Source organism: Natrix helvetica (genome assembly GCF_964273705.1).
Source record: "Natrix helvetica genome assembly, chromosome: Z".
NCBI classification, from domain to species: domain Eukaryota; kingdom Metazoa; phylum Chordata; class Lepidosauria; order Squamata; family Natricidae; genus Natrix; species Natrix helvetica.
In genome coordinates, this window is record NC_138554.1 from 8,536,585 (window position 1) to 8,680,763 (window position 144,179).

General features: G+C 43.7%; 8 protein-coding genes across 8 annotated transcripts; 6 read left to right on the top strand and 2 right to left on the bottom strand.

The window, feature by feature from the left end:
• Positions 1–7,420: 7,420 nt before the first annotated feature.
• Positions 7,421–8,380, bottom strand: LOC309401258 (olfactory receptor 10G7-like; the record flags this gene model as incomplete). The annotated part of the gene is made up of 1 exon (XM_081970321.1): positions 7,421–8,380. The coding sequence occupies one exon, from the start codon at positions 8,378–8,380 to the stop codon at positions 7,421–7,423; it is 960 nt and encodes a 319-aa protein (XP_081826447.1).
• A 6,210-nt stretch (positions 8,381–14,590) lies between these two features.
• Positions 14,591–15,526, bottom strand: LOC309381715 (olfactory receptor 10G6-like; the record flags this gene model as incomplete). Its single annotated transcript, XM_081933000.1, has 1 exon — positions 14,591–15,526. The coding sequence occupies one exon, from the start codon at positions 15,524–15,526 to the stop codon at positions 14,591–14,593; it is 936 nt and encodes a 311-aa protein (XP_081789126.1).
• An 8,320-nt stretch (positions 15,527–23,846) lies between these two features.
• On the top strand, positions 23,847–24,773 carry LOC309381716 (olfactory receptor 10G6-like; the record flags this gene model as incomplete). The annotated part of the gene is made up of 1 exon (XM_081933001.1): positions 23,847–24,773. One exon carries the CDS (start codon positions 23,847–23,849, stop codon positions 24,771–24,773), a length of 927 nt encoding a protein of 308 aa, XP_081789127.1.
• Positions 24,774–33,149: 8,376 nt separating this feature from the next.
• On the top strand, positions 33,150–56,809 carry LOC309401259 (uncharacterized protein; the record flags this gene model as incomplete). Its single annotated transcript, XM_081970322.1, has 3 exons — positions 33,150–34,072; positions 45,509–46,007; positions 55,871–56,809. 3 exons carry the CDS (start codon positions 33,150–33,152, stop codon positions 56,807–56,809), a joined length of 2,361 nt encoding a protein of 786 aa, XP_081826448.1.
• A 6,270-nt stretch (positions 56,810–63,079) lies between these two features.
• LOC309401260 (olfactory receptor 10G6-like) lies at positions 63,080–63,907 on the top strand (the record flags this gene model as incomplete). The annotated part of the gene is made up of 1 exon (XM_081970323.1): positions 63,080–63,907. One exon carries the CDS (start codon positions 63,080–63,082, stop codon positions 63,905–63,907), a length of 828 nt encoding a protein of 275 aa, XP_081826449.1.
• A 23,970-nt stretch (positions 63,908–87,877) lies between these two features.
• On the top strand, positions 87,878–88,798 carry LOC309401261 (olfactory receptor 10G6-like; the record flags this gene model as incomplete). Its single annotated transcript, XM_081970324.1, has 1 exon — positions 87,878–88,798. One exon carries the CDS (start codon positions 87,878–87,880, stop codon positions 88,796–88,798), a length of 921 nt encoding a protein of 306 aa, XP_081826450.1.
• A 21,089-nt stretch (positions 88,799–109,887) lies between these two features.
• LOC309401262 (olfactory receptor 10G6-like) lies at positions 109,888–110,814 on the top strand (the record flags this gene model as incomplete). The annotated part of the gene is made up of 1 exon (XM_081970325.1): positions 109,888–110,814. The coding sequence occupies one exon, from the start codon at positions 109,888–109,890 to the stop codon at positions 110,812–110,814; it is 927 nt and encodes a 308-aa protein (XP_081826451.1).
• A 12,066-nt stretch (positions 110,815–122,880) lies between these two features.
• Positions 122,881–123,807, top strand: LOC309401263 (olfactory receptor 10G6-like; the record flags this gene model as incomplete). Its single annotated transcript, XM_081970326.1, has 1 exon — positions 122,881–123,807. One exon carries the CDS (start codon positions 122,881–122,883, stop codon positions 123,805–123,807), a length of 927 nt encoding a protein of 308 aa, XP_081826452.1.
• Positions 123,808–144,179: the final 20,372 nt, after the last annotated feature.

A 144,179-nucleotide genomic window follows, 5' to 3' on the forward strand; every position in this document is an offset into this window, starting at 1 on the left:
TCCTGGCTGATCTACCACAAGGTACTCTCCATGGGCTGCTCTTGAAGACCATTGAAAAGTTAGGGACTTCATGCAGGATCCCCTACACCAAGAATGTCAAACTCAAGGCCCAGGGGCTGGATGTGGCCCACGGGGTACTTAGACCTGGCCCATGGGCCACCCTGGAAACAGCAAAGGACCAGCCCATGGTGCCTCCACCTCTGCAGCCCTCCCGAGCTCCATTTTCACTGGCAGAGGGTTGCAGGAGGCCATCACAGCCAAAAACGGAGCTTGCAAGAGCCACAAGTGGCATTCCCAAGCTCCGTTTTCCCTCGCAGAGGATTGCAGGAGGCTGTCCCAGCCGAAAACTGAGTTCGGGGGTCCGTTTTGACTTGTAGAGTGCTCGGGCCACCACGGGCGCCCCAACATCATGAGTGATGTTGGTCACGCACACACTTTGCCCCCCACAAGGTCAAACCCAACCCTGATGCAGCCCTCAATGAAATGAATCTGACACTCCTGCCCTACACCACCTCTGACTGACGATCATCCAGCTTCAAAATGGAAGCAAAACTTGTCATTTCAAGGCGGCAGGGGAGATCATACATTCCTCCAGTGAGGATGTTTCAGTAGACCTGGAGCAGTGATGGCTAACCTTTTTGCCATCACGTGCCAAAAGCGGGGAAAGCATGGGGGTATTGTGCACACGCCAGTGATGGGCTCCGGATCCCAGTGCAACTGGTATGGTGCAATGAGGCCCAGCGTCCACCACATAAACGGTGCAGCACCCGTGCACATGCATGCAGCACATGCATGCATCCTTACTTCCTGTGATACTCTGCGACACCTCTGGGATGCTCCAGCTGCTCGGCGGAGCATTGCGTAGGCGCCATAATGTGTGGAAGTGCCGAAGAGCTTGAATACAGGTAAGGAGGGTGGGCGGGTGGCTGGGCCCTCTGAAGCACCGTACCAGAATGGTACCTGGTGCTCCCAGCAGGTACGGTACACCGTACCGGGGCATACCACCTGCAACGCACCACTGACCCCCCCCCTACACATGCATGCATGACCTCCTCGCCCTCCACCCACTTTTGGCATGTGATGGCACGGTGGACCTGTTTTTGCCCTTCCCAGTATAGTGTTTGAGCGGCACATTTTCATGCCTGAGCACCTGAACTTTTTTCACAGATGTCACCTAAGACAACAACTAAACTCAGTATTATTTGAAACTCAGTTTATTCAAGGTACCCACTTAATTAAAAGTGTTATATAATATCAGTATCACTTAACAACGCTCCTGCTTATCAACCAAAATGTTGGCTCAGAAACTCTGGCATTGAAGTGTGCAAGTCTTAAAGCTGTCAAGTTACAAGACCCTTGCACCCCTAACCCTTTAGGGAAAAAACCCCAGGGGTCTTCAAACCTGACAGCTTTAAGACTTGTGGACTTCAACTCCCAGAATTCCTCCTCCAGTCATGTTGCGGTGACATAATCTGCGTGGATCTGCTCCATCTTTGTTTTTTTTCACTGGGGGCAGGGCTGCCACTGAAGGTGCTGATGAGCCCCCGCCACCACCAGAATAACTGCCGCCTCCTCCTCCTCCCCCTCCAACAGCACCACCACATTTGCTGCCCAGCGCTGCGTCTGAGATGAAGCTGCCAAAGCTCCTGCTGGCACCCCTGCCCGTGGGAACGGAGCCTCCCCCTCTGCTCAGAGTACCTGAGCTGGGCCCTGCGTTACCCCTGCTGCCGCCTCCTCCTCCGCTGTGCTTTTGAGAAGCCATGTGGTGTTTTTTTTCCTGCTCCCGCCCCCTCCTCCGCCTTCCTACTGGCTCCTGCGGTCTCATGGCTCCTCAAAAGCATGACGGAGGAGGAGGGGGCAGGGCTAACGCAAGGCCCAGCTTAGGTGCTCTGAGCGGAGGGGGAGGCACTGCTGCCACGGGGGGGGATGCCGGCGGGAGCTTTGGCGGCTTTACCTCAGCCGCAGTGCCGGGCAGCAAATGTGGTGGTGCTGTTGAAGGAGGTGGCAGAAGCAGTTATTCTAGTGGCGGCAGGGGCTTTGGAGGTGCACTTCAGCTGCAGCGCCAGGCGCAAGCAGCTAGGACTGGCTGCCCACAAAGGACCTCCCCTGGCTTGCTTTGCTGAACACGGGGCAACTGACCATAGTTTGAACGGGCGTGGCTGGCGCAAACTACCGTCAGTCACCTCACAATCATCAAAACAAGTCCGGGGAGGTCCTTTGCGGGTGGCCAGTTCTAGCCGCCTGCAAAGGACCTCCCCAGCTTCCGGAGCCTGTGACAGTAGAAATCACTGCGCGGCAGTTGCAAACTGCTGTGCGGTGTTTTCTTGCCACGTGCGTGGCCGCGCAGCCATGCACCTTAGAGGGAACATTGGCTAAGACAATGAGCTTGTCAATCAAAAAGGTCGGCAGTTCGGCAGTTTGAATCCCTTGCACCGCATAACAGAGTGATCTCCCATTACTTTTCCAGCTTCTGCCAACCTAGCAGTTCGAAAGCATGTAAAAATGCAAGTAGAAAAATAGGGACCATCTTTGGTGGGAAGGTAACAGCATTTCATGCGCCTTCGGCATTTAGTCACACCAGCCACATGACCACGGAAACGTCTTCGGAAACCAGTGGCTCTTCGGCTTTGAAACGGAGATGAGCACCGCCCCCTAGAGTCAGGAATAACTAGCACATATGTGAAAGGGGAACCTTAACCTTTTTATATATTAGCATTAGTATGAGGTTAAGAATAGATGAAATAATAAATATGGCTGTAAGTTGTAATTGTTATTGTATTGTATAAAATATTTGCACAAAATATATGTACCCCGACGACACACTGTTTAATGGAAGGTGGTGTTTGAATTAATTATTTTTTAAAAAAATCCACTCTCAACCATGGATGATCACAAGTGACTTCAAACCAGGGGTGTTGTTGTAAAGTTAAATCCAAATGAGATGTTTAAGTAAGGAAGGATGTAAATTGAACCAATCGATCAATCACTCCAGAACGCTCACAGTTAAGGTGCCAAGAGGATGGCTATTACATTTCTGCTTGTCAATATCCAAAAGCATTAAAGTTAATGCAAGCATTCTACTTCGCTTTTGATTCCCCAGTTGCTTCAGCAACCTACTACTGTCTTAATTGTGAATCCTCGGGGGAGCTCATTAAAATTGCGCACCAATTCTCCAGCTCCTAACTCTACCCAGCCTGTCTTCATCTCCTTTGACACTAATTGCTTTCAGGTCTGTGAAGTCTCCGTTGGCTAATTAAGCCATGTTGCCGCAATCGAAGCTCTCCAGGGTCTAGTTAGAGTAATGTTTCTTAAACTCAGCAACTTTAAAGATGTGTGGGACTTCAATATCTAGAATTCCTGGGTGGGGATGCTGGCTGGGCAATTCTAGGAGTTAAAAGTCACACATCTTGAAGGTGCCAAGGGAAAAACACTGAACTTTCCCTTCTGTCGTGAACATGCTCCACTTTTTATTTTATTTAATTGTTTTGTCAAACGTGTATAAGATAATATATATAAGTAAATAAAATATTATGAATACATGACATGGATACAAATAAATGGGGTTGTTTGGACAGGCACATTGGTGCGCTTATGCACGCCCTTTACAGACTTTTTAGGAATGGGGTGAGGTCAACAGTAGACTGTTTAAGGTTAAAGTTTTGGGGGTTTGGGGAAGAAACCACAGAGTCAGGTAGTGCATTCCAGGCATTGACCACTCTGTTACTGAAGTCATATTTTCTGCAATCGAGTTTGGTACAGTTTACCTTAAGTTTGTATCTATTGTGTGCTCGTGTGTTGTTGCGGTTGAAGCTGAAGTAGTCATTGACAGGTAGGACATTGTAGCAGATAATTTTATGTACTAGGCTCAGGTCAGACTGAAGGTGGCGTAGTTCTAAGTTGTCTAAGCCCAAAATTTCAAGTCTGGTGGCATAAGGTATTCTGTTGCGAGCAGAGGAGTGGAGGCTTCTTATCGTGAAATATCTCTGGACTCGCTCAATTGTATTAATGTTCGATATGCAGGTTCCAGACAGATGAACTGTATTCAAGGATTGGTCTAGCAAAGGTTTTGTATGCTCTGGTTAGCAGCATAGTATTACCAGAGAAGAAGCTACGCAGGATTAGGTTTACAAGTCTTAGTGCCTTTTTGACAATGCTGTTACAATGAGCTCCCCTTCTTCAAATTCAGTAAAGTCTTCCCCTTGAGGCCTTATATCACAAGTGAGAGGAACAAGCCCCTGTGTGTAGTGTGTTGTAGTGACCCAACCTATTATCTAACCTTGCTGGGTCTAAGTAGCTACCACAAGCAATCCTGAACAAGGATGAGATACTAACAGCACCTGTAGCTCTGTTAATCATTTAGAGCAAGGGTGTCAAACTCGATTTCATTCAGGGCCACATCAGAGTTGTGTTTGACCTTGTGGGGGGACAGGTTGGGCATGGCCAGGGTGGGTGTGGCCTCACTTGACCTCACTCATGTCAGGGTGCCTGTGGTGGCCCAAGTGCTTTGCCAGTGAAGAGGGGCTCCCGAGCTCCGTTTCGGCTGTGACAGCCTCCTGCAACCCTCTGCCAGTGAAAATGGGCTCCCGAGCTGTTTTGGCTGTGACTGCCTCCTGCAACCCTCTGTCAGTGAAAATGGGCTCCCGAGCTCCGTTTTGGCTGTGACAGCCTCCTGCAACCCTCTGACAGTGAAAACGGGCTCCCAAGCTCCGTTTCGGCTGTGACTGTCTCCTGCAACCATCTGCCAGTGAAAATGGGCTCCCGAGCTCCGTTTCGGCTGTAATTGCCTCCTGCAACCCTCTGACAGTGAAAATGGGCTCCCGAGCTCCGTTTCGGCTGTGATTGCCTCCTGCAACCCTCTGCCAGTGAAAACGGGCTCCCGAGCTCCGTTTCGGCTGTGTCTGCCTCCTGCAACCCTCTGCCAGTGAAAATGGAGCTCAGGAGGGCCACACGCAGCCCTCCCAAGCTCCTTTTTCACTGGTAGAGGCACTGTGGGCCAGTCCTCCACTGTTTCAAGGCGGCCCCGCAGGTGAGATCTAACTCAATTGTGTCATGTGATGTATCATGATGTATTGTGTGTCCACATTCCAGCATTCACCAGGGACACAACAAGAGAGGCAGTTTGGTACTTTAAGCGCTTTATCTCTTTCTTAGTGAAACCTGTGATAACCAGCAGCATATGACGAATGATACAAAGAATACATGCGAAGTGAGATCTAACCCAGTTAAACTTACACCCAAATATATACGCATAACCCCTCCCATAACCACCCATAAGTCACAGCTGCACCCCATCCTTCACCAGGCCATGCCAAACCCCACCCAGAGTTCTCCCCCTCGCCCTTGTGAAAGCAGTCCAAGCCAGTCCAGTGCAGTCCAGCCAGGGAATACCCGCAGACCAGTCAGAAGGTGGCCTTGAACAAGCCTCTAGCTTTTCTCTTAGGAAAACAGCTCCCGGCAAAGGAACATTCCCAGTTGATGATGTCATCACTCAATGACCAGCTGCAGCTCAGGGAGTGGGGGAGGAGCACTGAGCCATGGTGCTGCTCTGAATGAGTAGAGGAGGAAGCAGCCAGGATGGACGGGGTAGCCTGGACAGTTGTTGGGCCTCACTGCTGCTTCAGGAAGAGTGGCAGTGAAAGCAACACCTGGAATGGCAGCCTAAGGGCTGACATTGTGACTTTTTTGCCTTTGCAGAGCTGGGATGGGCATGGTTTGTGCGTGACACATCTGGCCCGCAGGCCACTAGTTTGACACCCTTGATTTAGAGCAATCTTTCTCAGCCTTAGTGACTTTAAGGATGTGTGGACTTCATTTCCCAGAATTCCCCAGCCAGCAGGAAGTCCACACACCTTAAAGTCACCAAGATGAAGGAAACACTGAGTTAGAATAACCCAACCTTTGCACCACGAACTTCAGGGCCCTGACCGGCTTCTGCTTGGCAGAAACCAAGGTAGACCCAAGAACCCATCCAAACCATTACACTTTAGGCAACTGCATCTTGACAATAACAAGCTATGAACAGGGGTATTGTAAGGTTCCCCTAACGATGCCTGATTCATAATAAGGGACCCGATATTGTAAGACAAAAAGCAGTGATTTATTAACAGCTTCGTTAGGCATTCTTCATTAGCCATTTCTGATTCGCAGCCATCTTTTTTGCTTTCTTTATCTGCTTCTGAACTTTGCCCGTGTTCCTGTCCTCCCTTCAGTCTGTGTCATAAATCACATTATCCAATAGTTTCATCCAGCTACTCTAATCTGAGATCCGGTTTCGCCGACGCTCCGACGGGAATGTCAACACAGAGAGTTGACAGGTACGATGAGAACAGTCCAGAAATAAATTCCTCCCCCCCATTCAGCCTTCAGTGGCATCCACTGGAGGTCACCCTACCTGCTTCATGAGCAAGACACACCAGGTGGACCTCATACCCCTTGTGGATTTCTTTGCTGCTAATGAAATGCCTGGTACTGGGTTGGCTAGCGAGCAGCTGCTGGAGACAGGAGCAAATGTATCCTGTAAGATCTGCGTAGAAACGTAGCACCCACCTCTCTCCTAAACGTATGACATGTTCTAGGACCATGATGGAGGACTTATGGCACACGTGCCACAGGAACACTCTCTGTGGGCATGCGAGCCATTGCCCCAGCTCAGCTCCACCATGCATGTGTGTGTGCCTCCTGCTGGCAAGCTATTTTTGGGACCTCTGCCATGCATGCACGGGGAATGAGGGGAATGCAGGAGATGAATGCAATGCAAGGGGTAGACTGCAGGGAGGCCTGCTAGGCCCAAATCGGAGCACGGGAGGTGTGGCACAAACCACAGCCCTCGGGGCCCATTTTTGGTTCAAGGAGGCAGCAGGGAGGCTTGCTTGGCCCAAATTGGAGCATGGGGTGAGGTGCTGTCCCCCCTCACAGCCCATTTTTGGTCCCAGGAGGCTACAGGGAGGCCTACTAGGCCCAAAATTGGATGCCGGGCTATCATCTGTCTGTCTGTCTGTCTGTCTGTCTGTCTGTCTGTCTGTCTGTCTATCTATCTATCTATCTATCTATCTATCTATCTATCTATCTATCTATCTAATCTATATCTCTCGCCCCAATTGGAAATGCAGTACCAAAAGTAGCGACCTTTGCTTACTCCAGATTTAACTTGTCTAATCACAGCAAAATCGTGACAGAATAAAACACTAGTTGATTCCTATCCTCTCTAATCTAACTTCTCGACTCAGTTGCCCATCCTATTTTTTTAATCGTTTTTAAAAGAAGAGTGAACAATTAAACAAAAGAGAATAAAAATTGATAAAGAGGTAGAATATCAACATGCAAGCGAAACATTTATTGGGGGTATATCACTAATAAAAAAATAATAGTAATGAAAATCAACTTAATTCACAAAAGGGAGAAAAGATTTGGATCTCTGAGTTTAGTACCCTGAACTTATGTTTTTTTCAGAACTCAGGAGTCCAACGATCAATTTCCTCAAAGCCCTTTTGACTTCCTTATTCCTCAGTGTATATATGAATGGGTTTGTCATGGGAGTGACGATGGCATAGAATACAGCCAGCACCCCATACATGGGATGGCTTGAAGCCGGGTGCATGTAGATAAAAATGGAGGGGCTATAATATAGTAGCACTACAGTGAGATGGGCACTGCAAGTCGAGAAGGCCCGATGTCTTCCTTCCGTCGTTTGGATTTTCAAAATAGCAGAAGCTATGTAGGTGTAGGAAATGCATATCAGTAGAAAGCAACCTGTGCCCACCAGGGCAATGTTGATCCTTATCATGGCATGATTCACTGTTATATCAGCACAAGCCAGCTTTAGCACAGGGGGAATGTCACAAAAGAAATAGTTCACCTGGTTAGGACCGCAGTAAGGCAGGCGGAAAGTCAGACTGGTGTGTATTGCTGCATGAAAGGAACCTGTCAACCACGTGCAGGTTACGAGTGTCAAGGAGACTCTTCTGTTCATCAACGTGGTATAATTCAGTGGACGGCAGATAGCGAGGTAGCGGTCGTAAGCCATGACAGTATAAAGGAAACATTCAGTGCTGGCCAGAAAGTGGAAGGTGTAGAGTTGAAGGATGCAGCATCCAAAGGAGATGGTTCTGTAACTAGGTGCTATGAAACTGACCAGGACTTGGGGCACAGTGACCGAGGAGAGGCAGGTGTCCAGAAGAGAGAGGTTGCAGAGAAAAAAGTACATGGGGAGACCATGAAGATGAGGTTCAACCACAACGGTGACTAGGATGAGGAGGTTCCCCAGCACTGTCAATAAGTAGATGACCATGAAGATGGTGAAGAAGAGAAATGGAAACCGGGCAGTGTTTGGTATACCCCCAAGGATGAAGACACTCACTTTGGTTTGATTGTCTGTATCCATCTTCTAGAAACAGTCTGAAGGACATCAAAATCTGGAGAGCAGGAACTGTGAAATCCAGCAAAAAATTGAAACGGGTGATCAAGCTATGAATTTATTTGATAGTGAGATGAAGATGATAGAGATACAGATAAAGATGGAGATAAAAATAGATGATATATAGATGAAGTGTTAATACCACTTTATAATGCCTTAGTAAGGCCACACTTGGAATACTGCATTCAGTTCTGGTTGCCACGATGTAGATAAGATGTGGAGACTCTAGAAAGAGTGCAGAGAAGAGCAACAAAGAGGATTAGGGGACTGGAGAGCAAAACATATGAAGAACGGTTGCAGGAACTGGGTATGTTTAGCTTAAGAGAAAGAAGGACTAGGGGAGACATGATAGCAGTCTTCCAATATCTCAGGGGTTGCCACAAAGAAGAGGGAGTCAAACTATGCTCCAAGGCACCTGAGGGCAGAACAAGAAGCAATGGGTGGAAACTAATCAAGGAGGGAAGCAACTTAGAACTGAGGAGAAACTTCCTGACAGTTAGAACAATTAATCAGTGGAACAGAAGTTGCCTCCAGAAGTTGTGAATGCCCCAATATTGGAATTCTTTAAGAAGATGTTGGATAGCCATCTGTCTGAAATGCTATAGGGTTTCCTGCCTAGGCAGGGGGTTGGACTAGAAGACCTCCAAGGTCCCTTCCAACTCTACTATTGCATTGTATTGTATTGCATTGTATATAGATTTAGAATTTAATTCAACCTCCCATAAATCTGTCTTAAAGTGCACAGTCATAGCAAAACCAACACTGAGCGATTAAAATGCAACACAAAATTGCAAAAAAAATGAAACACCAGAAAAAGCCTTCCTTTCTCTCCTCTCCTCTTTGGACAGGGGCTGCTTGTTGGGCCCAGCACAAGAAAGATATAGAATAATCCAGCCAAAATTCATTTTTTTTTAATTTGCTTGGACCCTATTGACAGAATCTTGCCAGATTAAACCTTTACCATTATACCACTCGAATGGATATACCATGGGAGATTCTAGGGAGAGATTATCCCAAATCTCTTTCTCTTCATCTCTGGATTGTGCTGTCTTGTGATCTCACCTCCCTCCTTGAAATGTGCTCCCTCCTTCCTGGGAAACTGATGTGACACTATAGTCCAGCACAACGCTGATGGGATGGAATAGCATAAGAGGCAAAACTGACGGAGAAATGTTGGTTTGTCAATCTCCTGTTCCATCTTTTCCACAATTTAGCAGCAATTGATGGTGGTTTTTTTTACTGCAATCATATTTCAAATGGAAGGAGCACCAATGGCTTCATCCATCAGGGAAACACCCACTTCTAAAGGGGCCACAGCTCTGCAGTGGAAGCCACAGTTCTGCAGTTCAAATGTTGTTGCAGAAAACATTGCAAGGAGCATTTGCACACTCTGACGGGCCGACTCACCTCGCACCCACTCCTAACTTCACGTTTGAATATAATCTCAAACCAGCTTCCCAGATTTACGTGTTCCCATTGAAACCACAAGTTTATATTCAGATCTTCTTGCCTTACCTAAAGCAGTCTCTCAATATTGTATCTAGTCCTCGTGTTTAAATTGATGCCGTTTGTAACTTTTTATGTTCTAAAACTCTCACAGTCCAATTCCCTAGGGCTACAGCAACCCAAAAGGGAAGCAGGAGGATGCAAATTTGATTTTTTTGGAAGGCTCCTTCTTTGTTACATCTGGGCACAACTGGGAAAAGCGAAAGCAGTGTTCCTATCCTCACTAAGGATTGCCTCAACAAGAAGAAATATAACTTTAGGTGTCTCCCCAGGGTTATACCACATAGCTAGATGCCATTTTGATTAATTCCCATTGGCTAAGAGACTAAATCTTGAAACTGGAGCTTAAAGTGTAGTTCCACTTAAACCTCTCCTATCTGTTTGTCTCTTCATAACCTTCAATTTGTTCGTCTCGTCGTAACCTTCAATCCTAGGGGAACATATATTGTTTTTTGAATTGAAGGTCTTCAAATGGGCTTACTTAAAGAATTCATCCAAAATCTGGGACTCATGACTCTTGTTGGCTTCTAATCTCGTGACTAGAATTTTAAGGATCATCAGACTATCTCTACTGGCAAAGTTATGGCCATGCAGAAGCACTGCACTGTTGTGAAGCATCACCACAATATCATGATCAGTGGGTCTAGGACAGGGAGTTCCTTGAGGACGGCATCAGGGCTGTGGTTGACCCCAGGGGGATGGGCATGCGTGGCCAACTGGGTGGATGTGGCCAACTGGGTGGGCATGGCCAGCTTGACACCACTCAGTGGGCACGGCTGACTGGGTGGGTGTGGCCAGCTTGACACCACTCAGTGGGCACGGCTGACGGGGTGGGCATGGCCAGCTTGACACCACTCAGTGGGCATGGCTGACTGGGTGGGTATGGCTGACGGGGTGGGCATGGCCAGCTTGACACCACTCTCCAAACTGCTGGCATGTAAACTGGACTGAAGCCACGCTGCCCTGAGGTTTCTTCTTCATATTGGATAGACCAGGCCAAAACAATGGGGGTAGAGTAAGCCAAAGCAACACAGGTAGACCAGGCCATAGTGACGTGGGCTGGCCCCTTACATTTTCCAGGATGGCCCTGTGGATCAGATGCAGCCCCTGGGTCTTATATTTGACACCCTTGATATAGGACAACTCACCACAGCCACCTCACTATGGAACAACTCTCTGTGGCCAACTCAATGCAAAATAACTCAACTCTGGATCCACCGTTATTCTTACTATTATTATTTCTTTTATTCATTAAACATGAAATTCAGTCAACTGAACATTTAAAGATGTGTCACAAATACCATTGACTGGTGCTAATGGTTGATAGGGGTTGTTGCCAGTGTCCTAGGTATCAACCAAGTATCTTCTTAAAATATATGATGTTCTTAGTAGCGTAGTTTTTTTGGCGTTCCTCTTGTGTTATTGCAAGAAGCTGCAATTTCTTGATGCGTTTTGTAAGATTCTTGGACATGGTACCATTTATAAAGCTTCTTCAGCTCTGACAGGATAGTGGGGAATGGAAGGATGTGTACTCCTTGCAGACAGCTGGTCATTTGCATCCTTTTAGTGTATCATAGAAGCACTTGGAGGTTTATCTCTGTCCTCAGGGTCACCTGAGTAATGCTCCTGATTCCTGTAGTGTGCAATGTTTCCTCTGGAAATCTATTCCTACTCACACACCATTCCAAGGGTGTTCATCCCAAATTGTACAGCTAAAGTCTATATAAATATAGTCTCTGTTGTGGCCCAGCAGGAGCCGTTGGAGCTGCCACCAGACTCCGAGAGCGAGGGTTCCTATGAGTTGGCTCCGGAGGACCCTGGGCAGGGTTCTGACTCTGAGCAGGGATCAGAGAGTCTGGTTGGCCACCAGGAGGCGCCTGAGGCATGGAGCAGCGGTGAGAGCCAAAGGAGGGGGGCTCCGGATGCCATGCCTTGGAGCAGTGGGGAGGAGTCACGGGACAGTGACTCCGACATAACCAGGGACTTCTTAGATGCCCGTTATCGCCGCGCCCACAGGCGCAAGGAGCAAGGCAGTGGTGGGTTTCAAATTTTTTGGGAACCTATTCCGTAGGTGTGGCCTATTTTGTGGGTGTGGCTTAGCAGTCATGTGACCGGGTGGGAGTGACCAACTTGTAAATGTGGTGAAACTCATTTAACAATGCTCTTGCTTAGGAACCAAAATTTTGGGCTCAATTGTGATCATAAGTTCTCTTCCTTTTTCTTTCTTTCTTTTTCTTTCTTCCTTCCTTCTTCCTTTCTTTCTTGTGTCTCTCTCTCCCTCTTTCTTTCCTTTCTTTCCTTCCTTCCTTTCTTGTGTGTCTCTCTCCCTCTTCCTTTCTTTCTTCCTTCTTCTTTCTTTCTTGTGTCTCTCTCCCCCACTTACTTTCTTTCTTCATTCCTTCTTGTGCCTCTCTTTCCCTCTTTCTTTCTTTCCTTTCTCTTCCTCTGTCTTCCTTCCTTCTTTCTTTCTTTCTTGTCTCTCTCCCCCACTTATTTCCTCCCTCCTCCCTCCCTTCCCTCCATCCTTCTTGTGTCTCTCTCTCCAACGTTCTTTCTTTCTCTTTCCTTCTTTCTCTTTCTTTCTCTCTTTCTCTTTCTCTCTTTGTCTCTCTTTCTCTTTCTCTCTCTCTCCCTTCCTTCCTTTCTCTCTTACTCTTTCTTTCTCACTCTCCCCCCCCCTCGCACACACACACACCTTCCAGTTGGCAAAAATTTCTGTTTTACCAGCTGGGAGGCTGGCAAAGAAGCCTCGTTTTGCCTGCCGCCCGTGACTCTTCACTTGCTGTAACTCGGACAATGGGGAGGTGGGAGTAGCGCTGGGTTTGAGGAACGGATGTTCCTTCTGCTCAGCTTACGCACTTGAAAAGACCCTGCAGTTCCACATTCACAGCTGATCCCTTCTTGGTCAAAAGGGCACCTTTTCGGTCCCAGCTGGGCGTCTGGAAGAGAGTGGCCGAAGTGGCTTCTCTCTCCTCCTCCTGCAGCCGAAGGAAAAGCCCCGGGGAGACGGCTCCACGCACTGCAGCCCGGCAGAGCAGCGCGCAGAGCTCGTCTCCCCGGGGCTTTTCCTTCGGCTGGTAGGAGGAGGAGAGAGACGGACTCTGTGCGCTGCTCTGCAAGGCTGTCGCAGCCGATCCTCCGCTGTGCTGCAGCCGAACGCCGAAGTGGCTTCTCTCTCCTCCTCCTGCAGCCGAAGGAAAAGCCCCGGGGAGACGGCTCCACGCGCTGCAGCCCGGCAGAGCAGCGCGCAGAGCCCGTCTCCCCAGGGCTTTTCCTTCGGCTGGTAGGAGGAGGAGAGAGACGGACTCTGCGCACTGCTCTGCAGGGCTGGTAGGAGGAGGAGAGAGAAGCCGCTTTGGCCAACTTGTGTAAGATAAGACAGGCAGGCGGGTGGGCGCGTGACTCTGCCGAAGAAAACGTAGAAGGCGCGGAATCAGCTCTGTCTGAAGGCAAAAAGCTTGGACCTCCCCCCGCGCACCCGTCAGCCAAAACCTCCCGGGAGGCTTCGGCTGGTGGGCAAGCAGGGGTGGTGGTAGCTCCGAGCCTTCTCGCCTTCAGACAGAGCTGATTCTGCACCTTCTACGTTGTCCTGGGCAGAGTCATGTGCCCACCAGCTTGCCTGTCTTGTCTTACACAAGTTGGCCAGCTGAAGCCTCCCGCCTTTCCTGAGCAGCTGGCAGCTGCAAGAGGCGCGAAGGGGAGGCAGGTGGGGTTTGCAACCCGAAGGCTGGCATTTTGAACCAGCTTGGGTGCGACCGGAGAAGCTTCTTCAGTGGAGCTCCTGAAAGGGACGCAGGCTGCCACCGCTCCACTGAAGACATTTCTGAGAAGAGAAACTTCTCCGGTCACGCCCGAGCTGGTGGAGCGCAGGCAAGTGCCGTCCCGTGAAAGGGGCGGGGCAGGAAACTTACTTCCGGGTTCATTGGCCAACCGGATCGCGCGATCCGGTGCGATCCGGCAGAAACCCACCACTGGAGCAAGGGCACAGTTACCGGAGGTAATTGCTCTCAGCTGCTGATAAGTAGACTCCCCTTCAGTCTATAGAAGGATTGACTGAGCATACGCCCTTTGCAGAAGTCAACGAAGGAATTATTCGAGAAGTTCTATCTTGGAAGCTTAGCATGCTGGACAGCTGCTATCATGTCTCTGTGTTGGAGGTGTCTGAGAGCCTTGTCGTGGTGGATTACTGCCAAGGATCTGTCTGTCTGTCTGTGCAATAAATCCTGTTGAAGTAGTATTGTTCCAGAGCGTGTTCTGTGTGGGCGAGGGAAGAAGAGGGGTCAGAACAAGTCTCTATATAAATCCTTCCATTCCCCACTATCCTGAAGAAGCTTCTTGGATGAGAAGTGAAATGTCTTTAAAGCAAAAAACAAGAAAGTCCAGTTGCCTCCTAAAAAACAGCTTTTGGGACAACCATGACTTGGATGACTGAGAATCTGAGAAGTCTCTACAGACTTTCAGTCCCTTCTGTTCCTTTCTTAATGCCACAGTTCCCCAATTTCTTTTTCTCCCCCCATCCTCAAATTATAAGGAATTGTTTAGTTCTCCTAAACATTTCTTCATCCTCAAGTAATCTGTGAATGATCCTTGACCTTGGGCTGCTTTGTCCTGCCCCTTGCTGATCCAATAAAATAATTAAATGATTTTATGAGGTGAAAAAAGGGGAAGCAATCAACTGGGGGTCAGCAAACGCCATAGGCAGAGTTTTCTTAATGCATTTTTCATCTCTTTGTTCCTAAGGGTATATATGATGGGATTTAGGAGTGGCGTAATTGTGGTGTAGAAGACTGCTACCACTCCATCCAGAGGGTCTTGGGACCCTGGACGGAGATAGATGAACACCAGGGGAACGTAGTAAGTCACCACAACGGTGAGGTGCGCAGCACAAGTGGAGAACGCCCTACGTCGTCCTTCAGCATTACGAATCCTGAGAATAGCTGAGATGATGTAGATGTAGGAGGCCATGATAAGGAGGAAGCAAGTCATGGCCAAGAAACCAATGTCTACGAAGGTGGCCGTCTCATTGAGTGTGGTGTCAGCACAGGCTAACTTCAAGACAGCGGGGATGTCACAGAAGATGTAAGCCACTTGGTTGCCACGGCTGTAGGGCAAGTGGAAGGTGAGGGTGGTTTGTATCATCGAGTGTATTGAGCCACCGAACAAGGTTCCCAAGGAGAGACAGAGGCAAGCTTTGTGGCTCATGATGTTGCCATAGCGGAGTGGCTTGCAGATGGCCAGGAAGCGGTCGTAAGCCATCACAGTGTAAAGAAAGCATTCAGTGCATCCCAAGAAGTGGAAGAAGAACAGCTGAGTCACACAGCCACCAAAAGAGATAATGCTGCCCCCTTCCAGGAATCCAGCCACCACCTTGGGTACCACCACAGAGGATACGGTCATGTCCAAGAGGGATAGATGGCAAAGGAACCAGTACATGGGCTTGTGCAGCTGGGGTTCAAAGGCCACTGCCAAGAGGATGAGGAGGTTTCCTAAGAAGGTCATTAGGTAGATAAGTAGAAAGAAGACAAACAAAATAAATTGGAGGTCATGGGGGTAAGGGAACCCAACGATGATAAAATGGTAAACCTTTGTGTGATTTTCGCACTCCATATGGGCAAGTGAGATGGGGTACTAGCCTGATGATGTGAATGATTCATCTGCAAAAGAAAGGGACAAAAACACACCAGTTGTTTGATAGATAGATAGATAGATAGATAGATAGATAGATAGATAGATGATAGGTAGGTAGGTAGGTAGGTAGGTAGGTAGGTAGGTAGATAGGTAGATAGGTAGGTAGGTAGGTAGGTAGGTAGGTAGGTAGGTAGATAGATAGATAGATAGATAGATAGATAGATAGATAGATAGATAGATAGATGATAGATAGGTAGGTAGGTAGGTAGGTAGATAGGTAGGTAGGTAGATAGGTAGATAGGTAGATAGGTAGATAGGTAGATAGGTAGGTAGGTAGGTAGGTAGGTAGATAGGTAGATAGGTAGATAGGTAGGTAGGTAGGTAGGTAGGTAGGTAGGTAGGTAGGTAGGTAGGTAGATAGATAGATAGATAGATAGATAGATAGATAGATAGATAGATAGATAGATAGATAGATAGATAGATAGATGGATAGAAGAGAAGAGGAGAAGAGAGAGAAGAGAAGAGAGATACTAGATAAATACTAGATAGATAGATAGATAGATAGATAGATAGATAGATAGATAGATAGATAGATAGATAGATAGATAGATAGAGGATAGATAATAGATAGAAGATAGATAGACAGAAAAATAGACAGACAGATAGACAGACAGACAGACAGACAGACAGACAGATAGATGATAGATGATAGATAGAAGATAGATAGATGATAGATAGAAAGATAGATAGATAGATAGATAGATAGATAGATAGATAGATAGATAGATAGATAGATGATAGATAGAAGATAGACAGATAGACAGATAAGCAGACAGACAGACAGACAGACAGGTAGACAGACAGACAGACAGACAGAAGATAGATGGATGGATGGATGGATGGATGGATGGATGGATGGATGGATGGGATGGGATGGGATGGGAAGGGAAGATATAGATATAGATATAGATATAGATATAGATATAGATATAGATATAGATATAGATATAGATATAGATATAGATGATATAGATATAGATATAGATATAGATATAGATATAGAGATAGAGATAGAGATAGAGATAGAGATAGAGATAGAGATAGAGATAGAGATAGAGATAGAGATAGATATAGATTGGATGGATGGGTGTATGGATGGATGAATAGCTAGAAAGACAGAGACAGACAGACATATATAGATGATGATATTGATATAAATATAGATATGGATAGTGATAGAGATAGCAATTGAGATAGAAAGATAGAGATAAAGATGATATTCTGTAGGATATAGATAGATGATAGATGATAGATGATAGATAGATAGATAGATAGATGATAGATAGATAGATAGATAGATAGATAGATAGATAGATAGATAGATAGATAGATAGATGACAGGGGGGAGAGAGAATATACTGTAGGTGATATAGATAGATGTACATAGAGATATCTTTCACTAGATGTGTTTAAGCAGAAGCAAAACAGGTTGACTTTATTTGGATTCCTGCCTGGAGCAGAAGATCAGGTTCCAGGATCTCAAAGAACCATTCCAGATCAAGAATTCTACGTTTCTAATAGCATAGCAACTTACCTCTCTATTTGGTGCAAAACAGAGAATTTAAAAGCTTGTCCGTTACAGAGCTATCTTGAGTTTCTTCTTATACATGTGTAGAGGTTTCACTTCCTCAATGTCTAGTTGAAAGCACCAACCTTCCTTCTCATGACTTTTGAGTTCAGAGAAGTCTGTTTTTTAAGACTGGCCCACCAGAGAACATCTAATCAGAAGACAATATAGCAGTGACACTTAGCTCAATCCCTTGATGGGTTTAAGATTTGGACTCTTCTTCTGGCTCATGTAGCTGCTTAGCAGTTCTGGATCTCTTCATGGTTCTGATAGAGGGTTATAACAAGCTAATTTATTGCTAGTGTGCTTGTTGACACCTCTTTTCCTTTTATTCTTTTCCCTCCCTCGAGATCACAGCAGTGAGAATTTCATTTGTTTCCAAGGAAAGAAATAACAGCACCTCTGCTGGCCCAGTCTAGGGAGACTAATTTGAGAATGGGAGGTTAAGGAACAGATCATTAACCAGATCAAGACCAGATCGATTTTCTCTAATCAAGTAGAAGAGAGATAGAAACTCAGATTTAATAGCACTAGCACAAAGACTTACTCTGTTTCCCTGAAATTAAGACCTCCCCGGATAATAAGCCCAATTAGGCGTTTGAACGCATGCGCTAAAATAAGCCCTCCCCTGAAAATAAGCCCTCCCCCAAAATATTGCAACACAACAGCAGCCATGAGGTGAACATGCTCACCTCCTCCTGCAGCTCAAAAATAATTAGACCTCCCTGAAAATAAGGCCTAGTGCTTATTTCAGGGGGTCAAAAGAAAATAAGACCCTGTCTTATTTTTGGGGAAATGTGGCATATACTTCTTTACAGTGGTTTACAGCCCTCTCTAAGCGATTTACACAGTCGGCATATTGCCCCCAACAATCTGGGTCCTCATTTTACCCACCTCAGAAGGATGGAAGGCCGAGTCAACCTTGAGCCTGGTGCGATTCGAATGACCAAATTGTAGGCAGCCGGCAGTCCGCAGAAGTAGCCTGCAGTATGGCACTCTAACCATTGTGCCACCGTAGCTCATAAAATGGACTGTTAAAATTGACTATTTAAGCTAAATTATCTTACTACATGGATACAAATCTCCAACAGATAAAGGCATACAATGGGTGTAGGAAGGAAAGTTGCTAGCTATTTTTAAAATTATATGCAGCAAGAGGGAAGAGAATACACAACTACTCTGTCTCCCTGAAAATAAGACATCCCTGGATAATAAGCCCAGTTGGGCTTTTGAGCCGATGCGCTAAAATAAGCCCTTCCCAAAAATAAGCCCTCCCCGAAAATATTACAACACAGCAGCAGCCATGAGGTGACCATGTTTGCTGCCTCCTGCACCTCAAAAATAATAAGATCTCCCCGAAAAGAAGGCCAAGCGCTTATTTTGGGGGTCAAAAGAAAATAAGAGCCTGTCTTATTTTCAGGGAAACATGGGAAATGAACGTCATATGTCTCACAGAATAACAGAAATGGAAAGGACCTTGGAGGTCATCTCGTCCAACCTGCTGCATGAGCAAGAGAGCCAATACCATTTCATACAAATGGTTGTCCCGTCTCTTCTTGAAAGCCTCCAGTGATGGGGCACCCACAACTTCTGAAGACAACTTCTGTTCCATTGGTTGGTCGTTCTCCCCATTAGGAAACGTCCCCTTATTTCTAGTTGCTTCTCTCATTGAATAATTTCCATCCATTGGTTCTTGTCTTGCCTTCTGGTGCTTTGCAAAATCGTTGACCCCTTTCCTCTTTGTGGCAGCCCCTCAAGTATTGGAACATTGCTATCATGTGTCCCCTACTCTTCGTTTCACTAGACTAGACACAGAAGTGGGATTCAGCTGGTTTGGAGGAACCTGTTGTTAAATTTTTGTGCAGTTCAGAGAACTGGCTAATTCCACCACTGGCTGGCCCCGCCCCTTCCCTCAAAGTCACTAGACTAGACACAAAAGTTGGATTCAGCTGGTATGGAGGAACTGGTTGTTAAATTTTTGTGCAATTCAGAGAACTGGCTAATTGCACTGGCTGGCCCTGCCCCTTCCCTCAAAGTCACTAGACTAGACACAAAAGTGGGATTCAGCTGGTATGGAGGAACTGGTTGTTAAATTTTTGTGCAGTTCAGAGAACTGGCTAATTGCACCACTGGCTGGCCCCGCCCCTTCGCTCCCAGTCACCCGTTAACTCTTGTCCACCTAGGCTGCTCACCTAGTGTCATACTCTCAGCATAGCTGCTTCTGTTCTCTGGTTCCCTCACTTGCCTCAACTACACAGCCCAGCTGATCTCTGCCTGGTGAACCCTCCTTTGCTCCTCACCCTGCTTCCTCCCATGCAGGCCCTGTGGCCCAGGCTCCAACCCGCTTGCCTGCCTTCCCTGCAGCTTCTGACGTGGCACCTGCAACCCAGCCTGTTTGCCTTTTCCTCCTGTCCACTGGCAAACAATGGATGCTGCAGAGACAGGGCAATTTCCTGTGGACCATTCTGAGCCCCTTCCTCCTCCCTCACTTGGGCTGATAAAATAAAAGCCCATCTAGAGATTTTGACTGCCTGCTGAGCCTTCCTGGTGGATGCTGGCAAAAGGAGGCTAGAAGGAAAAAAAAAGAGAAGGTCCAATAGAAACGCCCCATTTTCCATCTCCATTAGGCTGTCTACAGCACGCTGGATATCTTCCGGCTTGCCTGATTTGGGTATCGGAGCTTGAGTACATCTGCAGCTCCTCCAAGCTGGGCTCTGACTGCAGCTGACCATCCAGACCCCAGAGGCCACCAAGGGCTTGTTAAGGCCTACAATATGCTGCCGCTAAGCTCCTGGGCTCCCCGCATGAGCGCTGGAAATCCGGTATTCCTTCCCCACCGAATAAGCCAGCACTTCCCTCTCGCTCAGGCACAGCCTCTTTGGCCCGCCTGTGCCGCCCCACTGTGCCATGAGTGACATCAAGTTGGCCACACCCACTCAGTCCCATGATCCCCCCTACCCAGCTAGTCATTAAGGAAAACCTAGTTGTTAAATTGCTTGAATTGTATCACTGCCTACACTGTTATAAGCAGTAATTGTTCTCTAGATATAAATTCCCTTTGGGTTGAAAAAGACCCACAAAGGATGAAATTTTTTTGCTCCATAAAAGTCCTCATTCTACCAGCAATGCAATTGGGCATGAAGTCATGACTAACTGGTCTGCTTGATTTTAGCGGAGCGCAAATTTGGACCCTATGCCTTGTTAGCAAGTGAGTGTCAACTTCTAAAGCGTTGCCATGACTATTATCAGGCTGGCATGGAAGGGGAAATTCCATGCATGCCTTCGGCCGGAGTCGGATCTCATGTCTACAGCCTAGTTGGAGAATATGAGTTATGATGCAAGACAGAAGGGAGGGGATACAGGGGTAAAGCTTGAATGCAATTAAGCGAAAGCAGTTTGGGCTCTGCAGGAGTTCACGCCAGAATGTCGATCCTAATAAATGATTGGATTTCTTTTGAACTTGGTCTCGAGGCTCGTAAATTAATTAGGTCGTCTTCTGCGAACTTCACAGTTAGTTTCTCAGGGACATTTCTGTTATCTCTAATTGGCTCACTAGAGTGCGATCTGGAGAAAGACAAATTGTTCTGGCTCTGAGGAATGAGACGAGAGGAAGCTTGGGATTCACAGAAGATAAAGAGATGGACGGATGTTTTCAGGACAAAATCGTATTCTGATATGCCAGATGCCACTTGGTCCTCTTAATGGACCATTAAGCCATGCAAGATCAGCAAGTGGAAAGGAACATCTCAGTGCAAATCAAGAGCTCCCAAATTAGGTGGGAAGAAAACTAATTTGAATTTCCTGGTTCTCCACCACACATCAGTTGAAGGAAACTCTTTGCCTGGCTTTCATGCAACAGGTTAAAAAACAAGTCTCGGCAAAAGAAAATCTAAATTGACATCAACCATCCGGAGGAAAATACATTTGCTGCAGATGCAATGACAATAATGTAATTGAAGAGACCGATCTACTCTAAGACTCCCCCAAGCATCTTCCAGGCAGAAGAAAAAACACTGACGTTATTATCTGAAGTGACCAAGAAAATAATCGCTGAGGACTTCTTGTTAAATGACTGTGAGATTCAAAAGTTCTATTGATATTTGTCTTCCAGATAACTGCACTAGGGCAAACTGATCAGAGATGTTAGTAAACGGTATGAACCACGTATGATTTATCTATTAGATGATTTATCAGCCTCTGAATTTTTGTTGCTGTTTGGTCTGTCACTGAAATCTAAGAAATTACAGAAAAAACGATAGAAACAATTTACCTCCTAGATTAAAAGGACAGTGAAGATCATGGGAAACAGTTGTGTGAGTGTGTGTGATGGGAATTAAGCACTTCTGGCTGTTGCTTCTTTATTTCCTGTATTTGTGAAAAACTATCAGCTTCAACCCTGAAAGTGAAGATACTGTGTTCTCACTATACTGGTAATTGAGTTATTAAGAATTGGATAGGATAGGATAGGATAGGATAGGATAGGATAGGATAGGATAGGATAGGATAGGATAGGGAATTAGAATTAGAATTAGAAGAGGAGCGGATTAGAACAGAACAGCACAGAATAGAATAGAATAGAAAGTTTGAAGGGACCTTGGAGGTCTTCTAGTCCAATCCCTTCTTGGGCAGGAAAACCTATACCAATTCAGAGAAATGATTGTCTGATCCAATTAGAATTAGAAGAGAAGAGGAGAGGAGAGGAGAGAAGAAGAGAAGAGAAGAGAAGAGAGGAGAGGAGAGGAGAGGATTAGAACAGAACAGAATAGAACAGAATAGAAAGTTTGAAGGGACCTTGGAGGTCTTCTAGTCCAATCCCTTCTTGGGCAGGAAAACCTATACCAATTCAGAGAAATGATTGTCCGATCCAATTAGAATTAGAAGAGAAGAGGAGAGGAGAGGAAAGAAGAAGAGAAGAGAAGAGAAGAGAGGATTAGAACAGAACAGAACAGAACAGAATAGAAAGTTTGAAGGGACCTTGGAGGTCTTCTAGTCCAACCCCTTCTTGGGCAGGAAAACCTATATCAGTTCAGAGAAATGATTGTCCAATCCAATTAGAATTGGAAGAGAAGAGGAGAGGAGAGGAGAGGAGAGGAGAGGAGAGGAGAGGAGAAGAGAAGAGAAGAGAAGAGAAGAGAAGAGAAGAGAAGAGAAGAGAAGAGAGGATTAGAACAGAACAGAATAGAAAGTTTGAAGGGACCTTGGAGCTCTTCTAGTCCAATCCCTTCTTGGGCAGGAAAACCTATACCAGTTCAGAGAAATTATTGTCCGATCCAATGACACTAGTATTGTTGATTTTGCACAATTTTATTGTCCTCTATTTTTCCCACATCCCATGACCTCCAAATCAAGCTGCCACGTCAAAAGTTGTAGGCAAATGTCCAGAGGTCTCTCTAAATAGCGAGTTCTTCATTAGGAATAACTGTTTGAGCATCCATCTAAAAAATGAACTGAAGTAGAATAAACCCAGCTCTCTTTAAACAGATTTTTTTAAAAAAAAATGTTGAGGAAATATTAGGACCGTTTTCCAGTTAAGAAGGATTTCTTTCTCAGTCCTGTAACTATCAAATTGCAGACAAAAAGTTTTGATCCACAGAAAATATACTTATCCGATCCAGTCTCAACTCTCAAAGTATTTTAATGGTTAAAATAAAAGAGTTTTTTTGGGGGGAGCAGGTAGTTGGTTTAGTCCTTATTCACCTTTGCAGTTTGATTTATTGCAAACTTTTTAAATGGACGCAGTGGCTCAGTGGCTAAGATGCTGAGTTTGTCAATCAGAAAGGTCAGCAGTTTGGCGGTTTGAATCCCTAGCGCCACATAACGGAGTGAGCTCCCATTAATTGTCCCAACCTCTGACAACCTAGCCGTTCGAAAGCACGTAAAAATGCAAGTAGAAAAATAGGTACCACCTTTGGTGGGAAGGTAACAGCGTTCCGTGCACCTTTGGCATTTAGTCATGCCGGCCACATGACCACAGAGACGTCTTCGGAGAGTGCTGGTTCTTTGGCTTTGAAACAGAGATGAGTGCTGCCCCCTAGAGTCAGGAATAACTAGCAAAAATGTGCAAGAGGAACTTTTACCTTTACAATATAGTCAAAGTGAATTGTAGTGGTTTACAAAACTAATAAGGCAAAAATAACTATGGAGGTACACAAATAAAGATGGGCAATTTATCTACCTCATCTTCTTCATAATCAAATACAAGTGTCAGGTATGCACCTCTTCAACATAATTATTACCCAAAAGGAATACAAGAATTTGAATAACTGCTCAAATAGTTCCGATTCATTCTTACAACTGGCTGAACAGGAAAGCAGAGAGAAAAATTATCATTGGATATGAAATTCATCTCACAAAGTACAAGCTTCCAACAAGACCCAGGTAACATACATACTCAAGTAGGCAATGGAGGACATCCTTCAAAATAATTCGACCAAAGTTGTTGGACTTATTTTTACCTAGGAAATTCTCTGACTGCTATCAATAGTTATCTTGATTATTATTATTATTTTGAAACACCATACTGTACTCCGATTCACAGTTACTGGGGACTTGTTGTCAATAGTGAAATATGCAACGGTGTTGGATGTTTCTCTGTGGACACTTCATGGAAAATTTAACTGCACAGATGGCTAATATTTGAGTTAATCTTTATGCTTTGAAACAAACAGATTGATGGAGTGTCCAAATCAAACAGCACCAAATAGGTTTGTCCTCTCGGGATTTCCATACCCAGAAGAACTGAAGCTCCCCTTGCTTCTCTTCTTCTCCATTCTGTTCATCTTGACTCTTACTGGAAATATCTTGATCATCGGGATAGTGATCTCCAACCTTCAACTGCACAAGCCCATGTACTGGTTCCTCTGTCACCTCTCCATCCTGGACATGGCCTTCTCAGCTGTGGTGGTCCCCAAAGTTATTGCAGGATTCACTCCGGGTGGAAAAATCATCTCCTTTGGAGGATGTGTGTCTCAGCTCTTCTTCTTTCACTTTGTTGGCTGTGCAGAATGTTTCCTTTACACCTTGATGGCTTATGACCGCTTCTTGGCCATTTGTAAACCGCTCCATTATACCAACATCATGAGCTGGAAAGCCTGCCTCTTCCTCTCCTTGGGTACCGTAATTGGAGGCAGCTTCAATTCTGCATTTCTGACATCTCTCACTTTTCGTTTGCCTTATGGAGAGGACAACCATGTTGACTATGTCTTTTGTGACATTCCTGCAATGCTGAAGCTGCCTTGTGCTGACGTACACTTTAATGAGGTGATGAGTGTTGTTTATGTGAGCTTTGGAACAATGACCTGCTTTCTCCTCATCTTAGCCTCTTATGCTTACATCCTCACAGCCATTTTGAAGATCAGTAGCAGTGAAGGACGGCAGAGAGCCTTCTCCACTTGCACTGCCCATCTTACTGTGGTGTGCATATATTATCTGCCTTTGTTTTATCATTATATGAGGCTAGGTTCTCAGGACTCTATGGATAGTGTGGTAAGCATGTTCTACACCACCATCACCCCTTTGTTGAACCCCGTGATATACACGCTGAGAAACAAGGATATTAAAGCTGCTCTGGTGAAACTCTGGCATTGGAATCCAGAGTAGATAGCTGGAAATATACTGAAGACAAAAATTATACAAAGTAATATGGCAAATAACCAAATATATGTATTCATTTCTGGATGGAATTCTGAGCTATTCGTTGTGGCCCATCAGCAGAGCTGGCAGCAGAGCCGAACAGTGGGGAGGTTGGGGAGGAGGAATCTGAGACAGTCCTGGAGGCTGGGGAAGGCTCTGATGAGTGCTCTGTGTCGGAGGCAGAAATGGCGCCAAGGCCGTCTGGAAGTGGTCAGGTGCCTTCGGAGCTAGACAGCAGTGAGGCAGAGAAACAGCTGGAGCCTGTTCCCAGTGTGCGCATGCGCAGAGATGCCAGAAGAAAAGAGCAGCTCAGAAATCAGGGTCGACTCGGGAGTAAAGCCACATGTGGACAGTGAATGGCCCTCCCATAGGAAATAAAAGAGGAGCTAAAGGGGAGTGGACTTTTGCAGGAAACCATTCATTCACTCATTCATTTCAGGAGTGTGAAGATCTGTCCGTGAATCTCAGAGACTCTGTGCCAAGTCTTTCCTTGCACAGCATTTTGTTTAGAAAATATTTACATGGCAGCTTTCCAAGCTAGATAAGGTCTGTGCTCATAAATTCACCTCTGAAAGACTTTTGGCCAGGCCTTTGCTGAATGTGAATGAGAGGAATTCACATACATTTAATAAAAGGGGTTTTTGGGGAGGCCTAGTTCAGAACATTATTTTATGGCTCAGTTGATTAGAAAAATGGAGATCAACAGCTACCGTATTTTTCAGAGTATAAGATGCACCGGAGCAGTGACGTGCGGTGAGGTTTATGGCTGGTGAGGCAGATGACGTCATCAGCGCGAGCCGCAGTCCCCTTCATGTTGACTCAGGAAGGCAGGGAATGGGACCACGTGTGCAGGAGGCTTAAGCTGCCTCAGCCTCCTGCACACGTAGTCCCATTCCCCTCCTTCCTGACTCCTGAGTCAACATGAAGGGGACCACAGAGCGCGCTCCACGGGACCACGGCTCACGCTCCGCGGTCCCCTTCATGTTGACTCAGGAAGGTGGGGAATGGGACCACATGTGAAGGAGGGAGGCTGAGGCTAGAGAAGCCTCCTGCACACATTCCCGGACCACGTGTGCAGAAGGCTCCTCAGCGCCTTTTCCCTTTTTTTTATTTTCATGATGAGAGCGGTGAGGCTCTGCCTCCCCTGCCTCCCCTGACCGCACGTCCCTGCACTGGAGTATAAGACGCACCAAGGTTTTGAAGAAGCAAATTTTAAAAAAAGGTTTTGTACTTGGCAGACCTCCCCAAAACAGCCCATTTTTCGTCAAAATGGTCCCTTTTAAAAAAATGGCCATGGGTAGCCTTTAGGAGCCTTGCAGAGTGCTCCTGAAGGCTGGGAGGGAGCAAAATTGAGCAAAAAGTGGCCCATTTTTTGCTCATTTCTGCCCTTCCCAGCCCCCAGGAGGACTCTGCAAGGCTCCTAAAGGCTATGCACGGCCATTTTTGCGAAGGGGGCAGGGTTTCCGTAGGCCAAAAATGCTGTATTCAGTGTATAAAACGCACCCAGATTTTGAGGGAAAAAGGTGCGTCTTATACTATGAAAAATATGGTACCTTCACACAAAGTCTGTTGTGTATAATAATTACATTTTTAACCTCGGGTGTGGAGGGTAAAGCTTAGAGATGTAAAGAAGTAGAATCACAAATATGACCAATGATCCTCCTACCTACAAATGGTTTCAAGAAAAAGTCTGAAAAGATGCTCATGAAAGTATCTGAGATATAAGCAACATTGAGGGAAACCTGAAGTTTGCAGTTCACCCATTGCCACATGGCATTGCCTAGCCCCTCTCCTAGAAAGGTCCTCACCCAACAGACCTTGATTACAGAAGTTCAATGTCCTTCTCAAGTTCTGCTCTGATGGTCATGGAAGCAGAAAATCATCCATTCCACCACTTCTATTTCGAAGATGTCATATATGACGGCTGGTGTGTCATTGCCTCCAACAGGACCAGTTTCTGAAGACATCTTGACCTTTTAAGGGAAAACATCAGAGAGGGAAAAAGAAGAATTACCTAGCAACTGATGTAGAGATTGTACTTTTTATTTGAAATGCACTTCATAACTTTGCAATATCTTTACTTGGGCTTCTCCCATGCTTTAGAAATGTCTCTGCTATTGTGATTTAAATAAACATTATTCTTTTGTGACCTTATTCCCTAAAACTGAGAAATAGAACATTCTATAATTGTATTGGCAGACATTATGGATAATATCTTTCTGCAAATGCAGCAGAAAATTAATCTGGAGACCTTTTTCACTAACTATAATATTCTTGTAATAAACTCATACTTTCCAGAGGACCAAAGCAGTGGTGGGTTGTAGCCGGTACGCCCTGGTATGGGCGTACCGGAACCTGCCTGGAGCACCGGATACCGTTCAGGTACGGTGCTCCAGAGGGCCCACCCGCCCGCTCGCCCGAGCTCCTTACCGGTCTTTTAAGTCTTTGGCACATCCGCACATGTGCACAGCGCCGGCTCGATGCTCCGCTGAGCAGCTGGAATGTTGTGGAGGCTCACAGAGGCACTAAGATGCATGTGCGCACTGTGCACATCCATGTGGATGCCACCGGGCCCAGTCCAACCGTACCAGTTGGAACGGGATCTGGAACCCACCACTGGACCAAAGACGTGGTAAAATATGGCTGCTTCCTCTTGTGTTGTTCTAAAAAATTGAGGAGATCTGTGTGCAGCTGTTTCCTGTGGTGAGTTCCTGAATTTCAGGAGGAGGACACTTCCCCTTATCCAGTGATGGCGAACCTATAGCACGCGTGCCCCAGGTGACATGCAGAGACCTGTTCTGTCCCGTGATTTCAATGAATATGCAGACCCAGGCTTGGCTGTCTGCCACGACTAATTACACAGATAAAGCCACCCCTTGGCTGGGAGCCTAGAAAGTTCTCTTCACAAACACAAGATAACACTTACAGATGGCTTTCGCAACGGCTGGAATATGGACTGTTGTCTCCTGCAAAGATTCCCCTCCCTTCGCTCCACTTACAAACTCTTTGGGAGGGGCCACACCCTTAACCAGCTGTCCCTACTTCCTTCTATGATGTCTTCTCCACAGCTGTTCCTTTCTCCTATCAATTCTACGCATACACACATCAGCAACAACCTCCCTCTGTTCCTCCTCACTGCTCCCTGACTCAGATGCCACCTGGTGGCCAACAGGCCTCTCTAGTTCCTGCTCTGACTCCAATCACCCTCCAGAGTCTTCCTAATCCTCCAGAGCAGTCCCATAACGGTCTGAGCTGTCAGAGTCCAACAACAACTCAGCCGGCCGCTGCTGGATCACAACACTACCTCTCTGCAGACATCGCCTCAGCTCAGCTCCACTGCGCATGTATGCACATATGCTGGGCCCCAGCTGGTATTTGGGTCTCTGCCACCCATGCACAGGGGGCATGTGGGAAATGTGCACGCATGCACAGGGGGAGTCGTATCTGCATGCACAGGGGCCAGGGGGGCTCCAGGGGTGTGGCACGCCCACCCCAGGCCTGTCTTTACTCCCAAGAGACTGCAAGGAGGCCTACTGGGCCCAAAATTGAGTGTGGGAAAGGGTCGTGTGCGCATGCGCGGGGGCAGGAGGGATCACAGGGGGAGCACTGGGGGAGGAAGCATATGCTTGGGATGGGGGTGGGATAGTTGGGACAGCATGTACATCAGTGATGGGTTCTGGATCCCGTTCCAACCGGGTACGGTTGGAACGAGCCCGGCAGCATCCACATGGACACGTGCAGTGCGCGCATGTGTTTTAACGCCTCTGTAAGCCTCTGTAACACTCCAGCTGCTCAGCAGAGTATCGCGCAGGCATTGTGCATGTGTGCAGAAGCGCCAAAAACATAGAAGACCAGCAAGGAGCTCGGGTAGGTGGGTGGGCCCTCCGGAGCACCGTACCGAAACGGTATTCGGTGCTCCGGGCAGGCTCCAGTACGCCCATACCGGGGCATACCGCCTGCAACCCACCACTGATGTGCATGCACAAGGATGCAGGGCTTGGGGGGGGGGTTGCACACACCTTGCATTATTTGCTGGCTGTTGAAAAACAGCAATGTTCAATTTGCCAGGTGGTTGAAATTCAAAATTACTTCTCCTTTTTTCTGGGTGTATCCCAGTGGTGGGATTCAAATGCTTTGACTACTGGTTCTGTGGGCGTGGCTTGTTTAGCGGGTGTGGCTTGATGGTCACAGGATGGGTGGGCAGGACCTGGTAGCCACGTGACTGTGGTCTCTGAAACAAAGCTGGATTAAAAAGAGAATACCCTCAACTGTTATAAGCAGCAATTATTCTCCAGGCGGGTTATTAATTACTTTGGGATCAAAAAGATTGAACACCGTTGCTCCATAAAACACCAATGCAATGCAATGGGGCATTAAGTCATGACTCATTGGTCTCCTTGATTGTAATAGGGATGAAATTTGGGCCCCGTGCCTTGATGGCAAGTTAGTTTCTCTGAGGAATTACTGCCCCCCATAATTGGTTCACCGGAGCGTGATCTCTCAAGAGAAAAGCACTTGGTTCTGACTCTGAGGAATGAGAAGGGAGGAAGCTTGGGATTCAAAGAAGATAAAGAGATGGAGGCAAGTTCTCAGGGCAAAATCATGTTCTGATGGGGCAGATAACCCCTGTGTCTTCTCTATGGAACATCAAAGGGTGTTAGATCTGCAAGTGTAAAGGAACAACTCAGTGCAAATCAGGAGCTCCCAGGAAACATGGAAAGAAACCTAACATGAATGTCCTGGTTCTCCATAAGCTTCTACCACACATCAGTTGAAGGCAATTAAACAACTGGGTTAAAACAACTCACGGCAAAAAAAAGAAAATCTCATTGGCGTCCACAGTCTGGAGGAAGATGTGTTTGGGGCAGCTGAAATGACATTAATGTAATTGAAGAGGCCGATCTACTCTTCCATGCAAGAAAACAAACATTGAAGTTATTATCTGAAGGGATCGAGGAAATCATATCTGATGGCTTCTTGTTAAGGGACCATTAGTTTCAGAAATCTGACCAGCATTGCCTTCCAGGTAACGGCAGTAGAAAGTCTGTGGCAAACCTAACAGAGATATTTATGAAGTTGTGGGAATTACGTATGATTTATCTCTCCGATGATTTGTGAGCCTCGGAAACGTTTTTCTTCAGTTTGTCGCAGAAATCTATGAAACTATAGAAATGGTTTATTTACTTCCTAGATCAAGAGGACAGCAAAGACCATGGGAAAAGAGTTGTGTGAGTGTGGATGAAGGGAATTAAGCACTGTTTCTTCTTTATTTCCTGTATTTGAGATAAACTATCAGCTTCAAGACCAAAAATGAAGATAACAATGGCAATCGCACTTAGACTTATATATCGTTTCACAGTCCTTTCACAGTCCTCTCTTTTTTTAAACAAAGTTTTATTGGTTTTCAAATATATAGGGGAGGGTAAATAGGTATACAAAAAATGTTGGCAGCTTTCATAGTGTTGGTAGAGCTCCCATCACGATACTCATTTATATAACATTGTACAACAAATTTATAGAAGAAAATAGTAAATCAAATCTTACTCTATATTGTTAGTCTTGTGTTCCTACCTGTTTCTCTTTGTCATTTTCTAATATATCACTAACTGCTATTGTTCCAAATATTTTTATTTTTGGGATCTGAGCCTTTTCGATATTGCTTCTTCTTCCCTGTCGCCCGAGAGAGCCTCAGTGCCCCCCTCCTTCCCATCTTGAGTCTTACTATCTTGTCTTTTACTGTCTCTTTCACTACTCCCACTCAATTCTTCCTCTGAGAGTGGAAAATTCTTTTTGGTGAAGGCCTCCGCCTCCTGAACTGTATTAATTCTGATCCTATTTCCCTCCCAGAAGATTAACATCCCCTTTGGTATCAACCATTTAAACCAGATCCCTTTTTCATACAATTTTTTTGCTAGGGAGGAAAATTTCCTCCTTCTATCTCTTATTTTTTTCGGGATCTGTTTGAGAATGGTGATCTCTTCATTCTTTCACAGTCCTCTCTAAGCTGTTTACAGAGTTAGCCTACTTGCCCCCAACAATCTGGGTCCCCATTTTACCTACTTCTGAAGAATGGAAGGCTGAGTTAACCTTGAGCCTGGTGAGATTCGATCTGCCACATTGCAGGCAGCAGGCAATCAGCAGAAGTAGCCTGCAATACTGCATTCTAACCACTGTGCCACCATGGCTCAAGATGCTGTGATGTTCGCTATATTGGCAGTTGAATTATTAAGAAACGACCCTGCCATTGTTTATTTTACAGGATTTTGTGATCCTCTATTTCCCCCCTCATCTTATAAACCCCAAATCAAGTTCCCACATTAAACCTGCAGGTAAATGTGCTGCCATCTTTATAGATAGTGAGTTCTGAAGCTGAAATAACTACATCTAACTAGGTAAAAGGTTCCCCTCGCAATTATGTGCTAGTCGTTCCCGACTCTAGGGGGCGGTGCTCATCTCTGTTTCAAAGCCAAAGAGCTAGTGCAGTCTGAAGACGTCTCCATGGTTATATGGCAGGGCATGACTAAGTGCTGAAGGCGCACAAAATGCTGTTACCTTCCCACCAAAGGTGGTTCCTATTTTTCTACTTGCATTTTTACATGCTTTTGAACTGCTAGGTTGACAGAAGCTGGGACAAGTAATGGGAGCTCACTCTGTTACGCAGGGCTAGGGATTTGAACTGCTGAACTGCTGATCTTTCTGATCGACAAGCTCAGCGTCTTAGCCACCGAGCCACTACATCCCACATCTAACTAGAAAAGAACTATCACAGAATTGCCCCTGCTTTCCTTCACTAAAAGAAAATATTGAGGAAAATGTTAAGTCAAATTTCCAGCAAAGAAAGTTTTCTTTCTCTCTGCATTCTTCTCAGGTTATAGGCAAAAAGAATGGGATGGTGAAGAAAATATTCGCCTCCAGAAAACCAACGTTGATCCATTTGAAGCCACTCGTGAGATCTGTTATTGCCACCAAGATATTTAATAATTAAAATAAAAGGACTTCGGGGGAGGATGGGACTTGGTTAGTCCTTATTTTTAAATTTGATTTATTAGACGTTCAGTATTTTAACCTCTTCACGGTCTAAATGAGTCATAGTGGCTTACAAAACATATTAGTCAGAAACAATTGATCCCTCGCTTCCTTTTTATAATTGAACAAAAGTATCAGAAATACTTGTGTCTAAAATCTTCAACATCATTCATGATCATTCAGATTTTGAATAACAGTTGAAATAGTTCTGTTTCATACTTATAACTTATAATCGGCTGAATAGGGTATCAAAAAAAATTACTGATATAAAATTTATCTTCCAAGAAAAACCACGTAATATACTCAAGTGTACAATAGAGGACTTAATTCAATTCTACCAAAGTCGTTGGATTTACTTTTAGCAAAGCAATTATCTGATTGAGTAAGGTTCTACATTTAGGCAAGAAAAACGAAATGCACAGGTACAGTATAGGTGGTACCTTGCTCAACAGTAGTAACTGTGAGAGGGATCTTGGAGTCCTAGTGGACAACCATTTAAATAGGAGCCAGCAGTGTGCAGCAGCTGCCAAAAAAGTCAACACAGTTCTAGGCTACATAAAAGGATAGAATCAAGATCACATGAAGTGTTAATAGCACTTTATAAGGCCTTGGTAAGGCCACACTTGGAATACTGCATTCAGTTTTGGTCACCACGATGTAGAAAAGATGTGGAGATGCTAGAAAGAGTGCAGAGACAAGCAACAAAGAGGATTAGGGGACTAGAGACTAAAACATATGAAGAACGGTTGCAGGAACTGGGTATGTCTAGTTTAATAGAAAGAAGGACTAGGGGAGACATGATAGCAGTGTTCCAATATCTCAGGGGTTGCCACAAAGAAGAGGGAGTCAAACTATTCTCCAAGGCACCTGAGGGTAGAACAAGAAGCAATGGGTGGAAACTAATCAAGGAGAGAAGCAACTTAGAACCGAGGAGAAATTTCCTGACAGAACAATTAATCAGTGGAACAGAAGTTGCCTCCAGAAGTTGTGAATGCCCCAACACTGGAAGTCTTTAAGAAGATGTTGGATAGCCATTTGTCTGAAGTGGTGTAGGACTTCCTGACTAAGCATGGGGTTGGACTAGAAGACCTCCAAGGTCCCTTCCAACTCTGATATTGTATTGTATTATTGTATTGATTGATATCAATAGTTACCCATGACTAGGGGCTTGAAGAAGATACTTCATCAAGTGTGATAGTTATGGGGGAAATAATGTCAATAGCTAAATGTGTTGGATGTTTCTTCAAAGATATTTCATGGGGAGAAAATAAATGTTGTGGTGGCTAAGAATCTTTATGCATTTCAATAAATAGATTGATGGAGTGTCCAAATCAAACAGCACCAAATAGATTTGTCCTCTCGGGATTTCCATACCCAGAAGAACTGAAGCTCCCCTTGCTTCTCTTCTTCTCCATTGTGTTCATCTTGACGCTTACTGGAAATATCTTGATCATCGGGGTGGTGATCTCCAACCTTCAACTGCACAAGCCCATGTACTGGTTCCTCTGTCACCTCTCCATCCTGGACATGGCCTTCTCAGCTGTGGTGGTCCCCAAAGTTATTGCAGGATTCACTCCGGGTGGAAAAACCATCTCCTTTGGAGGATGTGTGTCTCAGCTCTTCTTCTTTCACTCCGTTGGCTGTGCAGAATGTTTCCTTTACACCTTGATGGCTTATGACCGCTTTTTGGCCATTTGTAAACCGCTCCATTATACCAACATCATGAGCTGGAAAGCCTGCCTCTTCCTCTCCTTGGGTACCGTAATTGGAGGCAGCTTCAATTCTGCATTTCTGACATCTCTCACTTTTCGTTTGCCTTATGGAGAGGACAACCATGTTGACTATGTCTTTTGTGACATTCCTGCAATGCTGAAACTGCCTTGTGCTGACGTACACTTTAATGAGTTGATGAGCGTAGTTGATGTAAGCTTTATAACAATGACCTGCTTTCTCCTCATCTTAGCCTCTTATGCTTACATCCTCACAGCCATTTTGAAGATCAGTAGCAGTGAAGGACGGCAGAGAGCCTTCTCCACTTGCACTGCCCATCTTACTGTGGTGTGTATATATTATCTGCCTTTGTTTTATCATTATATGAGGCTAGATTCTCAGGACTCTATGGATAGTGTGGTAAGCATGTTCTACACCACCATCACCCCTTTGTTGAACCCTGTGATATACACGCTGAGAAACAAGGACATTAAAGCTGCTCTGGTGAAACTTTGGAGTGGGAATTCAGAGTAGATAGCAGGAACTATACCCAAGACAAGAAGCTTTTTGGATGAGAAGCAAAATGTCTTCAAAGAAAAACCAGGAAGTCCAGTTGCCTCTTCAAAAAGCACCTTTGGGTATACCCAAGACAATTGTACAATTTAAAAAACTAATGTGGTCAATGCTCAAGTTGATATTCTGCTTCCAGCATGGACATCTAAGTTATTTCATGGCTTGATTGATTAAACATGTAGGGATGAAAAGCTTTGTTTTCAATGATCCAGTCTGTTGTATGTTAATCATTTCATTCCTAACTCAGTCAGGTGGTGTGCTGATTTGCTTAAGAAGAGGAATTAAGGCCAGTGGTCCTCCTAGCTGCATGTGGTTTCAAAAGAAAGACTGAATGAAAGTATTTGAGATACAAGCAACACTGAAGGAAACCTGAGGTCTACAAAGATTCCCGTCAGGTGTTGCCTAGGTCTTCCCCTGGAGAAGTCCTCATCCAACCAGAGTTTGAAGTTCACAATGTCCTTCCTCAGCCAACCTCAATTAGTTCTGCTCTCTTGAATGTAGAAGAGGATGAACTCCACCAAATATCCTTTCCACCATGTCTCTTTAGGAGATGCAACATTCCAACTTCTTCCCAGAGTGCTAGTTAGGATTCCACTGTCTCCGATCTCCTATAAGGAGATGCCAACATTTAAGAAAAGAATCAAAGGGGAAAAGAATTATGTAGCAACTGATTTTTATAGAAGAGCTATTGAAGAAATTATAGATTGATAGAATTCTTTATTGGCCAAGTGTGATTGGACACGCAAGGAATTTGTCTTTGGTGCATATGCTCTCAATGTACATAAAAGAAAAGATGCATTCATCACAAATCATAAGGTACAACACTTAATGATAGTCATAAGGTACAAATAAACAATCAGGAAACAATATAAATCGCAAGGATACAAGCAACAAAGTTAAAGTCATACAGTCATAAGTGGGAGGAGATGGGTGATAGGAATGATGAGAAGATTAATAGTAATAGTAATCCAGACTTAGTAAACAGTTTGACAGCGTTGAGGGAATTATTTGTTTAGCATACATCACCACTTTTCTGAAATGCTCATAGTCACTTCTTCTCTTTTTATGTGCGTTTCTCCCTTGCTTAAGGAATAACTTTGTGCTCAAAGGGGAGGACCATTAAAATATAAGGATGAAGAAATAACCATTCTTAAACAGATCCCAAAGAAAGTAAGAGATAACAGAAGGAAATATTCCTTCTTAGCAAAAAAAAAAAATACAATAATGGGGTCTGGTTTAGGTGGCTGTTACCAGAAGGCATGTTGATTTTCTGGGAGGGCAGTAGAATTAGAATCAATACAGTAGTGGAAGCAGAGGCTTTCACTAAAAAACACAGTGCTCTCTTAGGTGAAATGGGGGATGTTACACAAGAAACAAAGGAGGGAGGGGCTGAGGCTCTGCCAGTGGACGGGGGGGGGGAGGATGGGACAACTAGAAGACTCAGATCACAAAAGTGATTTGAAACATTATTGCAATTGTTGTTACAATATACCTTTATGGAAGTGATACAAAACAAAATGATTGAAACATACTGATGATTTTGTGTTAAACTCAAAACTGCTAATACCTATGTAAATGTTGATATTTTTCTATTTTTGTTTGTAAAAGATGTGAGACCTGGGGGGGGCTTCTCCCCCCCCCCCCACACGATGTAGCTGTCAAAATGTCCTATACCTTTATAATCCCTTTTCCCTGTAAAACTTTTAAAATCAATAAAATTTGAACAATTAAAAAAAAGGAATAACTTTGGTATTTTAATTTACATTACTATTTTTATTTTGTGATTTTTTTTCACCAAACGTGAGAAATAGAACCTTCCATGGTTAGATTTGCAGATATTGTGGCTCATTTCTTTCTTCAAATACAGCAGAGACATTAATCAAGACCCATTTTTCACTTATGGTAATATCCTTGCAATGATGCTCACGCTTTCCAGAGAAGCAAAGGCATAGCAAAATATTGCTCCTTTACCTTGTGTTCTTCTCAAGAACTGTGGAGATCTGTGTGCAGTTGTCTCCTGTGGTGAGTTATTGAATTTCAGAAGACACTGGCCCAAGGCAGGAAGGAATTCCAGATTGGTTTTTCTTTTCTTTTCTTTTTTTAAGATTTTTATTTTTCATCAATATACTGGCCATTGATGTATATTGATATACATCAATATCAAAGCATGAACAGTGTGGCACCTGGGTGTAATTCATTTTGATTCAAACATCAATAATGATAATCATAATAATTGTTATATTATTCAAGCTTATATAATCCTAGTATTAATATACATGGTTTTTTAAAGTAGTTATTCAATACTTCAATATTCCATTTTAATGCCTGTGATGTTATAAACATACATGGTAATACCATCTTTCACCCTCTAATCTTTTCTATCAAATTGTTACTTATATTCTATTATATAAAAAGAGAGGGGGGAAATTATATCTGCTAATATTCTGCCTAAATCAGGTCACTGTTAGTAATCCTAATATTAATACACATGTTTATATAAGGCATAGCCCTTCATTACTTAGTTGGTCAAATTCACAATATCAAGTACTAGTCTTCCTATTATTTAAACATACCTTATAACACCCTTTTTCAACCTCCAATCTTTCCATCTGACTATTACTTCATATAATGGTGTGGGGGCGTGGCCGGCCACCATATCACTACCGGTTCAGCTGAATTAGTAGGAACCCACCTCTGTGGATATTCGTGTGTGTGTGTGTGTGTGTGTGTGTTGTATGTATGTGTATATATATATATGTTGTATTTGTGCTGATAAATAAATAAAGGGAGACTAGTATAGATCTATTTCAAGCTATTTAGCTCTCATCAGCTAGCCATACCCTTACTAGGATTCAAACCCAGTATTTGGGCATACCAGGGGTTGTAACACAAATACATACATACATGTGTGTGTGTGTGTGTGTTGTGTTCCAGCGGGATCCGGTTGAGCTGCTGATGGTCTCGGATAGTGAGGAACCATATGAGTCTGCCCTGGACGATGTGGAGGACCCTGTGCGGGGTTCAGACTCAGAGCAGGGACCAGAGATGCTGGTTGCCCACCAGGAGGCACCTGAGGCATGGAGCAGTGGGGAGGATCAAAGGCAGTTTGTCCCTGATGCTAGATTGAGAAGGGCTGAGAAACGGAAGCAGCAACTCCGAAGGCAGACGCACAGAAGATGCGTAAGCACAGGTGGTTGTGGATTGGCCACAAGAGAGATTATAGGTGAGGCATTGGGAGGGGACATTTGCAGGAAAGAACCGTTTGAATTAGTAGTTAAGAAAATCTATGTATTCTAGCCGTGTTTGCTCATTTGGACTATATGTGTTGCTTCATTCGAATTATCTGGGTTGCTCTATTGAACGTGAGTTGTCTGGGCCCTCAGCCAAAGGATTCGTTATCTCAGTAATTAAACAGTGGCAAACATCCAAGCCTGTGTTCTGGTTTATTCATAGGAGTGGAGAGGGGGTCAGAACACACACACACACACACACACACATCTCTGTGTGTATGTATGTATGTATGTATGTATGTATGTATGTATGTGTGTGTATATATATATATATATATATATATATATATATATATATATATATATATATATATATATATATATATATATATATATTGCATTTGTGCTGATAAATAAATAAAATATGTTCTTTTCTATCCATCATCTCTCACCCATTTTAATACTTCAATTCTTATTCATTTCTCTTGGATCTTTATCTCTATCAACATCTGTATCTTCACATCTGTATCTTCACCATTCAGACTCCAGATTGGTTTTTCCAAATGAACTTTACTTGAGATCTTCCCAAATTTATCATATCCCCTCCATTCTGATTTTCTTTTTAACTGACTTAGCTCCTTCCCTCTATCTAACTCCGTTCTCAGTTCTCAACTGTATCTCTTATTTATTGCATCCTGTCTACTGGATCCTCTTAATCTGATGTTCCTGGCCAAGCTTTGAAACTCTCCTTGAAATTAGATGGCAGAGTGATGCGTATTTCAAAGCGTGAGAACAGTTGACTTTCAAAGTAGCTGCATGCTCTCTAATGAAAACTTGTCAAATATTTTTTTTCCAAACACGATTATGCAGGTCTTCTTTCTTCTTTGATGCCTAATTTTCTTTCTTAAATTTGGAATACTTGGGAGACAAGAATTTCTTGGTCTCTTTTAATATATATTGAGTTTGAACACACACACACCCTCCAGACGACATTGGACCAAACTAAACCAACAATTCAAGATTCAAGAGTCTTATTTTTTTTTTTGTAGCAGAGAAAAAAAAAGTTAAGAGGATTGAAGAGCAAGTTTTTCATTTTTTGTATTTATGGAAAATTCTGCAGTATTGCACAGGCGTAAAATGTATGCACTTCCAGAGGTTAGACACAATCGTGTTTGGAAAAAAAATATTCGACAAGTTTTCATTAGAGAGCATGCAGCTACTTTGAAAGTCAATTAGTCTCACTCTTTGAAATACGCATCACTCTGCCATCCAATTTCAAGGAGAGTTTCAAAGCTTGGCCAGGTGATTGGTAATGGTGAACCTTTTTGGCACCCAGAACCCAAACCAGGATGTGCATGCATACATGCGCATGTCTGCATGCCGGATTTCCGGCATGTGCATGGGCACCAGCCAGCTGATTTTCACATGTGCCAGAGCACCAGAAATTGGCCAGTGCGTGCATGCCTGTTTTTTCCCCATTTTTTGGAAGAGTTTTCAGGCTGCTTTCAAGCCATTTTCCATGCGTGCACTAGAAACCAGAAGAGCAGCTGTTGAAAGGGCACGCGCCCACAGAGAGGGATCTGTGTGCCACCTCTGGCACGCATGCCATCGATTCGCCATCATGGGGTTAGAGGGAATCTTCCAACATTCCTCACTCTTGCTGGCCACATTGGTTGGGATTCCAAATTCAAGAATATAATATCTGATTGGTTACCAATTGCCCAAACCTCTATTGATAATACTGGCTATTCAGAAGGAAAATATGTCCCCCAGGATATTTGTCCATGGCTTTTGATCTTCAAGTCTGCCATTTACTTTCATGCACAATGGTGATAAGTAGACATACTGTGCCCAGACTGAATGTATCTAAGCAGTTTGAGATAGTGGCCATCTAGAATAAAGAGTGCAGAGAAGAGCAACCAAGATAACTAGGGGACTGGAGGCTAAAACAAATGAAGAACGATTGCAGGAACCAGGTATGTCTAGTTTAATGAAAAGAAGGACAAGGGGAGACATGATAGCAGTGTTCCAATATCTCAGGGGTTGCCACAAAGAAGAGGGAGTCAAACTATTTTCCAAGGCACCTGAGGGCAGAACAAGAAGCAATGAGTGGAAACTGATCAAGGAGAGAAGCAACTTAGAACTAAGGAGAAATTTCCTGACAATTAGAACAATCAATCAGTGGAACAATTTGCTTCCAGAAGTTGTGAATGCCCCAACACTGAGTGTTTTTAAGAAGATGTTGGATAACCACTTGTCTGAAGTGGTGTAGGGTTTCCTGTCTAAATAGGGGGGTGGACTAGAAGGCCTCCAAGGTCCCTTCCAATTCTGCTATTCTAAAGAATTATTTGTTATCCAGTTCCCCACCCCTCTATTTATAATATTAGCTACTCAGAAGGAATGGAATATGTTCTCCAGGATATTGCTCCCCTGCTGATCTCCAAGTTGGCCAATCATTTTCATGTTCAATAGTGATAAATAGACATGTTGTGCCTTTATTGGATTTATCTAAGCCGCTTGAGATAATCTAAAATGAAGGATTCTTTGTTGCCCATTGAAAAAGAGTATGATTAGAATGGATAGCAAGTTTGGAATTCCAAATTATTTTCTTTTTTATGGGTGTATCTGGTAACTGTAGCAAGTCAGAGGAGCAAAGATATGTCAAGACCCCTTGTTTTCCTTCATGATGTCCTCTGTTTTCAACTCTCTTTCATTTTCTCTTCAAAACTGCTTTGCAGCTACTCCATACTCAAGAAGGTGGTTTGAGCACGGGCAAAAAAAGCCCTCTCTCTAGATAGATAGATGGGTTGATGATAGATAGATGATAGATGATAGACAGACAGACAGACAGACAAATAGATAGACAAATAGACAGATGGGTGTGTAGATAGATAGATAGATGATAGATAGATAGATAGATAGATAGATAGATAGATAGATAGATAGATAGATAGATAGAAGAAAGGATAGGATCATAGGATTTATTGGGCATTGGTTTTAGTTAATAAAATATATCTATGAAAATAATTGGAAGGGATGTGTGTGAGAGAGGGGGGGCAGAGAAAGAGAACGAGAGAAAGAAAGAAAGAAAGAAAGAAAGAAAGAAAGAAAGAAAGAAAGAAAGACAGACAGACAGACAGACAGACAGACAAATAGACGGATGGATGTGTTGATAGATACATGATACAGATAGATGATAGATGATAGATAGATAGATAGATAGATAGATAGATAGATAGATAGATAGATAGATAGACGATATATGAATGATAGATAGATAGACAGAAATAAAAAAGAGAGAAAGAGAAGAAAAAGAAGAGAGAGAGAGAGAGAGAGAGAGAGAATAGACAGAGAAAGATAAGAGAGAGACAGACAGAGAACAGAGACATATAATTTTAGAAATCAACTACCATATTTATTAAGTTGGTTGTAGGTGGATAGTTTAGTGTAGTGTAGGTGATTTTAAAATAGATGACTTCATCCCATAAATCAGTGATGGCGAACCCATGGCACGCGTGCCACAGGTGGCACACGGAGCCATTTGTCAGGACACGCGAGGCACTGCCCTGTCAGCTGGCCAGCATGCATGCGCGCGCTGGCCAGCTGAGATCACCCTTTTTTAAAGCCGTTTTTCGCCCTCCCCAGGCTCCAAAGGCTTTATAGGAGCCTGGGGAGGGCGAAAAGAGCCTTCCCCCCCCTGGAGTCCTTCTGGAGACTTCATGAGCTTCCGGAGCACCAAAAAACGGCCCTATGGGCAAACCGGAAGTTCGAGAATGGACTCGGAGAGTTGTTTTGACTGCTCAGGATTCAGGGAAGCTTCCTGAAGGTCCCTGAAGCCTTTGGAGCACTTAAAATGACCTTCCAAGTAAACCGGAAGTCATTTTGACTGCTTCGGAGGCTTCAGGGAAGCCTCCTGAAGGTCCCTAAAGCCTCCAGGGGGGCAGGGGAGGCTGTTTTCGCCCTCCCGTGCTCCTATAAAGCCTCTGGAGCCTGGGGAGGGTGAAAAGAAGCATGCAAAAATTGGGGGATCGCGCCTGTAGTGCATGCATGCGCAAGGGGGGGTCACACATTGCATTGTGGGTGAGGCAAACCTGAAAACGACCCCCCTGCGCTCCCCCCACTTATGGCACACGAGCCAAAAAAAGGTTTGCCTTCGCTCCCATAAATTATAACACTCTGACCTCACCAAATGTTGGCAAGTAATTGTATCCCAATGGAATTTCTGGAAGCTATGTTTCTCTCCCCCCCCCCCTAAATCGCTCATGTTTTAAAATAACACTCATTGGAATTTGATGGAAGGCTCCTGGGGAAGGAGGATGGAGCATTCACTGAGGATGCAACATTTTAAAAAGACGCAGTGGTAGAACTGAAGACGAGCTTCTAGTTGAAGGCACCATGAAGTATGGCTCTTGTAAATCTTCCTTTCACACAGAGGGGAGATATCAACCAGAATTCCATAATATCTCCGGAATAGAACTCAAAAAGATCTTTCTACCTCTGAAAGGAAAAGAAGGACCTGATCCAAACCGATCAAGGCTGATTCAGAGCCAGCTTGAGATGAGATGTCTTCGGTCAGTGATGGCTAAACTTTTTCTTTTTTAAAAAAAATAGTATTTATTGAATTTTCCAACCTTTAAATGACAAAACACAAATCTACACGTATAACAACGTTTCCATATCGGTATCAATATCTTGCGTAACAATCCTATTTACCAAAATTCCATCTCCATTTCACTATCCTAAATTATATCTTTATTTAAGTTATAATAGCATCAAGTCAATATCCTCTATTTCCTATATCTTTTACATTCCATATATTATACTTTAACATTTTATACCCTACGTTTTACGTTTACTCTCAAGCCAGGAGTACCATCTATTCCAGATTTGATAGTACTCGGTTTCTTACCTCTCCTTCATTTCCATAGACAGTCTATCCATTTCTGCGTGTTCATAATTTTTCTTCTTTTAATTGGGTCTGGGGGTGTATATGTTTGTTTCCAATTCTGTGCTAACATGATTCTACTTGCAGTTAGAATATGTAATGTTATGTATAGTGTTTTTCCCCCCCCATTTTCCCATCAAAAATACCTCCTAACCTTTTTCTAAAGATGTGCCAAAATTGTGTTTCCTGAAGCCTGGGGAGGGGTGAAAAACGGCCTCCCCCACCCCTCCGGAAGGCCAAAAATGAGATAGCCGTAGAGCTGCCGTACCGTCAAATATGGCTCCACCTGCCACCTGTGGCACATATTTCATAGGTTCACCATCACGGTCTTAGGTAATAACCAACTTATATCTCGCAAGAGTAAACCGCCCTTTGTAAGATTGCAACACCTTTGCTGATTTTCTTTCAACGCATTCATTTTTAGAAATAAATCTTAAATTCTCCCTTTAGAGATCCAATCCACAACGCTATTTAAATATAAGAAAATAAGTCACCCTTGAAAAATCTGCTTCCAAACTTTGGATCAGATTCTCTGTTTAAGCTCCTTTCACCCCGACCTACACACACACACACACACACACTTCAGAAAGTCTGCCCCCCGCCCCCCAAATATTGCATTTCACCTCCACAATTCCCCTATTCTTTTGTAGCATTGCAATCTCCTGATCCACACATTTGCATGCCAAATTTTTAGCTGTCCGAAAAAGAAGCTCTTCTCTGCTTTGTTGCATATTATTTCTTTCTGGAAGAACATTGACCCAAGAAAGGACTCAAATTTTGAAACTGAGTCAATATTCCACCTCGTTCCTGTAAAACGTTTGTTGGTGGGTAAGATTTAGGCAACAGGGTATTCTTCCTATTTATTTTTTATGAGGAATTGCCTTCTTAAAGTTATCAATGGCCTGATAAGGTAAACACTTTGACAGGAGAGAACTAATAATATATTCTGCAATTTGGCAGCCTGCAATTTGGCACATCAAATCCCACCAGGCTCAAGGTTGACGCAAAAGTTTTAATTTTTAAAAACAGCTCAGCAGGCACTCTTGCAACTGTGATTTCAGTCTCTCTCACATAGTTAATTCGAGTGGCAAGTCAGCCTTTGTTCTCTCTCCATTCCGAAGTGGAGAGAGAGAGAGTTTGAATGCCGCTTTATCTGAGGGGGGGGGGTTAGAAAAGAAAAAAACTCCCCCCTCCAATCTTCGGTTTAAAATAGATTGAACAGAAACTTACGATAGTTTGCTGCTTGTCCGTTACCAATAGTTTAAGGGATTAGGAAGGATCCTCCACAACCAACATTTCAGCCATGCTTCCTTTGATTAACTTGTTTCTTCCGGAGCCCATTCGGCGAAGGGGCAAGCATGCCCCCCCTTCTGCTCCCCGGCCCCTGGGGCGAAGCTGGAAACCCCCCCCCCCAGTGGCTGCTGCTGAGTCTGGGAGGTTCCAACAAGCCGCCCCTATGGCAGGGGTCCCCTCCAAGCCCCCTGTGCTCCAAACGGAGCCCACCGAGAAGACAAGTGGCAGACAAAACGTCCGTCGCCTGCAGGGACCGGAAGTCGAATCCCCCAAATCTAAGTACTATTGCTAACTGTCCACTGCCAGGAGTTTTATCCTGACCAGCTCAAGGTTGACTCAGCCTTCCATCCTTCCAATGTGGGTAAAGCGAGGACCCAGATTGTTGGGGGCAATAGGCTGACTCTGTAAACTGTTTAGAGAGGGATGGAAAGCACTGTGAAGTGGCATATATCTAAGTGCTGTTGCTATTCCTGTTCAACAGGATATATTTGTCAAGTTCAAAGCATTCTTATGCTCTTGCAGCCATTAATGCTTCTCAGTTTGTCAACGAACCAGGAGGGAAGGAAGGGGAATTGGAATGCAGGCTCCAGACATCACCCAAAATAACTTGGAGGAACCAAGGACACTTATTCAGGTCTTTGCTTAACCCCCAAAACATGTTTCCAAAACAATATACTGACACTCAATTGGACAATGTGACCTGCACTAATCAGGGGAGGGGGAAGTCTATTCTTTAACTATATTGGTTTGCATGGGAATTAACCAGAGTTGGTTTTGTTTTCATCTGTGCCGAAATGATGTACTCCATAACATTTTTCATCAAGAGATTGCAGTGTAATCTCTTGGTTGAGTTCATCAGTCAGAACCTTGGCAATATTATTGGACTTGTAACTATTCTACCCTTACCTAATTCTACCCAACCAGTCGTTTTCTTTGGTTGGTCTGAACTGCTATATTTAAAAAAATAAATGAGATCAAATAGTTGAGCAAGTGATCTCCACCAACGTATTCCAAAAACATTTGATGTTTTTATTAGAGAACACCTTCCATGTCAAGTTTTCTTAACCCTTGAAATATATATCAAGAAAATGCATAAAGCCATGGTGGTGGTTAGAATGCAGTATTTGCAGGGTAACTCTGCCCACTTCCAGGAGTTCATCCTGACCAGATCAAGGTCAGTAAAACTCAACTTTCCAAGGTCAGTAAAATGAGGACTCAGATTGTTGAGGGAAATATGCTGACTCTGTAAACCACTTAGAGAGGGCTGGGAAGGACTATGAAGCGGTATATAAGTCTAAGTGCTATTGCGATCACTATTCCACTCTTTGTGTCTTTCTTCCTTTCATTCACTCACTCATTCACTCATCCATTCATTATTTTATAGCTTGATGTTCAACTGAATGAGAAAGAGATGATATATATTTCCTGCACTTGAAGAAAGAAAGGATCCATATAGTCTATCCAATACTAAGTAAATACAAGGACTACAAAATAGGATAAACTGTCGGCATCTTCTATCCACTGGGAAGAAACTCCAAAGTCTCCCTTGGAATATCTCATAAAAGAAAAGCTGATAAGAATAACCAACACATGGCATGTGTGAATCAAACAGCCCCAAGTTTATTTATCCTTGCTGGGTTTCCGTATCCACAAGAGCTCAAGATTCTCTTGCTTTTCTTCTTCTCAATCATGTTCCTCCTGACACTTTCTGGAAATTCCCTGATCATCTTGGTGGTGATATCTGACCTTCAATTGCACAAGCCCATGTACTGGCTCCTGTGTCATCTTTCCATCTTGGATATGGCCTTTTCCTCTGTGGTGGTTCCCAAAATTATCGCCGGATTCAATCCTGGGGGGGAAGTCATTTCTTTCATAGGGTGTGCCACTCAAGTATTCTTTTTTCATTTCCTGGGATGTTCAGAAAGCCTTCTCTATACTCTGATGGCTTACGACCGCTTCTTGGCCATTTGTAAACCACTCCACTATGGCAACATCATGAGCAGGAGGACCTGTCTTATCCTCTCCTTGGGTACCGTAATTGGAGGATCCCTTCAGTCCACATTTGAGACATTTCTCACTTTTCACTTGCCTTATGGAGAGAAAAACTACATTGACTATGTCTTCTGTGACATTCCTGCCATGCTGAAATTGACTTGTGTTGATACAAAACTCAATGAGTTGGTGATGTTCATTGATGTTGGCCTTGTAGCAATGACTTGCTTTCTCCTTATCCTAGCATCCTATGTTTACATCATCACCGCTATTCTGAGAATTAGTAGCCGTGAAGGACGGCGGCGAGCCTTCTCAACTTGCACCGCCCATCTTACCGTGGTGGTCATATACTACCTGCCTGTGGTGTACCATTATTTGAGACCAGCTTCTCAGGACTCCATGGATGGTGTGGTGAGCATGTTCTACACCACAGTAACCCCTTTGTTGAACCCACTGATATACACATTTAGGAACAAGGAGATGAAAAATGCTCTGGTGAAACTCTGGGGTGGGAATCCACAGTGAACATCAATTGTGCATTCAATTTATTTTGATTTTCTTGAACATGGTGAGTAGTGAATGTCATCATTTTGATATGGAAATATGCCCTGCTTTATGACCACAGTGTAACTGCTATTGAACACTCTGGAATTGATGTAATAATTGACAAATTTGCAGCAAATGCCGAAAGAAATCTTAGAAATTTGAAAGGAAGTACCACTTTTCAGAGGAAATTGTGCCTTGCGGTAACCATTTTCTCCCTCATTCTCATGGTGATGCTTGTTTAGAGAAAGGGAGAATAATAAGACCTGAATTTGGTCCAACAGTTCGCCCTAACCTCATGTGGTTTCAAGAGGAAGATTGAAAAGACAATTTATTTTGTCAGTAATTCAGATTCTTGCAGAGAGCTTTAGCATGCAATGCATCTGAGGTCATTTGAACCATCTTCCTCCCTGACAGTTGGACTATTAAGAAACAGAGAGAATCACCATCCATTCATGTTCTTGGAGGTTATTTAAAGCATTAGAAAGAATGACAGAAAAGCTTAGATTTTAGTACCAGTAGGTGGACATAATTACAATGGCAACGGCTACACCAGAGGTGTCAAACTCAATGTTATTGAGGGCGACATCAGCGTTGTGTTTGACCTTGGGGGCCAGGGTGGGCATGGCTGGGGTGGGTGTCAGGATGTAAATTCCGCCCTGTATTTAATGAGGAATGAACTGTGGCTTCTCCTTGAAGTATACTTGATAATTAAGCAAAATAAACCCAAGATATATTCTAAGAAACACATTTTTATTGTAAAGAAAATGAAAACACAAATTTATTAGCTAACGATTACATTTTGGCAGAGTTCCTGCCTACCTCCTTGGCAGGCAAACAAAAGACAAAGAAAATGAAATAATAATGATGAAGGAATGTGGAAGAATGTGTGGACATGCGTAGTAAGTTTAGTGGTAAGAGTCAGATCAGTCTACCGCATGTCTTAGAGTTTAAGCACAGCTGGCAAACAAAAAAACGCATGGACAGTGGGCATGGCCAGCTTGACATTGCTCGTGATGGGGGTGCCTGTGGAGTCCCAAGCGCTCTGCTAGCACAAATGGCTCCCAATCTCTGTTTTCAGCTGCAACAGCCTCCCGTAGCCCCCTTCCAATGAAAACAGAACTTAGATGGGCTATGCGTGCCTCCCTGGGCCCTGTTTTCAGCTGTGACATCCTCCTGATTCCCTCTGCAGAAACAAAAAACAGAGCTCCATTTTTGTTGGCAGATGTCTGCAGGAGGCCATTGTGGCTGAAAATGGGGCCTGGGAGGGCCACAAACAGCACCCCACCTCGAGATCCAATTTCGCTGGCAGAGGCAGCATGGACTGGTCTTTGCTATTTCAAGGACAGCCCCATGGGCCAGATCTAAACACCCCATGGGCTGGATCCAGCCCCTTGGCCTTGAGTTTGACACCCCTGGGCTACACTCTTGGAAGATGTGAAGGACCAAACATGGATAGATCATCTTGCAGAAGGTCTACCTGTGTGGTCCCTGTGTGGTGAAAACTGACTTTATAGCACATCGTGACTGGACAATCAGTTGATACATAGATGGAGAGGGTCAAAAAGCATCAAGATAGTGATTTTTCTCGGGGTCCCATCAGAGAGTCGCAGCCCCTGTTTTAATTTCTGGAACTAGAAATCAGAGGCAGCATTCTAGCAAAGAAGAACTAAACAATTCTTGTATAATGGACCTGATCTGTACACGATCACCAACGTCCGATAATGGATCTGGGGGTCTTCCAAAACAATATTACCACTGATCTTTGAGTCCTAGTGGACAACCATTTAAATATGAGCCAGCTGTGTGCAGCAGCTGCCAAAAAAGCCAACACAATTTTTGGCTGCATCAACAGAGGGATAGAATCAAGATCACGTGAAGTGTTAATACCACTTTATAATGCTTTGGTAAGGCCACACTTGGAATACTGCATTCAGTTTTGGTCGCCATGATGTAGAAAAGATGTGGAGACTCTAGAAAGAGTGCAGAGAAGAGCAACAAAGAGGATTAGGGGACTGGAGACTAAAACACATTAAGAACGGTTGCAGGAACTGGGTATGTCTAGTTTAATAGAAAGAAGGACTAGGGGAGACATGATAGCAGTCTTCCGATATCACAGGGGTTGCCACAAAGAAGAGGGAGTCAAACTATTCTCCAAGGCACCTGAGGGCAGAACAAGAAGCAATGGGTGGAAACTAATTAAGGAGAGAAGCAACTTAGAACTGAGGAGAAACTTCCTGACAGTTAGAACAATGAATCAGTGGAACAGCTTCCCTCCAGAAGTTGTGAATGCCCCAACACTGGAAGTCTTTAAGAAGATGTTGGACATCCATTTGTCTTAAGTGATGTGGGGTTTCCTGCCTAGGCTGGGAGTTGGACTAGAAGACCTCCAAGGTCCGTTCCAACTCTGCTATTGTATTGTATTGTATTGTATTGATTCATATGAGGAAAAAAAATGTGTAGTCTAGTCAAAAAGAAAACACAAATGGCACAAGACCACATCAAAGATGCTGCCTTTTTAGTATTCGGTATTCAACTGAATCCCTCAGGTTTTTTTTTTCTAAAAGGACACAGAGCGCATATTACAAATACATTTGGATTTATTAATAAGACCTGTGGAGTTTAAAAAGTAGAGCTATTCAGAAACCAAAGACTTTGAAGTTGAAACTGAAACCGATGCTTCAGAAGAAGTAAAAGTCTCTTGCCAGAGAAGAGCAGAAGAAATTCAACAGAGAGTATGGATTTTAAGATGGCAAAGGTGGCAAAAGAGATTTTGGGCAGTCAAGTACTGGATAAAAGAAGTGTTCTATATCGATATCCCTTGAAATCAGTGGGACTTTGACACATAGTCACTATGAAACTACGGGATCTGGCTTGACAAATCAACACTTACAGCTTCAATTCAATTTCAATTCAATTTCAATTTATTTGTGCTTCTAGACCGCCCCCTCTCCCAGAAGGGACTCGGGGCGGTGTACAGTCCATAGAGAATATCACAAAAATACAATAAAAAATTAAATATGTACAGTTTGGAGGAGGTTAAAATGCAATTAAAAGAACTGTACAAAGCTGAATAAATATAATTTTTTAAAATCCCTAAAACAGACACAACAGATTAAAAAACCCTAAAATAACCAGATAATAATACATTTGCCAGGAGGGACAGTTGTAATTATGCCAGGCCTGCTAATCGGAACAGGTGAGTCTTCAATTTTTGCCGGAAGGAGCGGAGGTCAGAAGTGGTTCTAATGTCGGGGGGGAGGTCATTCCAGAGGGTTGGGCCCATCACAGAGAAGGCCCTACTCCTTGGTGTCGCCCGTTGGCATTGCCTAGTGGACGGCACCAGGAGAAGTCCCTCCCTGTGTGAGCGAATTGGCCGCAGGGATGTATGTGGGAGGATGCGATCCCGCAAGTAACTAGGTCCCGTCACACTTACAGCTTGAAAATTAATGAGTAGTTACAATCGACCTTTCCTCTCCCCTTCTCTCCCTCAGACTTGCCCAACAGAAGCATCTCCTCTCCTATACCCCTTCTCTCCCTCAGGCTGACCCCATTGATCTTCTCCTATCCCCTTCTTTCCCTCACACTTACCACCCAGAGGCCTATCCTACCTTATCCAGAGGTGGTATTCAGCAGGTTCTGACCAGCCAACACTGCAGAAGATAGGCTTAAGATACAGAGGGATCTTGACAAACTTGAACATTGGGCACTATCTAATAAAATGAAATCCAATGGTGAAAAGAGTAAGGTTCTACATTTAGGCAACAAAAATGGAATGCACAGGTACAGTATAGGTGATACCTTGCTCAGTAGTAGTAACTGTGAAAGAGATCTTGGAGTCCTAGTGGACAACCATTTAAATATGAGCCAGCTGTGTGCAGCAGCTGCCAAAAAAGCCAACACAGGCCTAGGCTGCATCAACAGAGGGATAGAATCAAGATCACATGAAGTGTTAATGCCACTTTATAATGCCTTGGTGAGGCCACACTTGGAATGCTGCATTCAATTCTGGTCGCCACGATGTAAAAAAGATGTGGAGACTCTAGAAAGAGTGCAGAGAAGAGCAACAAAGATGATTAGGGGACTGGAGACTAAAACATATGAAGAACGGTTGCAGGAACTGGGTATGTTTAGCTTAAGAGAAAGAAGGACTAGGGGAGACATGATAGCAGTGTTCCAATATCTCATGGGTTGCCACAAAGAAGAGGGAGTCAAACTATTCTCCAAGGCACCTGAGGGTAGAACAAGAAGCAATGGGTGGAAACTAATCAAGGAGAGAAGCAACTTAGAACTGAGGATAAATTTCCTGACAGTTAGAACAATTAATCAGTGGAACAGAAGTTGTGAATGCCCCAACACTGGAAGTCTTTAAGAATATGTTAGATAGCCATTTGTCTGAAACGGTATAGGGTTTCCTGCCTAGGCAGGGGGTTTGACTAGAAGACCTCCAAGGTCCGTTCCAACTCTACTATTGTATTGTATTGTAGTTCTGGAGAATTGGTAGCAGAAATTTTGAGTAGTTCTGAGAACAGGTAATTACCACCTCTGACTGGCCCCACCCCCATCTATTCTCTGCCTCCCGAGTCCCAGCTGATTGGGAGGGAATGGTGATTTTGCACTAACCTTCCCCTGGAGTGGGGTGGGAATGGAGCTTTTACATTATCTTCCCCTGCTATGCCCGCTACACCATGCCCACCAAGCAGTGCTGGGTTTCAAAATTTTTTAGAACATTTTCTGTAGGTGTGGCCTGCATTGTGGGAGTGGCTTACCGGCCATGTGACTTGGTGGGAGTGGCTTGGCAATCATGTGACTGGGTGGGCGTGGCCAACTTGTAAAATGTGGTGAAACTCACTTAACAACGCTCTTGCTCAACAACCAAAAGGTTGGCTCAGAAACTCTGGCATTTGAAGCACGCAAGTCTTAAAGCTGTCAGGTTACAAGGCCCTTGCACCCCCAACCCTTTAGGAAAAATAACCCCACGGGTGTTCAAACTTGACAGCTTTAAGACTTGTGGACTTCAACTCCCAGAATTCTTCCTCCAGTCATGTTGGCTCAGGAACTTTGGCATTGAAGCACGCACGTCTTAAAGCTGTCAAGTTACAAGACCCTTGCACCCCTAACCCTTTAGGGAAAAAAAAAAACCTAGGGATGTTCAAACTTGACAGCTTTAAGACTTTAAGGTTTAGATAGGACTCTTAGAGGTGGGTGGGGCAAATGGTGAGCCAGCCAATCAGTGAGCGGTGGGCGGAGCAAGCGTGGTGCAGATGGGCGGGGGGAGGGAGCTGGAACCAGTTCTAAATGGCATGGTAGATTTGTGGAACCTCTTCTATAGAAGAGGTTAGAACTGGCAGGACCCCACCCCTGCCACCAAGTCACACCCACAGAACCAATAGTAAAAGAATTTGAATCCTACCACTGATCTTATCCCCTTCTCTCCTTCAGGCTTGCTCCAAAAAGCCCTCTTCTATCTTATCTCCTTCTCTCTCTCAGTCTAACTCCTCAGTATCAGAGTGTTTTTCAGATGGGGAGGGGGAGTAGAATGTCTAAACTGCCAGCCCGCAGGCCAGATGAGATACTCGTTGGCCACACCCATGCCCAAGTGGATGGAACAGAGTTGAAACAGAGTTCTTTTTAGGTGGGGAGAGGGAGTGGAACGACCAACTCCTTAGCATCAGAGCATGTTAATAACAATATAAGAAATACTAATGATCTGATGGTCATTTAAAAAAATCCTTTCTTAGTGAGCACCTAGAAGGCAAGAGGAACATACATGCTGAATTCCAAGTTTGTAGGCTTTATAGTTCTAGAGATTTCAGGATATTGCATGAGTGGTATTTTGCTTTTATCTACATAGATTATCTATATAGATTATTCACTCTAACTGATTGTTCAAAAGTAATTATGCTCCATGGAATATAAGGCAGCAGTAATTGCCTTTCTCTTAAATCAGCAAAAAAGTAATAATAATAATTCCAGGCACACTGGAATTTAGTAGAAAGCGCAACAGGGCTTGTGTCACTATCTGGGGATTGGTGACAGAATGTTCTTGGAAGACAGAATATTTTAAAAAGCAGTGGAGATAGAAGTGTCAAAGGGCTCCTTACTTGAATGAATTTATGAATCTGTCTCCTTTTTTTTTTCATATCCCTTTTGCCAGAATCCATCACTTCCAGGATCTCTAAGATCTGAAAGGGAAGAGAAGATGTAATCCTAATTAGGAGGGAATCCAGATGACCTGGAAAGAATCTGGATCACACTAAGCTTAAGTTCCACAATACAAGAGTCTCTTTTTTGGAAGTACAACAACCTTGTTGGTGTCCACGCAATTAGCTGTCTCAAGCATCGTTTTGAAAAGAAATCTTGGTCTTTCTCCCTCTCTTCATAACTCTACCTGTTTGAAAGTGTAGTTGGTGCAAGTCAAAATCACATTGCTGAAGAGAAAAGTCATCTCCTGTCTATACAGCAGGGATGAAGTTACCTAGTTAGGGTAATGAAACATCTGTAAGAAAACAAGCAAGCTCTGAAAGCACCAAGGACCCCTCATGTCTAAACTTCTCCAGTAAATCTTCTGGAATAGAAGAGGAACAGAATGAGAGACCATCAAACTGGATAGTTTCCAGTTTCTCTTCCAACAGTGGCATTAGACATTAATGGCACACCTTAGCCAAGGTGCCTTTTGTAGTTTCCCACCAGCAAGCATAGCTCTTGAGATATGAACAATGGATTGAACTGCTCTTTGGCCAAGACATTGACAATTTGGAACGAAGAGGGAAATCATCTCGCCAAAATTGCCCACGCAAGACCTGTTTTCCATGTTGTGTTTTGACCGGTGAGTCTTCTGCAGGCTCTTCACTGAAGGTAAGACCAACGATCTGAGGACCAGGATCTTCTACATGGTCACTTCAAAGCAGAATTTATTGAGCTTGTCCTGCCTCTGTATATGTGATGGAACTGAACCCATCGTTTATATTTGTGTATCAAATATTGTCTAATTAGGCAGACTCATGTGATGTCTACCTCCATGTCAAAGTACTTCCTTTTGGTGTAAAGTCAACCCATACCTTTGTTTTATATCAAGTGGTTGATCCAAGTTAACAGATTCCTGTCCGCTTGCTTGATAATCATTTGCTTCTTCTTGAGTGGAAATGTTTCAAACATTTTAAAATTGGTCTCTCTGGCATGTCTTACCTCAGACCCACTTCCTCCCTTACAACCCGACCGGGTTGGGGAAACTCTCATTTTTCAATTATTGTTCGTCACTCAAAATCCAAGTAAATTGGAGTGGGATTATAAAAGCAATTAACACTTAGACTTACATACTGCTTTACGCTGCTTTACAGCCCTCTCTAAATGGTTTACAGAGTTAACCTATTGCTCACAACAATTTTGGATCCCCATTTTACAACCCTCAGAAGGAGGGAAGGCTGAGTCAGCCTCGAGCCTGGTGAGATTTGAACTGCCACATTGTAGTCAGCCGGCATTCAGCAGAAGTAGCCTGCAGTACTTCACTCTGACCACTGCGCCACCATGGCTCATAAGGAATTGTAAATATATCTTTGGGTCTGATTTGGAGCTCAAAGAGAAAAGATTGGACACAAACATACCTCCTCATGGTACGACAAAGTCCCTGCCAGCTCATTCATGCTGCAAGAGAATGAACAGAATGTCAGGGGAAATTTCACCCTGAGCTAAGGAGGTCTAGAATCGACGGCTTTCCAAACAGCATATCTTCAGAAAAAGCGAAAATAAAAACCTGAGAACATGTTCTAATGAAAACAAGCTTTAATATAAAAATAAGAAAAATAAACAAATCTATCTAATTGTTACATTTTGGCAAAAGCAATTATCGTCCACCTTCTTGGCAGACGAACAGAAGAACAAAAGTAAAGAAGTCTCTGGAATGTGTGATGTATTATAAAACGTGTTAAGGAGCATGCACAGTAAATCATTGCTGATAAGGGCCTATGACCTGCGCAGTAACTTTTCAGTTCAGCTAGCAAACAATTAACGCAGTGACACAGAATTTCCTCACGCCTCTTTAGAAGTTAGAAAATAAATACTGAGAACAACATTGAGCCTTTACGCTTCTAACTTTAGAACAGCTTATTTCACTGGCAAATTTTACTAAATTTTAGGTCACAGCTCCAGGTGCCTAGGAATAGACAGGTAGTCCTTGATTTACAACCAAGAGCAAGCCCAACGTTTCTGGTGCTGAGACAATTGTTAAATGAGCGTTGCCCCATTTCACAATCTGCCTTTCTATGGTTGTTCAGTGAGTGACTGGGGTTATTAACTTAGTAACAGGGTTGTTAAATGAATCTGGATTCCACATTGACTTTGCTTGCCCAAAGGTTGTAAAATATGACCTCATCTGAATTTTGATCATGTGACCATCAGAGGTGTTGCAACGGTCGTAAGTGTGAAAAGCGACCAAAGCTTGCTTTTTTCAGTGCTGTTACCTAAATGAACTGCTGTAATTTGAGGACTAGCTGTACAGTTCCAATCCATTTATTTATTTGCCAAATTTTAACTATTAAAAAAAACCAGAATAAGAGATTAACAGAGTTGGAAGGGGCCTTGGAGGTCTTCTAGTCCAACCCCCTGCTCAGGCAGGAAACCCTACATCACTTCAGACAAATGGTTGTCCAATCTCTTCTTAAAAAAACCTCCAGTGATTTAGCATTCACAACTTCTGGAGGCAAGCTGTTCCACTGGTTAATTGTTCCAACGGTCAAGAAATGTCTTCTTAGTTCTAGCTTGCTTCTTTCCTAACAGTTTAACAGAGTTAGAAGGGACTTTCTAGGTCATCTAGTCCAACCCCCTTCCCAAGCAGGAGACCATACACCATTTCTGACAAACAGAGGTTCAATCTCTTCTTGAAAACCTCCAGTGACGAAGCTCCCACACCTTCTGAAAGCAAACGGTTCCACTGGTTGATTGTTCTCACAGTCAGGAACGGTCTCCTTACTTCCAGATTGAATCTCTCCTGGATCAGTTTCCATCCATTATTCCTCGTCCGGCCTTCGGGTGCTTTGGAAAAATAGCTTGACCCCCTCCTCTCTGTGGCAGCCCCTCAAATATTGGAACACTGTTATCATGTCTCCCCTGGTCCTTCTCTTCACTAGACTAGCCAATCCGAGTACTTGCAACCGTTCAGAGTATGTTTTAGCCTCCACTCCCCTAATTCCTTGATAGGTTTCCATCCATTGCTTCTTGTTCTGCCTTCAGATGCTTTGGAGAATAGGTTGAATACCTCTCCCCCACCCCCCCTAAAACATCATTAACTGCAAAATTTTGTCTCGGATTTTGAAAGGTGGTGTTTTTCCCATTTATTTTTATGAGGAACTGACAAAGAAGTTGGCCCTAGCTAGAGATACATAATAAATATATCTGTCAGACTAGAATTTTGACAAGAAAGAACTAATTATATGGTTGAAGATGTGACTGACATAATGTTACTTCCACCTAAGGTATCCAGTGGTTTCTTTTTGACATGAACATTAATTTATTAGAACTGTTATACTTTCCAAATGCCTGGGAAATAACTGAGAGATCACACTGTTGTGTAGGGGTGGTGTTGACATTAACAATGAGGTGATACAGGTTTTAATGTTTGAAAGAAGATTGTATTGGAGTCCATTCAACCTCCTTAGGCCATAAATGCAAATATGTTTCTCGGTTAAGAACTATCTGGAAATGAAACATTTCTCCTCAAAATCTCTCACTCCTCAAAGTGCTGAAGTGAGCATCAGAAAAGCAGATGCATGGATTGCTCAAATCAAACAGCCCCAGACAATTTTGTCCTCTCTGGGTTCCCATATCCAGAAGAATTTACGCTCCCCTTGATTTTCTTCTTCTCGGTCATGTTTGCACTCACTCTTGCTGGAAATTCACTGATCCTCTTGGTGGTGATCTCTGACCTTCGACTCCACAAGCCCATGTATTGGTTCCTGTGTCATCTCTCCACCCTGGACATGGCCTTCTCAGCAGTGGTGGTCCCTACCGTTATTGCAGGATTCAACCTTGGGGGGAATATGATCTCTTTTTCTGGATGTGTGACTCAAATATTTTTCTTCAACTTCCTGGGATGTGCGGAAAGCTTTCTCTTCACCTTGATGGCTTATGACCGCTTCTTGGCCATCTGCAAACCACTCCACTATGGCAACATCATGAGCTGGAGACTCTGTCTCATCCTCTCCTTGGGTACCATAATTGGTGGTTGCCTCAACTCTACATTTCAGACATTGCTCACCGTTCGGTTGCCTTATGGACAAAGAAACCATGTTGACTATGTCTTCTGTGACATTCCCGCCATATTGAAGTTGGCTTGTGCTGATACAAAGCTTAATGAATTGATGACCTTCGTTGATGTTGGCCTTGTAGCAATGACTTGCTTTCTCCTTATCCTAGCATCCTATGTTTACATCATCACCGCAATTCTGAGAATTAGTAGCCGTGAAGGACGGCGCCGAGCCTTCTCAACTTGCACCGCCCATCTTACCGTGGTGGTCATATACTACCTGCCTGTGGTGTACCATTATCTGAGACCAGCTTCTCAGGACTCCATGGATGGTGTGGTGAGCATGTTTTACACCACAGTAACCCCTTTGTTGAACCCACTGATATACACATTTAGGAACAAGGAGATGAAAAATGCTCTGGTGAAACTCTGCGGTAGGAATCCAGAGTAGGCAGCACAAAATATGTAAAACGTGTGTATAGGCATTTGCTGAGTGAGCCATGGATGTTTTGGTGGGCATATTCTCACCCACAATAACCCTTTTGTTGAACCCATTAATATATACCCTTAGGAACAAGGAGATGAAAACTTCTCTGCTGAAACTCTGGGGTGGGAATCCAGAATTGGTAGCAGAAAATATGTTAAACAATTCTAATATGTATTTTTAAAAAAATACAAATGGTCAATAGTCATGTTTTGAATGTGGAAACTATCCTATTTTAAGGGCTCTTCTAATATTTGAGGAACTGTTAATAAATTGGAGCTAGATTAATTTTTAGAAAAGGCAAGTTTTTTTAAAAAAAGAAGATAGAACCGCAGTGAGAATCATATGTGCGCAAAATTAGAGGAATAAAAATATATATCATCAGAGGAAAATGTGAGAAAAAGTGTTAGGGTGTGCTGAGATGGACAGACTCACAAAAGAAATAAAAGATAAAGGAGAATCTGATTACTGTATTATTTGGTTTGGAATATGTGATATAAATGGCGAAAGGTGTAAAGCATAAAAAAGCATTAAGGGGAGAAAGGTGAAGAAACTAGAAAATAATTATAAAGCCGCATAAATGAACAAGATAGAAAATGTAAGGTACATTGTATATGAAAGAGTACACCAATGGATTGATATGTATAAAAAGAAATATATGTACAAATAGATAGATATAAAATGTATTGTAGATACGTTAGTACATTAGTAGACTAATATGTATAAAGGAAGTATAAATACATATGTATGGACATAAGAGGTATTGTAGATAAATTAATATATTAATAGACTATTGTGTATTATATGTGTGTGTGTGTGTGTTGTGTTTGTGCTGATAAATAAATAAAGGGAGACTAGTATAGATCTATTTCAAGCTATTTAGCGCTAGCTGATGAGAGCTAAATAGCTTGAAATAGATCTATACTAGTCTCCCTTTATTTATTTATCAGCACAAACACAACACAAATATAAAAAGACAACATTGAAAATAAAAATATGGTTTTCTGCCTGGATGGTCCTTTGTGATGAGCCGAATGATAGAAAGGGGGAGTAGTCAGCTCCCTCCCATATTTGGGCATACCAGGGGTTGTAACACAAATACACACACACACACACACACACACAGAGGTATGGACAAAAATGGTATAACGGAGGTATACCAATGTGGAAATGTTGCAAAGATGATAATTGTATTAAAAAAACTGGGGGGAAAAAACACCTGCTTTTCACCCAAGAAGCTTCTTCAGCTCCCCCCCCCCCATCCAGTCAGAACTGAAGAAGCTTCTTGGATGAGAGGCGAAATGTCTTCAAAGAAAAAAAACAGAAAATCAGAAAAGTTGCCCCTTGAAAAAGCACCTTTGGGTCTCAACCATGATACTCTTACAATAACGCTAGTATTTTTCTGAGGAGCAAAATGTGTTGAAATAGACAATGGTTCTGCATATTCTTGTCAAGGATGTAGAGATCTGTGTGCAGCAGTCCCCTACGGAAAATTATGTCAAGAATTCTATCGAGAAAAAAAACAACAACCAAGATTTTATTTTCCATAGTAACTTTGCTTGAGGAGTAATTGAGTACTATATTCTGACGTTCTTCCTAATCAGGGGTTCTCAACCTGTGGGTCGGGACCCCTTTGGGGATCAAATGACCCTTTCACAAGGGTCACCTAAGACCATTGGAAAACACCTATTTTCGATGGTCTTAGGAACCAAGACACCAATTTTATGGTCGGGGGTCACCACAACATCAGGAACTGTATTAAAGGGTCGCGGCATTGGAAAGGTTGAGAACCACTGTTCTAAATTGTCAATTGGACTATGATTGGATCATGGGATGGACATGTGGGTGCTGGGCAGGGACTTGAACTTTCTTTTGGTGAGGAAAGCATGGAAACTTTCAGATTCAAGTTTTCCCCGATGTGCCAATATGACATCTCTAATAAAATGGAACTTTGAGGAAACTCAAGCTTTGGCATCTTCTTTCGTTAGGGATGTTACTTGAAACCCTGACACATGAATTTCCTTGTAGAGGAATGCGTTCTGGAGCATAATGATTTACTTATGGTGGTTTAGCATCGGTTTTTACAGCAACTAACTATAGGTAGCCCTCAGAGTAGAACCATCATGGCTATTCTACTATGCATTTTCTATTGTGGGAAAATGGGAGTGGGGATTGTAGGAGTGAGATGCGATGTAGCCATAACAAAATTCTTTCTAGAAAGCCAAGGTCATCCTTTGTCTTCGCATCTCTGCACCTGATATGTATAAAAAGAAATATATAATAATAATAATAATTAATAATTTATTAGATTTCTAGACCGCCCCCTCTCCCGGGAGGGACTCGGGGCGGTGTACAGGAATAAATTTAAAAACATACAAGCAATCATATACATAGCTAAAAATCAAATTAAACAACCCCTGTACGAATTTATAAAAATTAAAAACAGAACCCTAAAACCAATCCTAAAAATTTAGAAATAAAACTGAGGTGGGAAAGGTGGAATTAGGCCAAGCCGGCTAGCTGGAATAGGTGGGTTTTAAGTTTCTGACGGAAGGAGCGGAGATCCGTAGTCATTCTAATGTCGGGGGGAAGGTCATTCCAGAGGGTCGGGCCCATCACAGAGAAGGCCCTTCCCCTGGGCGTCGCCCGCTGGCACAGCCTAGTGGACGGCACCCGGAGGAGTCCCTCTCTGTGTGAGCGAATCGGTCGAAGGGATGTATGGGGCAGGATACGATCCCGTAAATAACTAGGTCCTGTGCCATGAAGCGCCTTAAAGATGATGGTCAACACCTTGAAATACACCCGAAAAGCCACAGGCAGCCAGTGCAGCCCGTGCAGGAGAGGTGTTACGTGGGAGTAGCTAAAGACTCCCGAGACTGCCTGCGCGGCCGCATTCTGAACCAGCTGCAGCCTTCGGGTGCATCTCAAGGGGAGCCCCATGTAGAGAGCATTACAGTAGTCTAACCGGGACGTCACAAGCGCATGAGTGACTGTGCGAAGGGCACTCCGGTCCAATAGGGGACGCAATTGGCGCACCAGGCGAACCTGGTGGAATGCCCCCCTGGCCACGGCTGTCACATGGTCATCCATGGACAGCCGGGTATCCAGAAGGACGCCCAAATTGCGTACCCGATCCACGGGGGCCAGACGTTCGCCCCCAATGGCCAGTGATGGAGTAAGCTGGTTGAACCGGGGCGCCGGTAGCCACAGCCACTCAGTCTTGGACGGGTTGAGCTTGTACAAATAGATAGATATAAGATGTATTGTACATACGTTAGTACATTAGTAGACTAATATGTATAAAGGAAGTATAAATACATATGTATGGACATAAGAGGTATTGTAGATAAATTAATATATTAATAGACTATTATGTATTATATGTCTGTGTGTGTGTGTGTGTGTGTTGTGTTTGTGCTGATAAATGAATAAAGGGAGACTAGTATAGATCTATTTCAAGCTATTTAGCGCTAGCTGATGAGCAACTAACAATAGGTAGCCCTCAGAGTAGAACCATCATGGCTATTCTACTATGCATTTTCTATTGTGGGAAAATGGGAGTGGGGATTGTAGGAGTGAGATGCGATGTAGCCATAACAACATTCTTTCTATAAAGCCAAGGTCATCCTTTGTCTTCCCACCTCTGCACCTGACTGGAACTGGATGGGTGGAACTGCCAGCATGGCAGTGGGAGATTGGACCATGTGATGGACTTGTGGGTGTGGGGGCAAGATCTTGAACTTTCAACCGGGTCGGGAAAACTGGGAAGCTTTCAGATTTGGATTTTCCCAGATGTGCCAACAAGGCTCTCTTAATAAATTGGAACTTTGAGCAATACTTTGCCTTGGACTCTGATTTACTTTTGGATGCTCTTTGGAACCCTGACCACCTGCCAATTTTGGACATACTGTACACATTGTCCTCAACTTACAACAGTTCATGTATTGACCATTCAAAGTTACAACGGCACTGACTTATGGCCGTTTTACATGGTTACACCTTTGATCATATGATCAAAATTCAGATGGTTCATATTTATGACCATCACTATGTCCCAAGGTGATACAATCCCCTTTTGCGACAAGCCAAGTCCACGGGGAAGCCAGGTTCCCTTAACAATAGGGTTACTTACTTATCCACTGCAGTGATTCACTTAACAACTAAGGCAAGAAAGGTCGTAAAATGGAGCAAAATGCACTAAATGAATATCTCACGTAACAACAGAAATGTTGGGCTCAACTGTGGTCGTAAGTTGAGGAGTGCCTGTCAAAATGGTCACCAATCAGCTCAGCCTCATGACCGACCCCTTTTTGCAGTGGTTGTTATGGGAATACTAAAGTCGTTAAGTGAACCCATGATTCCCCATGGGCCTGGCTTTGCTGAAAATCGGAAATCACTGCCAGCTTTCCGTAAAAACTATCATAAAACACTCGGATTGCTATAAACGGGTAGAGGATAATTAATTAGATCAATAACTAATTGTTCTCTTCAGTTATTCTACGTCTGAACTTTCAACCTAATCTATTGCTGAAAATAATTGTGCCCTAGTTGAATTTCTGGAGATCATATTTGCCTTTCTGCTAAGTTAGCAATATTCTAAAATAATACTCAATGGAATTTGATGGAACACTCGACGTCATTCCTCTCCCCAATGCTGGGTAATGAAGACATTGTGTTCAATAAACACACAACATTTAAAAGATGTCACGGGACAAATATAGCAATGTTGCAGCAGGATACATGAGTGTCTACTTCTCCATTCCAAACAGAGAGTCCATATCTTCAAAGAATCCATAATATCTCCATAATATACTGCATCTTCTGTAGATGAGAAAGGGAGAGAACATCTAATCCGAATGAAGGAGGAATCAATGAGACTTGCAGTATCTTACAAAACTAGAACACAAAAGCTGACCACAAGCCAACAATTCACAACAGCTGATCCCATTTTTGGAATTTGTGAAATCTTATTTTGTTATTCACGCCATTCATTCTCTCAGATATCATTTTGGAAAGTAACCTTAACATCTGTCACACACACACACACACATCAGCATTCTCAATTTGGTTGAAGATCTCCTGGCTACAACTGGAAAAAAAGGCAGTCTGCTTTTCATAAAATGCCCAAGAGCAATTGAACTGCATGTTATAAAACTAAAAATCAGAAACCACTGAGTAAATGGAATGGTCTCCTTGTTGTTATTAGTTGTGAAGTTGTCTCCGACCCATCACGACCCCATGGACAACGTTCCTCCAGGCCTTCCTGTCTTCTACCATCCTCTGGAGTCCATTGAAGCTCACGCTGACTGCTTCGGTGACTCCATCCAGCCACCTCATTCTCTGTCGTCCCCTTCTTCTTTTGCCCTCCATCTTTCCCAGCATTAGGCTCTTCTCTAGTGAGTCCTTCCTTCTCATTAGGCGGCCAAAGTATTTGAGTTTTATCTTCAGGATCTGGCCTTTTAAAGAGCAGTCGGGGTTGATCTCCTTTAGGACTGACCGGTTTGATCGCCTTGCAGTCCAAGGGACTCACAGGAGTCTTCTCCAGCATTCATGGTCTCCTTAGTATTGTGTTATGTCCAATGATTGATTGTTATGATTTATGATTGAAATGATTGGAATATCGCTTATTCGTATCTTCTGCAGACCATATCTAGTGGTATCCAACATTATGGTAAGGCAAATAGTAATAGATGCCAAATACTTTTTAAATTTGTAGATATTCAGGAGTGCCAAAGGGAATTTGCTAAATAAGTTTCACTTCAAGATGTTTTCCTAGAAGCATCTCTTTCTTAGTGAAAGGGCCTGCTCACAATTTTGGTAGATAGATGATAGAGAGATGTGAAATAAAAAGTAAAAATAATAGGACTCTGTCTAATACATTGAATATTGATTTAACATTTTTCTAAACATGTATTGTATGTAATGCCCCCATAACATATGACAGAAAGGGGATGATGTAACATTGTTTTACAGATCTGGGGGGCAAAATCACCACAGCATAGTAAGTGAATTCAAGTCCTACAAAATGCTCAGAACCGGTCAGGGATGTCTATCCAGTAGAAAATATCTCCAGACAACTGGCCTCTTAGAGTAGCTCAATCATCAAAGACATCAAGTATATAGAAGAATAACTGACACATGGAATGTCCAAATCAATCCGCTCCACATGACTTTATCCTTTCTGGATTTCCATATCCAGAAGGGTTCAAGCTACCCTTGCTGCTATTCTTCTCAATCATGTTTGCTCTCACCCTTACTGGAAATTCTCTCATTATCTTGGTGGTGATCTCTGACCTTCAGCTGCACAAGCCCATGTACTGGTTCCTCTGTCATCTCTCCGTCCTGGACATGGCCTTCTCAGCGGTGGTGGTCCCCAAAGTGATTGCAGGGTTCAGTTCCAGAGGGAGAGTCATTTCCTTTGCCGGTTGCGTTACACAGGTATTGTTTCTGAACTCTTTTGGATGTGCAGAATCTTTTCTTTACACCTTGATGGCTTATGACCGCTTCTTGGCCATTTGTAAACCACTCCACTATGTCAACATCATGAGTTGGAAGGTCTGTCTCATTCTCTCCTTGGGTACTATAATTGGAGGCAGCCTCAACTCTTCATTTCTGACGTCACTCACCTTTCATTTGCCTTATGGAGAGAGCAACTATGTTGACTATGTCTTCTGTGATGTGCCATCCATTCTGAAGCTGGCTTGTGTTGATGTAAAACTCAGTGAATTGATGATCATCGTTGACATGGGTTTCATTGCAATGACCTGCTTTGTCCTCATCCTGGCCTCTTATGTTTACATCGTTGCAGCCATTTTGAAAATTAGTAGCAGTGAAGGACGACACCGAGCTTTCTCTACGTGTACTGCCCATCTAACGGTGGTGTTCGTATACTACCTGCCTGTGTTTTATCGTTATTTGAGGCCAGATTCTCATGACTCCATGGATAGCGTGGTAAGCATGTTCTACACCACCATCACCCCTTTGTTGAACCCATTGATATATACACTTAGGAACAAGGAGATGAAAACTGCTCTGGTGAAGCTCTTTAGTGGGAATCCAGAATAGACCATATGAAGTACGTCTACCTTTTATGTTTTATAAAGAAACATGGTGCACTGCAGTGGTGGGTTTCAAATTTTTTAAAGAACTTCTTCTGTAGGTGTGGCCTGCTTTGCGGGAGTGGCTTGCTGGCCGTATGACCAGGTTGGAGTGGCTTGGCAGTCATGTGACTGGGTGGGCATGGCCAACTTGTAAAATGTGGTGAAACACTCACTTAACAACGCTCTTGCTTAGCAACCAAAATGTTGGCTCAGAAACTCTGGCATTTCAAGCACGCAAGTCTTAAAGCTGTCAAGTTACAAGACCCTTGCACCCCTAATCCTTTAGGAAAAAAAAAACCCAGGGGTGTTCAAACTTGACAGCTTTAAGACTTGTGGACTTCAGCTCCCAGAATTCCTCCTCCAGTCATGTTGGCTCAGGAACTCTGGCATTGAAGTGTGCAAGTCTTAAAGCTGTCAAGTTACAATAATAATAATAATAATAATAATAATTTGGATTTATTAGCCGCTCCCTTTCCAAGTAGGACTCGGGGCGGCGTACAATGGAGCATAAAACATGGAAGATAAATAACAGCACATAAACGTACATAAATACAAAACACACATATACGGAGGAGGTAACAAATTTCATCAGTTAAACAGTTAAAAATCAGCATTAAAATACCCCAATTGTAAAAACCCAATATGCAATTAAGAATTAATATTTAAAGACAATTTAAAAAAACAGTTAGGAGGAATAAGAGAAAAGTTACGATTGAGCCAGGCCAGATAATTGAAAGAGGTGGGTCTTCAGCTGTACACGGAAGGAGCGGAGATCGGAAGTGATCCTGATGTCACGGGGGAGGTCATTCCACAGGGCTGGGCCCATCACAGAGAAGGCTCTGCTCCTGGGTGTCGCCCCCCGGCACTGTTTGGCGGACGGCACCCGGAGAAGTCCCTCTCTGTGTGAGCGAATTGGTCGTAGGGATGTGTGGGGCAGGATGCGATCCTGCATATAACTAGGCCCTGTGCCATGAAGCGCTTTAAAGATCATAATCAAAACCTTGAAACGCACTCGGTAGACCACAGGAAGCCAGTGCAGCTCGCGCAGGAGAGGTGTTACAGGGGAGTATCTAGTCCTCCCCATAATCACCCGCGCGGCCGCATTCTGGACCAACTGTAGTCTCCGAGTGCATCTCAAGGGAAGCCCCATGTAGAGAGCATTGCAGTAATCCAGGCGAGACGTCACTAGCGCATGGGTGACTGTGCGTAGGGCATCCCGGTCCAATAAGGGGCGCAATTGGCGCATCAGGCGAACCTGATGGAACGCCCCCCTTGCCACGGCTGTTACATGATCATCCATGGACAGCCGGGCATCCAGGAGGACGCCCAAATTGCGCACCTGTTCCATGGGGGCTAGTTGGACGCCCCCGATGGCCAGAGATGGAAGCACCTGGTTGAACCGGGAGGCCGGAAGCCACAGCCACTCCGTCTTGGAAGGGTTGAGTTTTAGTCGGTTGCCATCCATCCAGACCCGTACGGCCTCCAGACACCGGGACATCATTTCGGCGGCCTCATTGGGGTGGTTCGGGGTGGAAATGTATAGCTGAGTATCATCAGCATACAGATGATATCCCACCCCAAAACCACGGATGATCTCGCCCAGCGGTTTCATATATGTGTTGAACAGGAGAGGCGAGAGCACCGATCCCTGTGGCACTCCACATGTGAGTGGCCTCCGGGTCGAACTCTGCTCCCCTGCCAACACACGTTGCGTCCGATCAGAGAGGTAGGAGCCAAACCACCGTAAAACGGTGCCCCTGACTCCTAGCCCCTCTAGCCGGTGCAACAGGATACCATGGTCGATGGTATCGAAAGCCGCCGAGAGATCTAATAGGACCAGGATAGAGGAACAACCCCTATCTCTGGCCCTCCAGAGATCATCAACCAATGCGACCAAGGCCGTCTCCGTGCTGTGCCCGGGTCGGAAGCCGGACTGGCGCGGGTCTAGATAATCATTTTCCTCCAGGTGACGTGGGAACTGCTGTACCACCACACTCTCTACAACCTTCGCTAAAAAAGGAAGGTTGGAGACTGGACGATAATTGACTAGGTCCGTTGGGTCCAGGGAAGGCTTCTTGAGCAGGGGCCTCACCACCGCCTCTTTCAAGGCGGCCGGAAGAGACCCCTCACCTAGCGAGGCGTTCACCAGGCCAAGGAGCCAGTCACGCGTAACCTCCCAGGATGCCAGTACAAGCCAGGAGGGACACGGGTCCAATAAACATGTGGTGGGTCGCAGACGTCCACGCAACCTGTCCAAATCCTCGATGGCAACCGAGTCAAACTCCTCCCAAAGCGGTCCCTCAAGACTCGCCACGGGCGTCTCTACTGAACCACTGAAAGGGGCCCATCCCGTCCGGATTTGAGCGACTTTGTCCTGTAGATATTTCCCAAACTCCTCTGCTCTGCCCTGTAGTGGGGCTTCCCGTGGGCTCTCAAACAAGAGAGAGCGGGTCACCCGAAACAGGGCGGCAGGGCGGTTATCTGCAGACGCAATAAGAGCGGCACAATGTTGACGTTTGGCCGCTCTTAATGCCACAAGGTAAGTCTTCAAATAGGCTCGTGCCTGTGCTCGGTCAAATTCGGAACGGGAGGATCTCCAACGACTCTCTAGGCGTCTCTTGTGGCGTTTCATCACCCTTAGCTCCTCGGTAAACCAAGGTGCCAGGGTGGTTCGTCGCCGCAGGAGAGGCCGCAAAGGCGCCACCCGGTCTAGGGCCCCGGTAGTCGCACTATTCCATGCGTCTACCAGGTCCTCCACTCGGGGGCGGGTCAGGTCCACAGGAGGTGGCCCAAGTTCCGTCTGGAACCTATCCGGTTCCATCAGGCGCTTGGGGCGGAACCATCTAATACCTTCCAGTTCCGCCTCCTCGCGGCGGGGGGTAGCACCAGGGAAGTCCAGCCGGAGAAGTGAGTGATCCGACCATGACAGGGGAATAATGTCTAGATCCCCTCTTCCCAGATCACTCGTCCACTGGCCAGAGACGAAAACAAGGTCCAGGGTGTGGCCTCCCTCGTGAGTAGGGCCCTGAATTAACTGGGTCAGGTCCATGGCTGTCATGGAAGCCATGAACTCCCGAACCCCCTCAGACTCTTCTCCCATCGACGGCAGATTAAAATCCCCCATCACTAAAAGTTTGGGGGTCTCAACCGCCACCGATGAGATCAGCTCAAGGAGTTCGGGCAGGGCCGCTGAAGTATAGCGAGGAGCCAGGTATACTATCAGCAGGCCCAACTGCCTCCCTGGGCCCCATCTCACGACGAGGGACTCACACCCGGATGTCTGCGGCACGGTGAACTCTCTCGGCTCTAAGTCTTCCCGGATAATCACTGCTACCCCGCCGCCCCTTCCCTGGGCCCGAGGCTGGTGAAATGCTCGATAACCTGGCGGGCACATTTCCACAAGGGGTAGACCTCCCTCGTGGCCCAACCAGGTCTCGGTTATTCCGGCGAGGTCCGGCTCCCCCTCCAAAATTAGATCGTGGATGAGGGGGGCCTTATTAACAACGGACCTCGCGTTGCATAACAGCAGTCTCAGGCCTTGGGTCTGTAGATCCTGACCACCTAGTATGCAGGGGTTGGTACAAACGACCGGGAATGACCAAAAACCCCGGTCTCCCAACCGACTACCCGCTCTTAAACTGTCCTCGCACCTGCCCCTCCCCACGACCGTTGGTATTAAGGAGCCCTGCACAGGAATGCTATCTTCCCTCTCCTCCCCCACTCCGCTCCCTCCTCTTTCGACCACACCTAGGTGCCTGGCTCTTCCATCCCTCCTAACCGGTTCCCCCCCCCCATCCCTACTACCCCTCCCCCCCCCATCCTTATAACCCCTTACAACTTTTAAAAAACATTTAATTAAAAAACCCCTTAACGTGCGCTTCCTCCACCTCTCTGGGTTAATGAACCCGTCCTCAAGGTGGGCCCTTGAAAGGGCAGGAGGCCATAGCTGCGAGAGGGGGGAATCTCGTAGCTGTAGTAGGTCTAGCCTCGTATATAACATGATTAGACAGGGCCAAGTTCGTCAAGTGGGAGCTGTAGATGTATCAGTGGCCACAGTTCCCATTAAGGGGATGGTCTTGGCAAGAAGATAGTCCAGGCAGGGGGATAGGCTGATGGAAATAGTCCATATCTGGATGTAAATGCTGGCTGATGGAAGTATGACAAGACCCTTGCACCCCTAACCCTTTAGAAGAAAAACCCCAGGGATGTTCAAACTTGACAGCTTTAAGACTTTAAGGTTTAGATAGGACTCTTAGAGGTGGGTGGGGTGATTGGTGAGCCAGCCAATCAGTGAGCGGTGGGCAGGGCAAGCGTGGTGTGGACGGGCAGGTGGGAGGGGGCTGGAACCGGTTCTAAACAGCACCGTAGATTTGTGGAACCTCTTCTATAGAAGAGGTTAGAACTGGCAGGAACCCACCCCTGGTGCATTGTCAAGTTTAAAGGTCTGTAGAGATTCTCAGTCATCCAGATCATAGTTGTCCCAAAGGTGGATTTTTTTTTAAGGAGGCAACGGGACTTTCTTGTTTTTTTTTCTTTTGAGGATGTTTTGCTTCTCATCCAAGAAGCTTCTTCAGGTCTGACACGACCGTGAGGAATTGAAGGATTTATGTTCCTTGCAGACAGCTGGTCATTGGCATCCTTTTAGATAGTCATTGAGGCCGCTTGGAGGTTTCCTCAGGGTCACCTGAGTAGTGCCCCATGGTTCCTGTAGTCTGCATTCCTACTCTCACACCATTCAAAAGGATATTCATCCCAAATTGTATAGCTAAAGGTCTGTAGAGATTCTCATCCAGTCCTCCATGGTTGTCCCAAAGGTCCTCTTTCAGGAGGCAACTGGTTTTTCTTTTGTCAAGTTTACACCATCATTTCAGGATGGAAATCTGAGGTGTTTTATGGATCTATTGAAAGTTTCTACTGACCACTCTTAAAAGTATGGATATAGCTAGTCAATTTTCATAGAAAGCCACAAGGAGCTCATGGGAAGTTTGGGGATGAGTCTTGCACTGTGTCCTACTTAATCTAGGAGTTAAAGATGATTTGCTTAGAGGTGTAAAGAATCAGTATCATAAGTTGGATCCCTGGTCCTTCCACCTGCAGGTGGTTTCAAGAGAAAGCTTGAGCAGATGCCCAGGAAAGCACCTGAGATGTAAGCAATTTTGAAGGAAGCCTACAGTTTAAAGAGCAACCATTCCCTTTAGATGCTGCTTTCTTCTTCTCCTAGAGAAGTTCTCATCCAACCAGACCTTGAAAAACAGTTGTTGACAAAGTTCTTTTTCAGCCAGCTTCTATGAGCTCTACGGTCTTTGACACAGAGGAAGAAGAATTCCATCAAATCAACCTCTCCACTGTGTCTCATTAGACTTTTCCTGCACTACTATCTGACATTCCACACTGTCTCCTACAAGGCATGTGTGAATAGCTTTCTACACATAGGGTTGGAAATACAAATAGAAATGAGCATTATTTCTTTAGCAAGGAAAATAAAGCAGGAAAGGTTAGCATGATTATTTAATTTATTTTATTATTTATTATTTTTTAATTCAATTTATAGGCCGCACCCTCTCCACCAAGGGACTCGGGGCGGCGTACAACTCAATATACAAATAAATGCCAATCAAAACATTGTACAATTCATAAATAAATAAATAATCATAAGTTTAAAACAACACAATAAAATTTAAAACGATTAAAATACCCAAAAAATCAGTTAATTTAAATTTAAAATTGTCCAGGGGGGATTAGAAAATGTAGTTGTAATTTAAGCCAGGCCAGCTAGTTGGAACAGGTGGGTCTTAAGTTTCGTGCGGAAGGAGCGGAGATCGGTAGTTGTCCTAATGTCGGGGGGGAGGTCATTCCAGAGGGCTGCGCCCATCACAGAGAAGGCCCTTCCCCTCTGCGCCGCCCTCTGGCATTGCTTAGTGGACGGCACCTGGAGGAGTCCCTCTCTGTGAGAGCGGATTGGTCGCAGGGATGTATGGGGCAGGATACGATCCCGCAAATAACTAGGTCCCGTGCCATGGAGCGCTTTAAAGATGGTGATCAACACCTTGAAACGCACCCGGAAGGCCACAGGAAGCCAGTGCAGCTTGCGCAGGAGAGGTGTCACATGGGAGTACCTCGTACTCCCCATAACTGCCCACGCGGCGCCGTTCTGGACCAACTGCAGTCTCCGGGTGCATCTCAAGGGAAGCCCCATGTAGAGAGCATTACAGTAATCCAGACGGGACGTCACCAGTGCATGAGTGACTGTGCGAAGGGCATCCCGGTCCAATAGGGGGTGCAATTGGCACACCAGGCGAACCTGGTGGAACGCCCCCCTTGCCACGGCTGCCACTTGGTCATCCATAGACAGCCGGGCATCTAAAGAGGAAAACATGTTCTTATTTGGGGTATCACTTCCGGAATTTGTGCTTGTGAAGAAAAAAATAAAACTTTGATCATTGTTTTGTTGATTAGAAATATTTGATGTTATGGAAATGGCTAGTTATATATTAATGTGTAAAAGCAAAACATTGAGGTTGATTTATCTTGTACTGTGCTAGGAAGTAATGTCACCTTTTCGTTCTTTTTCTCTTTCCCCTTGTGTCTCACACACCCTTTTCCCCATTCTTTTTCCCTCCCTTAATTATCTATATTCTTTTCTTCTTTCTATTTTATCTAATAAAAAAAATAAAAATGATAAAGCAAAAAAACCCACATTTTTTTAGATTTTAAAAAACACAATTAATATTCAGATTTATGTTATCTTTCCATCTCTGTTCCAACCTGCCTTCCATCGAAAACCTATATAGTGCAGGGACATGCAGTCAGGGGAGGCAGGGGAGGCAGGGCCTCACCTCTCTTCATGAAATAATAGTATATAATATTATATACTATATATATATATATAATATTATATACATTCGTCCGGCCGCGCCCGGGAGCTGCGGAGGCAGAAATGTTGTCGGCGCTCCCGGATGACGAAGCCACGAAAGCGACTGGGGGAAGGTTCTTGTTGTTCCCCAGTTGCTTTCGTTGCTTCGTCATCTGGGAGCGCCGACAACATTTTTGCCTCTGCAACTCCTGGGCGCGGCCAGACGGATGTTGCCAGAGCACCACCAAGGCGGTCCAGGTGGACGAAAAAGCGAGCGATCGAGGGATGGAGAATCAGGCAGCCTGATCCTCGGTCACTCGCCCACCGGACTGCCTCGGCGCCACTCTGGCTACCTCCGTCCGTCCACGCTCGCGAGCTGCGGAAGCAGAAATGTTGTCAGCGCTCCCGGATGACGAAGCCACGAAAGCGACTGGGGAACGATGAGAACCTTCCTGCCTCTGCTGGATTTCACGCACTCCTCGCGACTCCAATATCAGTCGCAAGGAGCGCGCAAAGTCCAGCAGAGGCAGGAAGGTTCTCGGCATTCCCCAGTCGCTTTCGAGGACTGCGGAGCGCGAGCCGGCAGAGCACACTCAGGAAGACGGGGAATGGGATCACGTGTGCTGGAAGCTTAGGCAGCCTCAGCCTCCAGCACACATGGTCCCATTCCCCGCCTTCCTGATGACGTCACCAGCCTCACCAACCATAAACCTCACCGCACGTCACTGATATACTGCACAAGTCAAAAAGAGGGGTGTGAAAATATTTACAGACCCCTCAATCCTGGACATAAATTGTTTCAACTCCTACCCTCCAAACGACGCTATAGAGCACTGCACACCAAGAACAACTAGACACAAGGACAGTTTTTTCTCCAAACGCCATCATTATGCTAAACAAATAATTCCATCAACACTGTCAAACTGTTTACTAAGTCTGCATTACTATTACTATTAATCTTCTCATTGTTCCTACCAACCATCTCCTCTCACTTATGACTGTATTGCTGAAACTCTGTTGCTTGTATCCTTACGATTGATATTGATATTGATTGTTTCCTGATTGCTTATTTGTACCCTATGACGATCATTAAGTGTTGTACCTTATGATTCTTTTTATGTACCCTGAGAGCACATGCACTAAAGACAAATTCCTTGTGTCCAATCACACTTGGCCAATAAAGAATTCTATTCTATTCTATTCTATTCTATTCTATTCTATTCCACTCTATTCTATTCTATTCTGTTCTGTTCTCTTCTGTTCTCTTCTGTTCTGTTCTATTCTATTCTGTTCTGTTCTATTCTATTCTATTCGATTGAATTCCTTCCTATTTTATGAGTCTGCTGAAATTTTCTATTGAGCACTTTTAAAGTATGGTGTAAGCGTTCCAAATATCATGCAGAATTAAATCAGGGTCCAAGTCAGAGCTATCCTTAAAGTTCCAATTTAATAAGACAGACATGTTGGCATTGAACTGTGCAATATTTCTTAGGATATTTCATTCTTCTAGGAGAGGGATAGGTGCTAACTTCCTACAATACGTCACCCATTTCCATCCTTGGTTTGATATTTTCTTTACGCTGAGTTCTTGGCTTGGGCGGTTGACACTCTACAGCAGGGGTGTCAAATCGGTGTCAGCGCTCCAAATATCATGCAGAATTAAATCAGAGTCCAAGTCAGAGCTATCCTTAAAGTTCCAATTCAATAAGACAGGCATGTTGGCACATCGGTGGAAATCCCAAATCTGAAAACTTCCTGGGATTCCACCCAGTTGAAAGTTCATGATCTTTTCCCCACACCCATAAATCCATCAAATGATCTAATCTTCTTCTTCCACGCTGGCATCTCCACCCAGCTGGTTCCGGTCAGGTGCAGAGGTGCAGAGACAAAAGATGACCTTGGGCTTCTAGAAAGAATGACAACAACACATTCCACAATTCTACTCCTTTCTATTCCCCCCTCCCAATTACTACACTAATGAAACAGCATAGGAAAATAATAAGAAAGTGTGGCAGGCCAAAGACTCTTAAAGGAACATAACTACAGGACTGACAGATGGATATATGTGGTCAATTTGCACAGAAAGCCAAAGAAGCTGATTAGATATATGAGCATCAGCAGGTTGTTTGAAATCACACAGTCTGCTATCTGTAATCACTTCTTTGTTAATTTGGCCAAGAACAGAGGGGAGAATGACTTGTAAAGAAGCAGAGCCACAAGGTGGACCAATGTTCCTCCTAGCTATCTGTGGTTGCATCTGAACAGATGCTCAGGAAAGCATCTGAGATGGAAGTAATGCTGAAGTAAACCTCAGGTTTTGCCGCACTCATTCCCATCTGATGTCACCTGCCATGTCTCTTGTAGAAGTCCTCATCCAGCCAGAGCTTGGTTAAAGAAGGTCATGAGGTCCTTGTTCAGCCAACCTCAGTTACCGTATTTTTCGGGGTATAAGACGTGCCAGAGTATAAAACGAACCCAGATTTTGAAGAGGTAATTAAAAAAAAAGTTTTTTTAGCACAGAACTTTGGACACAATATTATTTTATTTTATTTATTTTATTTATTATTCGTATTTATAGACCGCCCCCTCTCCCGAAAGGGACTCGGGGCGGTGTACAGTCACTAAAATGCGTTATAAAATACATACATAAAACAGTTAAATAATTAAATACGTAGGTGGAGGAGGTTACAAGACTGTATGTAGAATAATAAATATAATACATTAAAAACTCTAATAACCCAAGAGTTAAAATATTACCCAAAATTACCCATTAAAATATATCCATCGGGAGGTAAAAACTAAGAATGTGCCAGGCCAGCTAATCGAAACAGGTGAGTCTTTAATTTTTGACGGAAGGAACGGAAGTCAGTGGTAGTTCTAATGTCGGGGGGGAGGTCATTCCAGAGGGTTGGGCCCATCACAGAGAAGGTCCTACCCCTAGGCGTCGCTCGCTGGCACTGCCTAGTGGACGGCACCAGTAGTAGTCCCTCCCTGTGAGAGCGGATTGGTCTTAGGGATGTGTGCGGGAGGATACGATTCCGCAGGTAACTGGGTCCTGTGCCATGGAGCGCTTTAAAGATGGTAATCAATACCTTGAAACGCACCCGAAAAACCACAGGCAGCCAGTGCAGCTCGCGTAGGAGAGGTGTCACGTGGGAGTATCTTGAGCTCCCCATAATCACCCGCGCGGCTGCGTTCTGGACTAGCTGTAGTCTTCGGATGCGTCCCAAGGGAAGCCCCATGTAGAGGGCATTGCAGTAGTCCAGGCGAGACGTCACCAGCGCATGAGTGACCGTGCGTAGGGCATCCCGGTCCAGTAGGGGGCGCAATTGACGCACCAGGCGAACCTGGTGGAACGCCCCCCTTGCCACGGCTGCCACATGGTCATCCATAGACAGCCGGGCATCTAGGAGGACGCCCAAATTGCGCGCCCGCTCCACAGGGGGGAGTTGTTCACCCCCTATGGCCAGCGATGGAGTTAGCTGGCTGAACCGGGGTGCCGGTAGCCACAGCCACTCAGTCTTGGAGGGGTTGAGTTTGAGTCTGTTGTCCCCCATCCAGACCCCGACGGCTTCCAAACACCGGGACATAACTTCGACAGCCTCGTTGGGGTGGTTTGGGGTTGAGATGTACAGCTGCGTATCATCAGCGTACAGATGGTATTCAACCCCAAAACCACGGATGATCTCCCCCAGCGGCTTCACATATGCGTTGAACAGGAGGGGCGAGAGGACCGACCCCTGCGGCACCCCACAAGAGAGTGGCCTCAGGGTCGACCTCTGCCCCCCTGTCAACACACATTGCGTCCGGTCAGAGAGGTAGGAGCCGAACCACCGTAGAACGGTGCCTCCGACTCCCATCCCCCCCAGCCGGCGCAATAGGATACCATGGTCGATGGTATCAAAAGCCGCTGAGAGGTCTAATAGGACCAGGATAAAGGAACAACCTCTATCTCTGGCCCTCCAGAGATCATCAACCAACGCGACCAAGGCTGTCTCCGTGCTGTGCCTGGGTCGGAAACCGGACTGGCGTGAGTCTAGATATTCGGATTCGTCGAGGTGTCGCGGAAATTGCTGCGCCACCACATTCTCAACAACCTTCGCCAAAAAGGGAAGGTTGGAGACTGGATGGTAATTAGCTAGTTCCGTTGGGTCCAGTGAAGGCTTCTTGAGCAGGGGCCTCACCACCGCCTCTTTCAAGGCGGTTGGCAAGGATCCCTCACCCAACGAAGCGTTCACCAGGCCCAGAAGCCAGCCTCGTGTCGTCTCCCAGGATGCCAGTACCAGCCAGGAGGGACACGGGTCCATTGAACATGTGGTGGGTCGCAGCCGTCCACGTAACCTGTCCAAATCCTCGGGGGCAACAGAGTCAAACTCCTCCCAGAGTGGTCTCACAAGACTCGCTGTTGACGGCTCGTCCGGTCCACTGAAAGGGGCCCATCCCCCACTGAATTAGACAAATGGGAAAAATTTTGGGGAACAAACTTAAAAATGACACTCTCCGTTGCATATAAGGAAAACCAGTATAAAATGTTTTATAGATGGCATCTAGCACCAACAAGGTTAGCCAAAATATCGGCAAATACATCCCCAAAATGTTGGAAATGCGAATCAATACATTTATTTGTTTGTTTGTTTGTTTGTTTGTTTGTTTGTTTGTTTGTTTGTTTGTTCGTTCGTTCGTTCGTTCGTTCGTTCGTTCGTTCATTCATTCATTCATTCATTCATTCATTCATTCATTCATTCATTTATTTATTTATTTATTTATTTATTTATTTATTTATTTATTTATTTATTTATTGGATTTGTCCCCCAAGGGGACTCGGGGCGGTGTACAGACAGAATAAAAAACATTATATACAACAATTACAAAACCCCATAAAAACAGATTAAACACAGGTCTGTACAATAGTGCAAAAATTAATTAATGATTAAAACCAAATTAAAATACCCCAAAATTTAAAATAACCAGCCAGGAAAGTCAAGGGATTAGATCATGATTGTGATTGGGCCAGGCCAGCTAATTGGAATACATGGAACATACTATCATCTATGGTGGACCTGTGAGGAGGCTAAAAAGTTTTGGAAAAAGATCCAAAAGTGGCTGGAGGCAATAACGGGATTTAAAATAAATTGGAAACCGGGAATTTTCTTATTAGGATTTCTGCCTACAAAATACAAAAAAGAAATCCAGTACTTAATATTTCATATAATAACGGCGGCAAGGATTGCCTATGCCCAGAAATGGAAAAACAAGCTAACCCCAAGCGAAGAGGAAATAATAAGAAAGGTGATGGACTTTGCAGAAATGGACAAATTAACTAAAGAAATCCAGGGAAAAGAAGAATCAGAATTCTATCAGATATGGGATAAATGGTATAGGTGGATGGAGGAAAGAAATAGGAATCCTAGGCGATAAATAAACAGAATGTGGTAGCTCTCATAGATGGTTGTCGGTGTTAAAATGTTTATCCATTGAACAATATAAATATGAATGATTTTTGATAAAAGTACTTTCAAACAAATGTAGCTAAAGGAGAATGTGGGTATCGTCTTTGATTTAAAATGCACAGTTTAATGTGAATGAAGTATAAAGAATGATTGTAGTAATGCACGGAACTCAAATGTAACCAATTGACATGCTAGCTGGCAGTTGTATTGAAGAGTGTTTTGTGTGTGTGTTATTCGTCAAAAAATAAAAATAAAAATAAAAAAAGTTTTTGCACTCTGCAGACTTCCCAAACCCTCTGCACACCTCATTTTTTTGTGAAAAACAAGGCATGCAGAGAGTTGAGAGGCCAGCAAAGTGCTCCTGGGGGCCTGGGGGGGGGGTGAAAATGAGCAAAAGAATGGGCTCGGTTTTTTGCAAAAAAACAGGGCATGCATAGGCTTCGGGAGGCTTGTAGAGTGCTCCTGTTGGGAGGGGGGCAGAAATGAGCAAAAAGGGTCCTGTTTTAGCTTGTTTTTGCCCTCCCCTGCTTCCAGAAGCACTTTGTAGGCCTCCCAAACCCTCTGCTCATCCATTTTTGTGAAGGGCGCGGGGTTTTAGGAGGACAAAAATGCTGTATTCAGTATAAGACACACCCAGATTTTCACCCTCTTTTTGGGGGGGAATCTTTTTTTTAAAGTTTTTTTTTATTTTCAAAACAAACACAACACACAAAATCTTCCTTCTTTACATACTGTAGAAAGTGTATCAGTTGGTTATAAAAGACTTCCGTGCATCTCTTCCACAGTTATCAATCATAATTCATATTAACTCAAGTATTTTAACTCAGATATTTATACATGTTACCGTCATCATACCTCCATTTTCATTGGACTATAATTGTTTAAACATCCTTCATTATAAAATAGACCAAGATTTAATACATAACCACATACTGGCATTTCATTTACTATTTCTAAAATCCTCCAATGACACTGAGTCCTTATGTCTTATTCTAGCTAAACATCCATAATATTTAATAACAAAGTATTCTAATCCTCTTTTCAAATCACTGTTTATAATTTAAATCCCATTTCCTTATGTTGTGCGTGTGTGTATGTGTATGTGCGTGTGTGTATGTATGTATATGTATATGTATATGTATATGTATATGTATATGTATATGTATATGTATATATGTATTTGTGTTGCAACCCCTGGTATGCCTAAATATGGGAGGAAGGTCACTACTCCCTCTTTCTGTCCTTCGGCTCATCACAGAAGACCATGCAGGCAGAAAACCATATTTTTATTTTTAATGTTGCCTTTTTATATTTGTATTGTATTTGTACTGATAAATAAATAAAGGGAGACTAGTATAGATCTATTTCGAGCTAATTAGCTCTCATCAGCTAGCCATACCCTTCCTGGGATTTGAACCTGGGCTGTATTATATCTTAGGCAAGAGTCTTAGCCTTATGTTGACAGAAAGAGGGAGTAGTGACCTTCCTCCCATATTTAGGCATACCAGGGGTTGTAACACAAATACATACCTATTTCCCTGGCTCAACTGATAAGGAAGTGAGCCCGTGGCTTAGTGGCTAAGCCTCCTGCCTAAGATATATACAGCCCGGGTTCAAATCCCAGTAAGGGTATGGCTAGCTGATGAGAGCTAATTAGCTCGAAATAGATCTATCCTAGTCTCCCTTTATTTATTTATCAGTACAATTACAACACAAATATATATATATTTCCCGTGTAAGGTTGAGATTGTCTTTGCAACGTTTCGGCAGGATCTCACCTGCCATCTTCAAGCTTGGGCTTAAAATGGGAACGGAGCTGCCGTCTTTCTATAAGTCTTGGTGGGAGGGGGTGGGGTGCTGGCTTTGTTTCAGTAAGTGGAATGATTGGTTGTGTGGTTGTATCATGATTGGTAGATTGGTGCTGATTGGTGCAGGCTGTGTGTGCATTGTTGTTTTGTATTGTAACGGCTTGGGTGGTGGGTGGTGTTCGTTTGTTGGCTAGGGCTGGTTTCCAGATGTTTGGTAGGCGGGAGGTATCATCACGTTTATTCATGTTGTGGGGGTGTTTCTCTATTTCGATGGCTTCCATAATTATTCTCTTGTGGAGGTGTTCTGTTTTGGAGATTAACCTGGCTCCTTCAAAGTTGATTTCATGTCCTGTAGCTTTTATGTGCTGGAAAAGGGAGGAAGTTTTTTCTTTTTTTCTTACTGCATTCTTGTGTTCTGCGATGCGTGCATTTATTCTTCTGTTTGTTTGTCCTATGTATATTGCTGGGCAGATTTTGCATGGTATTTTGTAGACTCCTTGGTTTTCTAGCTGGATTTTGTCTTTGGGGTTTCTTAAGATGTTGGCTATTTTTTGGTCAGTGGTGAAGGCTGTCCTGATATTGTGCTTGTGGAGAATTTTGCTGATTTTATCTGTGGTGCCTTTGATGTAAGGGAGGAGGGCGATGCCATTGTCCTGTTCTGTATCTTGGTTTTTTAGGGGAGTCTCCTTTTGGATTAGGTTGGTGATTGTTTTTCTTTGGAATCCATTGGAGATTAATACATTTGTGAGTTTGTGTAATTCAGTTTTCAGGTGGTCTTTGTCGGCTAGGCGTTTGGTTCTGGGGATGAGGGTCTTGGCTACAGAGTTGATCTGTGCAGGGTGGTGATGGGATTGTGCATTTAAGTAGCGGTTGGTGTGTGTTTTTTTCTGGTAGATGGTGTGTCCTAGGGAGCCATTGGGTTTTTTGTAGATTAGGACACCCAGAAAGGGAAGTTGGTTGTTTGCTTCTATTTCCATGGTGAATTGTATTTTGGGGTGTAGGCTGTTGAGATGTGTGAGGAAGTTGTCCAGTTTTTCTTTTCTGTGTGGCCAAATCATGAAAGTGTCATCAACATATCTAAGCCAGAGTTTGGGTTTGTGTTCAGATTTGTCTAAGGCGTTGGTTTCAAAATGTTCCATGTATAAGTTTGCAATGACAGGTGAGAGGGGTGATCCCATGGGTGCTCCTTCTATCTGTTTGTATCTTTGTCCATTATGGATGAAGTATGTGTTGGTTAGGCAGTGGTTGATAGACAAAGATACACAAAGAAGGAACACCACTCAGACACATAGTCAGCTCCATAGGCTCACCTCTACAGAATCTTGCCAAATTCCTCGCCAAACAACTCCAACACTACGCAGAATCCATTACCTCACACGTACAAAACTCACTCCACTTCATAGAAACAATAAAGAAACAAAACTTACAACCCAGCGACCTACTTGTGAGTTTCGATGTCATATCCCTCTTCACCCGTGCCTATAGAAGAAGCCTTGACAGCCATCTAGAAAAAACACAACCCCCCCTAAACACATCCTGGACCTGACCAACCACTGCCTAACCAACACATACTTCTTGGAAGTGCCAATAACCTTCCTGCCTCTGCTGTACTTTGCGCGCTCCTTGAGACTGCAATAGACGTCCAGAAGTGGCAGGGGCTTGACGACGTTGCCACAGCTGCCATACGCGGACAGACGGAAGTAGCCAGAGTGGTGCCGAGGCAGTCCGGCAGATGAGCGACCAAGGATCAGGCTGCCTGATCCTCCATCACTCGCTCGCTTGCTCTTTCATCCGCCCGGACCCCTCAGCGCCACTCTTGGTTACCTTCATCCGGCCGCGCCCAGCAGTGACGTCGGCGACGTCATCAAGACGAAGTGGCTTGGAGGCGAAGTGCTTTTAAGTGCTTTTCTGTGTATCTGGTGTTTAGGTAGATAGCCGGATGTCCTAAACATCAGAAGCACAGAAAAGCACTGAAAAGCAGCTGCTGTTGTGGATCGCAGAGCGTGAGCCGGCGGAGCGTGCTCAGGAAGGTGGGGAATGGGCTGCCTCAGCCTCCAGCACACGTGATCCCATTCCAAGCCTTCCTGAGTGCGCTCCGCCGGCTCGCGCTCCTCAATCCCCAACAGCAGCTGCTTTTTAGTGCTTTTCTGTGCGTTTGGCGTTTAGGTAGATAGCCGGATGTCCTAAATGCCAGATGCACTGAAAAGCAGCTGCTGTTGAGGATCGCGGAGTGCGAGCCGGCGGAGCGCACTCAGGAAGGCGGGGAATGGGATCACGTGTGCTGGAGGATGAGGCAGCCCATTTCCCACCTTCCTGAGCGCGCTCCGCCGGCTCGCTTGTATTTGTGCTGATAAATAAATAAATGGCATACCAGGGGTTCTAACACAAATACATACACACATACATACATACATACATACATACATACATACACGTTATTATCATTATCCCTCCTTTATTTGACTATATCCTGCATCATATCATTTCCCCCCCTAATAATCAAGACTTAACTGAATCTAACTTAATTCTTTTTTTAATTAACCTTTATATATAATATTCTTTATATATATTAACCTTTATATATAATATATATATATATTCTAATCTTCCTTTCATGGGTACCATTTCATGGGTACCATTCAATATTCATATCCAGTTATTACTTATCATAACACTACACATTGTATACATTATTATCATTATCAATTATTTTTTGGGGGGGAATCTTATACTCCAAAAAATATGGTAGCTTTTCTCACTTGGACACAGAAGAGGATGAATGCCAACAAATGATCATGTCCACCATATCACTTCAGGTGATGTGATATTTCTATCTCTTCCTACACCACTAGCTAAGATTCCATTGCCTCCTTCAAGGGCTATTTCTGAAGAGATCTCAACAAGGCGGGGGGGGGGGGGAATCAGACAGGAAGAAAAGAATTATTTCATAACGAAGTTTTAATGAGAGTTATAGATGACTCTCTCTTTCCAAACTGCGCTTAATACCTTTCCTGAATCATTTGGCATATGCTTCTCCCATGCTGTATAAATCACCCTGCTGTTGTAATTTAAATAAACATTGTTCTTTTGTGACATCAGTCACTAAACTTGAGAACTAGAAGATTATATAGTTAAATTTACAGATATTATACTGTGTTTCCCCCAAAATAAGAAAGGGTCTTATTTTCTTTTGACTCCCGAAATAAGCACTTGGCCTTATTTTCAGAGAGATCTTATTATTTTTGAGGTGCAGGAGGTGGCGAGAGTGGTCACCTCATGGCTGCTGCTGTGTTGTAATATTGTCAGGGAGGGCTTATTTTGGGGAGAGGGCTTATTTTAGCACAAGCGCTCAAAAGCCCAATTGGGCTTATTATCTGGGGAGGTCTTATTTTTTGGGGAAAGGGTACATAGTTCTTTTTTGTCATGTACAGCAAAGGATTAATCATGAAACTTTTCCCTGACTATAATATCCTTACCATAAACCTCACATATTTCTCCAGAGCAAAGATGCCCATATACACTAGAGTAGGGGTGCTTATATCTGGCCCGGGTGGGAGATGCCCTGGAAACAGTCAAGGACCAGTCTGTGGTGCCTCTGCCAGCAAAAATGGAGCCCAGGAGAGCTGCATGAGAGCTCCATTTTCAGCCGTAATGGCCTCCTGCAGTCCTCTGCCAGCAAAAAACAGAGCTCAGGGAGGCTGTGAAAGGCCTGCTCAGGCTCTGTTTTCAGCTGCAATGGCCTCCTGCAGCCCTCTGTCAATGACAATGGAGCACAAGCGCTGGCCTGAGCTCCATTTGTTTTCTGGCAGAGGGCTGCAGGAGACTATCACAGCCCAAAATGGGGCCTCAACAAGTTAGGTTGAGCTGGCCATGCCTGCCCTGACACACACACACCCCTAGCTCCTCAGATCAAACACAACCTTGATGAGGCCCTCAATGACATTGAGTTTGATGCCCCTGCATTGGTGGTACATTTTTAGTTTTGCATACACAAGAACTACCTGAAACTCTCCCTTTCTTCCTAAAAACACATACATTGCACTGTATGTATCCAAAATACATGAAATAACGTATTGTTTTAGTAGGGCATCAGTTGTCCTACTCTTGGTGACTTTTGGGGCAAGTGCTTTCCATGCTACCTTGCCAACCACAGCTTCTTTCAGTTGTTGGATGTTCAAGAGTTGGATGTTGATCTTTGTAACAGCTTTGAAGTAAATAATGCTAGGAATAGTTAGTGGAACAAAAAGAAGGGAACAAACAAAGAACCTTGACAAACCGGAACATTGGGTAATATTTAAGTGAAATTCAATTATGAAAAGAGTAAGGTTCTACATTTAGGCAGGAAAAACCAAATGCACAGGTGCAGTATAAGTGGTACCTTGCTCAATAGTAGTGATTTTGAGAGGGATCTTGGAGTCCTAGTGGACAACCATTCAAATATGAGCCAGCAGTGTGTTGCAGCTTTCGAAAAAGACAATACAGTTCTAAGCTGCATTAACAGAGGGATAGAATCAAGATCACGTGAAGTGTTAATACCACTTCATAATGCCTTGGTAAGGCCACACTTGGAATCCTGCATTCAGTTTTGGTCGCCACGGTGTGGAAAAGAGGTGGAGACTCTAGAAAGAGTGCAGAGAAGAGCAACAAAGATGTTTAGGGGACTGGAGACTAAAACATATGAAGAACGGTTGCAGGAACTGGGTATGTCTAGTTTAATGAAAAGAAGGACTAGGGGAGACATGATAGCAGTGTTCCAATATATCGGGGGCTGCCAGTTTGGTGCTATTTACCTTGCATTTGTATCGATTGTGTGCTCATGTTTCAGATGTCAGATTTCAAACACTTTCTGGGCTGTTCGTTGGGATTTTCCTACCTGCTATAAGTCTTTCTAAATAGAAAGGAATTAAGAGGTTATACATGATTGTTTTCTTTTGAAATGCACAATAAATCTTCTGAATGTTTTTTGGTGTGCTTTCCCCATGCTTTAGGAATCTCTTTGAGATTTCCATTTCAGTAAACTTTGCATTTGTGTTACTTTAGTCACTAAACCTGAAATACAGAACATGCTATAGTCAGATTACAGATATTAAGCATATTTCCTTTTCATCAGGTACAGCAAAGACGGTGAATGTGAAACCTTTTTCAATGCAATAATCTTCCTGCAATGATGCTCACGCTTTTCTGGGGAGCAAGGCATATTAACATATTGCTGTAGTAAAGTTCAGCAACTATTGTTGAGATCTGTGTGCAGCTGTCTCCTCTGGTGAGTTACTGAAGTTTCACCTAGGATACTTACCCTAGGCAGGAAGGAATAGATTCATGAATTCAAGATTCGTTTTTCTACACTTTACTTAAGAAGCAAGGTAAACCTTACTTGAGCAACAAGGTCTCCCCAGGTTTATCACATCATCTACATTCTGAGTGGCCTCTTACACAACTTTATCTCCTTCTGTCTAATTCAGTCCCCTCTTCTCAACAGCATTACATCTAGGGGATCGTTTTAATCTGGTATTTCCAGATGGGCACCAACTTTAAAACTAAATTTTGGACTCCCTTACTATAAAGGTTAGTGATAACTGTTCTGACCCCCCCTCTCGTATACCAAGTCACTCCGACACAAAGTCTCTTCAAGATATTTATTGACATACAGGTTCAACCTTGGCAGCAATCCAGCCTGCCAAGGTCAAGATAGCACTTTGGGCAGCAATCCAGCTACAGCAAACCCTTTGGCAGCAATCCAGCTACCAAGATCCAGAAAACCACCTTGGCAGCACTCCAGCCTGCCGAGGTCCAAGGAACAGATTGGCAGCAATCCAGATAAACACTTTGGCAGCAATCCAGTCTGCCAAGCTACGACACAGATCTGAGAGTGTCTCCAACTCTAATGATCAGTTGATTCCTGCAAAGGGCGTGTCCACAACAGCCCCTTTATAGAGAGGAGTCTAATTATCAGCAGCTGAGAGCAATTACCTCCTGTAACTGCTCAATTGTTCCTTACGCCGGGTAGCACGCTGGTAACGAGCATCTAATAACTCACTGCTGATGTCTGATTCACTGTCCCGTGACTCCTCCCCACTGCTCCAAGGCATGACATCAGGAGCCCCCTTCCTTTGGCTTTCACCACTGCTCCATGTTTCAGGCTCCTCCTGGTGGCCAACCAGCCTCTCTGCGCCCTGCTCAGAGTCGGAACCCTGTCCAGGGTCCTCCACATCCTCCTGAGCCGACTCATAGGGACCCTCGCTGTCTGAGTCTGGTGGCAACTCCAACGGCTCCTGCTGGGCCACAACAGATAACCATAGCACTTAGACTTATATAAAGCTTCATAGTGCTTTACAGTTCTCTCTAAGTGGTTTACAGAGTCAGTATATTGCCCCCAACAATCTGGCTCCTCATTTTACTGACCTCCAAAGGATGGAAGGTTGAGTCAACCCTGAGCCTGTTGAGATCTGATCTGCCAAACTGCTGGCAGCTGGTGCTCAGCAGAAGTAACCACTGCACCATCACAGCTCATATAACTTTTGTTATCCTTTTTTTTTCAACTATCAATTCATGCAATATCCATTTCCTTTGTCCTTTGTTTCCACTGGAAACATAACCACCAAAATCAACAGAACGCTTTCCGAATCAAAGCCAACACAGAATCATAGACTCAAACAAGAAAGCCCAAAAAGAAGTACTCTGGTGCAAGGCCAGATCAGATATGTTAGGGGTACATTTTTAATATAGCATTACCCAAAAATTAACTGAATCCCTGTGTTTCTTCCTAAAAACACATATATGTATTTAGAATACATGAACCAGTAAGATTTGCTTTATGGCTATGACATATGATGTTACAGGACCAGGGCATGAAACCTCGCTGTCCGAGTTGGGTAAAATAAATCAGGAAAGAGAGTGGAGTGGAGTGGAATAGAGTGGAAGGAGTGGAGTGGAGGGAGTGGAGTGGAGTGGAGTGGAGGGAGTGGAATGGAATGGAATGGAATGGAAGGGAATGGAAGGGAAGGGAAGGGAAGGGAAGGGAAGGGAAGAGAAGAGAAGAGAAGAGAAGAGAAGAGAAGAGAAGAGAAGAGAAGAGAAGAAATGAGACGAGACCTTGGAAGTCTTCTAGTCCAATCCCCTACTCAGGCAGGAAACCCTATATCAATTCAGACAAATCGTTGTCTCTTATTGAAAACATCCAGTGTTGGAGCATTCACAAGTTCTGGAGGCAAGTTGTTCCATTGACTAATTGGTTGTGGATTTCAAGATGAAGTCAATATTATGATTGATCAAGGGGAAAGCTGAAATTCTAACTATGCATTTGAAGGAGGAAAAAGATAGTAAGGCAGAAAAATGATCGACAGTCAATTCTGGAGTAAAAAGAATAATTCTAAATTAATTTCCATGGGAAACAATTGGATCATAATTCATGGCTAATCACTTCTTTGATTATTATGTGTGCAAACTTTCAAACTTACCAATTGTTTGAAAGTCTTTGTTCCCCAGGAGACTTTCCGGCAATCATAATTGCCTTTCTCTTACATCAGCAATATTTAAAATAGCATGCCCTATCTCTAGAGAATAAAGGTAGGAGGTTCTCTGTAGATGCGATATTTTTTTAAAAAATATGGAAAGATATTGAAAGTATCTAAATGCTCCTACCAGGAGAAGTGAAGACACATGAATCTGCCTAATTCTTCACTTCACACTGAAGGTTTGCATCAAGCGAGAGTCCACCAGAACTTCACAATCTACCTCCAAAGCTCTCGGGATGGAAAAGAATGAGAACATCTACTCTTAATTAAGAAGGCATCCAAAAACTTGGACTATCATACTAACTCACAACATATAAGCTTCAAACTAGCTCATTTTCCAAAACAGCGGACTGCTTTTTAGGAACTTCAACACCTTCAGTCTCCCAGCCATCGTTTTGTAAAGAAGATCGTTGAGATCTTTTCCTGCATTCTGGTTGGATTTCTTCTTGGTAGAACTCAAAATCAAATTGTCAGTCTCTGAAAAGAAAGATCATCTGCTTTCCATAAATTGCCCAAGGGAAACTCAGTGGCATACTATGAAGCTCCAACTCAGAATGCAAATCCACAGCTTCCTTCTGCTATTCGGCAACTGCATTAGCAATTTGTGTCAGTCCTAACAGAGATATAATTTTGCCAGTTGCAACCCATTTTACAGGAGCCACAACAGCTCGGAGAGGGGATGCAATAGTTTCTTCCCCAACATGTTCACAGTGTTGAAAATGATCACTGAAAGGCAAGTTATGTCCCCCCCTCCAAAATAATAATAATCCAGTGAATGAGTTCAAAAGTCTCTTTAGTGCTGTGCTATGATTGCTGATTATTGACTTATTATTACTATGTATGATTGTTATGAGTGAATATTATTTTTTCATATCACTGGCTGATTGTATCAAGTTGTAATAGGCCTGCGAAGTGGCAAATGATGGGTATAAAACCTAAGTGCTATTACATTTTTTTCTATGTTGTGTTATGATTGATGAGCCTTCTGGAATTTTGACAGAGGTAGCAAAAAAGGCTTTTTACTAAAATTTATTAATATTAGGCTAATGCAAATTATTTCCCATATGGTCATTTGTGGATGGGCATTTTTCAAGCTGTATATGAACTATGAGATGAAAACATGAGTTGTGTCTTGTCCTTCAAGTTCTCCAACGTTCCTTTCTAATTGATGTATAGGAAGAATGGTGTGGATTCTACCCCCAGTGTAAAAGCTGCTTCATTCCCAATTTCCTAATTCTGTTTTTATATCAGGTTGTTGGTAGCTTAACTCCTCTCTTTTTTCTATCAATCAGTTTCTGATTAACATGGAGGCAGGATCAGATTCCTTCCACCGGGAAAAAGGACTCGCGTCAACTCAAAATCTCTACTCCTCTTTTCTACCGGGTTGATGAATGAAAGAGAACCAGTGGCTTTGTTTGGTGGCCTTCACTTCTGCTCAAGGGGATATCTTGCAAATGTTTTGAAATTGGTCTCTGCTGAACTGGGACAGTGGCTTTCTTGTAGCCCCACCTCTTACTCCATGTCTGTTACTCAGAGAGCATCCCCTTGTTGATTAAACAGACTCCAACAGGATCAATAGTGTTATAAGCACTCACAGTGGTGAGATTCAACAGTGTAACAATCATTTCGCTGAGCCACAGTGCATTTGAAAACAGCTCAAAACTTACCTCCTACTGCAGTCCCGGTGAGTAAAACAACAGAGGATCTGCTATCAGCTGGGCTTCAAACAAAGGAAATATAAGACAGACTAGCGGAGGGGCGGGTGGGAGGGGCCAACTGATCACCAGAACTACTGGTTTGGCCAAACCGGTCTGAACCGGCTGAATCCCACCCCTGGCCCTATATATACTTAGATGTGTATCCCATTAGACTTGATGAGATAGTCAATCAACTGACCAATCAAGAAGAAATTCCTGCAGATGGTTCATGACACAGTTCCCAAAAAACTGTTATTTCCTCAACCTTATTTAAAATATGGCAAAATAAATACTGGGGGGAAAAATTGACAAAAACATTCTGCCAACTATAAAATAGGTTCTCCTTGCAAGCTCTTATTTTTTTCCCCAAATCATGAAAAACCCTGGGACAAAAGAAGGATATCTCCTCCACAAGTCCAGGGTTGGTCCATAAGGATCCACTCTCTGGATCGATGCGTTTGTAGGCAACATTTTAGATGTTTTGGAAAGACTCTTGTTTTTCTTAGCGAGATACAATTTCTTTCAGGAACATCCTTAGGCTTTCAGGCTTCAGGTATCTCATGTTGTCATAAAATATTTCACCTGTTCCATAGGTTGGGTGAGTAAAATCAGAATGGATTGTCCAAACCAAACAGCCCCAAAGGAGTTTATCCTCTCCGGGTTTCCATGCACAGAAGACTTAAAGCTGCCCTTGATTCTCTTCTTCTCAACCATGTTTGCATTCACCCTTGCTGGAAACGCTCTGATCATCTTGGCGGTGATCTCTGACCTTCACCTGCACAAGCCCATGTACTGGTTCCTCTGTCTTCTCTCCTTCCTGGACATGACCTTATCCGCTGTGGTGGTCCCCAAAGTCATTGCAGGATTCAACATCATGGGAAGGGTCATATCCTTTTCAGGCTGCGTCACACAGGTGTTCTTTTTGAACATTGTTGGGTATGCAGAGTGTTTTCTTTTCACCGTGATGGCTTATGACCGCTTCTTGGCCATTTGTAAACCCCTCCACTACGGCAACATCATGGGCTGGAAATTGTGCCTCATCTTCTTCCTGGCTACCATAATTGGAGGATGCCTCCATGCTACCTTTCAGACCTCTCTCACCTTTCGTTTGCCTTATGGAGAGAATAACCATATTGACTATGTCTTCTGTGATGTTCCACCTATCCTGAAGCTGGCTTGCAGTGACACACGTTTCAAAGAACTGACCATCATCATTGACATGGGCTTCGTAACGTTGACCTGCTTTCTCCTCATCCTAACATCTTATGCTTACATCTTGATGGCTGTTTTGAAGATCAGTAGCAGCGAAGGATGGCACAAAGCCTTCTCCACTTGCTCTGCCCATCTTACTGTGGTGTGCCTCTACTTCCTGCCTGTGTTCTATCATTATTTGATTTCTGGGGACTCCATGGATAGTGTGTTAAGCGTGTTCTACACCACCATCACCCCTTTGTTGAACCCACTAATATATACACTTCGGAACAAGGAGATGAAAACTGCTCTGCTGAAACTCTGGCGTTGGAATCCAGATTAGACAGCAGCAAGTAAATCCAAGACATTTTAGATTTAAACAACAACAACAACAACATGATGTCAATTTTGGTCATTGTATCTTGTCTGTTATATTGTCTTGACTTCAGTAAGGCATTTGATAAGGTAGACCATAACATACTACTTGATAAAGTAGAAGAATGTGGGTTGGACAACATCACCACCAGATGGATTCGTAACTGGCTGACCAACCGCACTCAACGTGTAGTCCTCAATGGAACTGCATCTACATGGAGGGAAGTATGCAGTGGAGTACCCCAAGGCTCTGTTTTGGGCCCAGTACTCTTCAACATCTTCATCAATGACTTGGATGAGGGAATAAATGGGGAACTCATCAAATTTGCAGATGACACCAAGCTGGCAGGAATAGCCAACACTCCAGAAGACAGGCTTAAGATACAGAAGGATCTTGACAAACTTGAACATTGGGCACTATCTAATAAAATGAAATTCAATGGTGAAAAGAGTAAGGTTCTACATTTAGGCAAGAAAAACGAAATGCACAGGTACAGTATAGGTGGTACCTTGCTCAATAGTAGTAACTGTGAGAGGGATCTTGGAGTCCTAGTGGACAACCATTTAAATATGAGCCAGCAGTGTGCAGCAGCTGCCAAAAAAGCCAACACAGTTCTAGGCTGCATCAACAGAGGGATAGAATCAAGATCACGTGAAGTGTTAATACCACTTTATAATGCTTTGGTAAGGCCACACTTGGAATACTGCATTCAGTTTTGGTCACCACAATGTAGAAAAGATGTGGAGACTCTAGAAAGAGTGCAGAGAAGAGCAACAAAGAGGATTAGGGGACTGGAGACTAAAACATATGAAGAACGGTTGCAGGAACTGGGTATGTCTAGTTTAATGAAAAGAAGGACTAGCAAAGACATGATAGCAGTGTTCCAATATCTCAGGGGTTGCCACAAAGAAGAGGGAGTCAAACTATTTTCCAAGGCACCTGAGGGTAGAACAAGGAGCAATGGGTGGAAACTAATCAAGGAGACAGGCAACTTAGAACTGAGGAGAAACTTCCTGACAGAACAATTAATTAGTGGAACAGAAGTTGCCTCCAGAAATTGTGAATGCCCCAATAATGGAAGTCTTTAAGAAGATGTTGGATAGCCATTTGTCTGAATGGTATAGGGTTTCCTGCCTAGGCAGGGGATTGGACTAGAAGACCTCCAAGGTCCCTTCCAACTTTACTATTGTATTGTATATGGCAGTACTCAAATTTTCTATTGACCACTGTTTAAAGAATGGATGTAGAGGGTCAAATTGCATAGAAGGCAGAGGATGACTAAATGTCTATGGAGATTCTCAGTCATCCAAATCATGGTTGTCCCAAAGATGCTTTTTTTTTTTCCAAAAGGCAACTGGACTTTCGGGGGGGGGGGGTAAAAGAAAAAAGAACAGAGCTTCTTCAGCTCTGGCTGGATGATTGGGAATGGATCATCCATTCCCCTCCACACAGTCAGAGCTTCTTGGATGAGAAGCAAAACATCTTCAAAGAAAAACCAAAAAGTCCAGTTGCTTCTTGGAAAAAAACGCATTTGGGGGAAAAGCAGATCTCATGAACCAGCAATATGTGGTGGTAGCCAAAAAAACAACAACACTTAGACAAGAAAAACCCAAAGTGGGAGGGATCTTGGAGTCCTAGTGGACAACTATTTAAATATGAGCCAACTGTGTGCAGCAGCTGCCAAAAAAGCCAACACAGTCCTAGGCTGCATCAACAGAGGGATAGAATCAAGATCACATGAAGTGTTAATACCACTTTATAATGCCTTGGTGAGGCCACACTTGGAATATTTGCATTCAGTTCTGTTCGCCACGATGTAGAAAAGATGATTAGGGGACTAGTTCTCTACAGACGGCAGGGAAGACATATCTAGGAATCTAGGCTCAAGATCCAGGCTTGAACAATAGGCCCTATCTAACAAAATAAAATTCAATGTAGGGAAAAGTCAAGTCCTGCAGTTAGGTAAGAAAAACCAAAAGTACACATATAGATGGGGTGAAACCAGGCTTAATAGCAGTAACTGTGAGAGGGATCTTGGGGGTCTTAGTGGACAACCAGCAAAATATGAGGCAGCCAAAAAAGCCAACGCAACCCTAAATTGCATCAACAGAGGGATACAATCAAGATCAAGTTAGGTATTAATACCACTCTATAAAGCCTTAGCAAGACCACACCTAGAATACTGCATCCAGTTTTGGTGACCACACTATAAAAAAGAGAGTGACATTCTAGAAAAATTGCAGAAACGAATAACCAGGATGATTAGGGGACTGGAGACTAAAACATACAATGAACAGTTGCAGAAACTGAGCACGGCCAGTCTAATGAAGAGAAGGACCAGGGGAGACATGATAGCAGTCTTCCAATATTTGAGGGGCTTCCACAGAGAAGGAAGGGGTCAAGCTATTTTCCAAGGCACCTGAAGGCCAGACAAGGAATAATGGATGGAAAGGGGTCGAAGAGAGATTCAACCTGGAAATGAGGAGAGTTTTTATGACAGTGAGAACAATCAACCAGTGGAACAGAAGTTGCCTTCGGAAGCTGTGGGAGCTTCATCACTGGAGGCTTTCAAAAAGAAACTGGACTGCCATCTGTCAGAAATGATGTAGGGTCTCCTACACCACTGGGTGGGGGGGTTGGACTAGATGACCTACAAGGTCCCTTCCAACTCTGGTTGTTTGTTTCAAATCACACAGTCTGTTGTGTGTAATCCCTTCTTTCTTAATTATGATGCTTTGAGATGTAAAGAAGTGGAATCACCAATTGGTCCTCTTATCAGCATGTGGTTTCAAAGGAGAGATTAAACAGATGGTCAGGAAAGTATCTGAAATGCAAGCAATGCTGTAGTTTATAAATCACCCATTCCCACATGGGGTTGCCCATCTCCACTCTTAGAGAGGTCCTCATCCAACCAGATCTTGTTCATAGAACTTCGCAATGTCCTTCTTCAGCCAGTTTCAATTAGCTCTGCTAGGTTGGAACATGGAAGAGAAGGAACTTCATCAAAGCATCCTCTCCGTGCCATGTCTCTTTAGGAGATGTGATATTTCTACTTCTTTCTGTCAGACCTGGAAGCCATTTTTTACATTTGGGACTTCAGGCCTGCTACATTTTCAACTGTGGGGAAATGGGAGGGAGGATTATATGGAGTATGGGTGACATAGTCAAAATAACATTCTTTTCTCAGAGAGGCAAGGCCACTTTGCCCTGCTGCTGCGATAGTGTGACTGGGAGGCATCTCCAGTTTTGGGTGGTGCCTGGTTGGATCTTGTGATGGACATGTGGATGCTGGGCAGGGGCTTGAACTTTCTTTTGTGTGGGGGAAAAATGTATTTGTGTTACAACCCCTGGTATGCCCAAATATGGGAGGGAACTCACTACTCCCCCTTTCTGTCTATCGGCTCACTACAGGAGACCATCCAGGTAGAAAACCATATTTTTAATGTTGCTCCTGGATGGTCTCCTGTAGTGAGACGATAGAAAGGGGGAGTAGTGAGTTCCCTCCCATATTTGGGCATACCAGGGGTTGTAACACAAATACATACCTATTTCACTGGCTCAGATGATAAGGAGGAGAGCATGTGGCTTAGTGGCTAATACATCTGCCTAATATGTAATACAGTCCAGTTTTTAATCCCAGTAAGGGTATGGCTAGCTGATGAGAGCTAAATAGCTTGAAATAGATCTATATTAGCCTCCCTTTATTTATTTATCACCACAAATATCACACACACACACACACACACACACACACACACACACACACACACACACACACACACACACACATATATATATATATATATATATATATATATATATAATTTTATTTTTTTAAACATAAAAAACAACGTAAAAAATTCTCATCCATTACGTACAGCATGTCATTTGGTTACAAGCTTTGTGCATCCATATTTTCAATTACCTATACAATCACAAATTTTTCATCTAATATGAATAGGTACCTTACTTTCATTTTGCATCATATGGTCAATTACAATTTAAAACGTCTTTCCTTTCAGCAAGTCTAGTTCCCTTGCATTTTTAATTATCTATTTAATAACAATATACCTTTATGTAATCACTTATCTCATTCTAATTATTTTTACAGCGTAAAAAATTCTCCCCCCCAACTATTTATGTTTATACATCACTACTTTCAATTATGCATACTCCCATTTATCATCCATCCAATATGTTTATGTTCATCGTTATCCTTGTATATCATACATTCAAACAAAAATATTATTCCTTCATTTTCAAATAAAGTATTCTAAATGCTCACTTCCTAAGTATACCAATGCTTCATTACTTCCTTACTAAACTATTCATCAACTTTATACAGAAAATGGAAAAAGAGCTGACCTTTTTCTTCAAAGACTATCTATTGTTGACCTCGCCCCATTCAGCATATGTTACAGTCGTTATGTCAACATTTTGTACATTGTTATAACATCTTATCTATACGTTTTCCTCTTTTCACCATATATTGCAGTCATTATGTTAACATTTGTACCTTGTTATATCATCTTATCTATACATGTTTATAATATTCCGCTTCTATATTTACATACTTTTATACACAGTTCTTTACGTATTTATATATATTGGTTTTGGCTTAATTATTTTTCTTGTTTTCTAACCATTCATACCAATTATTCCAATTTCATAATATTCCGATTCCTCTTTATCTTTTAATTTTAGAGTTAATTTGTCCATCTCTGCGCAGTCCAGTTTTTTTTTTATTATTATTAATTCGTCTGGGGGGGGGTAGTAGTTTGTTTCCAGTATTGGGCGAAAGCAATTCTAGCTGTAGTTAGAAGATGTGTTAGTAAATATTTGATTTTTTTTGGTGTGTATTTCCCTTTGATTATTCCCAGCAAGAAGGTTTCGGATTTATATTTTATTTGTTCTCTCGTGATTTCTTGCGCCCATTTCCAAAAAAATTTCCAATATTTTTGTGATTCCGGGCAAGACCACCACATATGATAGAAGGTCCCTTATTCTTTTTTACATTTCCAGCAGGTCGGTTTCAAATTTGGGTATATTTTAGCCAATCTTGTTGGTGATAGGTGCCAACGATAAAACATTTTGTATATATTTTCTTTCAATGTTGCTGATCGTGTTAATTTATAATTTATGTTCCAAATTCTTTCCCAATCTGCTAGATCTATATTATAACCCAAAATTTTGGCCCATGCTATTATGCAGCCTTTAACTTTTTCTTCTTCTAATGTTACTTCTAGCAAATATTTATACATTTCCGTTACGAATCGCCCCATTCCTAAGAGTTCTATAAGGGGCGTGCATAAGTGCAGCAACTTGTCTACTGTCCCTATCCTAATGTTTCTTTTTATTCGTCTCCATTTCATGTATCCAAAATTATATTTATAAATATATATGTTGTTTAATACATGCTTGATGAAATCAATGCAATTAAAAAATAAAAATACATTGGCAAACCATACCCAGGTGCGGAAAGTTAAAATACTCTCTATGGTGCAGAAGGTCACCAGTAGTTTTTCATTCGGTTCGTTGTGAGGTTTCACTGGTGCTCGGGGTCCTTAACACCTGCAAGGGCCGGGGGGAGTCTTGCTTCTCCGGGGACCCTCGCGAGGGTGCGTGCCAGCACGGGGGCACCTGGCTCAAGAACTACTCGACACCATGAAGTCCTCGAGGTGGGTGCACACGGATTGCTCCGTCCGACCCCTTTTATTAGCAAGCTTACAGATACACAAAGAAATAGCATTCTATTGGTCAGAGTCAAGCATAAGCATAGATAACTACTATCACGTATACAGAAACATGATACTACACGTAGCTTGTTCATGGTCATATGATTTACAGGAAATCTTGTAAATGTTCAGGAATAGAAACTTATAGAAGAACGAAACTTATCTTGTACTTGGGCCTAGCTTCAATCCAGGCCAGTGATTGCTACATTTCCTCTGTTTTTATTTTCTTAAAGCAATTCAAAACCAGGGGCTTTCGATGCCTCCAGAGTGCAGGTCTGAGGTAGCAGGCTGAGACCCTTCGGTTCCAACCTACCACTCTCACCAAACACCTCTTTGGCATCCAGTTCCCCCTCTAAGTCACTCTCATTATCAAAGAAATTTAAAAGCGGTTGTTTGACATCATCACCTGAATGTTTGACCACATGACTAAGAAATTGAACCGTTTTACGTGTTTCAGCAACATTATCATCCGAATTTTGTAAGCGATTCTTTAAGAATTTAAGCAATCTTCCCAGCACACATGGTCCTATTGTACAAACAAGAAGGAGGAATATTACGGGGCCTATGATGGCAGAAAGTAAAGTAGTCAACCAAGGGGAAAGAGTAAACAGACCTTGATACCAACTATGTGTTGCTTGCCTTTCCCTTTCTCGTTCTTTAAGGCGTTTGCTCAATTCTGCCATAGAGTCAAGTACAATACCTGAGCTGTCTGTATAAAAGCAGCACTCTTCTTTTAGGGCAACACATAATCCCCCGCTTTTCAAAAACAAAAGATCTAACCCACGTCTGTTTTGCAAAACAACTTCAGAAAGAGAGGTTAAGGAGTCTTGGAGGGCCACAATGGATGTTTCTATGCGATGGAGGTCAGCATCAACGTCAGTGCTAAGGCGGCGAATTTGCTGATCGTTAACCACGAGACCAGCAATTCCAGTGGCAGCTCCTGCTGCCCCCAGGCCCAAAAGGACCGACAGAGTGAGTGCTGTAACGACCTCTCGTTTGGCTTTCAAAAAATAGTGAGAGGGGGCCATGATATCAATAAATTGGAAGTTGGAAAAAACAGATATCTTAGGCAAGAAATGGACCTGGATACAAAAGGAGCGTTGTTGTTGAAGAATGTATCCTTGGACACAGGCAGTGGCTCCTGTAGAGCAAGCCCAAATGGAGCCATTGGTGGGAATAAAAAAGTATCCTGTAAAATAATTTGAAAAATCAACAGTGGGGTTGGAAGAAAACAAAGTCACCCAACCCCCATGAATACCAGATGACTGGACAGAAGAAGACATCCGAGATTTAGGCAAATAAATCATACATTGATGATATAAATCTGTAGAGGCATTAATACAATATTGTAAATAATTAGAGGGAACATAGCCTATGCAACAACCCTGACCAATAATAGAAGAAACAGTGATAGAAGAATTACTCCAACGACATGTGGTATCTGAAGTAGCATTTACAAAGGGGAAGGGTGAGCCAACAGCCTCATAAAATGGTGGTTGGGAAGAAAGGCACATCCAACACTCCGGATCAGCATTAGGAAAAGCATGACTATTATTAAGAGCAGAGTAGGAGGAAAAAATAAGAGACAATAAAGCTTATTACTTAAAAATATACAGTTAACTACTTTAGCACATGTTACATTTTCAGGAACTGCTACTATGGGAGTATACAAAACAATTGCATCAGGGGGAGGATCATAAGCAATTAATCCTCAATGAGAGATAGTCTTATAATTCGAACCAATGAAGTGTTGAATTACTGCAAACAAGATTCAAACAGGATCCAAGCATGTAAAAAGCAAATGTTTCATGTACAGTTCAAGTCAGTGTGTGTAATGTTAGTTGCACCCATAAATTTTTATTGCAGTCACTGTTCAAATGAGTTTTTGGGTAAGATGACAGAACAAGTAAACATAAACAAATGATGACTAATGATGACTAAGGACTTGGCAAAAATGGCAGCACATAAGTTCTCGTGTCGTTGTTTCAGCACTGCTTTGGTGATCAGGTTTTCCACATCACTGGACAGCTGTTTTGGCAAGATCGTATTGGCCACTGTGCTGTCTGTAAAGTCATCTTGGTCATCTCTGGAACTGGATTTGGGAACTGGTACGACAATATTCTTGGCTAGACAAACATCACGTACTAAAATCCATAAAAATCTGTAAAAACAAGCACAACATATCCTCGTCCCCCTTGCGGGGGAGGCAAACAAACTTTTTTAATCTATTATGTTACCTATGCCAAATTAGCCAAATTGGGGTACACCAAATTGTTAGGTACCCAAAATCCCGCCTTTTTTATTTGTTTGAAAAGACAGTCCTTGAAGGACCAATTAACACGTTCCACAATGGCTTAACCTGTGGAATTATAAGGAAAAACCCCAAAAATTAAAACTGTTGCAATTAGTACAAAATTACAAAAAGCCAATGAAAAATAGGCCAGGCCATTGTCAGTCTTTAAAAGGAAAAGTTTGCCCAAGGCAGTAAAGGCTGAAAAAAAATGAAAAATTGTGGCCAAAAATTAAAAAATAAATAATACAATAATAATAGAATAATAGAGTTGGAAGGGACCTTGAAGGTCTTCTAGTCCAACCCCCTAACTAAATAAATGAATTTACTTCTAAGGAGCGAAAAAAAAAAAGGAAACATAGGTGACATCCATTTGCTATAGTGATTAAAGGCCTAATCATGGGGATTAACTTCCGTGTCCCCAGAGGGGGATGCCCCAAAACACTGGGGGCAAAATGAAACAATTTGCTTGGCCTGGTTGAGTGGCATATGGCAAGATTGTGCCAGTCCCCAGGCATTTTGATAAAAAAAAATAATCAAAAATAAATCTGAAAAAAAAACATAGTTTAAAAAAAAATACCTAAAAAATTAAAAATAAATTGACACACATAATAAAAGTCAGAAATATAGTTAAAAAGCTTGTTAAGAAAAGATGTGAAAAGTTAAAATAGCAACAAACAATTTTTAGTGTTGCAAAAACAACAGTATTGCAAGGTAGGAAACTTTCATGAGAGTCCTTATAAGCAATTTCACCCTCCATCCAAAAAAAAAAAAAAGTCTTATGAAAGCAAAGAATCAAAAACAATAGGCAAGCAGAAAAGTCATACAGACCACATAGTTAGTTAAAGCACACTGAAAAAAAAGTTATTCTGAAAACAAAATTAAAAATCAGATTTTGGAATAGGAAAAATAATATTAATTAAATCAGTCCAATTTGTTATAACAAAGCCAAGGTTATTAATTCACAACTGCCTAAAAAAATAATAATGGCAAAACATTTTAAAACGGAGCCTTTTTATCTTTAAAAAAAACATCAAAAGAATTAGCTGACAAGTTACGCAAACCACAAATGGAATGCTCAAAATCTCATTAATCTTTTCAACTGTGGCAAGGGCACAAAAAAAAAGAAAAAAAAATCAAATAAAAAACTTTAAGTAGCGGCAGACACAGATGGACGAACCCAAATAAAGGTTCCCCAATAGCTGCCATAAATTAATTAACAAAATAACTCTGTGTTCATTTAAACAAAAAAAAATTGGAGCAAAAAATTATAACATGTCATGCAGTTATGCTTTTTACTGGAACAATCTACAATTCATACAATACAATACAATACAACAACAGAGTTGGAAGGGACCCCAGAGGTCCTCCAGTCCAACCCCCCTGCCTAGGCAGGAAACCCTATACCGTTTCAAACAAATAACCATCCAACATCCTCTCAAAGACCTTCAATGTTGGGGCATTCACAACCCCTGGAAACAAGCAGTTCCACTGACCAACCGCTCTAACTGTTAGGAAATCTCTCCCCAGCTCCAAGCCATCTCTCTCCTTGACCAGTAAACTAAACATACCCAGTTCCTGCAACAATTCCTCACATGCTCTAGTCTCCAGTCTCTCACCTTCGTTACCCTTCTCTACACTATTTCCAGTCAAAATCATTCTCAAAACCAATAATTACTCTCTAGCATTCAAACATAACATTTCCCTTTGCTAATTTCACCAAACTTCATTTGAGCCTTAAAATTATCTCTCTGTTGTTTTCCCGCAATTTGTTATACCGATACAGGCTCTTCCAAAAAAAAGGGGGGAGGTGGGGGGGAGGGAACATTTCAAAAGAAAAGAAAGTGGGGGGGGGGGACAACAAGCAGAAGCCGACACAGAGTCTTTCTAAAGAGAGAAAAGTGGGGGGGGGGGACAACAGACATCTCGGAGAGAGGGAGGTGGGGGGAGGTAAGAGGCAGACACACAGAGTCAAACTTTTCTTGCGAAGCAGGACAAGGAAGGATAGAAAAAAGCAATCCTTTAAACTAATTACTTTATGATCTTGTGGAATCAATTTAGGTGGAGAGACAAAAAACATGTTTATTCCCCTCCTCTTTTGCTAATTGTTCCTCTAACCGTAGAGGAGCTGAAAAATTAACATCTCCATGAGGAGTTGAGAGGCCAATTGAAGATCATTTTGGAGAAAGAATTTTTACTTGATAGATAACACTTTTGCAGGGGCTCTTTGTGTCTTGTGGAAATAAATCCCAATCTTCCACATAGACATTTTTATGGAGCCTTTTCCAGATAAGCCAGACATTGTTTTTCTAAGTACTAGAAAAATTTACTTAAAGAAACTTTAGAAAGAGGATAAATAGTGGTGCCGTTAACCTTTTGCAAGCAATTTTTCCTTCTTCACCAAGATAAGAAGCTCGTCCCTGCTGACGAAGCTTTGGAAAGTGAGGGGCCCCATACTTACGATGATCAATCCTTTGCCAGGTGCGTAAGACAGGGGGGTGAAGGCGACGCAAACCTGGACAGGAATCACGTCGGGGTCACCAGTTGTGAGGTTTCACTGGTGCTCGGGGTCCTTAACACCTGCAAGGACCGGGGGGAGGCTTGCTTCTCCGGGGACCCTCGCGAGGGTGCGTGCCAGCACGGGGGCACCTGGCTCAAGAACTACTCGACACCATGAAGTCCTCGAGGTGGGTGCACACGGATTGCTCTGTCCGACCCCTTTTATTAGCAAGCTTACAGATACACAAAGAAATAGCATTCTATTGGTCAGAGTCAAGCATAAGCATAGATAACTACTATCACGTATACAGAAACATGATACTACACGTAGCTTGTTCATGGTCATATGATTTACAGGAAATCTTGTAAATGTTCAGGAATAGAAACTTATAGAAGAACGAAACTTATCTTGTACTTGGGCCTAGCTTCAATCCAGGCCAGTGATCGCTACAGTTCGTCTTTCCTGAGAAGTCTCAGGTAGCCATTGATTGGCTCTAGTGGAATTTTCTATTGACTGCTCTGAAAGAATGAATATCACATTGTCAAATTGCATAGAAAGCCAAAGGCGCTGATTAGAAATATCCACATCAGCTACTTGTTTCAAATCATAGAGTCTGTTGTGCATAGTCATTTCTTTTTTTAATTTGATGGGAAGGTGGAATGACTTGCTTAGAAGCAGTGACGTGCGGTGAGGTTTATGGCAGGTGAGGCACTGACCCAGTGGTGGGTTTCAATTTTTTTTACACTTGTGGACTTCAACTCCCAGAATTCCACAGCCAGGCATGCTCAGTTCCAATTTAAAGCGACAGCATTTGTTTTTCTCCTTTGCAAAAGAAATTTCCTTCTTTCTTTTTCTTTTTCTTCTCCCTTACCCTCCTTCCTCCCTCTCTCCCTCCCTCCCCCCTCTCTCAAACACACAGAGAGAGAGAGAGAGGGAGAGAGAGAGGGAGAGAAGTTGGATAGGACTACACACACTTTCCCCCAGCCCCGGAAGGATCCAGCCCAGCTTCACTGATTACAGGTTTGAAAAGGCAACGTGGCTTTGCCTGCAATCAAACCCTAACCCTTCCCTCCAGCCTTTGCCCAAAGCCCCACACCAGGAAGATGAAGTTTGAATTCCTCCCCCTCCCTGTGACCCACACGTACCTTTTCCAGCTGTTTCAGAGAGGATTTCAACTCTGCTCTTGCCTCGGGTCCTCTGAAGAAGCCCCGCCCAAACGAGCGCCCTCTTCTATGAGGCAGGAGAACTGCGTGCCTCACCTACATCGGGAATTTTTAGGCTTTTAACCCTGGCTTAACTCTGCTCGAGTGATCATAAAACGCCTAAAGTCAGACGAGATGAGGCATGCAGTTCTCCTGCCTCATAGTAGAGGGTGCTTTTTAGAGGCTTTTCTAAACAGTTAAGCAGAGTCATCCACGGTGAGGCAGCAACCAGCTCAGCCTGACCTCAGCTCTCGCCTTTTTCCTTTTACATTTTTTTCCTCTTTTCATGATGACAGTGGTGAGGCTGTGCCTCCCCTGCCTCCCCTGACTGCACGTCGCTGCTTAGAAGCAGAGGTGGGTTGCTCCCGTTTTGGCCCGGATTGGGTGAACTGGTAGTAGCAGTGGCGGGAGGCTCCACCCACCCACCTGGATGCTTCTGTGCATGCGCAAGGGCTGCCCGAACTGGTAGTAAAAAAAGTTGGCAACCCAGCACTGCTTAGCAGTATGAAGACAAGTAATCCCTCCTTGAAACAATGGTTCTCCTAGCTGCCTGGTGGTTTGGATAAGAAGCCTGAATACATGCTCAGGAATGTATTATGTAACAATTATATTGTTATGACATAATTATAGTAATAAAATATTAATAATAATATTTACATAATAAAATATTAAGGGAGGGATGTATTATGAATGCGGTATGATCTAAGCACACTACGCAAAATTGTCTGCTACAATGTCCTACTTGTCAATGACTTCTTCAGCTTCAACCTCAATGATACACGGGCAAACACTCGATACAAACACAAAGTAAACTGTTCCAAACTCGAATGCAGAAAATAGGATTTCAGCAACAGAGCGGTCAATGCTTGGAATGTTCTACCTTGACTCCATTGGTACATCCTCAAAGCATACCTTCAACCTTCAACTGTCTACTGTGGGGGTCACCCCATTCCTAAGAGGTCCGTAATGGGGGCGTGCATAAGCGCACCAGTGTGCACCAGGGTGGAAACTAATCAAGGAGAGAAGCAACTTAGAACTGAGGAGAAACTTCCTGACAGTTAGAACAATGAATCAGTGGAACAGAAGTTGCCTCCAGAAGTTGTGAATGCCCCAACACTGGAAGTCTTTAAGAAGATGTTGAATAGCCATTTGTCTGAAATGGTATAGGATTTCCTGCCTAGGCAGGGGGTTGGACTAGAAGACCTCCAAGGTCCCTTCCAACTCTACTATTGTATTATTATTGTAATCTATGAAGCATGCCTACCGTCCCTGTCCTACTGTTCCCATTTATTAGTATTCATTTCCTTTGTTTATATCCATGTGTATATTTATACCTGCTGTCTTGTACATGTTTGACAAACTAATAAATACAAATACAAATATATACCAGGAGTACATTTTTAGCATTGCATATCCATAAATTAACCAAATCCCTCCGTTTCTTGCTAAAAACGTGCATCCTATCCTGAACAGATTCAAATGTCATGAGATGATAATGTGTGTTTTATCGCTATGGGTAGAGTAGTAAGAGTAGATTAGTGTAACAGAAGTGTAAGAATAATCAGGAAAGAAAGAAGATGGATCATGGATTTTACGGGGAGTGTAATGATGTGTTAGTTTTATGTGATATTTTAAGTGCAATTGCTGTGCTTAGCTCTTTAAGGCTAGGAAACAGTTAACCTTTTTAATGATGTCATCCAGGGCAGAAGTTAGTTTACAGATAGCTGCCGCTGAATAAAGACAAGCTTTGGTCAAGCTCTTGCTATCTGCCTTTGTTTTATGCCAAGGTCATCACATGGTACCACGAGTGGGGTGAGAAGAATCATGGCAGCAAACAGCAACACAAAGAACACTCCTTCCCTAGATTTGGAATCAGGGAATATATCTGAAAACTGGTTAAGATGGAAGGAACTGATAGAGCTCATGTTTGCAGGACCTGATGCAAACAATTGGACTAATCAGCAAAAAGCAGCACACTTTCTAATATGTGTGGGACAGAAAGGACGTGATGTGTGCAGAGCCTGGCAAGCAAGTGGGGAGATCACTGCAGAGGACAAAAAGAAAACAGAGGTACTGTTTGCAAAGTTTGAAGCATACTGTAACCCGAGAAAAAACTCCACAGTGCAGAGAAAGCTGTTTTATGAGAGAAACCAGTGTGGAGGTGAATCTGTGGATGATTGGGTGACCCAGCTGCGCTTGCTTGCCAAAGACTGTGCTTTTTATGATGCTGGAGATATGATTAGAGACCGTATTTTGATGGGCAGTAAGTCTAAGGAAGTCCAGGAAAAACTGCTGCAGGAAGAAGACTTAAAACTTGAGAAAGCCGTAAGGATTGCCAGAGCATATGAAATATCAAGAAAAGACATGCAGATACTGGAAGGAACACAGCACCAGATCAATGCTATAGAAACTCAAAGCAGTAGATATGGTCAAGAAAGGGCATACAAAGGAACAAAAGGCACCTATGGCACTGGAACAAGTAACAAAGCAGCAGCTTGTGGATATTGTGGAAATATGCACCATAAAAACAGTGTCTGTCCTGCAAGGGGGCAAACATGCAACAAATGCAGGAAAAGAGGACATTTTGCTAGGGTGTGTAAATTGTTTTTGCGAACCGAAAGGCCACAAACACAGGCTGTATACACTATAGAGGACAATGATGACGATGCAGGGTCAAACTCGGACTGCTCCTCGATATATCTCGCAGCGATACAGAAAGCACATCAGTCTACAGATGAAGCCAAGGTAACATTACAGATAGGGGCCAATAAAACTCCAGTCACATTCAAAATAGATACTGGAGCACAAGTAAATTGTGTGCCAAGCCACATATATCTGGAACACCTCAGGGATGAATCCCCTTTAGAGACTCTGAATTTACCGAATTTAATGGGATATGGTGGTGAAAAGCTGAAAGTAATGGGTCGCTGCCATGTACAATGTGCCTACAAGGGATCGGAAAGGGCTTTACAATTGTTTGTGATAGAAACGCAAGCCCCAGCTGTGCTAGGTCTAAAATCAAGTAAAGAGATTGGACTTGTGAAGATAATAATGACTGTGGATGGTGGGCACAGAGGTCTGACGGAAGCTGATATTAAACATGAGTACTGTGATCTATTCAAGGGCCTGGGGTGTCTTCCAGGCATAAGCCACATACGTATAAAGGAGGGTGCACAGCCTGTCATCCATGCGCCAAGGAAAATACCTCTAACTCTTGTGGATAAAGTCAGACAGGAACTCACTAGGATGGAGAAGTTGGGAGTAGTAAAGAAGGTCACTGAACCATCGGAATGGGTCAGTTCTATAGTTGTGGTGGAGAAGAAGAACACAGGTGCAATTCGTATATGCATCGATCCATGTGATCTGAATAAAGTAATAATGAGAGAACACTACAAACTCCCCACCATAGAGGATATAGCACACAAGCTAGTAGGAGCAACAGTGTTCAGTGTACTAGATGCCCAGTCTGGTTACTGGCAATTGCGCCTTGACGAAGCTAGCAGTTATCTCACTACTTTCAACTCTCCTGCGGGTCGATGGCACTTCACAAGGGTGCCTTTCGGCATAGCATCGGCACAGGAGATATTTCAAAAGAAATCACATGAACTAATTGCTGGTCTACAGGGTGTTGAAGTAATAGTTGATGATATGTTGGTCTATGGAAAGGATCAAGCAGAGCACGACAGAAACCTTACTGCTTTGCTCAATCGATGTCATGAAAGAAATCTTAAACTCAATCCAACAAAATGCAAATTGGGGTAGGAGAAGTGACATATTTTGGACACCCACTAACCAAAGAGGGTTTGAAGCCTGATCCAAAGAAGATCACAGCAGTTCTTAACATGAAGGCCCCAGCCTCCAGAAAGGAACTGGAGACATCATTGGGCATTTTCAACTATCTATCGAAATTCTCTAAGGGCCTCGCACAACAGACAGCACCGTTACGTGCATTGCTGCAGAAGGATGCCATTTGGTGTTGGGATGCAAACATGGAAAGGACTTTTGACAAAGTGAAGAAACTGATCACTAAATATCCCGGGCCAATACTGAGATACTTTGATGTAAATGCTGGCACTGTGCTTCAAGTGGATGCATCCCAGTTTGGGTTAGGTGCTGTACTGACTCAACAAGGACGTCCGGTGGCTTATGCTTCGCGTGCACTGACCACGACACAAGCCAATTATGCTCAAATTGAGAAAGAGATGTTGGCCATTGTGAATGGATGTGAGAAGTTTCACCAGTACATATATGGTCGTCCAGTAGTTGTAGAAACTGACCACAAGCCATTGGAGTACATACTACAAAAACCGCTAGCTTCTACACCTCCACGCTTGCAGCGAATGATTATGAAATTACAGCAGTATGATCTCACAGTGAAGTATAAGCCTGGGAAGGAAATTCCAATGGCAGATTGCCTGTCAAGAGTGTTTCCAGAAGGACATGAAGCCAGGGATGAACCTGAGTTGGAAGAGCAGGTACATACAATACTAGTCAACATGCCAATATCAGATGTACGGCTGGAGAGAATAAGACAAGACACCAAACAGGATAAAGTACTAGAGAAATTAATGCACGTCATGTGCAATGGCTGGCCAGAAAAACGCAAGAAGCTGTGTCCTGAGTTGCAGGAATTCTGGCCTGTGAAAGATGAACTATCCATTTATGAGGATATCATACTAATGGGTGACCGTATTCTTATACCTAAGTCGCAACGGGCAGAAGTAATGGAACAAATTCATCAGGGACACTTGGGCATCACTCTGTGTAAGCGCAGAGCACAGGAGGTGGTCTACTGGCCTCATTTGGACACTGATATTGAAACACTTGTAAAGAAGTGTGACACCTGCCAGACATTTCAAAAAAACAATGCGAAAGAACCTCTTACACCGTGGAATGCTCCTTCACGTGCATGGCAGAGATTGGCTACGGACATCTTTCATTTTGGAGACATACACTATCTGATAATAGTAGACTACTACAGCAAATACTTTGAACTAGTGCAGCTGGGAAGTTTAAAAGCGGCAACAGTCATATGGGCCTTCAAGACAATACTTTCACGACATGGAGTGTGTGAAGAACTGGTGTCTGATAATGGGCCACAATTCTCATGTACTGAATTCCAGTGCTTCCTGCGTGAATGGGGAATTAAGCACAAACCCACAAGCCCTTATCACCCACAGGCCAATGGCCTAGCAGAGAAGTATGTTGGCATAGCCAAATCCATCATACAGAAAGCACAAACATCAGGGCAGGATGTGTATTTGGGCCTACTAAACTATCGTGCAACACCCATTGAGGGATTATGCTCACCAGCTCAACTGTTAATGGGAAGAACATTGAGGACTACAGTGCCTACTGCTCCGCATAAATTGCAGTCTCGTTCCATTGCACATGAGCGGGTAATAGCTCAGAGGGACATAAACATGAGAAAGCAAAAGCTGTATTTTGATAAATCCACCAAGCCTTTTCGTCCACTGTGTGCCGGGCAAGCTGTGAGACATAGAGCCACTGGGAAAACATGGGAACCTGCTCGAATTGTCAAAGAGGGCAATTCACCAAAATCATATGTAGTTGAAACCAAGTGTGGACAGCAATTGAGAAGAAACAGGTGTCATCTGCGTCCAGACACGGCTGCCGACGCTGCGTTGGAAGAAGAAAACAACAAGGAAAGTGAAGCGCAGGTGCATGATGGCACAAAACTTCTGAACACGGATATACAGCCTACCGAAAATGCCAAGAACAATGTAAGCATATCAGCATGTGACAATGCTGGGACCGACTCACAACTTGATAGTAACTTTACTGATGATCAGACAGCGGTAACATTCTCTCGCTATGGTCGAGCCATTAAACCCAAAATATGGAAAGATTTTGTAACATATTAGATGTTTTATACTTAAGAGGGGAGATGTAATGATGTGTAAGTTTTATGTGATATTTTAAGTGCAATTGCTGTGCTTAGCTCTTTAAGGCTAGGAAACAGTTAACCTTTTTAATGATGTCATCCAGGGCAGAAGTTAGTTTACAGATAGCTGCCGCTGAATAAAGACAAGCTTTGGTCAAGCTCTTGCTATCTGCCTTTGCTTTATGCCAAGGTCATCACAGGGAGGACAACATTATGATTGATTAAGGAAATAACAGACATTCAGTCTATGCATTTTAGTGAAGGAAAAAGATAATCCAAACAATAAGACAGAAAAAATGACTTGAGCAGTCCGCTCTGGAATAAAATAATCGTTTTGAATTAATTCCCATTGGAAACAATAGTACCTTAACTCATGGCTAATTGAACATTTTTATGCTTATGTGTGCAAACTTTCAAATTCACCCATTGTTTGAAAGTAATTGTTTCCCAGGGGGGTTTCTGGCCAATTTTAATTACCTTTCTCCTAAATCAACCATATTTTAAAATAATGTTTACCAACTCTAGGGAATGAAGGCAAAGCATTCACTAAAGTTGCAATGTTATAAAAAAAGATGTGGAAACGAAAGAGTCTAACTGCTCCTACCTGGAGATACAAAGACGTACGATTCATAGCAGTGTTCCAATATTTGAGGGAATGCCACAAAGAAGAGAGGGTCTACCTATTCTCCAAAGCACCTGAAGGCAAGGCAAGAAACAATGGGTGGAAACTAATCAAGGAGAGAACCAACTTGGAACTAAGGAGCAATGTCCTGACAGCGAGACCACAACCAGTGGAACATCTTGCCTCCAGAAGTTGTGGGTGCTCCAACACTGTAAGTTTTTAAGAAGAGATTGGACAGGCATTTGTCTGACCTGGTATACCGTTTCCTGCCTGAACAGGGGTTGGACTAGATGTCCTCCAATGTCCCTTCCAACTCTGTTATTCTGTTAATCCGACTCTGGCTAACTCTTCACTTCACATTCAGAGTTCATATCAAGCAGGAGTTCGTAAGATCTTCAAAACAGAAATCCAAATACCTCTAGATGATGTATCTCACAACAATGGAATGACTATTATTTTTATTTTAAAAAACCTGCAATTATATTTGCTGGAGGTTTTGCAATTAATTAAACTGGCTGACGTTTAGAAACAGGAAGTCTGAGATCTTCCTCTCCATGCACAGTTTAGGATTCATCTTGGAGCAACTAAAAATACGTTGCTTTCCATCAAGAGAAAATTCATCAGTGAATCTTCTGAACAGGAAGAGAATTACAAGGCTACAAATTAACAAGCAACTAATTCAAAAACTACATCAGGATTTTCTACCTATTGTTCCACGAATGATATTAGATATATTGTCATTTCTATCCATTTCTGTCAATTTCACACCAGCAAACATAGCATTGGGGGGGGGGGGGAATGAATTAAATCACTCCTTCCATGAGATTTTATTTATTGGTTGATTTATCAGATTATTAAACCACAGAGGGAATTCTAGACAGCGTATATTGCACAAAGTACAATGTTGGAATAGATCTGTGAAGTGGCAAATGATGCCAAAGAAAATCTATCTGCAATATAATTTTCCAGGCTGTGTGATGATCGATGAGTCCTTGGGAATTTCAAAATAGTTAGTAAAAGGTATATTGCTAGTTAGTTGTGAAGTTGTGTCCGACCCATCGTGACCCCCATGGACAATATTCCTCCAGGCCTTCCTGTCCTCTACCATCCTCTGGAGTCCAATTAAGCTCATGCTGGCTGCTTCGGTGACTTCATCCAGCCACCTCATTCTCTGTTGTCCCCTTCTTCTTTTGCCCTCCATCTTTCCCAGCATTAGGCTCTTCTCCAGTGAGTTTTTTCCTTCTCATTAGGTGGCCAAAGTATTTGAGTTTCATCTTCAGGATCTGGCCTTCTAAAGAGCAGTCAGGGTTGATCTCTTCTAGGACTGACCGGTTGGATCGCCTTGCAGTCCAAGGGAGTTGCAGGAGTCTATTAAGCAATTAGTAACTAACATATAGGCAAAATCTGATTTCTCTTACCCACGTAAAAGAACATCCATCCATCCCAAACACTTCTGTTCTTTCTCAAGTTGATGAGTGAAGGAGAACATTCCCGTTACTTTGCTTAATGGACTTTGCTTCTTCTCAAGAGGATATCCTGCAGACTGGTCTCTCGCTGGTACTTCTTCCCAACCTGATGTTTGGTTGTCTGCTAGTGGCACCAAACTCGCATTGTTCATCATTCAGAGTGGAACAGGATCAGTAGTTTGAGGTGAGCAGTTCTAAATAAGACAAAAACAATTAGGTGTATCCAGTGGTGGGATGCTGCCGGTTTAACAAAACCGGTTTGGTGAGCATTCAAAATGGAGCATTTAGAAGCTCCGCTGCTTACCGTCCAAGTCAGCAATGGTAAGTAAAACAGCTGGGAGGGAATCCGCTGTGCCACACGATTGAAATGAGCTAGAAAGCAGGAAATAAAGGACAGGATAGAGAAGGGGCAGTTGGGCGGGACCAGCTGATCATTGGAGCTACTGGTTCACCTGAACCGGTCCGAACTGGCTGAATAGCACCTCTGGGTGTATCCCATTTGCAGCTGAAACAGGATGAGTTATCGCCAATCAATGGATCAGTCAAAGAGAAGATATTCCCGCTAGATTACTAGCATCCCTAAAAGAATAACAGACTAATTCCCCCAACCTTACAAACTAAATACTGGTTTAAATACTGAGCAGACAATGTTTCTAACATTACAATGGGTTTTCGTTTTCAGTTCTTATTCTTTTTTTTCCAAATCATATAGAATTTTGGGATATAAGGAATATTTCTCCTTCACTAGTCCTGGGTTGGTTCGTAGGGATCTATTATCCTTCTCCATGCCTTTGTAGGCTAGGCTTTAGAAGTTTGAAGAAGAGCTATCTTTTCTTTGCCAGATGTTACTTCTTTCAGGAACATCGTTAATTCTGGAAAAAAGAATCCCAGATTTTCAGAGGGAGCCTTTTCCCCATTGATTAAGAGAACTGAAGAAGCCTTCAAATGGTGTTAGTAGCAATCACCGATTGTGACTTTGAGGGAAGAGAGCTAATAATATGTTGAACAAAATTACTGAGAAACAACTGAATAACAGCTCCGCCAAAGATACCCAGAAGGTTTTTTTTATCGATAAAGAAATTGTCTTATTGCTCAATGCTGTACTTCAATGGATATGAAAACTGAAAAAATTAAACAGCGCTCTCTCCATTGTGCTGAGAAGCAGTGGTGTTACATAGATTTATGTGTCAAAGAAAGAGTTGGCTGATGGGCATGATCTTCTTAGAAAATAATTGCAAGATCTACAAAAATTTAAGTACACTGTCAATGCCCTCTCACAAGTAGGAACTAACTGCCTTTGTTCAACAGGTTGGATAAGTGACAAGAAAAATCCCACATGGAGTGTCCAAATCAAACAGCCCCCAATGAATTCATCCTCTCTGGGTTTCCATGTAAAGAAGAATTAAAGCTGCCCTTCATTCTCTTCTTCTCCATCATTTTTGCACTCACCCTTGCTGGAAACGCTCTGATCATCTTGGCGGTCATCTCCAACCTTCAACTGCACAAGCCCATGTACTGGTTCCTCTGTCATCTCTCCGTCCTGGACATGGCCTTCTCAGCTGTGGTGGTCCCCAAAGTGACGGCAGGATTCATCCAGAGGGAAAAGATCATTTCCTTCTCCGGGTGCGTCTCACAGGTATTCTTCTTGAACTCCGTCGGGTGTACAGAATGCTTTCTTTACACCGTGATGGCTTATGACCGCTTCTTGGCCATTTGTAAACCGCTCCACTATGGCAACCTCATGAGCTCGAAAGCCTGCCTCCTCCTCTCCTTGGGTACCATAATTGGAGGGATCTGCCACTCTGTCCTTCAGACCTCTCTTACCTTTCATTTGCCTTATGGAGAGAACAACTACATTGACTATGTCTTCTGCGATATTCCGTCCATCCTGAAGTTGGCTTGCGTTGAGATACACGTTATTGAAATGGTGATCATCATCGACATGGGCTTTGTGACAATCACCTGCTTTGTCCTCATCCTGGCCTCTTATGCCTACATCATCACCGCCATTTTGAAGATCAGTAGCAGTGAAGGACGGCAGAGAGCCTTCTCCACTTGCTCTGCCCATCTTACTGTGGTGGTTATATACTACCTGCCTTTGTTTTCTCGCTATTTGAGACCGGCTTCTCGGGACATCATGGAGAGTGTGGTGTGTGTGTTCTACACCACCATCACTCCTCTGTTGAACCCCATCATATACACGCTTAGGAACAAAGAGATGAAAACGGCTCTGGTGAAACTCTGGGGTGGGAATCCTGAGTAGATTGCAACAGGTGCGTGTACCATATATATATTTTTCCTCAAGTTTAGATGACCAGATATGAACTCTGATTTACTATACTGTACGGCTGTGCAAGTGAGAATAGGAAGAGAGATCAGAACTACAGCAGTGACGTGCAGTCAGGTGAGGCAGGGGAGGCACAGCCTCACCACTGTCATGAAAAGAAAAAAATGTAAAAGGAAAAAGGCGAGAGCTGAGGTCAGGCTGAGTTAGTTGCTGCCTCACCATGGATGACTCTGCTTAGCTGTTTAAAAAAGCCTCTAAAAAAGCGCCCTCTACTATGAGGCAGGAGAACTGCATGCCTCATCTAGTCTGACTTTAGGCGTTTTATGATCACTCGAGCAGAGTTAAGCAAGGGTGTGTGTGTGTGTGTGTGTGTTTGTTTGAGAGAGAGAGAGTGAGAGAGAGGGAAGGGGGTAGGAGAGATAGTCAAATCCAACTTGTATGTGTGTGTGTGTGTGTGTGTGTGTGTGTGTGTGTGTGTGTTTGTTTGTTTGAGAGAGGGGGGAGGGAGGGAAAGAGGGAGGAAGGATGGGAAGGGAGAAGAAAAAGAAAAAGAAAGAAGGAGCAAAGGAGAAAAACAAATGCTGTCGCTTTAAATCGGAACTGAGCATGCCTGGCTGTGAATTCTGGGAGCTGAAGTCCACAAGTCTAAAAAAATTTGAAACCCACCACTGTGTCAGTGCCTCACCAGCCATCAATCTCACCGCAGGTCACTGAACTACAGTATCTATTAGCTTTTTTGTAGCTCAGCCACAAGTCCCTTCTGGGAGAGGGGGCGGTCTAGAAGCACCAAATATAAATAAATAAATAAATAAATAAATAAATAAATAAATAATAAATAAATAAATAAATGATAAATAAATAAATAAATAAATAAATAAATAAATAAATAAATAAATAAATAAATAAATTGTTGGAGAGGATACATGTGAAAAGAATGGAATGGAATCAGGGGTGGGATTCAGCCAGTTTGAACCGATTCAGACAAACCGGTAGTTCCAATAAGCATTCCCTGCCCCCCCTTCGTGCTTTTCTGTCCTATAGTTCCGTGTTTTTTAGCTCAGCTGTTTAGCGCAGCACAGTGGATTGCTGCACATCAGCTGTTTTACTGACGGGCGCTGACATAGAAGGTAAGTTTTGAAGTTTTTAAGAAGGTGTTTTAATGCTGCATACATACAAAGCGAAGTGCACACTCACCAAACTGGTTGTTAAACCGGTTGCATCCCACCACTAATGGAATGAATTGGAGTGAAATGGGGTGGGATGGGATAGGATAAGAAAGGGGATAGGATAGGATAGGATAGGATAGGATAGGGCAGAGCAGAAGAGAAGAGAAGAGAAGAGAAGAGAAGAGAAGAGAAGAGAAGAGAAGAGAAGAGAAGAGAAGAGAAGAGTTGGAAGGGATCTTAGAGGTCTTCTAGTCCAACCCTATGCTCAAGCAGGAAACCCTATACCATTTCTTTATATAATTTAAAAACTCCTGTTTAGTTTTTCTCTTGCATATGTGTGTGCATTTCTACTTTTTTAAAATAGTTTTCTCAATTAGCTGTATACTAAAATATTTTAACTTTGGAATAAAATTTGCTCTTCTATTATTCTTTTTATATTTTAAAAGGAAACCGTAACAGAGGATATTGTTAACGTTGGAAATATGATACATCATTCCTTTTCAGTAAAAGCTGCAGATATATTCATAACGGAACCGCATTCTGTGTGTTTGATAGTTTTGTAGATTAGGCCAATATTTTCCTGAGATTCCAAAGTGTGTTCAAACACTGTCTATTTGCATTGTGTTCGGATTGTGTCATCTGAGGTCTCTGTTTATCTAACTTCCTAAGCTTTCCGAGAAAAAAAATGTATTATGATGACTTCCTGATGATCTTCATCTAAGAAATCACATCTTTGGACTTGTTGATTCTGGCTTTTGAGTCATCCAATGGATGGATGGATTCACCATCAGTCTTACTTGGTCTGATTTCTAACGTTGCCTTTGAGTGGTGGCGCAGTAGTTAGAATGTCGTATTGCAGGCTAACTCTGCCCACAGTCTAGTGTTCGATCCCTTATGGGTTCAAGGTTGACTCAGCTTTTCATCTTTCTGACGTCGGTCAAATGAGGATCCTGATTGTTGGAGGCAATGTGTTGACTCTATAAACTGGGTAAAGAGCTATATAAACCGGTAAAGCACTATGAAGTAGCATATAAGTCAAAATGCTACTAATATGGATCATTTCAGTATCTCCAACCTCATATAACCTTGGTGTTTAAACTACACTCCCTGATCTATGATAGTTTAGATGGAGGAATAGATACATACTCATATAACATTGTAATTTTTTTTCCCCTAATGAAAGTATATTGGTATAGTCAGTGACGTGCCATGAGGTTTATGGCTGGTGAGGCTGGTGACGTCATCAAGAAGGCGGGAAATGGGACCACGTGTGCTGGAGACTCAGGCTGCCTCAGCCTCCAGCACACGTGATCCCATTCCCTGCCTTCCTGAGCGTGCTCCGCCGGCTCGCGCTCCGCAGTCCTCGAAAACGACTGGGGAACGACGAGAACCTTCCTGCCTCTGTTGGACTTTGCACGCTCCTCGTGACTGCATATTGCAGGTACAACGAGGTCGCTTTTATGCCTTCGTCATCCGGGAGCGCTGAAAACATTTCTTCCTCCCCAGCTCCCGGGTGCGGCCAGACGGATGTATATAATATTATACCTCCCCTGCCTCCCCTGACCGCACGTCCCTGGGTATAGTGCAACTCCAGTACATTCACCCTCTTTGTTGTTTCAAAAGAATTGGCTAAATCTCGGATGTAGATAATTGTAATTTGTAACATAAACATTCTAGCAGGGTTCGAAGTAGCAGCCCTAATGAATGAAGACTCCGAAGCTTGAGTTTCCTCAAAGTTCTATTTTCTTAGAGATGTCATATTGGCAAGTCTAGGAAAACCCGAATCTGAAATCTTCCAGGTTTTCCCCACCCAGTTGAAAGATTCAAGACCCTGCCCAGCACCCACATGTCTATCACATGGTCCAATCGGACCCCGTCCCAATTGGATATACCTCCCAGTCACACCACTCAAGGTGCAGGGCAAGATGTCCTTGACTCTCTGAGAAAGGAATGTTATTTAGCCCTCAATTCCAACTGTACATATTCAACTTTTTATTGTATTTTGATATATTTTGCATGGACTGTACACCGCCCCGAGTCCCTTTTGGGAGAGGGGGCGGTCTAGAAGCACGGTAAATAAATAATAAATAAATAAATAAATAAATAAATAAATAAATAAATAAATAAATAAATAGACTATGTATCTCCCATACTCCATATAATCCCCCCTCCCATTTTTTCCACAGCAGAAAATGTGGCACGCCTGAAGGCCCAATGCAAAAAATGGCTTCCAGGCCTGACACATTCTTTTTATTAAGGAAATGAAAATCAGAGACCTATCATTGTCATCAGGCTTAAGTTTGAAGTATTTGTTTCTAACAAAGTAAATAAAATAAAAGCTCTAATATTAAGAACTTCATATTGGTTTCTTGTATTTCACTCATGATTTTTTTATAAAACCCAGCATTGGAAATAAGAATATGTAGAACATTAATGAGGTGTAGGATATTTGAAGAAAAGAGAATAGAAGCATTGAGTATATATTCTGGAAGGAATTTCCAGAATCCTGGGAGGATCAAAAAAATGAAAACAATCAGAGTTTTTAGAAGAATTGGGAAGCTCTTGACTTGATAATAGAATAGCAGAGATGGCGGGTTCATATTATCATATGTGGTGGACTTGCATAGAAGCTAACAGATATTGGACTAAAATCCACACTTGGTTGGAGAAAATGATACACAAATGCACAGACTTTAAACCAGAGATCTTTTTATCGGGAATTATACCGGAAACATATAATAGAGAATGGAAATATTTGATTGTAAATGTGCTAACAGCAGCTAGAATTGTATTTGCTAAAAATTGGAGAAATGAGAAAATACCAGTGCAGGAGGAAATTATTCATAAAATAATGGAATGTGCTGAAATGAGTAAATGGACATTTGAAATTGGAGAACAAGAAGATAAACAATTTTGTAGGATATGGGATTTCTTTTATTCGTGGTTAGATAAAAAAAATATGGAAATGAAAGCTACTAGAGAATGTGGTGAACATAAGAACAATTGAATGATATAGAATATAACATGAAAATATTTTACTACTGGAACTATCTGAGATGATATATTGAATTGCTATGGTGTAAATGATCCCAATACTTAATATATCTTGTGGAAAATGGAGAATAATGGTGATAGTCAAATAAACAAGGTATAATAATAATAATCTGTTCTGACTCCCCTCTGTCTGGTAATGAATGCCAACACAGGCTTAGCTGTTTGCCACACTTTATTGACAGTCCTGTAATCTTGTTGGTTGAAAGCCCAAACACGACTCACAGACAAGATGTTGGCAGCAACCCAGACTCCAACAGATACAGACAAGAGCTTCTCCAGCTTGTTACAAACGGAAACACAAGGCAGATCAGACAAAGAGTTCTCCAGATTACAATGAACAGTTGTGTCCTGCAAACAGCTTCCTCCCAAAGTCCCTCCTTATATAAGCTCTTGGGAGAGGCCACATCACAACCACCTGGGCTTGATTATCTTTTAGGAGCTTGTCTCCATTTCTCCGCCCTTCTTAATCTTGCATCAGGGACAAACTCCCTCCGATCCTCCCCACTGCTCCATGCCTCAGGCACCTCCTGTTGGCCAACCAGCCTCTCTGGTCCCTGCTCTGCATCTGAACCCCGTCCAGGGTCCTCCATCTCTTCCATAGCCGACTCATAGGGTTCGTCGCTATCTGAGTCGCTCAGCAGCTGCAAAGGATCCTGCTGGGTCACAACAATAATGTATATAAATATTTTTGATTAGATAATATGTGATTATACATGAAATGTAAATGATGACTATGGAAGGGATACACAGAAACCTTGTAACCAATTGACACAGTGCTTGCAATTGAAGATGGCTTTATGTTTTTTGCTTTGCTTATTCATATTTGTCTAAAAATAAAAACTTTAAATAAAAAAAAATAGCAGAGGTGGAAGGGACCTTGGAGGTCTTCTAGTCCAACCCCCTGCTCAGGCAGGAAACTCTATATCAGTGGTGGCTAACCTTTTTGCCATCGTGTGCCATAAGTGGGGGGAGTGTCAGGGGAGATAATTCTATGTGCCCTATCCCTCCAGGCATGACATCCCACCCCTGTGCTCCTTCCAATTTTGGCATGCAATGGCATGGTGGAGACATTTTTTGCCCTCCCCAGGCTCCATACCCTTGGTAGGAGCCTGGGGAGGGTGAAAAAGGCCTTCCCCACCCCACGCTGGAGGCCCTCCGGAGGCCAGAAATGGCCCATTTGCTGATTTCCAGTCGGACCGGAACAAGGGTGGGTTCCTGCCAGTTCTAACCTCTTTTATAGAAGAGGTTCCACAAATCTACCCTCCCCCCACCCATCTGCACCACGCTTGCCCTACCCACTGCTCACTGATTGGCTGGCTCACCAATTGCCCCACTCGCCTCTAAGAGTCCTATCTAAACCTTAAAGTCTTAAAGCTGTCAAGTTTGAACACCCCTAGGGTTTTTTTTCTAAAGGGTTAGGGGTGCAAGGGTCTTATAACTTGACAGCTTTAAGACTTGCACACTTCAATGCCAGAGTTCCTGAGCCAACATGACTGGAAGAAGAATTCTGGGAGTTGAAGTCCACAAGTGTTAGAGCTGTCAAGTTTGATCACCCATTAGGGTTTTTTTTCTAAAGGGTTATTGGTGCAAGGGTCTTGTAACTTGACAGCTTTAAGACTTGCAGACTTCAATGCCAGAGTGCCTGAGCCAACATGACTGGAAGATGAATTCTGGGAGTTGAAGTCCACAAGTCTTAAAGCTGTCAAGTTTGAACACACCTGGGGTTTTTTTTTCTAAAGGGTTAGGGGTGTTAGGGTCTTGTAACTTGGCAGCTTTAAGACTTGCGTGCTTCAAATGCCAGAGTTCCTGAGTCAACATTTTGGTTGCTAAGCAAGAGTGTTTTCAAGTGAGTTTCCCCACATTTTACAAGTTGGCCCCGCCCACCCGGTCACATGGCCAGCAAGCCACTCCCACAAAGCAGACCACACCTACAGAAGAGGTTCTAAAAAAATTTGAAACCCACCACTGGACCGGAAGGTCTGTTTTTCGCTCTCCCCAGGCTCCAGAGCCTTTCTAGGAGCATGGAGAGTGTCTTCCCCACCTGTCCCCCAGAGGCCCACCGGAGGCCAGAAACAGCCTGTTTCCCAACTTCTGGTGGGCCCAGAATGCTCGAAAATCAACTGGCTGGTGCACACATGCATGCCAGAGCTGAGCTCGTGTGCCCACCGATATTGCTCCATATACCACTTGTGGCAGGTGTGCCATAGGTTCTCCATCATGACCTTTTACCAAATGGATGTCCAATCTCTTCTTAAAAACTTCCAATGTTGGAGTATCCCCAATTTCTGGAGTCAGATTGTTCTACTGGTTAATTGTTCTGGCAGAAAACGTCTCCTTAGTTCTAGGTTGTTTCTCTCCTTGATTAGGTTCCATCCATTGCTTCTTGTTCTGCTTTCAGGTGCCTTGGAGAATAGGTTGACTGCCTCTTCCTTGTGGCAACCCCTGAGATATTGGAACACTGCTATGAATCTTATGTCTTTGTATCTCCAGACTGCTATCATGTCATTGCAAGCCTTTTTTCACTAGATTAAAGGTAAAGCTTCCCCTCACACATATGTGCTAGTCGTTCCCGACCCTAGGGGGCGGTGTTTCATCTCCATTTCAAAGCCGAAGAGCCAGTGCTGTCCGAAGACGTCGCCATGGTCATGTGGCTGGCATGACTAAATGCCGAAGGTGCACAGAAGGTTATTACCTTCCCACCAAAGATGGTTCCTATTTTTCTACCTGCATTTTTACATGCTTTTGAACTGCTAGGTTGGCAGAAGCTGGGGCAAGTAACGGGAGCTCGCTCCATTACATGGCACTAAGGATTCGAATCGCTGAACTGCCGAACTTTCTGATCGATAAGCTCAATGTCTTAGCCACTGAACCACCGGGTCCCAACTAAACTAGACATACCCAATTCCTGCAACCATTCTTCATATCTTTTAATCTCCAGCCTCCTAATCATCTTTGTTGCTCTTCTCTGCACTACAATGCAAATACAGAAGTAAAAAAAAATTTCTGGCAAAAAAAAAACTGGAAAAAATAATAAGAACAAACAGAAAAAGTATTTTAGGGGACCGAAATCCAGCAGAAACTAATATTTCAAAGAAAAATTGCATAAAGTAGTGCAGCTAATGTTGAGGCACTTGGAGGTTTATCTATGTCCCAGTGATGGGTTTCAAAAATTTTTAGAACCTCTTCTGTAGGTGTGGCCTGCTTTGTGGGAGTGGCTTGCCGGCCATGTGACTGGGTGGGAGTAGCTTGCCAGCCATGTGGCCGAGTGGGAGTGGCTTGGCAGTCATGTGACTGGGTGGGCGTGGCCAACTTGAAAAATGTGGTGAAACTCACTTAACAACGCTCTTGCTTAGCAACCAAAATGTTGGTTCAGAAACTGGCATTTGAGGCACGCAAGTCTTAAAGCTGTCAAGTTACAAGGCCCTTGCACCCCTAACCCTTTAGAGAGAGAAAAAACCCAGGGGTGTTCAAACTTGACAGCTTTAAGACTTGTGGACTTCAACTCCTAGAATTCCTCCTCTCGCTCTTCATCTTGATAATGTGCGGATGGGCGGGTGGAGGGAGCTGGAACCGGTTCTAAAATGCACTGTAGATTTGTGGAACCTCTTCTATAGAAGAGGTTAGAATTGGCAGGAACCCATCCCTGTTATGTCCTGAGGGTTACCTGAGTACTGCAAATAGTTTCCGTAGTCTGCAATTTTTCTGGAAATTCATTCATATGCCCACACTATTCAAAGGGCGTTCATCCCAAAGTGTATCGCTAAAAGTCTAAACCAGCGAGGGCAGACCTTTTTTGCCTCAGGTGTCAAAATCATGTGCGCTCACGTGTCCACCCCCATAACTTAATCCCCCCGTACCCCCTTCCCATGTGCACATGACACACATATCTCGCTGCCCAGCACATGCTTCCACAGCTTTCTTCAAGCCTGGGGAGGGCAAAAACAGCCTCCGCTGCCCTTCCCCAGAGGCCGAAAATGGTGGGCCTGGTAGGCTTGTTTTTCGCCCTCTGGAGGCATCAGGGAAGCCTCATGAAGCCTCCAGAGGGCCAAAAATGGCCCAATGTGCAAACTGGAACTTCTGCTTTGCCGTTGGGTTGTTTTTCACCCTCCGGAGACTTCAGAGAAGCCTCCGGAGGGTGAAAAACAGCCAAAAATGAAGGCTAAAATCAGCCAGCCAGCACGCGCACGTGCGCTGGAGTTAACAGGGCAATGCCTCGCATGCCCTAAGAAATGGCTATGCGTGCCACCTGTGGCCTGCATGCCATAGGTTCACCATCATGGGTCTAAACCAAAGCATGCATTAGGGTATGAATGGATATCCAGAAAAAATTGCAGGCTATAGGAACCATTTGCACCACTCTGAGGACATAGATAAACCTCCAGGTGGCCTCAATGGCTCTCTAAAAGGATGCAAATGACCAGCTGTTCTGCAAGGAATAAAATCCTTCCCCACCATCTGGTCAGAGCTAAAGAAGCTTCTTGAATGAGAAGTGAAACATCTTCAAAGAAAAAACAAGAAAGTCCTGTTGCCTCCTGAAAAAAAAACACCTTTGGGACAACCATGACCTGGATGTCTATAATCTCTATAGACTGTTAATTTTAATGTTTTTTATATTTATTATCATGGCTTTGTAAGCCATCCAGAGTTACTTGGGATTGTTAGATGGAAAGCAGTGACGTGTGGTCAGGGGAGGCAAGGGAGGGGGAGCCTCAACTCTCTTTATGAAATAATAGTATATAATATTATATACTATATATATATATATATATATAATATTATAATATTATACATCTGTCCGGGCGCACCCGGGAGCTATGGAGGGCGGAGGCAGAAATGTTGTCGGCGCTCCCAGATGACGAAGGCACGAAAGCGACAGTCGACAGTCGCTTTTGTGCCTTTGTCATCCGGAAACGCCAACATTCTGCCGGGCGCGCATGGACGGAGGTAGGCAGAATGGCGCCGAGCCGATGCGGCGGGTGAGCGACCGAGGATTGGGCTGCCTCGCCCGCTCTTTCATCTGCCCGGATCGCCTCGGTGTCGCTGTGGCTACCTCTGTCCGTGAGCGCCCGGCAGAATGTCGGCGTTTCCGGATGACAAAGGCACAAAAGCGACCATCCGGGAACTGCGGAGGGTGGAGGCAGAAATGTTGGCATTTCTGGATGACGTCATCCGGGAGCGCCGACAACATCAGCACGGACGGAGGTAGCCACAGCCACACCGAGGCGATCCGGGCGGACGAAAGAGCGAGCGAGGCAGCCCGATCCTCGGTCGCTCGCCCGCCGGATCGCCTCGGCGCCATTCTGCCTAACTCCGTCCTTGCGCGCCCGGGAGCTGCGGAGGGCGGAGGCAGAAATGTGTGCCTCCAGCACACGTGGTCCCATTCCCCGCCTTCCTGATGATGTCACCAGCCTCACCAGCCATTAACCTCACAGCACGTCACTGATGGAAAGCATATACATTTAATAATAAATAATCTCAGGACTGAGGTATCTTTGATTCTTGTTTCTTGCCTAATCCGTCACATGGATTATTCTGAGACCAAACTTTGGGTACAATCAACACTTTTCTAACTATTCCTCGGTGGTTTTCCGATTACGTTAATTGCCTTTCCTCTAAATAAACATTGAAGTTTAAGCACCCAGAGGAATTTGACGGAAGCAATAATGGTGTACATTTAGGCAATGAAGGCTGAGAAGATGGGAGAGTTGCAGAAGCTTCATAAGCATAAAGAGATGGCTGTCAAGAACCGCAGAACTGAAGAAGTCATCCTTGGTGACACCTCCATTCTTCTGTCTCGAGTTCTCAAGCTATAGCAATCTTCTTTCATTTTTTTATTCTGTAAAGATGATGCCATGCGAATGACAAGACTGTGTCTAAGGAAGCATCTAAACATGCCAGCTTGGGGAAAAAAGCAACATAATAATGCAAGTGAGGAGAAACATCTCAGATGCTTGGGAAGTTCTCGGTGTAGTCGTAGTCTCCGCCAGTTTTTACTTTACAAGAACAAATAGTCTCTCTAATTTTTCACACTAAGGTACCTTCTTCCATAACAAATGAAAAGTAGGCTCGCTTTGAAAAAAAACCTTGGGACTCTGCTGTCACGTCAAACTCAAGCCCGAGCAAAAGTAACGTAGTTTTCATTGCCATCACAGAAATCATTGAAAGATCTATGATGAGAGAAATCTTCTAAGAAATCTTCTACACACATAAGGAAAGTTTCTGCTAGTGACTTCTTGCTTCAGTGACCCATCAATAACTTCCAATCTTTTTCCAAGCAACAAAAGGAGAAATTGTATAACAAGCTTATAGGATTTTTTGGTGCTGCATATTCTCCAATTATCTTTCTTCAGTAGATCAACCCAGCTTTCTCTCCAGGAGGAAATCTAAAGCCTGAAATCTACTCCATGTACTCAATCCTGGCCTAATCTCCATGTACTCAATCCTGGCCTAATCCCAAATTTTAGTCCCTCAAGTCTGCATTTTAAAATTTTTAGGGGTACGCTTTTTAGCTGATTTTAACTTTGATTATTCTGTACAGCTGAATTTAGGTTTAATTCGCTTTTAAGGGTATGTAAGGGTATTTATTTTTTGTAACTGTTTTTAATGTGATGCCTGTACACCACCCCGAGTCCCTTCGGGGAGAGGGGGCGGTCTATAAATTTTGAAAAATAAATAAATAAATAAATCTGGGTGAAATCTAATTGGGAACAATTGAAATTATTTTGCCGTCATGAATCTACTTCTGAACAGAATCAAACTAAAGCAACATAGAGTTAGTGAGTATTGCTTTGGCTAATATTGTCCTATAAAGCATTTCAGTTTTTCCAAAATCCTTTGAGGTGTATTTTATAATTTTAACTAAGGAATATCATTATAGCCAGTTGTCATTTCTTTTGTAGAAGAATGTATCTGTGTGCATTGCCTAGACAGACAGGAAATTGGATTGCGTAGTTTCTTCTTCAATGTGTTTATGGTTTTTGCCGGGTCAGATTTTCTAGAAACCTTGTTCCTCCAATAAAAGAGATTAATAGGAGGAAGGCATGCCAATTCATGCTGGATATCTGTGAAATGGGATTTTATGAGCTCCAAAATACAATTGCATATCAGAAAACTTTCTTTACTGAATGACATTCTACCTTCTCAGTGGCTAAGACACTGAGCTTGTTGATCAGAAAGGTCCGCAGTTCTGTGGTTCAAATCCCTAGTTCCGTGTAATGGAGTGAGCTCCCGTTACTTGTCCCAGCTTCTGCCAACCTAGGAGTTGTAAAGCACGTAAAAAAAGGCAAGTAGAAAACTAGGGACCACTTTTGGTGAGAAGGTAGCAGCGCCCTGTGCTCCTTCAGCATTTAATCATGCTGACCACATGACCACGGAGACGTCTTTGGACAGTGCTGACTCTTTGGCTTTGAAACGGAGATGACCACCACCCCCTAGAGTAGGGAACAACTAGCACATATGTGCGAGGGGACCATTACCTTATAAAAGTACTTACAGGTTTTACAGAAAGGACATACAATGAAAATCTATTTGCACGCCTCATGGTATTAAATCATTGATTTAATGCATTGATCAATAGAGTTTCAAAAGTGATTTCTTTCCAAAAGCAACTGAAAACGTATATCCTTATTGTGTTGGGTTGGATTCATATCTCATATGTGGAAGGTAGATATTAAAAAGGGTCCTCTTTTCCTTAACCAGATACTATTTCTTTCAGAAACATCATTAACATCATTAATAAGTGTCTCAGACTTCAAATATCTGATTACATCATAGAACGTCTCACCTGCTCCAGAGTTTAGGTGATTAAAAGGAAAGATACAACATGGAGTGCCCGAATCAAACAGCTCCAAATGAGTTTATCCTCTCTGGGCTTCCATACCCACCAGAGTTGAAGCTGCCCTTACTTCTCTTCTTCTCAGTCATGTTTATCCTGACTCTTTCTGGAAATTCTCTCATCATCAGCGTGGTGATCTCTGACCTTCAGCTGCACAAGCCCATGTATTGGTTCCTCTGTCATCTCTCCATCTTAGACATGGCCTTCTCTTCTGTGGTGGTCCCCAAAGTCATTGCAGGGTTCATTCCTGGAGGAAAAGTCATTTCTTTCCTGGGGTGTGTCGCTCAACTGTACTTTTTTCATTTCCTGGGATGCGCAGAAAGTCTTCTCTACACCTTGATGGCTTATGACCGCTTCCTGGCCATCTGCAAACCACTCCACTATGGCAACATCATGAACTGGAAAGTGTGCCTCCTCCTTTGTTTGGGTACCGTAATTGGAGGCGGCCTCAATTCCACCTTTCAGACTTTCCTGACCTTCCACTTGCCTTATGGACCGAGACACTACATTGACTATGTCTTCTGTGACATCCCTGCCTTGCTGAAGCTGGCTTGCGTTGACACAAAACTCAACGAGTTGATGAGCTTCATTGACATTGGCCTTGTGGCAATGACTTGCTTTCTGCTTATTTTAGCTTCCTACGTCTACATCATCGTGGCTATTTTGAAGATAAGTAGTAATGAAGGACGGAACAAAGCTTTCTCAACTTGTACTGCCCATCTTATTGTGGTGGGCATCTATTACTTGCCCGTGATATATCATTATCTGAGACCAGCTTCTCAGGGCTCCATGGATGGTGCGGTGAGTGTGTTCTACACCACAGTGACCCCTTTTTTGAATCCACTGATATACACACTTAGGAACAAGGAGATGAAGGCAGCACTGGTGAAATTGTGGAGGGGAAATTCAGAGTAGCAAGCACCAAATAAGCAAGCTCATTTTTACTTCATTTTTCTATTATCAGAAATCCCCTGAATAGAGAAAAGGGAACACAACCCCCTAAAAATGCAGTAAGTACTCAATGACTTTCAGTGATGTGCGGTGAGGTTTATGACTGGTGAGGCACTGACACAGTGCTGGGTTTCAAATATTTTTAGACTTGTGGACTTCAACTCCCAGAATTCTACAGCCAGGCATGCTCAGTTCCAATTTAAAGTGACAGCATTTGTTTTTCTCCTTTGCTCCTTCTTTCTTTTTCTTTTTCTTCTTCTTCCCCTCCTTCCTCCCTCTCTCCCTTCCTCCCCCTCTCTCAAACACACACACACACACACACACACACACAGAAGTTGGATTAGACTATCTCTCCTACCCCTTCCCTCTCTCACTCACTCTCAAGCAAACCCCCACGCACACAAAAGTTGGATTGGATATCTTTTCCAGTGGCTTGAAAGCAGCTCCTCTGCCGCCGCCCCCCCCCCCATTCCCCTGCTGCCTTTCCCAAACACCTCCACCATTGCAAATGCAGCCTGCTGTCTGGGTGGGAAATGCCTGGAACACAATAAAGCCCACCCACCACCTCCTGCTGGCAGGCTGGGGTGAGAGGAGAGGCAGAGAAGCCGGAGGGGAGCCAAGCCGAGCCTTCCAAAAGAAAGAGGCTGGGGGGAAGTGTGTGTACTACAGCATGGCTCTTTGCCTGGCTTCCTGCCTCCTCCTGTGGTCTCCTCAGTGCTCGCTTGTGCTCTCCCTCCCCAAGTGTAGTTTGATTGCAGGTGGAGCCACGTTGCCTTTTCAAACTTGTAATCAGTGAAGCTGGGCTAGATTTTTATATAGTTTTATCCAGCTGTGTGTGTGAGAGAGAGAAATGAATGGGGGCTTGGAGAGGAAGTCACTACACTTGGGGAGGGAGAGCACCAGTGAGGTTAAGCAGAGTCATCCACGATGAGGCAGCAACTAGCTCAGCTTTTTCCTTTTACTTTTTTTTTCATGATGAGAGTGGTGAGGCTGTGCCTCACTTGCCTCACCTGACTGCACGTCACTGATGACTTTTGTGTGTTTTCTTCAGAGGTTGTGTCAATCAAGGATTTGGGGGTTGATATTGTGTTCCAGAGTAAGTTTGCTCCTCTTATATTAACGATACTAAAGAATTCCTAATTCCAGCAGGGTTTTTTTTTCCTGTACAACGCATAAATTTCTCCATTGTAACTGAGCTCCTCATATAAACTGTCATTCTCAACTTGAAATAGTTTTGTTGGCTGTTTGGAATTTACGTATTGTAAGTTGCTTTAAACAAAATGTAAAGGAAATTAAAAAGAAGATACCAAATCAATAAATATAGTCACAATGCTCACCATGTTTAATATGAATAAGTTGTCAGTCATCACTGTTCTTAACCCTAAACATTGGGACTACCTATTTCCAATACTTTTTTCCACCCATTGTGCAAAGTTCAAGCAGACCTTGCACCATTTCTGACAGATGTCAGTCCAGTCTCTTCTTGAAAGCCTCCAGTGATGAAGCTCCCACAACTTCTGAAGGCAACCTCTGTCCCCTTGGTTGATTGTTCTCACTGTCAGAATTTTTTCCCCCTTATTTCCAGGTTGAATTTCTCCTTGTTCAGTTTCCATCCATTATTCCTTGTCTGGCCTTCAGGTGCTTTGGAAAATAGCTTGACCCCCTTCCTCTCAGTGCCCCCTCAAATATTGGAACACTGCTATCATGTCAATTTTGCCAATTGCGCCCCCTACTGGACCGGGATGCCCTACGCACGATCACTCATGCACTGGTGACGTCTCGGCTGGACTACTGCAATGCCCTCTACATGGGGCTTCCCTTGGGACGCGCTCGAAGACTGCAGCTAGTCCAGAACGCAGCCGCGCGGGCTATTATGGGGAGTACTAGGTACTCCCACGTAACACCGCTCCTGCGCGAGCTGCACTGGCTGCCTGTGGTCTTTCGGGTGCGTTTCAAGGTGTTAATTACCATCTTTAAAGCGCTCCATGGCTCAGGACCTAGGTACTTGCGGGATTGCATCCTACCACACACTTCCCTGCGACTGATTCGCTCTCACAGGGAAGGACTCCTCCGGGTGCCGTCCACTAAGCAATGCCAACAGGCGGCGCCTAGGAGTAGAGTCTTCTCTGTGATGGGCCCAACCCTCTGGAATGACCTCCCCCCCGATATCAGAACCACCACCGACTTCCGCTCCTTCCGACAAAAACTGAAGATTCACCTGTTCCGTTTAGCCGGCCTGGCCCATTCATAGTTCATTCTACCTCCTGGCAGATATTTTAATTGGGTATTTTTAGGGTTATTTAAATATTGTTTTTAACTGCTTTGCTTTTTGTACAGTTTCTTATTGCCTCCTCTTTTATGTTTGTATTTATGTTTGTATTTTCTATCTATTGATGTGTTTTACCTGACTGTACACCGCCCCGAGTCCCTTTGGGGAGAGGGGGCGGTATAGAAGTCCAAATAAAAGTAAAGTAAAGTAAAGTCTCCTCTGGTCCTTCTGTTCATTAGACTAGCCATGCCCAGTTCCTGCAACCATTCTTCATATGTTTTAGCCTCCAGTCCCCTCATCATCTTGGTTGCTCTTCTCTGCACTCTTTCTCAAGTCCCAACATCTTTTTTATAGTGTGGTGACCAAAACTGGATGCGATATTCTAGGTGTGGTCTTACTAAGGCTTTATAGAGTGGTATTAGTACCTCACTTGATCTTGATTGTATCCAGAGATGGGTTGCTGCCGGTTTGGCCCATTTCGACTGAACCGGTAGTGGCGGTGGATGCGTCTGTACATGCGCAGAAAAGTAAAGATCTTGTGAATAGCATTTCCAATGGTGTTTTTTTAATTAATGTGAACTACGATTTATCCATTAAAACTGAATTCCTACCATGTTTCCCTGAAATTACAACCTACTCAGAAAGTAAGCCCTAGCTTGATTTTTACACGTGTACCAGTGGTGGGTTGCTACTGGTTTGGGCCAGTTCAGCTGAACCAGTAGTGGTTTGGTGGCCTGGGTCTCTGCCGGTTCCTGCCATGCCTCAGAACCGGTTCTCCTGGTGGCGCCGTTACTTCCACCATCTTGTTTTCTGCTTTTGCGCATGCACAGAACAATTGTTATTGCACTGTGCATGTATGCACAGTGTGCATCAAGCATGAGCAAACTGGCAGTAATGCCTGCCGGAACCCACCCCTGACGTGCGCCCACTATAAGCTTTACCTCCCCAAATAAGCCCCAATTAAAACCCGCCCACTCCAGGGTGCAGGGGTAAAGATTAAGCTAGGATGGGTGTTCTGACACCCCTCTCCACGCCTGTGAATAAACGAGAATACAGGCTTGGCTGTTTGCCACTGTGCTAACAAATCCTTTGGCTGAGGGCCCAGACAACTCACGTTCAATAGTCCCAATGAGCAGACATGACTAGAATACATAGATTTTCTTAACTACTAATTTGTATGGTTGTTTCCTGCAAATGTCCCCTCCCAGCGCCTCACCTATAATCTCTCTTGGGAGGGGCCAACCCTCAATCACCTGTGCTTAATCATCTTTTGTGAGTCTGCCTACGTAGTTGCTGCTTCCGTTTCTCAGCCCTTCTCAATCTAGCATCAGGGACAAACTGCCCTTGATCTTCCCCACTGCTCCATGCCTCAGGTGCCTCCTGGTGGCCAACCAGCCTCTCTGGTCCCTGCTCTGAGTCTGAACCCTGCACAGGGTCCTCCACATCGTCCAGGGTAGACTCAAATGATCCCTCACTATCCGAGTCCATCAGCAGCTCAACCGGATCCTGCTGGACCACAACAGGTGGGGATGGAGGGGTGGAGCTGTCCTACTACTTACCTTTGGATAGTTGCAGCCAGACCTCGCACACCTCAGCCAATTTAAATATGAGCTAGCAGTGTGCAGCAGCTGCCAAAAAAGCCAACACGGCTCTAGGCTGCATCAACAGAGGGATAGAATCAAGATCACATGAAGTGTTAATACCACTTTATAAGGCCTTGGTAAGGCCACACCTGGAATACGGCATTCAGTTTTAGTCGCCACAATGTAGAAAAGATGTGGAGACTCTAGAAAGAGTACAGAGAAGAGCAACAAAGATGATTAGGGGACTGGAAGCCAAAACATATGAAGAACGGTTGCAGGAACTGGGTATGTCTAGTTTAATAGAAAGAAGGACTAGGGGAGACATGATAGCAGTGTTCCAATATCTCAGGGGTTGCCACAAAGAAGAAAGAGTCAAACTATTCTCCAAGGCACCTGAGGGCAGAACAAGAAGCAATGGATGGAAACCAACCAAGGAGAGAAGCAACTCAGAACTGAGGAGAAATTTCCTGACAGTTAGAACAATTAATCTGTGGAATGACTTGCCTCCAGAAGTTGTGAATGCCCCAACACTGGAAGTCTTCAAGAAGATGTTGGATAGCCATGTGTCTGAAACGGTATATAAATCTGAAATGATTTCCTGCTTGATCAGGCGGCTGGATTAGATTACCTCCAAGGTCCCTTCCAGCCCTATTCTGATGGGTTGATGGATTGATTGATTTTATAAACCAGTTGTCTAAATATTTTTCTTCTCAACAGCACATACTGTTTTCCTGAAATGGAAAATGGTAAATCGTGGATTGACTGTTTAAGAAAAGGGATAAACTTCTGAAATCCTAAGGTGCAAATGTATGGAATAGTAACAGTAAAGAGACCCAAGGGGGAAAGAGTTCAGTTAAAAATAAGCAATCATTAAAAGGTACCTTATTCTAAATTGGTAAAAGGGAGACCTTCGGGGAATTAGGGACAGCAGGAAATGCTCTCTTCTCGTGAGGAAACATTTCTTTGAAGCTCAGATCTTTTCCTTGCTTATATTAATATAGAGACACCTAATGGAAATTATGCAGTGAAGGATGTAACCACTTAAAAGACTAGTTTCTTTTATTTTTTCAAAGTGTCTGCTCTTAAAAGATTTGAAGGCCCTGGGGAAGGAAGAACAGATAAAGGTAATGATTTGACAGAATGATAGGAGAAAAATTGGGTAGATTGTAAGCCTCCGATGATGAAATTACAGAATGCATTTGAAGTCGTATGATATGTGTCTTCTCATGTTCACAACTGTTTATATCGTGTTTTCTCCAGGTTGTGTCATGCTTTCTGAGGAAAATCTTCTCCTTACGAAGTCAGAAATTTGAAGAATTTGTATAAAGGGCTTCCAAACATAAAGACACTTTGTTGTTGGAGGCGAATGGTTTAAGATTTCAAGACTACGTCGAATTGATGAGGAACTGAAAAAAATGTCCTTATCTCCAAGCTTCTATTTTCAACAACAACAAAAGTAGAATAGTTCAAAAACCAATCTCTCTCTTGTGTTGTGAGGGAAAAGAACATGATTCCATGACTTGGGAGACTTTAAGGATGTTATTTAGCATCAGAGTTTCCAAAGAGAATCTTCTGAACCCTGAAATATTTCCAGAAAGAAAATCTCAGAATTTCTCAGTTCTTGCTAATCCTCAACCCTGAAAATCTGAATTTCCTCGAGAGGACTAGAGTATTGTATGAATGGGGTGTGAAAACCAAACAGACTGGACTGAATTTGTCCTTTTGGGCGTTCCATATCCTCAACAGTTCTATATCCCCTTATTCCTTTTATTTCTGCTTGTTTATTTACTCTCGGTCACTGGGAATATTCGGATCCTGTTGACTGTAGCGTCTAAATCCAATTTGCAGAAACCAATGTATTGGTTTCTCTGCCATTTAGCTGTCATGGAAATTTCAGTGTCCACCCTAGTGGTCCCAAAGGTGATGGGTGGGTTGGTGGAAGGAGGGAATAGAGGTTTAATCTCATTGGTCGGAGGGTCTGACAGCTCCCTATAAAAGGGCTGCTGTCAGACTCAGCCTTCGCTGGATTGTTCTCACTTGTTGCATTTAATAAAGAGCTGTTGTTACCGTTAGCCTGTGTGTGCCTATCCATTACCCGATTTAACACTGGCGACAAGGGTGGGATTGGAAGGCAACTAGATGAACCAAAAGAGCGTAGCAATCCAGCAAGAACATCCAGCCCGGAGCTCAACCCAGCTTCGAACAGCCATTTTTGAGCGGCAAACTCAAAACGCCCTCAGAACACAAAATGGCCATGCATTCCCCACCGACTCCGTATGACCCAGTCACCGAGCACTGGGACTCATATATGCTATGTTTTGGCTGTTTCCTCGAGGCCAACGACCTCATGGGCCTTTCTGAAAGCTGCAAGAAAAACACGTTCCTCGGGTACTGTGGACGGGAAGTGTTCAAAACTGCCAAAGACTGGTCAGAACCAACACCGCTATAATCGATCGCTTGGTCTGTGCTCCAGCAGACGCCGAGGACCCACTACGCTCCCAAGCTGTCTAAGCACGTTTGCCAGCATGAACTTAACATTTGCAACCAGCACCAAGGTGAAGCAATCAATGAGTACGTTGCGGCGCTACGAAAGGGTTCTGAGACCTACACGAACTTATTCTTGACTGCATAATTTGCGGTTTGTGGGACATTAATTTACAGAGGAGGTTACTTGCCAAGTCTAACCTCACTCTACCTATTGCCTTGGATGAGGCCAGGGCATCAGAATCGGCCGTCAAGTCCACAGAGACACTGCAGCATCAAAACACTCCGCAAGACGCACGGAAGAATGCACACGTTCACCGCGAGTCTGCAGAGGCCGAGAGCTCTGAAGGCGAAGAAGATGACAGCTGCTGCATGCACAATAGCCGCAAATTTGAATAGCCGCAAATTTGAATGATCCCCACCTTGCGCTAGCTGCGGAGGAGACCATGCCCGATCAGCTTGCCATTTTCGGGACGCTACCTGCCAGCGCTGCTCAAGCAGGCTATCCCTAGCCTGAAAAAGCAGCATCTACGCGCCCCTGACATCCGCCTTCATGATTACCGGGGGAACCGGGTCCCCATCATGGGCCAGGGCACCTTTCGGGTGCAATTCAAGAACTACAGCGGCCAACTCCCAGTGTCAATGGTCAGCGGCGACTGTGATAACCTTGGCATAAAATAAAGGCAGACAGCAAGGAGCTTGACCAGAGCTTGTCTTTATTCAGCGGCAGCCATCTGTAAACTAACTTCTGCCCTGGATGACATCATTAAAAAGGTTAACTGTTTCCTAGCCTTCTTAAAGAGCTAAGCACAGCAATTGCACTTAAAATATAACATAAAACTTACACATCATTACAGCGACCTGCAGAGCCTCCTGGGGCTTGACTAGTTTGAAGCCCTGGGCCTAGAAGTGACCGGTATCAACGCCTTGAAAGATGAAAGCGCTGAAGCAATTTTTAAGGAGTTTGAGGATGTCTTCGGCACCTGTCTGGGTAAGTATGTGGGGACTCCAATCTCCTGCCTGAGCTCCTCGAGCTGATCGCAACGATGGCAGTTGAGACCCCCAAACTTTTGGTCATGGGGGACTTCAACTTGCCATCAGTGGGAGAAGCATCTGAGGTGGTTCAGGAGTTCATGGCTTCCATGACAGCCATGGACCTGACTCAGTTAATTCATGGTCCCACACACGAGGGAGGCCACACACTGGATCTTTTTTTGTCTCTGACCAGTGGACGAGTGATCTGGGAATAGGGGACATAGCTATTACTCCCCTGTCATGGTCAGACCACTCACTTCTCTGACTTGACTTCCCTGGTGCTACCCCCCGCTGCGGGGAGGCGGAACCGGAATGTCCTAGATGGTTCCGCCCCAGGCGCCTGATGGAACCGGAAAGGTTCCAGACGGAGCTTGGGCCACCTCCTGTAGACCTGACCTGCCCCCGGATAGAGGACCTAGTAGCCGCCTGGAATAATGCGGCTGCCGGGACCTTAGACCGGGTGGCGCCTTTGCGGCCTCTCCTGCGGCAACAAACCAACCTGGCCCCTTGGTTCACCGAGGAGCTAAGGGTGATGAAATGCCACAAGAGACGCCTAGAGAGCCGATGGAGATCCTCCCGTTCCGAACTTGACCGAACACAGGTACGAACCTACTTAAGGACATACCTTGTGGCAATAAGAGCGGCCAAACGTCGACATTGTGCCGCCCTTATTGCGTCCGCAGATAACCGCCCTGCTGCCCTGTTTCGGGTGACCCGCTCTCTTCTTTCACAGAGACCGCGGGAAGCCCCTTTACAGGGCAGGGCAGAGGAATTTGGGAAATATCTGCAGGATAAAATTGCTCAAATCCGGAGGGAATGGGTCCCACTCAGTGGGCTAGGAGGGATGCCTCAGGCAAGTCTTGAGAGACTGTTCTGCGAGGAGTTTGACTCGGTTGCCATCAAGGATTTGGACAGGTTACGCAGGCGACTACGAGCCACCACATGTTCATTGGACCCGTGTCCCTCCTGGCTTGTACTGGCATCCTGGGAGGTTACACGAGACTGGCTCTTGGTGCTAGTGAACGCTTCATTGGGCGAGGGGTTCTTACTGGCCGCCTTGAAAGAGGCAGTTGTGAGACCCTTACTCAAGAGGCCTTCCCTGGACCCAACGGAGCTAGCCAATTACCGTCCTGTCTCCAACCTTCCTTTCTTAGCGAAGGTTGTAGAGAGTGTGGTGGCCCAACAGTTCCCACGTCACCTGGAGGAGAATGATTATCTAGACCCGCGCCAGTCCGGCTTCCGACCCGGGCACAGCACAGAGACGGCCTTGGTCGCGTTGGTAGATGATCTCTGGAAGGCCAGGGATAGGGGTTGTTCCTCTATCCTGGTCCTATTAGATCTCTCAGCGGCTTTTGATACCATCGACCATGGTATCCTCCTGCACCGGCTGGAGGGGCTGGGGGTAAGGGGCACCTTTCTACGGTGGTTCTGCTCCTACCTCTCCGACCGGAAGCAGCGTGTGTTGGCAGGGGAGCAGAGGTCGTCCCTGAGGCCTCTCACTTGTGGGGTGCCACAGGGGTCAGTCCTCTTGCCTCTCCTGTTCAACACATATATGAAACCGCTGGGTGAGATCATCCGTGGTTTTGGGGTGGGATATCATCTGTACGCTGATGATACACAGCTGTACATCTCCACCCCGAACCATCCCAACGAGGCCGTTGAAATGATGTCCCGGTGTTTGGAAGCCGTACGGGTCTGGATGGGTGACAACCGACTCAAACTCAACCCCTCCAAGACGGAGTGGCTGTGGCTTCCGGCCCCCCGGTTCAACCAGCTAATTCCAACACTGGCCATTGGGGGCGAACAACTGGCCCCCATGGAACGGGCGCACAATTTGGGCGTCCTCCTGGATGCCCGGCTGTCCATGGATGACCATGTGGCAGCCGTGGCGAGGGGGGCGTTCCACCAGGTTCGCCTGGTGCGCCAATTGAGCCACCTATTGGACCGGGATGCCCTTCGCACAGTCACTCACGCGCTGGTGACGTCCCGCCTAGACTACTGTAATGCTCTCTACATGGGGCTTCCCTTGAGATGCACTCGAAGACTGCAGCTGGTCCAGAACCCGGCCGCGCGGGTGATTATGGGGAGTACGAGATACTCCCATATAACACCTCTCCTGCGCGAGCTGCACTGGCTTCCTGTGGTCTATCGGGTGCGTTTCAAGGTATTGATTACCATCTTCAAAGCGCTCCATGGCACAGGACCTAGCTACATGCGGGATCGCATCCTGCCCCATACATCCCTACGACCAATTCGCTCTCACAGAGAGGGACTTCTCCAGGTGCCGTCCACTAAGCAGTGCCAGAGGGCGGCGCCCAGGAGTAGGGCCTTCTCTGTGATGGGCCCAGCCCTCTGGAATGACCTCCCCCCAGATATTAGGATTACCACCAACCTCTGCTTCTTCCGTTCAAAACTCAAGACCCACCTTTTTCAACTAGCAGGCCTGGCTCAACCATAGCTCCATTTTATTCCTCCTGGCAATTTTTAAACTTGTAACCCCCAGGGGGAGAGCCTTCTCTGTGGGAGCGCCTTCCCTCTGGAATGAGCTGCCCCCGGAGCTCCGCATAATCCCTGACCTCCGGTCCTTCCGACGCGCCCTAAAAACTTGGCTTTTCCAGCAAACCGGCCTGGCCTGTTAATTTTAATTTTAACTTATTTTAAATGTATTGTTTTTTTTAAAAAAATCGTTTTTTGGTTTTTTTGGAAATGGATTTAATCTTTTTTAACTTTTGAGATGTGTGTTTTTTAATGTTGTACGCCGCCCTGAGTCCTTTTGGAGAACGGCGGCATATAAATCCAAATAAACTAAACCAAACCAAACCATTGGGGTTTTAATTTTTTTAATATTTCTATGTTATTATAATGATTGTATTGTGTTTTATACCTCCTCCGTACAATGTGTAATTTTATAATATGTGTTTTTATTTATTGTACGCTGCCCCGAGTCCCTTTGTGGAAGGGAGCGGCTAACAAATTTAATAAAATAAAAAATAATAAATAAATAAATAAATAAATAAATAAATAAATAAATAAATAAATAAATAAATGTGTACGAACTGTTTTGGCTCGAATTAGAGACAAAGGCGTCCATCTCAAGAAAGAAAAATGCCAAATTAGCATGCCAAGGGTTGAAATCCTAGGGTACGTAATCGACGGCTCTGGGATTCACCCAACCTTGAAAAAAATTAAACAATCCAGGACGCCCCTACACCTCACAATCAAACCGAGCTACAGGCGTTCCTCAGACTCCTTAATTTCTACATCCTTCTTAAACAGAAAGCCACCGTTGCTGAGCCTTTACACCGTCTCCTGGCTAAGAACGCAAAGTGGTCCTGGGGCAGAGCCAAAGCCACTGCATTTGCCGCAGTAAAAAGACTTCTCTCAGTGGACACTTTCCTGGTGCAGTACAGCCAGACCCTGCCACTGGTGTTGGCCTGCGACGCTTCACCGTTCGGCATCGGAGCCATCCTCAGCCACTGCATGCCCAATGGAACCGAGGCTCCAATAGCCTTTTACTCTAGGACCTTGTCCACTGCCGAGCGGAACTACAGCCAGCTGGACCGTGAGGCTTTGGCTGCAGTTGCCGGAGTAAAAAGGTTCCATGAGTACCTATACGGCCGTGATTTCAAACTCATTATGGACCACAAACTGCTACTGGGCTTACTGGCTGGGGACTGACCTCCTCCTGTGTCGTTATCACATCTGGATGACCAGATGGACCACCTTCCTTGCTGCCTACTCCTACCATCTCATCCACTGACCAGGTTCCACTTTGGGGCACGCTGATGCCTTAAGCTGCTGCCCCCTGCCAGAACTTCTTGCTGACCCTACCCCCGAGATGCCAGTCCTTCTCATTGACTTCCTAGAGACTGGTCCAGTCTCATCCAGTGACGTTGCCCGTCACTCTGCAAAGGACTCCAACATCAAACAAATTTTGAACTGGGTGTGGAGGGGGTGGCCCAAGGGGTCTGTTGGGGCTGAATTCAAAATGTACCATTGTAAATGTGACAAGTTATCTGTTGTAAATGGCTGTTTGCTGTGGGGGGACCGGGTCGTTGTTCCACCCAAATTGCGGCTTTACACATAGGACATCCTGGAATTGTCAGGATGAAGTCTTTGGCCAGGAGTTATGTGTGGTGGCCTAACATGGACAGAGAGATCAAAGAATGGGTGGCTACCTGGACACCATGCCAGGAGTCCAGACCAGCTCCCCCAGAGGCGCCCGCTAAGGAGTGGGAGCAACCTCAAGCACCATGGTCTAGGGTGCACATTGATTTTGCTGGCCCAGTTCATGGCCAAACATTCCTCGTAGTTGTGGACGCCTACTCAAAATGGCTAGAGGTAGTCCTGATGACCTCCACTATGGCAGAAGTGGTCATCAAGGTACTACAGAGACTTTTCTCCACACACAGCCTGCCCGACGTCCTGGTCTCTGACAACGGGCCCCAATTCACAGCCATGCAATTCGAGACCTTCTTAGCAGCACAGGGAATCAGACATGCCCTGGTCATGCCATTCCATCCGGCCTCCAATGGTCAGGCAGAGAAAATGGTGAGATCTGCAAAAGAGGCCCTCTCTAGGATGGGCCTGGGAGATTGGCAAACACGGGTTGACCACTATTTGCTAATCCAACATATCACACCCACTACAGGGAGAAGCCCCTCAGAGCTTCTCATGGGTTGCCGGCTAAGGTCCCACTTAGACCGGCTACACCCAAACTATTCTGCTGCATCGCCCCCTGACTCCACAAGCAAAATTCAGAACTTTAGCATAGGGGATTCTGTTTATGCCCACAACTATGCCAGGGAAACTCTGTGGATTCCTGCCACAGTGATAGACATCACTGGGCCTCACTCTTATCTCATAGAGCTTGAGGACGGTCGGAATTGGAGAAGGCACGTTGACCAACTCCGTTGCCGCCTCTCCAACTCCACTCTTAGACACCAGAGGTAACTCCTGCACGAGTTAGCCAAAGCCCTACCCAAAAGGAGCAATACACCACTCCTTCCACAGGCATCTCAAGCCCGAGGGTATCGGGGAACTTATCTGGTTGTGTTGCAGGCCCGCAGCGAGCTCTGAGCAAACCGGCTCTAGAAGCTCCAGCCGCAGCCTGTGAAAGGTTCCAGCAGCTTCCACCAAGTGGAGCTGCGGAGCAAACAGATCCATCCAACCTGCTCGTTTATACAAATTCTTCACATTTCCCACTTACAGAGGAGAAGATTTGCCTTGGAAAACACGTCCCAACTTAGAGAAACTGCTTGAAAGAGGCAATATAAACAGGTGACACAGCATCTATCATGTCATCAATTACATTCTAGTTTCTAAATTGGAGGCTTGGAATCCAGCCAGTTCTTTTCATGCAATTCTTTTTCTGTCATACTGTATTATATCGTTGTCTGTTCTTCCTTTCCAGGTCCTTCAAACCATTTTAAGAGCAGATACTTTGAAAAAATAAAATAAAAAAATACATACTAACAGCTACATCCTTCATTGCAGAATCTCCATCAGAAGGAAACTGAAAAACATGTCTTTGCTTCCAAGGATTTTTTTATCACCATAATTTCTTCATCAGGGATATTTCCTTTGATAATTAGTCATCTGGTTCTCTAGAATACAAGCAAGGGAAAGATATAAGCGTTAAAAAAAAAGTTCACTCGTGAGAATAGATAATTCCCTGCTAGTACTAATTCCCTGAAGTTCTTCCTTTTATCAGTTTGGAATACGGCATTATTTAATGATCAATTCTTTCTTCTTAATTCATTTTCCGGTCTTTCTTTGCCTGGCCTTCCTTGTCTTTGCTTTGTGTTAGGAATGTAAGCTAACAGTTGGGTCGGCAATATATAAACCAGGATGGTAGTACTGTAGCTTTAAGTACTGCTGTAAAATGTGATTGATTGTTGTTACCTCAAGCAGCCATAAGAGGGAGCCAGAATGACTGTTAGCTCTCTGTTTGTTAGATGCTGATTGGTGGATGTATCGTGAGTTACTGGGTTTTTACTACTGTTAGCCTAAACTGATTATTTGATACTGGACTGTGTTCGATGGATCATTCCTTAACTGAGAACATGGATAACTGAATGACTGAACCGTGTATGACTTGGACTGTAAATTGAACTCTGAACACCTCTATATTTCCACATAGTAAACTACTATATTTATACTATTCGGTGTCCCTGTATGCTGGTTTGTGCATGTTCTTCCATACCACTCTCATTACGCTGCTCTGCACACTTGCTCTCCTAACGGGGAGCTTACTCATTTAACACTTTGTCTGCCTTCTTAATAAGTGCCATGACAGAAAAGGCACTCCTTTTGTGTCCCATCAGATGGAACAAGGGGTGGGCTTCAAATTTTTTTAGCAAGGGGTTCTCTGCCTGGTTGCTGGGTGGATGTGGCCATGGTGGGTGTGGCCTAGTTGGCCTTCTGCACTATGGCAGAGGTCATTTTTGTTGCTTTCCTCGAGCCTCCGGGAGAGTGAAAGCAGCCTCCACAAGCTCTGGAGGTCCTCTGAAGACGGGAAATGGCCCCAAACTTCCAGTTGGGCCATTTTTCACCCTCCCCAAGTATCCGTGCACACCCTGCACTTAAACAGGCCGCTTGGAGACTCCTGGGAAGGGAGAGGTGGGGTCAGCAGGTCCAACCAAGATTTGGGTGGTTCTCCGAACTGCACAGAATCTTAGCTAGAGGTTCTCCCCACTATCCTGTCAGAGCTGAAGAAGCTTCTTGGATGAGAAGCTTCTTAAAAAGAAACAAACAAGAAAGTCCAGTTGCCTCCTGAAAAAAGCACCTTTGGGATTAGTGCCTTAAATTGCACCTGGAAGGAAAACTATGTTTAGTTCAATCTAACTGTTCTATGTGTTAATAATCCCAGTGCTGATTCAACTGCAAAGTTTGTTTTCTGACAATCTTTTCACTCCACTTTTTAAATCTCAAAGTGATTTGTTTAGAGTCTGTTAATGAGACATTCAAAGACACCGACTGAAGACGATAGGTCCTTAGCGATGGAAATGCAAGTAAGATTTAGAGAAGAGCAACTAGGGAGTATATACAATCACACTGTTTTGAAAACAGTACAAAGGAGAATAAGATTGGAATTAATCCAGAGACCAATAAAGGAGAATATTTGTACCTCAGGGTTGACATGATGGGTCCTTCGTGCTCTCTCTCTGAGCCTGCTTGGGATTTTTTTTGCAAACATTTCATTAGGCAAAACTACTTGATATAATTAGGGCACTAAGGATGTGACCTAGTTTGGGTGATGAAACATTGGCAAGAAAACAAGCAAGATGAAGTGAGAGAAAGAGAGATGACAGATTAGATAGATAGAGCATAGAGAGAAATGAGAGAGAAAGAGAGATAGATAGATGATAGATAGATAGATAGATAGATAGATAGATAGATAGATAGATAGATAGATGATAGATAGAAAGATAAGATAAGATAAGATAAGATAAGATAAGATAAGATAGATGATAGATAGATAAGAAAGATGATAGGTAGGTAGGTAGGCAGGTAGGTAGGTAGCTAGGTAGGTAGATGATAGATAGATAGATAGATAGATAGATAGATAGATAGATAGATAGATAGATAGCATAGATAGATAAGATAGATAGATAGATAGATAGATAGATAAAGATAGATGATAGATAAGATAGATGATAGATAGATAAGATAGATGATAGATAAGATAGATGATAGATAAAATAGAAATATGATAGATGATAGATAGATAGATAGATAGATAGATAGATAGATAGATAGATAGATAATAGATAGATAGATAGATAGATAGATAGATAGATAGATAGATAGATAGATAAAAAATAGATGATAGATAAGATAGAAAGAGGATAGGTAGGTAGGTAGGTCGGTCGGTCGGTAATTAGATAGATAGATAGTTACAAGAAGTGTCTTGTAACTTGACAGCTTTAAGACTTGCACACTTCAATGCCAGAGTTCCTGGGCCAACATGACTGGAGGAGGAATTCTGGGAGTTGAAGTCCACAAGTCTTAAAGTTGTCAACTTTGAACACCCCTGGGTTTTTTTTCTAAAGGGTTAGGGATGCAAGGGTCTTGTAACTTAACAGCTTTAAGACTTGCCTGCTTGAAATGCCAGAGTTTCTGAGCCAACATTTTGGTTGCTAAGCAAGAGCATTGTTAAGTGAGTTTCACCACATTTTACAAGTTGGCCACTCCCACCTGGTCACATGTCCAGCAAACCACTCCCACCCAGTCACATGGCCGTCAAGCTACTCCCACAAAGCTGGCCACACTTACAGAAGAGGTTCTAAAACTTTTTGAAATCCACCATCATGGTGCTATGCTTTACACATAACTTAATGTATCTCTGCACCTCCCAAGGTGCACATAATCAGGTTATTACTGTTCTGTCCCAAGCCTCTACAATGTATAAGGATGCAGACTTGGCTCTCTGCCACAACTAAGGAGTTGTGGGAACCCAGAAAGCTATCTCTATGAAACAAGGCTTGAACGCATGAAATTCTCCCAATCTTTCTCCACGGCTGGATCAGTAAATTGTTGTTTCCTGCCAAATTAATTAACTGTATCCTGTATCATAACATTTTTCTCCCTAATAATCAAAATTTAGCTAAATTTAACTCAGTTCTTTTTTATTAGCCTTTATATACTCTATAACCAAAAAGATTTCTAATCTTCCTTTCTTGGGTACCATTCAAATATTCATATCCAATTATTACTTATCATAACAATACATATGTATATATTATTATCATTATCAATTATTTATTTGACTATATCTATTGCCACTAAATGTGAGGTTCCCAGAAGCTGGCCCAATTAACTTACGAGCCTCCAGACATAGGTCAAAGGAAATCCAATCATTTATTAGGATCGACATTCTGGCATGGACTCCGGTGGAGCCAAAACTACTTTTGCTTAATTGTATTTGAACTTTACCCCTGTAATCCCCTCCCTTCTGTCCTGCGTCATAATTCATATTCTCCAACTAGGCTGTAGACATGAGATCAAACTCCAGCCAAAGGCATGCATGGAATTTCCCCCCCACCCACCCCCGTGCCAGCTTGATAATAGTCATTTAGAAGTTGACACTAAATTTCACTAAGTTTAACTAGTTTTAAATTATGCACTTCCATCTATCAACCTGTATCTTTCCAGTAGCAAAACAATCTCATGTGTTCTGCCATTTGTGGTATCAGTCCTCTAATCATCTCCTTAATCAAATTTATATGGACTCCTCTTAGCAACTCATTGCTTATTAAGTCTCTCATGTAATTTCGATGCCCTTCTTCTGTTTCCTTAATCAGCTTATCTTTAATTGTCAGTGGTGTTATCAATGATGTTGCTAATAGGATTTCTCTCTTTAAATCCATAAATTCTTTTGTTTTTTCTTCTTCTGCATCTTGCCATCTGGGGTAGAGTTCCCCTCCATTTAATTCCTCTTTCAGTGTTCCACTCTTTCCATTTCCAGACACAAACCAATCACCATAGATATCAACGGATTTAATTTCCTTATAGTCATTTTCCTCTTTGGTTTTTAGGACTCTAACCTCCACTTTTTCTTCTTGATAAACATCTCCAACTTCTTCATCAACCCACCCAGCACCTTTAGGACCGCTATGGTGGACACTGAGATATCCATGACAGCTAAATGGCAGAGAAACCAATACATTGGTTTCTGTAAATTACATGCAGATGCTACTGTCAATAGGATTAGAATATTCCCAGTTACAGAGAGCAAATAAACTAGCAGAATTAAGAGGAAGAAGGGGATATAGAACTGTTGAGGATATGGAATTTGTCCAAGAGGACAAATTCAGTCCAGTCTGTTTGGTTTTCACACCCCATTCATTAAATAGTCCTCTCTGGAAAATTCAGATTTTCATAGGCGAATTCATGGCAAGAACTGAGGAAATCTGAGGTTTTCCTCCTGGGAATAGTTCAGAATTCATAAGTGCAAAGTATGATCTTAAATAAGATTCTTAAATCCTTCCAAGTCAGAGAATTGTGTTCTCTTCACCCACAACACATGCGATTCTGGTTTTTGAATTGTTCTTTGTTGTTGTCGTTGTTGTTGTTGAAAATAGAAGCTGGGAGATGTAGATTTTAGATTTCAGTGAATCGGTCCAAGATGCAAGTAAGATCCATGGAAACTCCGGAGCAAACTCTGTACGTTGAAATATGGTATTTCTCCATTCTTCAGCCAAAACATTTTTTTTCCAGTTACTCACCGAGGGTCTGAATCTCCATCCAAACTAGTCTTGAACTCTTAAATCATTTTGTTGTCCTCAATTCGGGTCAGAGCCTGGTGCCAAAGCCAATGATGGACGCCAGACACGAGGTGCAGGTTTTCTGATTGCTTTCTATTGAAGTTCTGCAAGGAAAAGGGTCCCTGGTCAAAATACCAAGAACTCATAACGAAGGATTAAGTAAGCTTTATGCATTTTCACTAAAGAGAAGACAGGCCGAGGTGAGATAACAAGAAATATCATCTAATAAAGATTTTAGTAATAATTCTACAGTTTGTTCTATTGGTCTCTAGCTGTCCCTATTCTTAAGCCTTGGCTAATGAATGCCCCAGGAGTTATCTAATAGACATTTCATTTGCTGCAGGGCATCTCTATTGCTAACTTTCAGCTGAGGTCTGCAAGTTGTCTAATTCTTGTTACTTTTGATCAACTTTCTAACTACCCATAACAGCTACAAGCTTTACACATGCATATTTCCTGTTGATAAGCATTCTTTGTTCTTCCCAGACTGACCCCACAATTACAGTCTTCCTGATTTACCATATTTTTCGGAGTATAAGATGCACCTTTTTCCCTCAAAAAAGAGGCTGAAAATCTGGTTGCGTCTTGTACACTGAATACAGCATTTTTTTGCCTCCTGAAACCCTGCCCCCTTCACCAAAATGTCCGTGCAGAGCCTGTAGGAGGCTTTCAGAGTGCTCCTGGGGGCTGGGGAGGGCAGAAGTGAGTGAAAAACAGACTATTTTTTCCTCAATTTTGCTCCCGTAGCCCCCAGGAGTACTCTATAAGCCTCCTAAAGGCTATGCATGCAGGTTTTTTGACAAAAAACAGGCCTGTTTTCACGAACAATGGGGCATTTTTTGCTCATTTCCCCCCCCCCCATCCCGGAGCACTCTGCAAGCCCTCTAAAAGCTATTCATGCCTTTTGGGGGGGGAAATGGGCCCATTTTTGCGAATAACGGGCCATGTTTGGGAGGTTTGCAGAGTGCAAAAACGTTTTTTTTTAATTTGGCTCTTCAAAACCTTGGTGCATCTTATACTCCAGTGCGTCTTATACGCCAATAAATATGGTACTTTCAAGGGTGTGCCATGATCTTGCTTTAACATCAATGTGTCTCCTAAGACAGTGGGCCCTTTATTTTTCCAAGCCATTTATTTTTCACAAATTCTTTAAGATTTCCCACTTAAAAAGGAGAAGATTTGCCTTAGAAAGCAGGACAGAACCTGGAAAAAAAAACCTCTTTGAAACAGGTGATATAAACAGGTGTGAGCATGACAAAATTCACATCATATAACTTATACTCCAATTCTGTCACTCTATAGTATCCCTTCATCTGTTCCAGGTCCTTCAGAGCATTTTAAGAGCAGGGGGATTTGGGGGGGGGGGGGGATAAACTAGTCTTAGGTAGCTACTTCCTTCACTGCATAATTTCCATCAGGAGAAAAATGGTGAGCAGATTTTAGCGGCAAAGCATTTTATCAGGATATGCTCTTCATCAATGCTATTTATTTCCTTAATTAATTATCCTTGTCTGTAGAACATAAGCAAGGGAAAGATCTAAGCTTGAAAGAAATGGTTCATTAAAAGAAGAGAGCATTTCCTGCTGGACCTTATTCCCTGAAGGTTTTCCTTTTATCAGTTTTAGAATATGGTACCTTTTAATGATCACTTATTTCTTCTTAAAGCTTATTTTATCCCTTTGTGTATTTAGCACTTAGCGTAATAAAGGTATTTGCATTTAGCATTCCATACAGTTGCCCTTTGGGGATTTCAGGATTCTTTCTTTCTTTCTTTCTTTCTTTCTTTCTTTCTTTCTTTCTTTCTTTCTTTCCCTCTTTCTTTCTTTTTTCTTTCTTTCTTTCTCTCTTTCTCTCTCTCTCTTTCTTCTTTCTTTCTTTTTTCTTTCTTTCATTCTCTCGTTCTCTCTTTCTTTCTTCTTTCTTTCTTTCTCTCTCTTTTATTTATTTATTTATTTATTTATTTATTTATTTATTTATTTATTTATTTATTTATTTATTTATTTATTTGTTTATTTTCTGCTTAGTTCAAAATTAATCCATGAAGCATCAGGACATGCTGTGCTGCACATGAAATCCATAAAGGAAACTGATGGTTTATCGACGTGTGTGCACTTGTTTGAGTTCCCCAAAATTAGTCCTTTAAAGTGGATTAGAATCCAGCAGCAAAAATAGGGGGGGGGGGTAATTGAAAACAGGGCTTTGGAAGAACCCTGGTGGCCCAGTGGTAACTCTGCCAACAGCCAGGAGTTCGATCCTGACTGGCTCAAGATTGACTCAGCCTTTCATCCTTCTGAGATTGGTAAAATGATGACTCTGATAGTTCAGGAGCCATATACCGCCTCTGTCAACTGCTTAGCGAGGGCTGCAAAGCACTATGAAGTGGAATCTAAGCCTAAGCGCTATTGCTGTTGCGTGATTTGTGCCTGATCCCCATTGCAATTCTAAAATGAATGAATTAACTTGATGTATATGAGAAGGAATGGAAAGTTTCCCTTCCACCTTCGATTGAGGTGCGGACCGTCGCCCCTCCTTGTTAGCATATCTCAGATAAGAAATAAAACCCGATAACATGTTCTAATGAAAAACAAAACTTTAATATGAAAATAAAAATAAACAAATCTATCTAATTGTTACATTTTGGCAAGAGCAATTGTCGTCCACCTTCTTGGCAGACGAACAGAAGATCAAAAGACTCTG